Source organism: Salvelinus namaycush, chromosome 1, assembly GCF_016432855.1.
Source record: "Salvelinus namaycush isolate Seneca chromosome 1, SaNama_1.0, whole genome shotgun sequence".
NCBI lineage: Eukaryota > Metazoa > Chordata > Actinopteri > Salmoniformes > Salmonidae > Salvelinus > Salvelinus namaycush.
In genome coordinates, this window is record NC_052307.1 from 11,664,707 (window position 1) to 11,808,885 (window position 144,179).

General features: G+C 42.4%; 1 protein-coding gene across 1 annotated transcript; it reads right to left on the reverse strand.

Annotated features, from left to right (window-relative positions):
* Positions 1 to 2,863: 2,863 nt before the first annotated feature.
* Positions 2,864 to 113,425, reverse strand: LOC120053796 (EGF-like repeat and discoidin I-like domain-containing protein 3). The gene is made up of 7 exons (XM_039001053.1): positions 113,318 to 113,425; positions 90,951 to 91,132; positions 71,587 to 71,742; positions 66,950 to 67,094; positions 66,546 to 66,730; positions 22,248 to 22,403; positions 2,864 to 3,288 (listed from the first exon to the last, which is right to left on the reverse strand). Exons 1-7 carry the CDS (start codon positions 113,337 to 113,339, stop codon positions 3,139 to 3,141), a joined length of 996 nt encoding a protein of 331 aa, XP_038856981.1. The 5' UTR covers positions 113,340 to 113,425; the 3' UTR covers positions 2,864 to 3,138.
* Between the last annotated feature and the right edge of the window lie 30,754 nt (positions 113,426 to 144,179).

Genomic DNA, 144,179 nt, shown 5'->3' on the forward strand with positions numbered 1-144,179 from the left:
TATTATTTATTACAATATGCATTTACCTCAAATAAAATAAAGCCTCTTATAAAAACTGTTTATGCTCAACCTCAATGTTATTATTCAAGTTACAGCCTTGTTAGCAGCTTTAGATTCTTATTGTATACATACTTTGCAATATAACTACACACAAGGCAAGTTGGAGGCATGGCTTTGTCTATGCTAGGAATGCAAAAAAGGCTGTGTTTGCAGTCATTCACCCAAATTCTTCCATCGATTTGTTTCTAGTCTACATACCCCCAGGAAGCATTCATCCAGAGCCTGTTTACCAGGCTGCAGTTGTAAATCAGGCTGGGGCTCTGCTAAGACACACTCCTCATTCCACCGGCATCTCCTCTTTTCCGGATCATGCTCTAACGCAGGGTTTCCCCAAACTGGGTCCTGCCCCCGCCCCGTCACCTGGTTGTCTAGGTCTTAATTGAAAGGAAAAACCAAAAATCAGCAGACACTCGGCCTCCATGGAATGAGTTTGACACCCCTGATATAACGGATGGGGCAGGCAGACTAAACAGATTGTTTTCTAATCAGCTTTTAATTGGTGCGCAACTTCACTCACCTGAGTTACGAGGCAATTATCTCCCCATACGGGATCTCACGTAATTGATTCATTAATAGACAGTGCAGTTTCACGTTTGGCCTTCGACTCACATCTTGATCCCCTGCCACAGCAAAGAGAATGAAGTTGAAAGTGCAATGAAGGAACTAAGCATGGCAGCGGTACGGTAAATCAATGAAGGCGACACGCTACAGCACAGCCACGTGTAATCAGACGCTGGGAGAAAGCAGAGCAGAGAACGAGAAAAGACTCTCCTATTAAAGACGGTAACGTGACACCTTTGCGAGCAAAAAAAGGCAAGCCATTCGATTCACAGACATATTTTTATTGGTCAAACTGAAAGAGCTCATGTTTGAAGCCACATATTTTTTCAGCTGTACACAGTATTAGTTTCTGACTCTCCTTCGCAAGCTTGGACTAATCAGCATATAATTGGTACACTTTGCTAGATAGCGCTTGATACTCAGACTGAGTAGACACAGAAACACAATATGGACGTCCTGGTTCCCCTTCACCAGTTAGCCAAGGTTTTACAATGCAGCAATGGTGAGTGCAAATTAAAGGACCTGTAACATAATGTTATAACAAAATGTGCCTGTGGACATGGACATATTTGATACTGTATCCCTCCTAATACGTCATGCTGCCATATCCATTGGTCAGTAAAAATCCTGTTGTGAAAAGTGCACACAGGCAGCCATCTAGAATGATCAATCAAGCAGACAACCTTATGGAGACAGGAACAGCTGGACAAGAAATACTAGTAAATAGCTCAATCAAAAGCCAAGATATCAAAAAATTAAATAAAAAACATTATGCCTAGCCAAATACATCCATTATAAAAAGTGAGTTAGTTGCATGGCATGACGCTTATGCTGTGTCCATGGATCTAACAAATGTTACACTGTTTTACAGCAATAGCAACTTCACATCCAATGTTGTTCAAACAACATCGCTCTATCAGCGTATATGGGATTCAGAATTATGAACGAAATACATCGGGCAACTTTATTTTTGGGACGTAATGTCCCAATATCATAAAGGTCACTCCAGGGACATTCCGATTGGAAATTGCACAAACTAGGCTAAAAGTCAAGTGGCTTTTTCCCCCAATCATATTGCAAAAAATGGGCATAAGTCCTTGACTATTCTGGTATTTCTGGTGTCATTCAAATATTTTTTTTTATGATGCACGTAATGATACTTTAAAATGCAACACTGAAATACAGTGACATACTGAAACAACAATTGATAATGTTCATTGTACATATCAAACAAAGACAGATATATATATTCAAAGTTCTTACTGTGTTTTTTTTGTTTTTGTTGTTGAAAATGCATGAATAGAAAGCTGTTTGTTATGCTGTCACTATGTATTTTGATATAAAAAAGAAAATATAATAAATAAATAAAATATTTCTGTGAAGTAAGTTTGTAATTTTACTAATTTAATTGCCATGGTAATGTCTGTAAATGTAAACATTTTTAAAAATATTATTTTAAAAGGAGGGCTTACTCTTAGAAATGATAAAATTGTGGGTATGGATGGATGACTTCTATCCTGAGCTTTTCAAATTGATTCAAAAGTATATTGTAAAGGCAGAATTGGGCAGGATACAAAAGCAGACAAAAACAAAAGTAAACAAAGTATACAATTCTACAAATGTGACGTAATTCCAGGTAAATATCTTGAAATGCAAATTACATTGAAATAAATTAAAGAAGCAATAAAAAGCTGAGAGAATTTGGACTCTTCAATCAGCTAGCCCATCAAGCTCAGTGTCTATTCTGCTTGTTATTCGTCGAGCAGATCAGTCACTCTTTAAGCTTTTGCGGTGTGTATCAGAACTATTTAAAATGCACGTAAAAATAGATCCCTAAAACAAAGCGATTGCTCTTAGGGAAGGAGTTATAAATGATTTGTCATAATATACATTTAATATAATAATTTATGCACCATGCAATTATTAAGTGTTTTACATAAAATACAATGGCATTGTTGTTGTTTTTGACTTGCGTTACAATGTCAGTGTCAGCAATGGTAAAAGCCTGGCTTGAAGAGGTGTAAAATATATCTGTCACTGTAGTATTTTAGTTGTCATCGTTGAAGGATTTCTTGGATAGTTCCGCTATGAGTTGAAGTGGGGTTAATAATGTCCAATGAAGCATGGTAGATAGGTTTCATGTCGTCTTTGTTAAAAAGTGACACTGTACAGTAGCTTCCATGGCAATACGTTTAAATCAGAGTGTGATTCCCCTCCCCACTCCCCCACCCCTGCCAGTCAAATATGTTACACAAGTTCATTCGAAACACGATGGAAATCTGGAGAAAAAGAAAAAGAAAAAAGACATTAACCACAAAAATAATTTTTTGGGGACAAGGACAAGTTTAAATCATTGTACAAAAAACAAACAGCAACCCAACACAACCAAACACGTATTCTTGAAAAATCCATTTGAAATTGATTTCTTTTTACAGGTTGCACAGTTTATATTGAAACACTGGATCTGGGCTAGATGATCCATTATTAAAGGGGGGAGGGAGGAGGGGGAGGGGTTGGTCACTCTTCCTCTGTGCATCCCAGTAACTCTGCACGCAAAGTGATCCTGCTGTACCACGACCATGGAAGGATCCGGACAAATCGGGCGTAGATGGGCGGAGCAATCACGTTCTTTCTGTGCGTGTCATTGTCAAAGTTTCCTTGGAACACCTGCGAAAGGAAGGACAGTGGGAATGACATTAAATGAATTGTGATCTTGAACACCCACACAGACCTCAGAAAGCTTATTAGCATTTGTGCACCTCATCACGCAAACAAAGGGAAATAAGAAAGGATAGCAAGAGCAAAGGTTAGAAGAAGATAAAGAGAGATGGACATGCTGTGTAGGCTACATAATTCTGATGGCTACATTTCCATAACGTCAATGCCCAGAAAGATGGTCAAGACCTGTGCTTTGTGGCCATAGAAAACACATGGCAGTGATGTTACTGTAGCAACCTATTGTCATTTCCCTCACAGCAGACCATTCTTGGTGCAGTAGCATCCATCAAAACCCAATAGACAGGCAGTTTGCTAAACAACAGCCCAGAAGCAAATTATCAATCTCTCTGCTGATATGTAGTTAAGCGAGCGAGAATAAAATATTCAAATATAAACAAGCATAACAAATGTATTGGGATGCACACTGTGTTGTTGATAAATACAAGCCTTGTGTCTAAGTGTGGTTAATCGACAGTAGAATTAAATGGAATATGGGTGATAGGTACCTACTGGGACCGCTTCATTGAAGGCCATGCTCATTTCAATTAAACAAGCGTGATTATGACTATTTAATTGGGATGTAATGGGACTCGCCATTATGTGAAATGGAAAACCAGTGGGACGGACCCCTGCAGGTGCTGAAGACATTCTTAGTGGTTGACTTGACATTAGCCAACTATGACCCCTAGAAAGCATTCTTTCAGACACCTTTCTATGGTTTTCTCAGGCTTTCTCAGTTCTGTTCCTGGGGCCCCATGGGGGCCAAACCTTTTCTTGCCCAGCACCAGCACATCTGATTCATTCAACTAATCAAGGGCTTGACGATTAGGTGTTGATGATCAAATACAAAGTTAATTCCTGTCGGTCCTTCCAGGACCAGGGATATTCAGTCGTGATGTAAGGGAACTCTAGCTGGTATGTACGGTAGGAAGGTCTCAAAAGCTAAACACATTCCGTTTCTGATCTACTTTGACGTGTTCTGCTGCATCGTGCACAGGATTCGCGTGAAATAATGACACTTGAGCAAGCCACACCGCATTTCCACTCTAAGAATCCTGCTCCTTACTGAAGAGAGCAGTGAGAAGGCCTGCATTATCCTCCTACTGCAAGACACTTCATAGTCACTTCAGGCTGCTCAATTCCTAAAATATTCCACAGATCGCTAACACGCACTAAGGTAATTCCCCCACTAGGGAGGATGTCTTCTCAATGGCTTTTCTGGGGCCTTGGGTATGATCAGCGATAGCACTCATACCAAGTCCTTATCATCAGCCCTACACAAGCCCTGGGAGAGTATGCTGCTGAAAGCTCTAGAATTACTGCAGTTCTGACTGGGCACAGTGAGTAGGGCACATAAAGTCTGACTGGGCACAGTGAGTAGGGCACATAAAGTCTCCGCCCAGTACCCTGCCCTGAACTTCGTCACTTTTACTAGCCAGCTACCACCCACCTGAGAGACTGCCGCCCTATGTACATAGTCATTGAACACTGGTAACTTTAATAATGTGTATATGCTGTTTTACCCACTCCATATATACAGTATATACAGTTTTCTAGTCAAGGCTCATCCTACTGCTGTACACACCTTTATTCATTTACTGTCCATAATGTCTATACATACCATAATATACATACATATTTATATTCAGAATCTGACATGGCTCTTTCTGATATTTCTTAATTCCTTAATTCCTTTCTCATTTCATTTTTGAATTTGTGTGTATTGTTTTGTATTGTTAGGTATTATTGCACTGTTGGAGCTAGAAACACAAGCATTTTGCTGCATCTGCGATACCATCTGCAAGATATATGTATGCAACCAATAAAATCTTATTTCATTAGGGCCAAGCGTTTTTCCCTGTCAGATCACATAGTCAGGAAAAAGTCCTAACTCTGATTTAGTAGTGTAAAAATGGAGAGTTAGAACTGGTTCCGTGCTGTTTTGTATACATCAATATGGGCCTTGATATCTTTCATGTTGCTTTTAAGTGAAAAATAAGTAGACATTATGTAATTCTACACAGGATATGTGGATGTGACCCTTTCGTGCAAATCTCCCAATGACTTCCACGCATGATTTGATTCATGAGTGTTGGCGTGTGCGTCAGATATGATCAACATATCTGACGCACTCACTAGAGTCTGTATTTATGTACAATGAATGATGTTGTCTTTTATTGCAATCTGCAAATACATTCACAAAAGATGCCCACACCTCCCTATTCCACAAACATATCAGGTTTCTCTCCAAAAACTACTCCACACTTACTTAGAGGCGTGAATGCCAAAGGTGTGAATTCTTACAAAATAAGTGTAATCTCCGATACCCCTCACACTCAAGGTGAAGACATTATCCAGCAGACTGGTTTAATGGTCCAGATCAGAGTCCTAAAAACAGATGCAAATAGTGAGCCCAAAATGGATACTGTTGATGTTAACACCAATAAACTGTTTTTGAAGACACTATCTCTTGGAGCTTGAAGATAATACAAATGACAAATTTTTTCATGTTTATTTTATGTGAACTAATTTGCCACACATTTTAGAAACTCTTCGTACACAATCCCCCATCAAATGAATCTTCCCTTGATTCTTCAATTAAATAGGTTTAAATGGAGGATTGGAGGAAATCTTAATTAGCCTTAGTAAAAACCAAAGTATGAAAACAAGTCAATCAAATAGTTATTTATTCTAATCAGTTATGATCTCATGGAAGTGTGGTTCCAAATACATGCAGCTATTCAAACATCAAAGTTCCGGCATCGCCAGCATAGCAAACCCACCACTGCAACCACATTTGTTTTGCTGAAACAGAGGAGGTCTTGGTGGAAGCAACCAACACACATGTTATAGACTCATGACCACACAAGACTCTGACCTGACCCATTAAACCAGTGTGCTGGATGCAGATACAGAGTAGGTCTAAAGTGAACACAATATTCTGATGGAGCTATTTAACCCAAAAAGGGAGGCAACAGATACACAACCACCCCTTGGAATGGGTTTAGATAGAGTGGTTGCAGCTTACTGCAGTTTACCCCCTGGATCTCTGGTGGTAGTGCAACACAGGGGGCCTCAAGGGCCCTTATCTGCATGAAGAGAGGGTGACAGGCAATCCAGCCTCTGATTGATGGGGGAAGCAGTATGTTAGGTTTAAAAAACCTACACACACACACACACACACACACACACACACACACACACACACACACACACACACACACACACACACACACACACACACACACACACACACACACACACACACACACACACACACACACACACAACTAGGCATGCAAAACATGGACATGTAAGGAATTACTTTCTCTCTCCTCATGTCTCTCCTCATCTGTTTCTCTCTCCTCCTCCTGTGTCGTTTGGTCTTTTTCTCTTGATCATGTCTCTCCTACTCTGGATTCGATTAAGAATGTCTTTGGTATTCACACGTCTACTCATACAGCATGCTGTACAGTTAAGGACCAACTCTTCATCCTTCATTCTTTTTCATGGTTTCCCTCCCTACAGTTTCTCGTCCCTAGGTCTTTCCTACCGCTCTTTCTCCCACCTCCATTCCACATGAGGCTGTTGAGGGGAGGAAGGCTCAAAATAATGGTTGGAATAGAGTGAATCAAATCAAATCAAATATATCTGTCACATGCTTCGTAAACAACAGGTGTAGACTAACAGGGAAATGCTTACTTACTCCCCAACAATGCAGAGATAAATAGTGGAAAAATATATATAAAAAAATAAAATAGGAATAAATAGAAAAACAATAACACAAGGAATAAATACACAATGAGTAACGATAACTTGGCTATATACACGGGGTACCAGTTCCGAGTCAATGTGCAGGGGTAAGATGTAATTGAGGTAGATATGTACATATAGGTAGGGATAAAGTGACTAGGCAACGGGATAGATAAAAAACAGTAACAGCAGCGCATGTGTTGAGTCAAAGAGATTAGTGCAGAAAGGGTCAATGCAGATATTCCGGGTACCTATTGGTTAACATTTTAACTAACTATTTAGCAGTTTTATAGCTTGGGGGTAGAAGCTGTTCATGGTCCTGTTGGTTTCAGACTTGGTACATCTGTATTGCTTGCCGTGCAGTAGCAGAGAGAACAGTCTATGACTTGCGTGGCTGGAGTCTTTGGCAATTTTTAGGGTCTTCCTCTGACACCGCCTGGTATAGAGGTCCTGGATGGCAGAGAGCTCGGCCCCAGTGATGTACTGGGGGCATACGCACTACCCTCTGTAGTGCCTTGTGGTCAGATGCCAAGCAGTTGCCTGACACTCTCTCTGACACTCTCCCTGTAGAGCGTCTCATTGTCATCGGTGATCAATCCTACCAACGTTGTGTCATCTGCAAACTTAAATATGGTGCTGGAGTTGTGCGCGGCTATGCAGTCGTGAGTGAACAGGGAGTACAGGAGGGGACTAAGTATGCATCCCTGAGGGGCCCCCGTTTTGAGGGTCAGCATAGCAGATGTGTTGTTGCCAAACCTCACCACCTGGGGGCGGGCCGTCAAGAAGTCCAGGATCCAGTTGCAGAAGGAGGTGTTTAATCCCAGGGTCCTTAGCTTAGTGATGAGCTTGAAGGGAACAATGGTGTTGACCGCTGAGCTGTAGTGAATGAACAGCATTATCACGTGAGTGTTACTTTGTCCAGGTGGGAAACGGCATTCTGGAGTGCAATAGAGATTGCGTAATCTGTGGATCTGTTGGGGCAGTATGCGAATTGGAGTGGGTCCAGGGTGTCTGGGATGATGGTATTCATGTGAGCCATGACTAGCCTTTGAAAGGCTATATTTGTGAGTGCTACGGGGTTGATAGTCACTTAGACAGGTTACCTTGGCGTTCTTGGGAACAAGGACTATGGTTGTCTGCTTGAAACATGTAGGTATTACAGACTGGTTGAGGGGGGGGGGACTGAAAATGTTAGTGAAGACACTGCCAGTTGGTCAGTCCATGCTCTGAGTAAGCGTTCTGGTAACTCGTCTGGCCCTGCTGCCTTGTGAATGTTAAACTGTTTTAACGTCTTACTCACATCACCTATGGAGAGCGTGATCACACATTCGTTTGGAACAGCTGGTGCTCTCATGCATAGATCAGCGTTGCTAGCCTTGAAGCGCACATAGAAGTTATTCAGCTCATCTGGTAGGCTTGCATCACTGGACAGCTAGTGGCTGGGTTTCCATTTGTAATCTGTGATAGTTTGCAAGCCCTGACACATCCGAAGAGTCAGAGCCAGTGTAGTAGGATTCAGTCTTGTTCCTGTATTTAACATTTTGTCTGTTTGATGGTTCATCTGTGATTTCTTATAAGCGTCCGGATTAGTGTCCTGCTCATTGAAAGCGTCAGCTCTAGCCTTTTGCTCAGTGAGGATGTTGCCTAAAACCCATGGCTTCTGGTTTGGATATGTATGTACTGCGGGGACAACGTCGTCAATGCACTTATTAATGAAGCCGGTGACTGATGCAGTAAATTCCTCAATGCCATCAGATGAATCTGGGAACATATTCCAGTCTGTGATAGCAAAAGAGTCCTGTAGCTTAGCGTCACTTGTATTTCCTGTTAAAGTTTTTGCTTGTAAGCAGGAATCAGGAGGACAGAGTTAAGGTCAGATTTGCCAAATGGAGGGCGATTTATCCACTTTCTGACATAGCCTCATCAGGTATCCCGCAGGCTGGCCTTTATAGCGCCGGCTCCTCATACTTCGAGTGTTGGGGATTTGGGTCTTTCGCCTCCGACTCATTGATGTAGAAGTTCTCGTCCAAATCGAGGTGACCTGTTACCTGTTCTGATGCCCAGAAGGTATTTTCGGTCATAGGAAACGATGACGGAAACATTATGTACAAAACAGTTAAGATCAGCGCAGAAAAATACACCAAATAGCTCAATTGGTCAGGAGCCCATAAAAACAGCTGCCATCCCCTCCAGAATGGAATGGTATCAAACACATGGTAACCATCTGTGGGATGTGTTTGATACCATTCCATTCACTCCGTTCCAGCCAATTAAGGTGCCACCAGTCACCTGTACTCCATTATTTCCCCCTATGGATCTCAGGCTTTAGTCATTCCCCACCACAGGTCTGCAGACAAACAACAACACCTTTAGCCCTAGAACCGCTAAAGCAGTAATTGTAACTGCACATGACATTTGAAATATATGTGATTACTCTGCCATTTTTTAAGTCATGCCCTCCTCTGTCCTTGACTTTTCCTAAATAAGTTTATATAATACACTGACATTGTTAGAATCTTAACCTCTATCACAATAAGAATTTGAGTTATAACCAGTTTAATAATGTCCTTTTTTTGAATGGTTTACCCCGTCGCAACTCCTTTTCTCAACAGTATGGCCGGCTTGTCTCCTTCTCCCAACAGTGTGGCCTGCTCCTCTCCTTCTCCCAACAGTGTGGCCTGCCCGTCTCCTTCTCCCAACAGTATGGCCTGCCCGTCTCCTTCTCCCAACAGTATGGCCTGCTCCTCTCCTTCTCTCAACAGTATGGCCTGCCCGTCTCCTTCTCCCAACAGTGTGGCCTGCCCGTCTCCTTCTCCCAACAGTGTGGCCTGCCCGTCTCCTTCTCCCAACAGTGTGGCCTGCCCGTCTCCTTCTCCCAACAGTGTGGACTGCCCGTCTCCTTCTCCCAACAGTGTGGACTGCCCGTCTCCTCCCAACAGTGTGGCCTGCTCCGCTTCTTCTCCCAACAGTATGGCCTGCTCCGCTCCTTCTCCCAACAGTGTGGCCTGCCCGTCTCCTTCTCCCAACAGTATGGCCTGCCCGTCTCCTTCTCCCAACAGTGTGGACTGCCCGTCTCCTCCCAACAGTGTGGCCTGCTCCGCTTCTTCTCCCAACAGTATGGCCTGCCCGTCTCCTTCTCCCAACAGTGTGGACTGCCCGTCTCCTTCTCCCAACAGTGTGGCCTTCCCGTCTCCTTCTCCCAACAGTGTGGCCTGCCCGTCTCCTTCTCCCAACAGTATGGCCTGCCCGTCTCCTTCTCCCAACAGTGTGGACTGCCCGTCTCCTCCCAACAGTGTGGCCTGCTCCGCTTCTTCTCCCAACAGTATGGCCTGCCCGTCTCCTTCTCCCAACAGTGTGGACTGCCCGTCTCCTCCAAACAGTGTGGCCTGCTCCGCTTCTTCTCCCAACAGTATGGCCTGCTCCGCTCCTTCTCCCAACAGTGTGGCCTGCTCCTCTACTTCTACCAACAGTATGGCCTGCTCCGCTCCTTCTCCCAACAATATGGCCTGCCCGTCTCCTTCTCCCAACAGTATGGCCTGCTCCGCTCCTTCTCCCAACAGTGTGGCCTGCTCCTCTACTTCTACCAACAGTATGGCCTGCTCCGCTCCTTCTCCCAACAATATGGCCTGCCCGTCTCCTTCTCCCAACAGTATGGCCTGCTCCGCTCCTTCTCCCAACAGTGTGGCCTGCTCCTCTACTTATACCAACAGTATGGCCTGCTCCGCTCCTTCTCCCAACAGTGTGGCCTGCTCCGCTCCTTCTCCCAACAGTATGGCCTGCCCGTCTCCTTCTCCCAACAGTATGGCCTGCTCCGCTCCTTCTCCCAACAGTGTGGCCTGCTCCTCTACTTCTACCAACAGTGTGGCCTGCTCCGCTCCTTCTCCCAACAATATGGCCTGCCCGTCTCCTTCTCCCAACAGTGTGGCCTGCTCCGCTCCTTCTCCCAACAGTGTGGCCTGCTCCGCTCCTTCTCCCAACAGTATGGCCTGCCCGTCTCCTTCTCCCAACAGTGTGGCCTGCTCCTCTACTTCTACCAACAGTGTGGCCTGCCCCGCTCCTTCTCCCAACAGTATGGCCTGCTCCGCTCCTTCTCCCAACAGTATGGCCTGCCCGTCTCCTTCTCCCAACAGTATGGCCTGCCCGTCTCCTTCTCCCAACAGTATGGCCTGCCCGTCTCCTTCTCCCAAAAGTATGGCCTGCCCGTCTCCTTCTCCCAACAGTATGGCCTGCCTGTCTCCTTCTCCCAACAGTGTGGCCTGCTCCGCTCCTTCTCCCAACAGTATGGCCTGCCCGTCTCCTTCTCCCAACAGTGTGGCCTGCCCCGCTCCTTCTCCCAACAGTATGGCCTGCTCCGCTCCTTCTCCCAACAGTATGGCCTGCTCCGCTCCTTCTCCCAACAGTGTGGCCTGCTCCGCTCCTTCTCCCAACAGTATGGCCTGCTCCGCTCCTTCTCCCAACAGTATGGCCTGCCCGTCTCCTTCTCCCAACAGTATGGCCTGCTCCGCTCCTTCTCCCAACAGTATGGCCTGCCCGTCTCCTTCTCCCAACAGTATGGCCTGCTCCGCTCCTTCTCCCAACAGTATGGCCTGCCCGTCTCCTTCTCCCAACAGTATGGCCTGCTCCGCTCCTTCTCCCAACAGTATGGCCTGCCCGTCTCCTTCTCCCAACAGTATGGCCTGCCCGTCTCCTTCTCCCAACAGTATGGCCTGCCCGTCTCCTTCTCCCAACAGTATGGCCTGCTCCGCTCCTTCTCCCAACAGTATGGCCTGCTCCGCTCCTTCTCCCAACAGTATGGCCTGCCCGTCTCCTTCTCCCAACAGTGTGGCCTGCCCGTCTCCTTCTCCCAACAGTATGGCCTGCCCGTCTCCTTCTCCCAACAGTATGGCCTGTTCCGCTCCTTCTCCCAACAGTATGGCCTGCCCGTCTCCTTCTCCCAACAGTATGGCCTGCTCCGCTCCTTCTCCCAACAGTATGGCCTGCCCGTCTCCTTCTCCCAACAGTATGGCCTGCTCCGCTCCTTCTCCCAACAGTATGGCCTGCCCGTCTCCTTCTCCCAACAGTGTGGCCTGCTCCGCTCCTTCTCCCAACAGTGTGGCCTGCCCGTCTCCTTCTCCCAACAGTGTGGCCTGCCCGTCTCCTTCTCCCAACAGTATGGCCTGCCCGTCTCCTTCTCCCAACAGTATGGCCTGCTCCGCTCCTTCTCCCAACAGTATGGCCTGCCCGTCTCCTTCTCCCAACAGTATGGCCTGCCCGTCTCCTTCTCCCAACAGTATGGCCTGCCCGTCTCCTCCCAACAGTGTGGCCTGCTCCGCTTCTTCTCCCAACAGTATGGCCTGCCCGTCTCCTTCTCCCAACAGTGTGGACTGCCCGTCTCCTCCCAACAGTGTGGCCTGCTCCGCTTCTTCTCCCAACAGTATGGCCTGCTCCGCTCCTTCTCCCAACAGTGTGGCCTGCTCCTCTACTTCTACCAACAGTATGGCCTGCTCCGCTCCTTCTCCCAACAATATGGCCTGCCCGTCTCCTTCTCCCAACAGTATGGCCTGCTCCGCTCCTTCTCCCAACAGTGTGGCCTGCTCCTCTACTTCTACCAACAGTATGGCCTGCTCCGCTCCTTCTCCCAACAATATGGCCTGCCCGTCTCCTTCTCCCAACAGTATGGCCTGCTCCGCTCCTTCTCCCAACAGTGTGGCCTGCTCCTCTACTTATACCAACAGTATGGCCTGCTCCGCTCCTTCTCCCAACAGTGTGGCCTGCTCCGCTCCTTCTCCCAACAGTATGGCCTGCCCGTCTCCTTCTCCCAACAGTATGGCCTGCTCCGCTCCTTCTCCCAACAGTGTGGCCTGCTCCTCTACTTCTACCAACAGTGTGGCCTGCTCCGCTCCTTCTCCCAACAATATGGCCTGCCCGTCTCCTTCTCCCAACAGTGTGGCCTGCTCCGCTCCTTCTCCCAACAGTGTGGCCTGCTCCGCTCCTTCTCCCAACAGTATGGCCTGCCCGTCTCCTTCTCCCAACAGTGTGGCCTGCTCCTCTACTTCTACCAACAGTGTGGCCTGCCCCGCTCCTTCTCCCAACAGTATGGCCTGCTCCGCTCCTTCTCCCAACAGTATGGCCTGCCCGTCTCCTTCTCCCAACAGTATGGCCTGCCCGTCTCCTTCTCCCAACAGTATGGCCTGCCCGTCTCCTTCTCCCAACAGTATGGCCTGCCCGTCTCCTTCTCCCAACAGTATGGCCTGCCTGTCTCCTTCTCCCAACAGTGTGGCCTGCTCCGCTCCTTCTCCCAACAGTATGGCCTGCCCGTCTCCTTCTCCCAACAGTGTGGCCTGCCCCGCTCCTTCTCCCAACAGTATGGCCTGCTCCGCTCCTTCTCCCAACAGTATGGCCTGCTCCGCTCCTTCTCCCAACAGTGTGGCCTGCTCCGCTCCTTCTCCCAACAGTATGGCCTGCTCCGCTCCTTCTCCCAACAGTATGGCCTGCCCGTCTCCTTCTCCCAACAGTATGGCCTGCTCCGCTCCTTCTCCCAACAGTATGGCCTGCCCGTCTCCTTCTCCCAACAGTATGGCCTGCTCCGCTCCTTCTCCCAACAGTATGGCCTGCCCGTCTCCTTCTCCCAACAGTATGGCCTGCTCCGCTCCTTCTCCCAACAGTATGGCCTGCCCGTCTCCTTCTCCCAACAGTATGGCCTGCCCGTCTCCTTCTCCCAACAGTATGGCCTGCCCGTCTCCTTCTCCCAACAGTATGGCCTGCTCCGCTCCTTCTCCCAACAGTATGGCCTGCTCCGCTCCTTCTCCCAACAGTATGGCCTGCCCGTCTCCTTCTCCCAACAGTGTGGCCTGCCCGTCTCCTTCTCCCAACAGTATGGCCTGCCCGTCTCCTTCTCCCAACAGTATGGCCTGTTCCGCTCCTTCTCCCAACAGTATGGCCTGCCCGTCTCCTTCTCCCAACAGTATGGCCTGCTCCGCTCCTTCTCCCAACAGTATGGCCTGCCCGTCTCCTTCTCCCAACAGTATGGCCTGCTCCGCTCCTTCTCCCAACAGTATGGCCTGCCCGTCTCCTTCTCCCAACAGTGTGGCCTGCTCCGCTCCTTCTCCCAACAGTGTGGCCTGCCCGTCTCCTTCTCCCAACAGTGTGGCCTGCCCGTCTCCTTCTCCCAACAGTATGGCCTGCCCGTCTCCTTCTCCCAACAGTATGGCCTGCTCCGCTCCTTCTCCCAACAGTATGGCCTGCCCGTCTCCTTCTCCCAACAGTATGGCCTGCCCGTCTCCTTCTCCCAACAGTATGGCCTGCCCGTCTCCTTCTCCCAACAGTATGGCCTGCCCGTCTCCTTCTCCCAACAGTATGGCCTGCTCTTCTCCTTCTCCCAACAGTATGGCCTGCTCCGCTCCTTCTCCCAACAGTGTGGCCTGCTCCGCTCCTTCTCCCAACAGTATGGCCTGCCCGTCTCCTTCTCCCAACAGTATGGCCTGCCCGTCTCCTTCTCCCAACAGTATGGCCTGCTCCGCTCCTTCTCCCAACAGTGTGGCCTGCTCCGCTCCTTCTCCCAACAGTGTGGCCTGCCCGTCTCCTTCTCCCAACAGTGTGGCCTGCCCGTCTCCTTCTTCCAACAGTGTGGCCTGCTCTGCTCCTTCTCCCAACAGTGTGGCCTGCCCGTCTCCTTCTCCCAACAGTATGGCCTGCCCGTCTCCTTCTCCCAACAGTATGGCCTGCCCGTCTCCTTCTCCCAACAGTATGGCCTGCCCGTCTCCTTCTCCCAACAGTATGGCCTGCTCTTCTCCTTCTCCCAACAGTATGGCCTGCTCCGCTCCTTCTCCCAACAGTGTGGCCTGCTCCACTCCTTCTCCCAACAGTATGGCCTGCCCGTCTCCTTCTCCCAACAGTATGGCCTGCCCGTCTCCTTCTCCCAACAGTATGGCCTGCTCCGCTCCTTCTCCCAACAGTGTGGCCTGCTCCGCTCCTTCTCCCAACAGTGTGGCCTGCCCGTCTCCTTCTCCCAACAGTATGGCCTGCCCGTCTCCTTCTCCCAACAGTGTGGCCTGCTCCGCTCCTTCTCCCAACAGTGTGGCCTGCCCGTCTCCTTCTTCCAACATTTGAAAGTGCCCAGCTGATAATCACCCCGACAATTGCCTCAAAACTGAACCTAAACTATATACCGATACTAATTTCACGCATATAACAACAGATTAAATAAATGAAGTAAAGTATGATGGGGAGAATGGGTGAGTTGATGAGTGAGGGGAAGCGAACGAAGCATAATTATGTAATCACCAATTGTGAATGAAGAACAGGGCGGGCCATTCTATTGTAATTATAGCCCTCATTTTAAAATGGTAAGTACTCTATATCAGTCCACCGAATCAAAGTAGTCTTATCAGTCAACTCTGGCCTACTTACAGTAGCCTACACAGTGAGAGCGTACGTAATTGTACATTCTGAATGGCTTTCAAATTCTGGGATAATTCCACATCGCCTAGCAGGTGAGCGAGTGTCGGAGAATGTGGTGATGAGGCTTGTGGAACTTTATGTAGGCAAGGGGAGAAATGTCACCACGGACAATTTCTTCACTTCATGGTCATTGGCGAACAAGTTGCTTGCAAAGTCTGGCCGGCACCATGAACAAAGTGACACGGGAGCTCTCTCCCTCTGTGCAAAATAAGGCACCTGCACAGCCATTGTACTCCACAATGGTGCACTCCACAAATATGCTGAAGAATGACAAGACACCGTGAACGGGGACACAATAAAGACAAAACCGGATACTATTATGCACTACAACCAAACAAAGGTAAGTCAAAGTGTCAAGCAAGTAAAATTACAAAAATGTTGTCACCTGTTAGGACAAGGGACAACAGCTAAAGTAAATCCAACTGATGCCATTACGTGAAGATGCACACAAGCACAAGTTGATAATAATTGACAATTGTTTACTGCTGTTATATTGACACTTATTGTACATTCATTCTAATATTTTTTTTTCTTTTGTGCCGAGTTTCACTATTTATCAAGGCCACTTGGGGTTTATTTTGATGTTCAGGCTACTGATGTGTTCAGGCTACTGATGTGTTCAGGCTACTGATGTGTTCAGGCTACTGATGTGTTCAGGCTACTGATGTGTTCAGGCTACTGACGTGTTCAGGCTACTGATGTGGCTACTGATGTGTTCAGGCTACTGATGTGTTCAGGCTACTGATGTGTTCAGGCTACTGATGTGTTCAGGCTACTGATGTCTTTTGACCATACGTCTTGGTAGTTGGGGTATTTTATTTATCTATGGTGTTGTTATAAAAATAAGCTGTTACCATGTTCCAAAACACATGCTTTCTGTTTCACCTGAATTTTGGCATAATTGTTTTCTTTTTTCATATAGCCTACAGTAACATAAACTAATGAAAATGCTTTTATTTGAAATAAAATAGGTGAAGTGATGAGCATGCGATTTGAGGTGCAACAGGTACAGATACTCCACTGTGAAATAAAGGCTGAGTAAAAAAAATCCCATTTCTAGACCATGAATACAGCAATAAGAGTGCAATAGATTGCACTGTTACTTCTGCTATGGATATATCTAGAAATCCATTATTGGGGACTTTCTTAACCGTTTTCTGCTCACTATTGACGGCAATAAGAGTGCAATAGATTGCAATGTTGCTTCTGCTATGGATATATCTAGAAATCCATTATTGGGGACTTTCTTAACCTTTTTCTGCTCACTATTAACATTTCTATGACTCCATTTTCTTCTTCTCTCCACAGCAGTGCAATTTGTGACATGTTCCACCTCCTAAAAACAAAGAAGAGTGGTCATATTCCATCAAGTTTCGGTGCAGGGAGGCAATTTACAGTAGATTTAATAGAGCAATACACCAAATATTGAAGCTCATTCTATCATGGAGGAATGTTGAAGTAAAAAACATTTTGGAGAAGGGCCTGTATCAAATCTTACGTTGTTAAACCGTTCTGTATGGACCTACAATCTTTACCCTTGCTATATATTGTACAGTTTAATCGAAGTCTATTGGGCTCAGGAGAAGAGAACCGGTGGTATCAATTGCAGGAGTGCTGCCACAACTGTAATATAGCAGACACAAGATACAGTTGAGCTATTACAACAGGGAGGCCAGGAAGAATAGAAAAACAGCAGTTGATTGAAATATGACAAGGATCTCTCTGGAGCCGTCCAGAGACGTCCACACTGTCAGGCTGTCTCTATGAAACAAACAGGGTGAAACAAGAGATGTGCAGGACCACTAAAAAAGAACAAACAGTAACAAACAGTGAGAAAGAGGAGAAGAGAAAGCGAAAAAGAGGATGCAACTGACTTGCCCTTGTGGTTTTACTTGGAAAATAGTAGACTTGGGTTCAAATACATGAGTATTTGGTTATTTGTAATTGAGATACTTATGTACAGTGTATTTTCATACTTTCTAATAATATGACCCGAATCAACTACTTCTATTGTAAGTATTTGAAAGTATTTCCTAATAATTTCCTATAAATAGCCTACTATTTAAAATGTGTTTTTCATATATATTTTTTCAAAATTAATTATTTCAAATACCAAACAGACCTTTGTTGAAATGCATGGGAATATTTAAATATTTAATTTAAAGATATACTTGAGTATTTTCAAATACACGCCAACACTTTCCAGGTGTATTTCCAAAAACATTCCAATATTCAACAACTTGTATTTTAAAATAATAAAATATCCAAATACTAGACAAATAAAATACATTTGGAAGTAATTGAAATACAGTAAATAGAATTTGAACCCAGGTCTGGAAAATATAGAAGTTCACTGACTGGGTCCAATTGTAACGCCTGTCGTCGGAAGGAGTGGACCAAAGCGCAGCGTGGAAAGTGTTCATGATTTTATTTATCAAAGAAACACTTGAACAAAGTAACAAAACGAAAGCGAACAGTTCTGTCAGGTAACAGAGACTAAACAGAGAATAACTACCCACAAAACACAGGTGGGAAAAAGGCTACCTAGGTATGATTCCCAACCAGAGACAACGATAGACAGCTGCCTCTGATTGGGAACCACACTCGGCCAAAAACAAAGAAATAGGAAACATAGAATGCCCACCCTGACCTAACCAAATCGAGAAATAAAACGGCTCTTTAAGGTCAGGGCGTGACAGCACCCCCCCCCAAAGGTGCGGACTCCCGGCTGCAAACCTGAACCTATAGGGGAGGGTCCGGGTGGGCATCTACCCTCGGTGGCGGCTCCGGTTCGGGACGTAGCCCCCGCTCCCTGCGCTGATCCCTCGGCTTCTGTGAAACCAAACTCCGAGCCGTGAATCATCGCCGGAGGAACCGGAGCGTGCCTCTGATTGGGAACCACACTCGGCCAAAAACAAAGAAATAGGAAACATAGAATGCCCACCCTAATCACACCCTGACCTAACCAAATAGAGAAATAAAACGGCTCTCTAAGGTCAGGGCGTGACACCAATCTTTATAACGCACAAGTCTCTTGGTATAATACAATAAACAAAGTCAATTATTTGTATCCTTTTTCAAAAACATCTCTTTAAAAAGGCAAAAATTGAAAGTAAAGCTATGCATCTCCCTGCCAAGATGAGGGGAGTTGGAAGAAAAGGCCTGATGTTTGGGTCTAGTTATTTGACTTGGTTCATACTGAGCACGTCCTGAATCTCTAGACTTCTGCAGCCTCTCGGAGAAGACACACCATGTTCCAAACCTCCTCGAACAAAGACATCCATTCATGTGTCCTCACATGCCCTAACTGACAGTCTATGGTGGAATTCTATGCTACAGAGTGGGATTTTTTTTTTCTCCCTCTACAATGACTGCAAACTGCTTTCGCTCTAATCTAATGGCCAATGGTTGTGTACCGAATAGTCCATCTCCTTCCGTTCTGCGGCACACCTTTAGTTTGACCCAGGAGCCGGCCTTTCCCCCAGCATTGATTTTACTGCCTGAGCCAGTCAAGGGCGTACATTACTGGACGAGCCTGGGGGGACTCAGGGGGTTGACCACTGACCATACTTCATTATTCAAAACTGCTGCAGAGGCGAAGAGTGCAGGTCTCCTAGGCCTAGCAAACTCCAGCTCTTATGTAGCTTGTGGCTAGCAAGGGTGACGCTAGGCAATCTCAGCTCAGCCTTGCCTTCATTGGTTCCGCTCAATCAAATTCACATCCGCAAGCCAACCACTTCTTCAAGCGGTGAGGCAATATAGACCGAATCACAGCTAATCTTGACCCTTCACCGCATGTTTCAGATGTGGTGGTGTACAGAGCACTGCCAAAGGGGGAGGAAACGAGAGCTATTAGTGGTTAATCTTAAACTATGATTGTATTTACGCCATCTAACATGCTGTTACCCTCTGACCTGAGGGGAATTGGCAGGTCCACTGGCTAATTAACCCTTTGGCACCTAAGTGGAACACCATTACACATGAATCAATTACTTCTGTGCTTGATTTCCCCCATCAACGTACTCTGCAAATATTGGCAAATAGGAATCTGCAGTGAGATCAGTGGGCTGCTGCGAATATGGTGCTATCACTGAATGTGTACATTTTTTTGAGTGCAAGTGTGAGGATTTGCATGTTGACAAGTCTGCTTGTGTTAAATCAATGTGTGAGTGTGTCAGTGTTTCCATGTGTCAGTGTATAAATGGAGGTGTGTGTTCCTGTGTGAATTTGCATTTGTTTGATAGATAGACAGATAGATAGCGACGGAATGTATGGTGTATAAATACATGCAACATCTAAGTGAGTGACAGCCAGTATTGTCTGTTGCCATGTCCCTGGCAGTGTCGGTGGCCATGTCCCTGGTAGTGTCTGTGGCCATGTCCATGGTAGTGTCTGTGTCCATGTCCCTGGTAGTGTCTGTGGCCATGTCCCTGGTAGTGTCTGTGTCCATGTCCCTGGTAGTGTCTGTGTCCATGTCCCTGGTAGTGTCTGTGTCCATGTCCCTGGTAGTGTCGGTGGCCATGTCCCTGGTAGTGTCTGTGGCCATGTCCCTGGTAGTGTCTGTGTCCATGTCCCTGGTAGTGTCTGTGGCCATGTCCCTGGTAGTGTCTGTGGCCATGTCCCTGGTAGTGTCTGTGGCCATGTCCATGGTAGTGTCTGTGTCCATGTCCCTGGTAGTGTCTGTGGCCATGTCCCTGGTAGTGTCTGTGGCCATGTCCCTGGTAGTGTCTGTGTCCATGTCCCTGGTAGTGTCTGTGTCCAAGGGTATCTGTATGCTGACCGAGGCCTCTCCTCTCGGTCTCTGCCACACTGAGGCTCAGGAGGGGAGAGACTTGAAGAGAATATTTACAAGGCTCAGCCACTGTGCCCAACCAGACCCCCACCCAGACAGAGACACACACACACACACAAACGTTCACACACTCTCCGTATTGCACGCACACATGCATGAACGTGCACATACAAACACACACTCAGATTCTCTCTCAAACAGTCATGCATGAATCCACAGACACACACGCAGGGCTCTTAGCCCGACCAACCTCTCCAAGCCTGTGGCGTAACAGGAAACGCCTCTGGAGTCCGGCAGCCTAATGCGTCCTCTAGCATTAAATGCCTGAGAGGCGGAAACACCTTGAAAAGTAATATATCTGGAAAGCTCATCACAGCTCTGTCCTGGGACACACTGATTAACAGCCCTCCAGGCCTTGCTCTCAAATATGCTCCAAAACACGTGTCACTCATTCCACGGAGCGCTGAGGGTCTGCGGGTTTTAGAATTAAGGTCACTAATTAGGATGTTTTGATAGGATGTTTTGATAGGATGTTTTGATAGGATGTTTTGATAGGATGTTTTGTTGTGGATTGCATAGTTTATTAACACTTATTTCATATGTTGCATATGAATGTGCCATTACATAGTGTCGCTGTATTCTTAGTCTACGCTTATGGTTACAAATGAGGAACTATAGATAAAAAAAAAAAAAAGTTGCTAGGATCCTGCCATTGTCTCCTTTACCTCTTCTCTCTCGGTCCTGCCAGGTTTGACAACTGTTTGAAAGTCTTCCAGTGCTCAAATTTGAGATTTGTTGAAAACGCGATGGCCTGCATCCAAAGATCATCCCGGGCGTTGAAATTATAAACTCCTCAAGCGAGGCATTCAATCAGGGGATGGAGAAGTGTTTTCAGGCATGGGCCGCTAAACTGACCATTTATTGGCACATGAGGGCATACAGTAAATTGATGTGTGCCCATTGGAGGGTGATATGTGTCATAATAACAAGTTACCATTATATATCTGTTTTAGAACCCTTATCTTCGCCATGCTCCCGTTATGAAAGCCTGCTTCAGGAAACAACATTTGACTGTATAAAACAGCTAATTTGATCACTTGTCATTATGCTCATTTGGTGAATGTATGCTTCTGGGAAAATGTAGTTCACATGATATTAAACAAAGACTGGAAGCTGCCAGTGTGTTTTACAGGATTTAATAAATCAAGAGATCTCTGTGTGTGTGTTTAGGTGTGTTTCCTCCCAGGTTAGCCCTACTCTGACCATCGCAAGTCTGTAAGCAACAGCACCATGAAGTCCTTATCTTTAAACAACACAGCGAGAGTAGCAAAGTAAACAGGCCTCCTCTAAAACAACAGCCCGAGTAATGTTGCTGCTCTCCTGATAGCAGGGAGACTGCCACAACCTCCTTCCCTTCCGCTGGCTGGCGTGGGCAATTGGAACGAACACGTGTACTCTATTGAAGGACTGCAAACACATTTTCGGGCAGTGTACCAACCAGGACTGCTAGACAACATGCCCTTATCTGATCCAGGAGACGAGACGACGGCAGAGAGGCCCCAGCAAGCTGTGCTGGAGCCCGCGATAAGAAGATGCAATGCTAACAGAGAGATGAGACTGGGACGGATCTGGACAACTACAGGCTGCACAACACATTTCTCCATTCATTCTGCTTCTCCCATTAATTTACTATTTTATTCAATGGGGTGCTATTCTTGTTTTCATAATGGACATTTTTATTTGGATGCATTTGGGATATTACTGCTGAATGTTGAAATATTGTTTGGCTTTTATAACTACTAATACTTCTGCTTGAGTTCTGCTAGACACTGTCCCTTCCATTACTCAGGGAATGCAGTGTTTGTGTTCCATGTATTTTTTAATGGAGCAGTTTGGTTATCTTCATGGAGTGTGGATGGCTCACCTTGTCCTTCTTCTGTTTTTCATCTTGATATAGGAGCCACCTCTCTCCATCGTTGCTGTAGGCCACCTTGTAGGAGCCCACGAACTGGACATGGCCAAAGTCCTTGGCCCCCTGGGTGATGATGCCGGTGATTTTAGTAGGCAGGAGCATGTCAACCTGAGAGAGACAGAGAGTGAGATAAAGAATGGGGTGGGTGGGGTGGGGGGGAGAGATAAATAAACGTTACTTAGTCACCTCTCTGACTCAGCTAAACGAAAGTGTCAGTGATGCTCAATTTTCTCCTTCCAGTCCGTCAGCATCTTTTCTCTTCTTATCTCCAGAGACGATTTATAAAGACATTGTACATTTGGTTGCAAGAAGTAACCTTCAATTATTCACAGCATATTGAACAACAAGGCCTCTCCTCAGCAGAGCAGAAATCGCCGGCCAGAGCAGCTTCAGAGAGCCGGGCAGCATCATATGGGTAAATGTTTTAACACACTCTCATTTGTAGCCTACATCAAAGGGCTTGGTAGTAAACAGTGTAGCTGTTACATCATTTACTTTTAAGGTTCAATTATTCCTCATTATTTACAGCTAACACAACAGTCCATGTTTCTGGCTGTTGTGTTAAGCCTGGACTTTAACACGCAATAACAACAATGTACAGAATGTACCATAACTATCTGTTTTACTATTACCAAGCCCATGCAGGATTTCATGCAATTACCACCAATTAAGTCAATGGTTTGTCTGGGTTAGCATCTCTATATTTATTATGCGTTGATTATGCTCAATGACTAATGTATGCGAATTCACAATGCCAAAAACAATACATTGTTTGAATCTAAAGTGGAAGAACCTGAGAGCAAGGCACACTGAATGTAAGATGGGTATCCCTGGAGTATAGAACTGTGCATTGAGGGAAAAGTTATCTATAGTATCTGAGGAGAATTATGGACTTATAGGTGTTTTCGCTTTATCTTTCATAATTTAGCCTCAATCAGCATAGCCTTGCATCTGAGGAAATAAACAAACAAATGTGTGCATGTTGAGTCCCTAATCATACCAGGTTGCATCCCACAGAGGAACCAGGGAGAAAAACAGGTAATGTTCGGGTCATACATTTTGCATTCTGTCAACGATAAGATCCTTTAAATCTCTTTCACATGACAATAAAAATACCACCTTAATGCGTGGCTTAAGGATCAAATAAATTGCTTGACATTGCACTCTCAGGTAATGTCTTAGAGCTCAACATAGTAACCATGGATGATAGTTTAAAAGAGGAACCATAACCATAAATACTTTTAGACCACAAATGATCGAGAAGTCCAGGGCGGCAGAAAGTCTAGCGGTTAAAAGCGTTGGGCCAGTAACTGAAAGTTTGATGGTTCGATTCCCAAGTTGACAAGGTGAAAAATCTGTTGATATGCACTTTAGCAAGGCACTTAACCCTAGTTGCGCTGGATAAGAGGGTTTTAGGCTGGGTGTCTGTACAGCACTTTGAGATATCAGCTGATGTAAGAAGGGCTATATAAATACATTTGTTTTGATTTGATTTGCTAAATTACTCAAATGTAAATGTCTGGATTTGAAAAATGAAAAACATTTGCTGACCACTATCATCAAACTCTCTGCAGTTGCATGACCAAACTGTGGTGGCAAAGTATCAAGACCTAATGTCTATAACATCATGACCATAACTGGCTTATCAGATCCATGGACAACAACAGTCCCCTGCACGTGCTGGAGAGAGGACAGACTGAGTTTTGCCATTGCATGGAAACTAATAAAACATATTGGCAGAGAGAGAATGGCGGTCAAAAAGTAGAGAGGGGAAGTACGATTCAGAGAGCTGGATTTCCTAAACTGAATTTCCAACACGCAGCAGGAGCCCATATATTATCCTGATTAGTCTGGTCAGACTGAGTATGTGATAGTGTGGCTTCTCTCTCATGTTTTCAAGACCATGGCATGACTTTACGTTACTGTACATCATTCCAGACATTATATTATTATGTATTGCAACACAATTTTACATGAACCTTTTAGTCATTTAGCAGACGTTTTCATCCAGAGTGACTTAGAGCATTTAGGCTGTAGATTCTTCACCTAGTCGACTCCGGGATTCAAATCAATACCATTTTGGTTACTGGACCAACTCTCTCTTAACTGCTAGGCTACCTGCCGCCCAATACAACATATCACAATACAAACATGCCTCACTATGGCGCGTGTTGCACATGAGCTCACATCTCCACAACACCTGTCATGAAGCCCAGATATTGCTTCAGAGCATGCCTTCAGTCCTGTTCAACCCTCCCAGCTCCTGACAGACTTCGGGGTGATTCCCCAGGGAGTCATAGAAGTTTTCACTACAGACACCCTGTTGGAGGAGCAGGGAGGCAGGCTCAGGCCTGCTCCCTGACTTTTAAGGAGGAAAAGCCATGGCTTGCTGTCAATCTTTCTGTGCTCTTATAAAACAGAGTTACGTGATATGGAGTAAGCAGCCAGCTTTTGGGGTTCTGAAAACAACATAAAATGGGTTCGCTCTCTGAGTTTGTACGTCAGTTGCACAGTTATGGTCCTAATTTAAGTCTTGGTACAAGGGCACTTTACCTTGATATCATGTAGGAAATTATACACATGGGCTTAAATCGTTTGCTATGAATACACTATTCATGAGATACCTCCTTCAAAAAATAATTGAAAGACCCTTCGCCTCTTTGTTTAACGAAGTGTTCATGTCTGTTTCTCGGGGGGGGGGGGGGGGGTACAGTATGTTCCTATGGTGCATATAAATACGTTTATGGTAACCTCTCTTTTATAATTACAATAATCGCAAAAAGCTTCAGAGAGAAGCTGCTCATTGAGAAAAGGAGTGACACGTTACATTGTAATGCTTGATTACCCTCCAAGCAGAGCACAGCGCAGAGGTAATCTCATTCTGGCCAACCAGTCGAGTCTGCCACCAAAACAAAGGCACGCTTGAAGGGGAACCTGTAATTGCTGTCACAGGTAGCGGTCAAAAAATACAACTGCCCCTGGCGCAGCCAGCTCCCAACACTTTGATGGCCCAAACCGAATTAAAGGGTGAGATAAGCTTGTTAGAGCCAGGCAACCCCCCAACCTTCCCCCAACACACTTAACCCTGGCACACCGGAGGCTTTTGAAGTCTTTGCAGCAACCTCTGCATGGCTGTGGTGGAGAAAGACACACAAAAAACAATACCAGCATTCCTTTCTTTCTCTGTATCCTTCTCCTCGGGGGAGTAGAAGACGACACAAGAGTCCCACCCCCCCAACCCCTGTTCTCCATTTCCACCCGTTTCCCCCAACTGCGGAAAACATTTGCGTATTCACAAAATGTATTTTGGAGAATTAATTAGCACTGCCCCTGCAACACCTGGGGGTGCTAGAATTCGTGTCATGGCGCTCACAGAGAGAGACAGAGAGAGAGAGAGAGAGAGAGAGAGAGAGAGAGAGAGAGAGAGAGAGAGAGAGAGAGAGAGAGAGAGAGAGAGAGAGAGAGAGAACGGGAAGAGAGAGAAACTCCTTCGTCTGCTCATTAAGTTGAAAGTCGACGTGTAATCCCCATGTCCATATTTGAAGTGGTGCTGTTGTCTGAGGGCTGACTGCTGTAGAGGAACACAGTTATCCCCTCTGCTGCTCCATACCATACATCTATAGCAGCAGACAGCAGCTAGCTCCCCCTGAAGCTGTGCTCATTTAATTGTGTGTGTTGAAGACTCATTTAATCTACACTGCTCATATAACCTGACCCAATTTCTAGCCTGTGGGGAAGTGTGCATGTGCTTGTGTGTGTGCCTGGGTTTGTGAGTGTGTGTGGAGTGTACACAGTGCACAGAGCAGGAGCCAGGTTAGTATACTGTAAGTACAGTTCGTGCAGGGATGTGGACTGGACAGGATGATATCATGGCCCATCAACCCCAAACTGGGGCCGCCATCGTTAAAGCTTAAAGCAGAGGTGTGAGAGGAATAGGCCAATTCCCATGGTTTTCCCTAGCGTGACATCTATGCTCAGAAAACTAGATAGGAGTGTCTCTTCCTGTATATTAGCAAGGGGCCCTGTATTTGAATAAAACATCATAGTATCGAGACATGCAAGCATAATGCTGTTGAGTTTCTTTTTATGAAGGGATAAATGTGTGTGAGTTTCTATATGTCAACTGTTTGAGTCAACACAGATCCCGACCTGTGAATCCCCTAGCAACACACAGAACAGGCTCCAAGCATGTTCTAGAACACCACCTCAACGGATTTAACAGGCCAAACGCCTCTGGGAAAGCCTGTTGAAGAGGTGGTCGTGTCGAGGCTTAAGCCTGATGACCTGATAATCACAGTCTTGGCTCCAACTCCAGGCAACACTCAGGCCAGCCCAACTGGGAGACACCACATGGGAATATTAGACTGAAACACCTAACACACACACACACACACACACACACACACACACACACACACACACACACACACACACACACACACACACACACACACACACACACACACACACACACACACACACACACACACACACACACACACACACACACACACACAATCCCAACTCCCAACCCCTTCCATGACTACCGTTTCCACTTGAGGCAGCGGGATGTCAAATCACATAAGGCCTCCGCTGAGCACTGACATGGCAAAAGGCGGGTTCTGTCAAGTAAGAGGTGCGTACACCTCTGTTGCCTCGGGGCCTAACTCACAGTGGAGATACTAAAGGCTCAGTACTGGCTGTATTGGCGTGAGACCAGCCCCTGCTGGGATGAGCTAAGTGCAAGACAAGCAAAGTTCAACACAGAACTTCCTGCTCGCTCTGACAAATCGACTGCTTTTAACAGTGCCGCATGTCGCCTCACCCTCCTAGAGCAAAGGTTCAATGACAGTTGTGGCGCATACCGAATCCACTTTAGGAAAAAAGTGTCAAGTGTTGAGTGGAAATACTAGGCTATGTTGAGAAAATTGTGGAGAAATATTGGTGACAGCTTCCCAATATTGGTCAAAAATGAGCTAATAAAAGTGTGCATCTTCAAGCCAGAGTGGAAGTTTTAAGCCTTCCAGTAAACAGTAAATCGAAGGACACTACAAAGCAGTCTGAATGTTCGAGCCACTGCACGGCAAGCGGTAACAGTGCACCATGTCTGGAACCAACAGGACCCTGAACAGCTTCTACCCCCAAGCCATAAGACTGCTACACAAGACTGCTAAATATCAAATGGCAACCCGGACTACCTGCATTGACCCTTTTTTGCACTAATTCTCTTGTACTGACTCTATGCACACACACTGGAATCTACCCACACATGCTTACACTGACACACCAAAACAACATATACAAAACATGCACACACATGTGTACTGACACCACATACACACAATCTCACACACACATACACTTTCACACTCACCACATATGCTGCTACTGTCTAGTTTTTATCCTGTTGCCTAGTCACTTTACCCCTACCTATATGTTCTTAGCTACCTCAATTACCTCGTACCACTGCACCTCGACTCCCTACTGGTACTCCCTTTATATAGCCATGTTATTTTTACTCTGTATTGTTATTCATTATTCACTGTGTATTTATTCCTTGTCACTCTTTCTATTTCTCTATTCGTATCTTTATCTTTACCTCTGCATTGTTGGAAAATGACTCGTAAGTAAGCGTTTCACTGTTAAATAAAATTAGATTTTTTCTGATGTGAAAAAACGTTATGCTAAAACATGCAGGTGTAAAACTGTTGAGTGCCTTTGAGGAGAGACTACCGTGATCACAGTGAATTTGACACAGCACACACAGTTGAAAAGACTTGACAGCTTTTCATTTAGTGGGAGCCTTTTTTCCCCATACATCATTTAAACCAGCGGGCCAAAGCTAAGTTCTTGAGAAGAAGATTTAAGCATAAATTCACCTGGGTGCCAAAAAGACAAAGACAGAATGGATTATAAAAACACAATTAAGGCGGGTGATCAATTTCCCAAAGAAACGTTGGATCAAATCCAGTTATTAAAAGGTAAACATTCTACATCCTTCTGGAAAATAAATTCCATGTTTCTAGGGATGGGCTAGAGATAGACTCTGCTTGTCTCATTAACTCAAATCAAATGGGGGGAAGAAAACGGCCATGGAATCAACCATGCTGACAGATCATTTAAAGCCCCCATGCAGCCTTTGTAATTGTATTTTTAAATCATCACTGTATGTCTAATAAATCACTGTGTGTGTCTATTTAATGAAAATAACTCAATGCACTGCCCCTTTAAAGCTTTGACAGTGTGGAGGGACTCCATTGGTTTAGTGTGTCGTGTCCTATATCTGTTGGAGAGTAGAGAGGGACACAAATCCACGGGGCGTATCCAAATAATACCTGCTTTCTCCTGAAGTGTGCACCCGTTCACTAATCCCCACACATTTAACCTTTTGTCAATATGGGGGCGCTGTTTTCACTTTGTAAAAAATCGTTCCCAAATTAAACTGCCTCGTACTCAATTCTTGCTCGAACAATATGCATATTATTATTACTATTGGATAGAAAACACTCTCTAGTTTCTAAAACCGTTTGAATTATATCTGTGAGTAAAACAGAACTCATTTTGCAGCAAACTTCCTGCCAGGAAGTGAAAAATCTGAAATCGAGGCTCTGTTCCAGGGCCATCCTATTAATTTGCCTGAAATCTATGGATCTACATGCACTGCATACGCCTTCCACTAGATGTCAATAGGCAGTGAGAGGTGGAATGGGGTGTATAGCTTGATCTGAGGTCAAATGAGAGCTCTTGGAATGACATGACCCCAAGTTTCCTTTGTTCAGCAAGGCGCGGGAAGGACCCCTGGATTGCGTTCTGAAAAGCTTTCGTTATAGACGTTAGATATCTCCGGCTCTGATTTTATTTGATATATGTGTTAACATCATAAAGTAGTTATTTTAAACCGAGTTATATCAGTTTATATCAGTTTATTGCAATTTTCGGCATTTTCTTTGTTTTGCGTTTGGAGTTTGGACACTCCTGCGCCACATGGCTAGCTTTGGTTGCTAATTCGACAGATGAAGAGGACATTCTACAACCGAACAACGATTATTCTGGACAAAGGACACCTTGTACAAGATTCTGATGGAAGCTCATCAAATAGTAGGAACCATTTATGATGTTATTTCGTATTTCTGTCAAATGTGTAGTCGTATTTTTCGCCCTGATTTTGGGCGCTGTCTCGCTATAACATAAGCTGTATGTCGTACTAAAGTTATTTTTAAAAATCTAGCACAGCGGTTGCATTAAGAACTAGTGTATCTTTCATTTGCTGTCCAACATGTATTTTTTAGTAAAGTTTATGATTAGTTATTTGATTAGATTAGGTGCCTCTCCAAGATTTCTCCGGACAATATTTTTGCATTTTGACTACGTATTCACATTGTAAAACCACGATTTGTGCCGCTAAATATGCACATTTTCGATCAAACCCTACATGTATTGTGTAATATGATGTTATAGGACTGTCATCTGATGAAGATTGTGAAGGTTAGTGAAGAAATGTATATCTTTTGCTGTTTTTTTCGCTATCGCTACCGTTGCGTTGAATTAATGCTGTTGTGTGGTTGGCTATTGTAGTAAGCTAATATAATGCTATATCTTCTTGAGCCTAGGGGGGCGCCATTTCGACTTTGTAATAATTAGTTCCCAAATTAAACTGCCTCGTACTCAATTCTTGCTCGTACAATATGCATATTATTATTACTATTGGATAGAAAACACTCTCTATTTTCTAAAACCGTTTGAATTATTTCTCTGAGTGAAACAGAACTCATTCTGCAGCACATTTCCTGTCAGGGAGTGAGATTTCAGAAATCGAGGTCCCTGTTCTGAGGCCAGTTTATAAGTCCCCATGTAAGCCATCGGGCTACATGCACTGCATACGTCTTCCTCTAGATGTCAGTAAGCAGGGAGAATTTGAATGGAGTGGATTGCGCAATCTGGGGCCCTTTATAAGACCGTGGAACGGAAGTACCGTCCTTTTCAACGGTGCGCCTGACGCAAGAAGACATCACAATGGCGTCCTGCAAACGCTTTCGTTTTAGTAGTTCTATATCTCCGGTCATGTTTTTATTCGTTATAGGTGTTAAAGACATCATAAGGTAGTTAATTTAAACCGACTTATAGCAGTTTATAGCAGTTTATTGCGATTTTCTGGGATTTCTTTGTCATGCGCTTTCACGAGTTGGACACCTCTCCAGTTGGTGGCTAACATTAGCGGCTATTTCGACCGGACAAGAGGACATCTTTCAACCCAAAGACGATTGTTCTGGAGAAAGGACACCTTGCCCAAGATTCTGATGGAAGCTCAGCTAATAGTAAGCAGTCTTTATGCTGTTAATTCGTACTTATGTTGACAAATGTCTAATAATAATTCCGCCATGAATTTCGGTGCGTCTCGCTTTAGCGCACGCTGTATGCTTGAAGTAACGTTAATTTTAAAAATGTAATCCAGCGATTGCATTAAGAACTAATTTGTCTTTCAATTGCTGTCCAACCTGTATTTTTTAGTCAAGTTTTGGAATAGTTACTGATTAGAATAGGTGCCTCTTCAAAGATTTCTCCTGACATTTTCTGGGCAGCTTTGCTACTTTTCTCATTGTATAACCACGATTTGTGCCGCTAAATATGCACATTTTCGAACAAACTCTATATGCATTGTGTAATATGATGTTATAGGACTGTCATCTGAAGAATTCTGAGAAGGTTAGTGAAAAAATTAATATATTTTGGTGGTTTATACGTTCAAGCTATTTTTGCCTTGAATCAATGCTGTTGTGATGTTTGCTATTGTGGTATGCTAATATAACGCTATATTGTGTTTTCGCTGTAAAACACTTAGAAAATCTGAAATATTGTCTGGATTCACAAGATCTGTGTCTTTCATTTGCTGTACGCTGTGTATTTTTAAGAAATGTTTTATGATGAGTAATTAGGTAATACACGTTGCTCTCTGTAGTTATTTTAGTCGCTTTGGTGAGAGTTGTGATGGTGGCTGCAATGGTAAACTATGATTTATACCTGAAATATGCACATTTTTCTAACAAAACATATGCTATACAATAAATATGTTATCAGACTGTCATCTGATGAAGTTGTTTCTTGGTTAGTGGCTATTTATATCTTTATTTGGTCGAATTTGTGATAGCTACTGATGGAGTAAAAATATGGTGGAGTAAAAAAGTGGTGTCTTTTGCTAACGTGGTTAGCTAATAGATTTACATATTGTGTCTTCCCTGTAAAACATTTTAAAAATCAGAAATGATGGCTGGATTCACAAGATGTGTATATTTCATCTGGTGTCTTGGACTTGTGATTTTATGATATTTAGATGCTAGTATTTACTTGTGACGCTATGCTAGGCTATGCTAGTAGCTTTTCTACTGATGGGGGTGCTCCCGGATCCGGGTTTGGGGGGTGTTAGAGGTTAATGTGTTTTCGCTGTAAAACACTTAAAAAATCTGAAATATTGGCTGGATTCACAAGATGTTTGTCTTTCATTTGCTGTACACCATGTATTTTTCATAAATGTTTTATGATGAGTATTTAGGTATTTCACGTTGGTCTCTGTAGTTATTCTAGCTGCTTTGGTGAGATTTGTGATGGTGGCTGCAATGTAAAACTATGATTTATACCTGAAATATGCACATTTTTCGAACAAAACATATGCTATACAATAAATCTGTTATAAGACTGTCATCTGATGAAGTTGTTTCTTGGTTAGTGACTATCTTTATTTGGTCGAATTTGTGATAGCTACCTATGCGGTAAAAAAATTGTGAAAATATGCGGTTGAGTCTTTTGCTATCGTGGTTAGCTAATAGAAATACATATTGTGTTTTCGCTGTAAAACATTTTAAAAATCGGAAATGATGGCTGGATTCACAAGATGTTTATCTTTCATTTGGTGTCTTGGACTTGTGATTTCATGAAAATTATATTATATGATATCCCTGTCGCGTTAGGCTAGGCTATGCTAGTGAGCTTTTTTGATGGGGGGATCCCGGATCCGGGTTTGTGACTCGTGAGAAGTTTAAAAGCATTGGATTGGTGTAGGCATGGGCTATAGTACCCATTATTTCCTTTTAAATCCATGAAGGGAAGTAAACAAGTGCACTCTTTGGGAGAAAAGAGAGATTATTGGGATGCAGTCAGAAATTACCTCGACTAACCTGTACCCCCACACATTGACTCGGTACCGGTACCCCCTGTATAAAGTATTGTTATTGTTATGCAAATGTAATGTGTTAGTTTTTGAAATATAATTTTTTTAAACTTTAGTTTACTTAGTAAATATTTTATTAACTCTTGAACTGCATCGTTGGTTAAGGGCTTGTAAGTAAGCATTTCACGGTAAGGTCTACCTACACCTGTTGTATTCGGCGCATGTGACAAATACACTTTGATTTGGTGTTACAATAGCAGAGAGGACGCTGGAAATTACACCCACTGTGATTCTCATAAACAGCATTTACGTTGGATTTGGCAGGTGGCAGGGTTAACACAGGGTTAAGACTTACAGATCAGGCGCAGAGTAGTATCTCTGTACTCTCTTTTCATCTACTATACTAGGATAAAGGGCAGCCATTAATTTTGTTCAAAAATCGATTACAAGTTTATTATACGTTTCTCTTTCCTTAGTGGTCTTTGTGAGTGCTAAAAGTGGCAAGTGTGAAGCATGCACGCACACACACACACACACACACACACACACACACACACACACACACACACACACACACACACACACACACACACACACAGTTTGTGTTGACAGACACAAACTGTGAATGCCAAGCAAGGCCTCTAATATGATCTATACCTAGTTTCCTCTAGTGTTGCACCCTTTCTTAAAATGGACAGCTCCAGATCAATCATATTATCATCGTGTGTGACTGACAAGATGCTACATCTACAAGGTGCTCCATCTACTTGTGAATATTCAATAAGAATCTCTGATAGAAAAGCACTGAGATAAGCACATGGATACAAGTCTGGTCTTGGAGTGGGAGATTGGCTTTGATATATGTTGAAACAGCCAGATACACATGTAGAATGCATAGGAGGCAATCTGGGCAGCACTGATTTGAGTCGAGGCGCCTTCAATCCTTACATTCCTACAGATCCCTGAGATTAAGGCTCTCTCTCTCTGCTGGAAACTCATGAATCAATCATTCAAAGATAAAATAAATAAATAAATAAATAAACATCCAGCATCAGTTGAGCGAGAAAAGAGACAGGGGGATGAGGCCGACGTGTGCTAGAAGATAAGAAGAGAGAAGATAATGGAAGGTGAGGTGTAGCATTATCCAGGCTCAAAGGAGGGCTGTTCGTTTAAAGATGTGATGGCCGGGGGACACTAAAAAGCACCCAACTGAATCCGGGAAGCAGATGGATCTAGCGTCCCCACAGTAACTTAATTTGGAGGCTAATTGAATAAGCGCGCTAGCTGCGTGGAAATTGAATAAAATAGAGCTAAGTAAGGGCCATATTGGACTGGATTGAAATTAGGCTCCGCCAATAATGCTTTAATTAAATTAGTATCAGATGTGTTTTTCAAATTAGTTTAAGTTACGTCTAAGATATTCCTGGAATCATGAATTCACATCTGATGTTCTAATGATTACAAGAGACAATGACGTTTGGCGTTACCAAAGATTCCTGAGCAACAGCTCTTAAATGTTTTTCTCTATTTTTCTCTACAGGCCCCCTGGAGATGAGTATGATGAGTGTACACGAGTCTCATTGTTAGTCTCATTCCGTACTCTGCCCTGGTGGACCAGTCCACACACCTGCCCTGGTGGACCAGTCCACACACCTGCCCTAGAGGACCAGTCCACACACCTGCCCTAGAGGACCAGTCCACACACCTGCCCTGGTGGACCAGTCCACACACCTGCCCTAGAGGACCAGTCCACACACCTGCCCTAGAGGACCAGTCCACACACCTGCCCTAGAGGACCAGTCCACACACTTGCCCTAGAGGACCAGTCCACACACCTGCCCTAGAGGACCAGTCCACACACCTGCCCTAGAGGACCAGTCCACACACCTGCCCTGGTGGACCAGTCCACACACCTGCCCTAGAGGACCAGTCCACACACCTGCCCTAGAGGACCAGTCCACACACCTGCCCTGGTGGACCCGTCCACACACCTGCCCAAGAGGACCAGTCCACACACCTGCCCTGGTGGACCAGTCCACACACCTGCCCTAGAGGACCAGTCCACACACCTGCCCTAGAGGACCAGTCCACACACCTGCCCTAGAGGACCAGTCCACACACCTGCCCTGGTGGACCAGTCCACACACCTGCCCAAGAGGACCAGTCCACACACCTGCCCTAGAGGACCAGTCCACACACCTGCCCTAGAGGACCAGTCCACACACTTGCCCTAGAGGACCAGTCCACACACCTGCCCTAGAGGACCAGTCCACACACCTGCCCTAGAGGACCAGTCCACACACCTGCCCTGGTGGACCAGTCCACACACCTGCCCTAGAGGACCAGTCCACACACCTGCCCTAGAGGACAAGTCCACACACCTGCCCTGGTGGACCCGTCCACACACCTGCCCAAGAGGACCAGTCCACACACCTGCCCTAGAGGACCAGTCCACACACCTGCCCTAGAGGACCAGTCCACACACCTGCCCTAGAGGACCAGTCCACACACCTGCCCTGGTGGACCAGTCCACACACCTGCCCAAGAGGACCAGTCCACACACCTGCCCTAGAGGACCAGTCCACACACCTGCAGCTAGAAACAAATGCAAGCGCACGCACACACATATACACACACACATGATGCAGGCTCCATATTTCATATTTGCCACCTTCATCGAATATCACAGCTGTGGCTAAATGGTTGTGTGCTTCTCTCTGATTGCATTGGGAACCACCTGGAGATTTTGTATCTGTAACACTCTTTCTTCAATTAGTTCAGCAAGGCAACTTGGCCGCAGGTGCTGTTCCTATTGATTCCCTTATGCGTGTGGAGTAATAGGACACATAATGATAAAATGCCAGGTAGCACCGAGAATAAAGAATGCATTTAAACTGATTAGAATTTTGAACGCTCATGGATCCTCAGTCTGCGTGGACAAAATGCCATCATGAATACTTTGGACTAGATCAATATTGAAGGCTGGCAATAGCAATAGTTAGGCTGCAGGGGACTCTGCTGACTGCCTGAGAATACATGACCAGATGCCTCCAGTGGTCCCACAGGGGGCCTATCCTGAAGGACACTGAGGACAGATCACCCTTCAACATTCCCAATTACTTGTTGCATTCCACTTTTTCACCATGCATGTCATTTAATCAAAACACCAGTGTCTTCTTTCTCCCAGACAATCAAAATCCCTCTATCACACAGCTTTTGACTGCTTTGGAGAGAGACATGCTTCAACTCTGAGCTGTGTTCTGCATAAACACTCAAGACAAGATGTGAGTTTCAACCGGGAGGCATTAGAACAGTTCTCCAGTGTAGATGGAAATAAACATCCAGCTAATTTTATTGATTAAAGAGATTGAGTTTGTGGTCGGAGCAGTATTGCACCAATTTCATTAGGGAAGCAGTGCCTTTCAGAAGCCTAGTAATCATAATACCATAATAATACTTTCATTGCCGCAAATACATGTGAAGAGGAACAGAGCAGGTATCTATCAAGTAATACTTCTAATTAACATCCCTGTTTTCTTATACCTAGGGGTTTGTCAGTGTCCCTGACGTGTTAGTGAGCGTTGTAGCTTGCTTCATTCGCACGTTTCCTGTGACACTTGGAAGTTGTCATAATGATTCATTCTCAGGTTCATGAATTTAAAAAGAGTAAGCCTACTGTAAATACTATCTGCAAAAGGTTAAGGGTCAATTCAGAATGATAAAGAGGAAGCAGAAAAACAGGAAGTAGACTTCAATTGTATGAAATTCCATAATTATAAAGGATATGAGAGCTTACTAATTTTGGCTAGTGTTCCTTCCTTTACTTTCATGTTTGAAATACATGCCAGGCCACTTTAGCTCATTCAGTTCACTTGGAAAGCATTCAGACCCTTCCCTTTTCCCACATTTTGTTACGTTACAGCCTAATTCGAAAATTGATAAAGTCGTTTTTTGCCCTATTCAATCTACACACAACACCCCATAATGACAAAGCAAAAAACAGGATTGAGTCGGGGCACAGATCTGGGGAAGGGTACCTAAACATGTCTGCAGCATTGAAGGTCCCTAACAACACAGTAGTTTCCATCTTTCTTAAATAGAATAAGTTTGGAACCACCAAGACTTTTCTTAGAGCTGGCCGCCCGGCCAAACAGCAATCGGGGGAGAAGGGCCTTGGTCAGGGAGGTTACCAAGAACCCGATGGTCATTCTGACCGAGCTCCAAGGTTCCTCTCCGGAGATGGGAGAATCTTCCAGAAGGACAACCATCTCTGCAGCACTCCACCAAAAAGGGCTTTATTGCAGAGTGGCCAGACGGAAGCCACTCCTCAGTAAAAGGCACATGACAGCCCGCTTAGAGTTTGCCAAAAGGCACCTACAGACTCTCAGACCATGAGAAACAAGATTCTCTGGTCTGATGAAACCAAGATTGAATTCTTTGAACTGAATGCCAAGCGACACGTCTGGAGGAAACCTGGCACCATCCCTATGTTGAAGCATGGTGGTGGCAACATCATTCTGTGGGGATGTTTTTCAGTGGCAGGGACTGGGAGACTAATCAGGATTGAGGGGAAGGTGTACAGAGTACAAATCCTGATCCTGATGAAAACCTGCTCCAGAGCACTCAGGACCTCCGACTGGGGCGAAGGTTCACCTTTCAACAGGACAACGACCCAAAGCACACAGCCAAGACAACACAAGAGTGGCTTTGGGACAAGTCTCTGAATGTCCTTGACTGGCCCAGCCAGAGCCCGGACATGATCCCGATCCAACATCTCTGGAGAGACCTGAAAATAGCTATGCAGCGACGCTTTCCATCCAACCTGACATAGATTGAGAGGATCTGCAGAGAAGAATGGGAGAAACTCCCCAAATACAGTTGTGCCAAGCTTGTAGCGTCACACCCAAGAAGAATCTAGGCTGTAATCGCTGCCAAAGGTGCTCCAACAAAGTACTGAGTAAAGGGTCTGAATACTTATGTATACGTTATATTAAAAACACATTTTCTTCGTCATTATGGGGTATTGTGTGTAGATTGTTAAGGATTTTATTTTTTTAATCCATTTTAGAATAAGGCTGTAATGTAACAAAATGTGGAAAAAGACAAGTGGTCTGAATACTTTCCGAACGCACTGTATTTGCTGCCCAAAAAAATGCAGTCATATTATAAATAGCCTGCAGCTTCCAAACTCAATTCCTCTTCCTAAACTAATCCAATTCAATTTACATCACCTGCAATACATATTATGAGCAGAGCAATAATGAAGATTACAGCACTGTTTTCATTGCAACATGACTTAGTCATTATAACCCCGCAATTAACTCTGCTGTTCTCTTTCTTCAGTCTGTTTAAAGTTGGAGTCCGTAGCGGTGAACCAGACAAATCCGTTTGCCATATTACAACAACAAAGACGTTACTTCAAACAAGGAGCACTGTTTTATTTCCCTCTGACATCACTGCACATCATTATACGCATGATAGAACAGGAAAGTATTTGCAACATTTGTTTTACCACAACACTGGAGCTCCTCTTCTCTGTGTAGCCCTTCGCTGCAGTCAAATGGTCTCATGGCCTATAATGTTGTATGGCTATAATGTATAATATATATTAACAAAAAAATATATGGGGGATTGGAAATGATGCGGACTACTACATTGATGTACCCTAATCTATATGCTTTATTAAAGCTGATGTACCCTCTATTTATTATTTTAAAAACCTGCCGAAAAATCTGCTGTTTCTATGTCATATGGTTTTGTTATATTTCAGTATTCTGTGATGTACATTATATAAAGTGTAATGGGATGAACGCTTAACTTTTTAAGCCCATAACCATGTGTGTGAGGTGTATACTTTTGTTTCAAAGTAGATTTGTTTAAGAATACCTAGAAAGACTATGTGACCCTGATTTAGCCCACTGCAGAAAAAGGTTAATAAACAAAACGAAAACAGTAATGATGAACGCCAACAGATACAATAGGGTTTCTCCAGCTACGCTGCTGAACCCCTAAATACGCCTGGGGCGACCAGCGGCGCTGTTTCCCTTTATGCGGATCTCAGCTTTAAGAGATTTACTGCAAATGATAGGCATTTAGAGACATGCCTACTGTATGCTTTCACTCACATTACGTTTTAAAAGCAGAGCAATCAGAAACACTCCTCTCAATGCATCATTCTGAGCAGTAATGGAGAATCCATCCATCATCCAATCATTGCCTTGTTTTGAAGCTGTTTAATATCCATTTCTGCTCCAATTTCTTACTGAATCGGATCCCATTGGACTCTGACAATTACGACAGGGTGGCTGGCCTTTGGTCCCTAACCCCATTATGACACACATTACTACTAGATGAGCAAGTAACCAGCAGGGTAATAACCAGCAGGGCAGTAACCGGTAGGGCAGTAACCAGTAGGGTAATAACCAGTAGGGCAGTAACCAGCAGGGCAGTAACCGGTAGGGCAGTAACCAGCAGGGCAGTAACCGGTAGGGCAGTAACCAGTAGGGCAGTAACCAGCAGGGCAGTAACCAGCAGGGCAGTAACCAGCAGGGTAATAACCAGTAGGGCAGTAACCAGCAGGGCAGTAACCAGCAGGGCAGTAACCAGCAGGGTAATAACCAGTAGGGCAGTAACCAGCAGGGCAGTAACCGGTAGGGCAGTAACCAGCAGGGCAGTAACCGGTAGGGCAGTAACCAGTAGGGCAGTAACCAGCAGGGCAGTAACCAGCAGGGCAGTAACCAGTAGGGCAGTAACCAGCAGGGTAATAACCAGTAGGGCAGTAACCAGCAGGGCAGTAACCAGCAGGGCAGTAACCGGTAGGGCAGTAACCAGCAGGGCAGTAACCGGTAGGGCAGTAACCAGTAGGGCAGTAACCGGTAGGGCAGTAACCAGTAGGGCAGTAACCAGTAGGGCAGTAACCAGCAGGCCAGTAACCAGCAGGGCAGTAACCGGTAGGGCAGTAACCAGTAGGGCAGTAACCAGCAGGCCAGTAACCAGTAGGGCAGTAACCAGCAGGGTAATAACCAGCAGGGTAATAACCAGCAGGGTAGTAACCAGCAGGGTAGTAACCAGCAGGGTAATAACCAGCAGGGTAATAACCAGCAGGGTAGTAACCAGCAGGGTAATAACCAGCAGGGTAATAAACAGCAGGGTAGTAACCAGTAGGGTAATAACCAGCAGGGTAATAACCAGCAGGGCAGTAACCAGCAGGGTAATAACCAGCAGGGCAGTAACCAGTAGGGTAGTAACCAGCAGGGTAATAACCAGCAGGGTAATAACTAGCAGGGCAGTAACCAGCAGGGCAGTAACCAGCAGGGTAATAACTAGCAGGGCAGTAACCAGCAGGGCAGTAACCAGCAGGGTAATAACCAGCAGGGCAGTAACCAGTAGGCCAGTAACCAGCAGGGTAGTAACCGGTAGGGCAGTAACCAGCAGGGCAGTAACCAGCAGGGTAATAACCAGCAGGGCAGTAACCAGTAGGCCAGTAACCAGCAGGGTAGTAACCGGTAGGGCAGTAACCAGCAGGGTAATAACCAGTAGGGCAGTAACCAGCAGGGTAATAACCAGCAGGGCAGTAACCGGTAGGGCAGTAACCAGTAGGGTAATAACCAGCAGGGCAGTAACCGGTAGGGCAGTAACCGGTAGGCCAGTAACCGGTAGGGCAGTAACCGGTAGGCCAGTAACCAGCAGGGCAGTAACCAGCAGGGCAGTAACCAGCAGGGTAATAACCAGCAGGGCAGTAACCGGTAGGGCAGTAACCAGCAGGGTAATAACCGGCAGGGCAGTAACCGGTAGGGCAGTAACCAGCAGGGTAATAACCAGCAGGGCAGTAACCGGTAGGGCAGTAACCAGCAGGGTAATAACCAGCAGGGTAATAACCAGCAGGGTAATAACCAGCAGGGCAGTAACCGGTAGGGCAGTAACCAGCAGGGTAATAACCAGCAGGGTAATAACCAGCAGGGTAATAACCAGCAGGGCAGTAACCGGTAGGGCAGTAACCAGCAGGCCAGTAACCATTGTGGTGGCTTATTTCTGCTTTACCAAATGAGAGTTAAAAACTTCACACACCAGTCAGAGTTATACTTAAACTACATTTTTAATAATAATAAGAGCTTTGCAATAGCATCTGACTTTCAATGATGCGCCATCTCTAATGAACCATTGAAAAGTGATAACAGAAAAGTACCAAGATCTTTTATAGCCAAGATACACCCCTCTCAACTTACATGACGAACCACAGATCTTAGGAACAGTTCACAAAGGGACTATATAATTGAGAAAGGAGTATCCCATAGCTAGATAACATTCGCTATAAATTATCGTTCAGTGTGGTCCCTAAGACGAGGTTCTAATCTCGTTCCTGGTACTTCATAGCACAGAACCATTACCTCATCCAATGGCAGAACAAATGTTAACTCTAGATACTCCCATCTCAAGAGACCCCCTCTTGACCCCACTCCTGGACAAGCTCACTGAGGGGAGTGAGCCTCTAGGTCATACACTATCCCAGGATAAGTGCAACCTCATAGAGGACATACAATGGTTCCAGACAATGCCAAAGGAGGGAGTGACTTGCGCACAGACATTGTGGAGACAAGTAATTGGTTCCCCCTTAATCACGCCATCCCTTCACATGGTTTAACAGATACATTCACATATGAAGACAATGTTCCATCCTGTCCTCTTCCCTTTCTGATATTCTGCATAGCACCAGGGATATGTGAAAGACAAGCCTGACCTCTCCCCTCTCTGGGCCCCAAGTGACTGAGCCCCAGCGGAGGGAAAAAAATACAACTGCCAACACTAGAGTCTATTAGAAATACATTCTAATAAAAAGTATATCACATAAGAATATTATGCAGATATGACATCTTAATTACTTATGTTACCCAACTAATTCTGATTCATCCACCACACCATCAGGACAGTAACCAGCAGGGCAGTAACCAGCAGGGCAGTTGTACAGCTATGGCTGTAGTTACTGCATTACACTCTTAGAAAAAAGGGTTCCAAAAGGGTTCTCTGGCTGTCCCCATAGGAAAACCCTTTTGGGTTCCATGTAGAACCCTATATGGAAAGGGTTCTACATGGAACTTAAAAGGGTTCTACCTGCAACCAAAAAGGGTTATTCAAAGGGTTCTCCTATGAGGACAGTTGAAAAACCCTTTTAGGTTGTAGTGTAGTGTAGCAACTCACTGATAATTGACTAAGGCAGTGCGCTGCATTTAATATTATCAGAGACCAGTTACACACATGCCCAACTGGTTCTCTCTCAATGTTTCCATGCAGATGTCCCCCCACCCCCCTCCTCTCCCCACTCCCCATCATCAGAGCTGGGTATAATTATCAGGGTGCCACAGACAATTACCACACATATTTATCACTGTACTGGAGATAATTAGCTGTGAAAATGAAGTGGCCAAGGGATGACAAACGAGCAGGCGAAATGGGACTTATTTTATAGCTTGTTCATAACCTTTGCAGGTTATTGAGACCAGAATAAATGGATACATCCCAACTGAAGAAGCATGACGACTCAGACATTGTGCAGGTGGTTCTGCCCGATTACTGGATGACAAATGTCCTTGTAGCAGTCTGGTAAAGTGTTTTGTATTGCCAGTTGATTAACTCATAAACAACTCAAAGCACTACAGCAATGTTACAAGAGAGGCCGTGTTTTGTTCTTAAATATTGTAAAGTAACAACACCTTTAAACTCCAACAAATGTAAGAGAAATTATTGTCTGTATGAAGCGAGCTCCACAGAAGAAAGATAGGGGATTGAGCACTAGCATCAATCAGTCCTGCCTTATAGCAGAGTGGCTTGGCAGTACCACCCTCTTTATAAATGAATGATATGTACCCATTGATTCTTGAAGAATATAACTTATAAATGCCTCATGAGCTTAGTTCAGCTGTCACATCCCATCAGAACCCAAACTATAAGCTTTGTTTTACTCCAATGTTTGTAAACAAAGTAAATGTAATACTGCACAGCCTAAAAACATGGTTAAAATTAGAATTTTGATGTCATGGATGGTCAGTCCTTGCATTCATAGAATACCTCAGCTTTTTACTGAAACAAGGGTGGGGAGGATGCTTTTTTATTGTTTCTACTGCTGATTGCTGGTTTAACATGCTAGCCCAGTTCCTACATTCACCCCAGTTTCCAATAAATACATTTCTACATATAGTATTTCAGGCTGCCAGTGCACAGCAGTAATGCCACATGGAAGTATGGCTGAGAAGTTAACATCATATCTCCACAACATGAACCAAGGCGGTAACTCCCTCTCACAGGGCTCTCTGGGACATCCAAAGGGGGCTTGTATTGCATTTAATCCTCCTTGCAGAGCAAAAAGACGACACTGAACCACCAGAGCAGCGCTCACAGGCCATATTTCATCTCTCTGCCTGTGCCACAGGGACATGTAAGCTTATAAGAAAGGCTGGGTAGAGGGACTTAAACCTGGTCTACTGAGGTGAAAGCAATTTGTTTACAGTCCTTTGGCTCCTCACTTACAGTGGTGAGGTGCTGCTTCCTATTAGAAGTACTATTATACACAGGGAAACAATAATGTTGGAAAGGGTGAGCTTATTTTGAAATGAATAAACAGTCTGTTATGAGGTCCCAACAACTACTGGAATACCACATTTGAATTCCAGTTTGTCTTCATAGGGGAATACGCAAGACATTGACAATACAGTAGATGCAGTGACATCAGAAGAGTATTCACACCCCTTGACTTTTTCCACATTTTGTAGTGTTAGAGACTGAATTTAAAATGGTTTACATTTATATTGTGTCACTGGCCTAAACATAATACCCCATAATGTCAACGTGGAATTATGTTTTTAGAAATGTTTACTAATTAATGAAAAATCAATAATAGTGCTTAACATAATTTTTTTTATGACTACCTCATCTCTGTACCCAACACATACAGTTATCTGTAAGGTCCCTCAGTCAAGCAGTGATTTCAAAAACAGATTCAACCACAAAGTTTTCCAATGCCTCACAAAGAAGGGCACCTATTGGTAGATGGGTAAAAAAAAATGTGAGCAGACATTGAATATCCCTTTGAGCATGGTGAATTTATTAATTACACTTTGAATGGTGTATCAATACACCCAGTCACTACAAAGATACAGAAGTCCTTCCTAACTCAGTTGCCGGAGAGGAAAGAAACCGCTCAGGGATTTCACCAATGGTGACTTTAAAACAATTACAGAGTTCAATGGCTGTGATAAGAGACAGTTGAGGATGGATCAACAACATTGTAGTTACTCCACAATACTGACCTAAATTACAGAGTGAAAAGAAGGAAGCCTGTACAGAATATAAACATTCCAAAACATGTAACCTGTTTGCAATAAGGCACTACAGTAAAACTGCAAAAAAATGTGGCAAAGAAATTAACTTTATGTCCTGAACACGAAGCGTTATGAATATGAACCATCATGTTATGAGTGTGCTTGTCATCGGCAAGGACTAGGGAGTTTTTGAGGATAAAAATAAACAGAATAAAGCTAAGCACAGGCAAAATCCTAGAGGAAAACCGGGTTCAGTCTGCTTTCCAACATACACTGGGAAACAAATGTACCTTTCAGCAGGACAATAACCTTAAACACGAGGACAAATATACACTGGAGTTGCTTACCAAGACGTCATTGAATGTTCCACAGTGGCCTAGTTACAGTTTTGACTTAAATTGGCTTGAATATCTATGGCAACAACTAACTTGACAGAGCTTGAACAATTTTAATAACGTGCAAATATTGTACAATCCATGTCTGCAAAGCTCTTAGACACTTATCCAGAAAGACTCACAGCTGTAATCGCTGCCAAAGTAGATTCTAACATGTATTGCCACAGGGGTGGGAATACCTATGTAAATTAGACATTTTTGTATTTATTTTTCAATCAATTTGGAAACATTTAAAAAATATGTTTTCACTTTGTCATTATGGAGTATTGTGTGAATGGGTGAGAAAAAACATATATTTAATATTTTTTTTATTCATGTTGTAACAACAAAATGTGGAATAAGTCAAGGGGCATGAATACTTTCTGAAGGCACTGTATAAATGTGTGTGTGTTTGTGCAGGCGTGCGTGTTTGCATGCGTACATGCGTGTGTTCCTCTCTAGGTTTCTTCCTAGGTTTTGGCCTTTCTAGGGAGTTTTTCCTAGCCACCGTGCTTCTACACCTGCATTGCTTGCTGTTTGGGGTTTTAGGCTGGGTTTCTGTACAGCACTTCGAGATATTAGCTGATGTACGAAGGGCTATATAAAATAAACTTGATTGATTGATTGATTGAGTGTGTGTTAGTGTTGCACGGTACACCGAAACTTCACTTCACTTCGTCTCCCCTGCCTCACGTCTCTCCCAGTCAAGATCATCTTTGCTCGAGCCTCGAACTGACTTTGCGTGTGAATGACATCATGGGTCTTAAAGAGACAATGCACAGTTTTATAAAATAAGTGATTGCTTATTCTATGCATGATCAGTACCATAATATAAGACCCAAATGCAAGGTAAACAGATTGTTTTTCATCTGTACCCTCATGAAAACAAGCTCAATAGCTCAATTCACGTATACACTCCTAACGAATGTGCTTTCACCTGTATTGTGAATAGGTCTAGGCTACTGTACATCTTGATTTACCCAGTTTACCAATAGAGATAAATTATTACAATTGTAGTGTTATGTAGTTAGACTGGTAAAAACCAAAGTGAAATTGATTGTATTTTTATATAATTGATTAATTAATGCAGACATTCAAATACCGAAATGTTCAAATGCAATGGTATTGAACTAGAAAGATCTGTCTGGATCAAATGCCATTCTGTGACTTTGGCTAATACGCCTTGTTTCTTTGCCATGGTATGGTTTGGTATTGCTTTGGTATAAGTATTGTGATGGTATCGAGTATCGTGATACTAAACTTGAAGTCAAAATTCTGGTATCGTGACAAAACTAGTCTGTGTGTGCACGCTTGCTAAAGGGTATTTAAAAAGAGAGGGGGGTGGGGGGTCTGACTGAGAAATAATGCATAACAGGTCCATCTGCACTGGACACCTGACAGTGAGAAAGAACAAAAGGGGAAACTCCAGGAAAGTATCACACAGTGTTGAGTCATAGTTAAAAACACACACCCTCTATTATGGAACCGGCAGGGGAGGAATGCCTGTAGAATGCATGTCTTTATGAAGTGCTCTGGACCTACAACATTAGGTTTTAGAACAAACATCAGAACTATGACACCACCGCATGATCTGCGTTTGATAATCTCACAATGCAGTGGTGGCTTGTCAATGCAAAACACGATTAACTAGGGCCTGGCTTGTTTATCATAGTCTGCACAGACATCTGTTAGTCTTACACTGATGTCGCTTAGGTCAAGAGCTTAAACCTGTTATGGCTGCAAGGGAAAGTATTGAGTAGCCAGATAAAAGATGCCCATTTCAAACGGCCTCGTACTCAATTCTTGCTCGTACAATATGCATATTATTATTACTATTGGATAGAAAACACTCTCTAGTTTCTAAAACCGTTTGAATTATTTCTCTGAGTGAAACAGAACTCATTTGGCAGCACTTTCCCTGACCAGGAAGTGGATTGTCAGAAATATATGCTCTGTTCAACTTCCTGCCTATACATGGTCATGACACGTAGGAGTCTACGTACACTTCATACGCCTTCCTCTGGGTGTCAAGAGGATGTGAGAGAAGAAATTTTGTGTTTATCTTGGTCTGAGGTGGAATAAAAGCTATTTCTTTGACGTGACCGTCCACTTCCGGTACTCTGAAGCGCGCGACTTGGACATGGATATGCGTTCTGTTTTGCTCCCGTTATGGACGACTAACATCTCCGTCTTAGATTTTATTTGATACATGTCACCATATCATCGTAACGTATGTTTTTTCAATATAGTTTAATCAGATTATTGAAATTTTTTCGGGAGTTTTGCCGTGTTCCGTTCTCTTCTGTTTGTTTACATGGAGAGATCCGTGCAACCCGGCTAGCACGCTTGCTAAATGGAGAGAGAAAGTTGCCATTCTGAATCCAAACAACGACTCATCTGGACAAAGGACACCTTGTTCAACATTCTGATGAAAGATCAGCAAAAGTAAGACCCAATTTATGATGTTATTTCATATATCTGTCGTGCATGTGAACTGGTCGTGGGCGCCCAAGTGTTTCTGGCTATTGTGGCTACGCTAATATAGCGCTACATTTTGTTTTCGCTGTAAAACACTTAATAAATCGGAAATATTGTCTGGCATCACAAGATGCCTGTCTTTCATTTACTGTACACTATGTATTTTTCAGAAATGTTTTATGATGAGTAATTAGGTATTTGACGTTGGTGTCTGTAAATATTATGGCTGCTTTCGGTGCAATTTCTGATTGTAGCTGCAATGTAAACTATGATTTATACCTGAAATATGCACATTTTTCGAAAAAAACATATGCTATACAATAAATATGTTATCAGACTGTCATCTGATGAGGTTGTTTCTTGGTTAGTGGCTATTTATTTCTTTATTTGGCCGAATTTGTGATAGCTAGTGATGGAGTAAGAAACTGATGGAGTAAGAATAGTGGTGTCTTTTGCTAACGTGGTTAGCTAATAGATTTACATATTGTGTCTTCCCTGTAAAACATTTTAAAAATCGGACATGTTGGCTTGATTCACAAGATGTGCACCTTTCATCTGGTGTCTTGGACTTGTTAATGTGTGAAAGTTAAATATTTAAAAAAAATATCTTTTGAATTTCGCGCCCTGCACTTTGAGCTGGCTGTTGTCATAAGTGTACCGACGTCGGGCTTGCAGCCCAAACAGGTAAACATAACGGTGTTATAATATTTTCTGTGTTTGTGTTGCCATAGCAGAATCTCCCTGTGTCTTATGGATTTGAGTGATGGCAATGTTTAACTTCCTGTGGATATGAGAGTAGTGCATTCCCACAGTTTCAAGCATTCTGCTCAGTCACTTCATAACAATAATGATTACAACACTTTTCTCACCACTGGGCTCCTTAGTACGCTGCATGACCAGTTAAAGTATGGAGAGAAGCAGTGGAAAGCAGTGCTGGGGTACGGAGAGGAGGGAGTTTTGTTAGACAAACGGGATGATATTATGTTATGGGATGCTGTTCTTGGGTTGCTACAGTACACTACTACAGTCTCTCTGCTCACCAAACTATCTGTATGGGTGACTCTAGGAAAAGGATGCTTTTATAACCTTTCACTATTCCCAAGCAATTTGAGTCAAGACCTGAAGAGATTTCAGTGTTTTTTTTTCAGGACACTCAGCACATCAAGTTTACACTTTAATGTAGGGCAGTTAAACAAACTGGTAACTAGAAAGTAATTCTGTCGCCTGTCTAATATACTGTAAGATAGGCACAATGAGAGAAGGACAAAGAAGGCCAAACTCAAATGTGCATTCTTAATAATGACACTAGTCCAGCATAAAGCCTAGTTAACTTTCAGACAACCAATGGACTATCAGAAGCTAAGAGCAGATTAAGCACTCCATTCCTCCTTTAGTCATCTTTTTTCTGAGGACTGTTTAGCATAACCAGCCAAAGTCTTACTACTGCTCAAACAATACATGCCAGAAGTTCCATATGTATTCTATGCTGTAGCAGGGATATTGTGAAACTTGAAAAGCACAGTGTCTGGAATGTTCCCTTTGCTATATGGACATGTTAATGTGCATAATTAACTAATCAGCTTATGCCAGCTGGAACGCTTGGCAGCTCGCTTCGATGGCTTCCAGCTTCCGTCCTGGCAACATCTTGACAGATTATAGTTCAGGCTCCTCATGTGTAATTGCATCTCCCACAAGGCGTGAATAGATTAAGCAGATATATACAGAAGATGTAGTTTCATATGATATTTTATGTTGTCTTGAAAAACACATTACAAAAACAGGAACTTGGAAATTATTGATATAATCTAATAAAATTGCACTCAAACACTCAGGTAAGGAAAAACGTAGTATAGACTGTCCCCAATGTAATATATACAGTGCATTCGGAAAGTATTCAGACCCCTTCCCTTTTTCCACATTTAGTTACGTTTCAGCCGTATTCTAAAATTGATTAAATTATTATTTTTCCTTATCAATCTACACAAAATACCCCATAATGAAAAGTGAAAACAGGTTTTTAAAAATGTTCGCAAAAAACCCCCAACAGAAATACCTTATTTACATAATTATTCAGACCCTTTGCTATGTGACTCGAAATTGAGCTCAGGTCCATCCTGTTTCCATTGATCATCCTTGATGATTCTAAAACTTGATTGGAGTTCACCTGTGGTAAATTCAATTGATTGGACATGATTTGGAAAGGTACTCACCTGTCTATATAACATCCCACAGTTGACAGTGCATGTCAGACAAAAACCAAGCCATGAGGTCGAAGGAATTGTCCGTAGAGCTCCTAGACAGGATTGTGTCGAGGCACAGATCTGTGGAAGGGTACCAAAACCTTTCTGCAGCATTGAAGGTCACCAAGAACACAGTGGCCTCCATCATTCCTAAATGGAAGACGTTTGGAACCACTAAGACTCTTCCTAGAGCTGGCCGCCCGGCCAAACTGAGCAATCGGGGGAGAAGAGCCTTGCTCAGGGAGGTGACCAAGAATTCCGATGGTCACTCTGACAGAGCTCCCGAGTTCTTCTGTGGAGATGGGAGAACCTTCCAGAAGGACAACCATCTCTGCAGCACTCCATCAATCAGGCCTTCATGGTAGAGTGGCCAGACCGAAGCCACTCCTCAGTAAAAGGCACATGATGGCCCGCTTGGAGTTTGCCAAAAGGCATCTATAGGTCTCTCAGACCATGAGAAACAAGATTCTCTTTGGCCTGAATGCCAAGTGTCACGTCTGGAGGAAACCTGGCCCCATGCCTACGATGAAGCATGATGGTGGCAGCATCATGCTGTGGGGATGTTTTCAGCAGCAGGGACCTGGAGACTAGTCAGGATAGAGTGAAAGATGAACGGAGCAAAGTACAGAGAGATCCTTGGTGAAAACCTGCTCCAGAGTGTTTAGGACCTCAGACTGGGGCGAAGGTTCACCTTCCAACAGGACAACGACCCTAAGCACACAGCCAAGACAACGCAGGAGTGGCTTCGGGAATAGTCTCTGAATGTCCTTGAGTGGCCCAGCCAGAGCCCGGACTTGAACCCGATCTAACATCTCTGGAGAGACCTGAAAATAGCTGTGCAGCAACGCTCCCCATCCAACCTGACAGAGCTTGAGAGGATCTGCAGAGAACAATGGGAGAAACTCCCCAAATTCAGATGTGCCAAGCTTGTAGCGTCATACCCAAGAAGACTTGAGGCTGTAATCACTGCCAAAGGTGCTTCAACAAGGTACTGAGTAAAGGGTCTGAATACTTATGTAAATGTGTGTTTTTTCATTTGCAAAAATTTATAAAAACCTGTTTTTGCTTGGTCATTATGGGGTATTGCATATATAATCCATTTTAGAATAAGGCTGTAACGTAACAAAATGTGGAAGAAGTTAAGGGGTCTGAATACTTTCCAAATGCACTGTACATATTTCTTTGTTATTTTTTGACAGCCTTTCTAGTTACAATGTTATTGTTCACAAAACATGTTAATACAATCTACTTAAAAACCTGAGGAAAAAAGAAGCTTAATTAACAACTTGGGCAATTGTACAGGAGAGGAGTTCTCCATCTCAGGTAATCTCAAAAGATGCTGGTTACAACGTTGATCGTGATAGCACATCAAGTTCATCTGTTAATATTCCCCTCGTCAATTGAGAACATGTGGCACACAACGGAAAACGTGTGGTCATTTACAGCAACTGCCAGACCAGGCGGCATTAAAACACAGCACTGCAGTTAAAACTATTTTGTGGAAAACAGTATCTTCTCTGTTGTTATATATGGCAGTAAACATTTGGTTTTATGTGTTATCCAAATGTGTGGGTGAGCGAATAGGATGAGATCAATGGAAAATTCATTACAATTCAATCCAACCCCCTCTGTCCTTTCTCACAATGGTTCTAGATAAACTTTTTCTCCATCTGTTATCAAGTATAATACCCTTGTGGATAATAATACTCTTGTGGATAATAATACTCTTGTGGATAATAATACCCTTGTGGATAATAATACTCTTGTGGATAATAATACCCTTGTGGATAATAATACCCTTGTGGATAATAATACTCTTGTGGATAATAATACTCTTGTGGATAATAATACTCTTGTGGATAATAATACCCTTGTGGATAATAATACCCTTGTGGATAATAATACCCTTGTGGATAATAATACCCTTGTGGATAATAATACCCTTGTGGATAATAATACTCTTGTGGATAATAATACTCTTGTGGATAATAATACCCTTGTGGATAATAATACCCTTGTGGATAATAATACCCTTGTGGATAATAATACTCTTGTGGATAATAATACTCTTGTGGATAATAATACCCTTGTGGATAATAATACCCTTGTGGATAATAATACCCTTGTGGATAATAATACTCTTGTGGATAATAATACCCTTGTGGATAATAATACCCTTGTGGATAATAATACTCTTGTGGATAATAATACTCTTGTGGATAATAATACCCTTGTGGATAATAATACCCTTGTGGATAATAATACTCTTGTGGATAATAATACTCTTGTGGATAATAATACTCTTGTGGATAATAATACTCTTGTGGATAATAATACTCTTGTGGATAATAATACTCTTGTGGATAATAATACTCTTGTGGATAATAATACCCTTGTGGATAATAATACTCTTGTGGATAATAATACCCTTGTGGATAATAATACCCTTGTGGATAATAATACTCTTGTGGATAATAATACTCTTGTGGATAATAATACTCTTGTGGATAATAATACCCTTGTGGATAATAATACCCTTGTGGATAATAATACTCTTGTGGATAATAATACTCTTGTGGATAATAATACTCTTGTGGATAATAATACTCTTGTGGATAATAATACTCTTGTGGATAATAATACTCTTGTGGATAATAATACTCTTGTGGATAATAATACTCTTGTGGATAATAATACTCTTGTGGATAATAATACCCTTGTGGATAATAATACCCTTGTGGATAATAATACCCTTGTGGATAATAATACCCTTGTGGATAATAATACTCTTGTGGATAATAATACTCTTGTGGATAATAATACCCTTGTGGATAATAATACCCTTGTGGATAATAATACCCTTGTGGATAATAATACCCTTGTGGATAATAATACTCTTGTGGATAATAATACCCTTGTGGATAATAATACTCTTGTGGATAATAATACTCTTGTGGATAATAATACTCTTGTGTTGTCAGTAAAAATGCTACAGTACTTGACACACATTAACCTATAACCAGGGGCGCAACATTGGTTTTAGAAGTGGGTGGGACATATAATTATTTTTTTATCCAGTCGGATAAACACTCCAAACATCCTACCCGACCGCTCGGAGGCATCCGCATGGTCCTAAAGTACACCGTTGCCTCGTTTTGTATCACATTCCAATTATATAACTGGGGGGGACAAAAATGCAATTTCAGAATGTGGGGGGGACATGTCCCCAATGAAAGTTGCGCCCCTGCCCATAACTGCCCATCAAAAACTGCCTGCTGTTCTTACCTCATCACTGTAAATGGTGCAGGATTAGGGGGTGGAGGATAACGTTGAGGGGTGAGGTGCAGGTGATGGCCAGCTGGCCAGATGAATGGTGCTTGTGCACAGATGATCATACATTTTATCTATAGGGGTGAATGGCAGGTGGTGGTTCAACTAGGCAGGATACAGCCAGGGTGAAAACAGGTTTATGTTGCTCTCTCGTGTTGCTTTGAGACACTTGGAGGCAGGAAAAATCATTGCCAGCGAAGACAATGCTTAGAGAATGTATTTTTCAGGCAGTCTATAAAGGCAATAATTGGATTAAAAGCTCTAGTGATAAAATCGAACTTGGTTTGTGAAAAATCTAGACAACATTTATTTTTCAAACAACCTATCGAATAAAAGTCTCTATTGACAATATCTCACTTTCTTTGTGAAAAGACGGTCAAAAAAACATGATTTGAAGCCAAAGGCCCTCTCTCTTATTTGAGCACAATATTTCAAAATACATTTTGGTGGACATCATTCAATTCTCTCTTTGTTTGTTTCAGTTATACAACAGAATTGAGAAGAAGCCTGTCACACTAGTCTTAGGGAGATGTGCTTGACAACTTAACACTTTTAATTCAGTACCAGACTTTTATGGAACATATATTCTGTATCTGATAAACATAGGGTGACAAATAAAATAAAATGCTTTTGAGCTGATTGATTATACCATACAACATTGAGCTGGAATAAAAAAATTAAGTTTAGGACTTTAAACAGAACAGAAAAGACAAAAAAACATGTATATCTTATTGTTAGTTTATCTTCTACAGGCCAACATCCCGTCTAATGCCACTCCATACCCCCCTATGAGATATGGACAGAAAAGAGCTGTAGCTCTGTACTCTCTGTAAAAGCACAACCGACAGATCCAACTAGAATACTGAAGGTCTTCTACAGGAAAACCAATATGGTAGGCAAGGCAGGCAAGAAAGGAAAAGGGAAAACATGGAGAAGCAATTTAAAGCCATAATTAGGATAACAACTGGGATGGTCAGTCTGAAAGAAACTAAGTCAGACCGGCGAGATACTCTCACAGGGAGAAGAGACCCATGATTCTCATCGTCAGGGGCCTGCCTGTCAGACTTTCACCTGGCTCAGTAATTTTTAGTGTAGTTAGTGGTGGATGTGCAGAATTATACAACGGTGGGTCTAATCCTGAAAACTGATTGGTTAATAGCGCATTCCAGAAGGTGTCTATTCCACAAGTTACCCCCGGCTAAATCTATGACATTAAAATGCCTATTTACTCGGTTCCATCTGACTGCGCAATCCACTGTCGCATCAGCCCAGGCAGGGAAGTTATAAACTTCATCTCCGCAATCAAAAGCATCTAGACTTTATCACACATTTCTTTCAGACTAACTAACATTTAGTTTTCAACAGCAGAGATTTGTATAAACCTTACTCTCTGTGCCTTCGACATTAGCAACATTGCTTCAATATTAAAATTCGATCTCCAACTGTCCCATAGTAATGAACGTGTAGGGGTCGGGAGTCGTGACGAGAGAAAGACAGGCAGACAGCGTTTCTCAGCCAGTCGAAATCATGAATCAGCTGGCATCATTTTTATGGATATATAGAAAGAAATATCAATTGAAAAAAGGTCAAACGTAATGAAGTGCAGCTATTTTGCTGTCTTTCCAGCTTCAGTTTGAAGTTATTGTGTTAGCTGTGTTGTTGGCTAGATCCTCTGAACAACAGTGTCCTAATGAGGGAGCACATTTTTTACGCCAGGCGAAATTGTGCCTCATTAGCTCGTTGTTATGGATGTATCCAAATAAATGTCACTAGAAAACAGCTTAAACAAATGCAGCTACTGTTGTTATTCTGTCAGCACTGTTTGACGTGACTGTAAGTAAGCCGTAGTTGGGTAGCTAGCAAGCAAGGGATAAGAATGTTGCCAGCCAGTAAGGCAATGGAACATTTAGAACGAACGACTGGGTCACGTCCATAGATACAGAACAAAAAGACTGAACGACTGTCTCTGGCAACTGAACCAATAGAACGAACGACCAGCCGGCTTGGGTAGCAACCCTAGATTTGTTTCGGACTATATCTTGTGGAAGGATGTAATAGTGTGAATATATTCATCAAAATAACGTTTTTAATGAAAATATGTCTATCATCATTTGAATATGTTGGTAACCCATTGTATAAAAGTGATAATGCCCTTGAAGCCGGTGTTTAATGCCCTCGAAGCCGTCTCGGGCCTAACAAACTCCCATGCCAATATCCTCCAAACACCTGCTTCGAAGGCATTATCACTTAAACAAACTTGGAGGCAAACGTAAGAGGAAAGCTCGGCATCTCTGTATTGAAGACATCCAAGACGAGAGCAAGGAAGCCATGGGGTTTGAACAAAGAGAAATTTGTCTGCATTAGTTTATGGGAGCTTAGATAACCCAAAGCGTCCAGCCTTGACACTAAGATTGATTGTTCACAGGCCGTATTGATCTTTCAACCATGTGAACGAAATACATCAATACGAGGCTCATCACTATCTCAGTTAAACTCTCCATGCCGTAACAACCATACTGTTATTCTGTTCATGTTCATAGCTCTAGGAACCCTAATGTCAACAGCCCTAATGTCTGTCTCTGGGACTACATCCTTTTGTTGTCATGTTTAAGGTTTGTTGTAATGTTTAATGTCAAGGCCATGGCTTTCTTTGGGGAAATAAATCAAGACAGCTGACCATATTTTACTCTCCCCAAAGTGTTGTGTGCTACCAATGTACTGTCTCAAAGTGTATGACACACTCCATAACTTCTAATATAATATGTTCGGTCTCTCACTACAGCCACAGCAGTAGGGTTAATGGGACATTAATACTCATCCTAGGCATGGGCAGTGATGGCTACCCGCTGGGTAGAAACGTCAATGTCTAGTTTTGAGTTGTCAAACTAATGTGAATTCAATGTGAAATCAACAACAAAAATTACTTTTTGTAAATCCAATCCGTTTCCCATGTTGATTCAATGTCATCACATTGATGTTTTGGGTTGAAAACAAGGTGGAAACAAAGTTTATTCAACCAGTACAGTGGCTAATGAGCTCATTAGTGCGTCATTCTTCAGGTTAATCTGTTCATATGCAAACCAGGGGTCACTTGCAGCCACATCCCTAACACCCTTTAGGGGCAAGGCAGGAACTTAACCCATAAAACAGCACAGCTCAGGATCATTTCATTACAAGACCCTGACACTACCAGAGCTACTGCTACTGTCTTTGTCCACTGCCTGAGGTGGACTTCACTACTCTCTGGTCCACCCTTTTGACTGCACTACGAAACAGAGATCTGTTAGCAGACCTGCCACACAACATAATCAGATGGTGTGCTTTCGTCTAATACATTAGAAATATTTATTTACTTAGATTTTTCCAGCTGTCTTTCAGAGGGCAAGAGGAATGGTATGCAGAATACTCACACCACATAGCGCAACAGATCAAAATGTTAAGACTTATTATTTACAATGTTGATTGTTTCTGTTTTGTTTTTTAAAGCTGCTATTCTTTTTCTAATCATGGAAGTACTTGTATATTTTCCAAACGAACTTCAAAAGATTCAAATGCTTGTATGCTAAATTAGTTTGATCTCTATGCTTCACAGGATTCTATCGTCCTCTCTCACCATTATCATGTCCCATCTACATTGGAAGGGGTGGAACAACAATTTCAGCAGTATCTGTCTGTGAAACAGGAGGAGTGTGACCTGGAAGAGGTTGAGTTCAAACAACAGAGAGGAGAGCAGAAGAGGTCATTGGTAGGCTGAACCCAACCCTCCACAGCAGCCCCAAAGCCACATCCATCTGCCATACAGAGTCCTGTCCCTCTGGTTCTAAGGAGAAGCCAGCACCATAACCCATCTCTGAGACCCCTTCGAGGGAATACCACACTGGACCATCACGGCAAACGTCAGCTCACTTCTCCCCAGCATTCCTCAAGTCCCTTTCAGAATAGTAACTGCTCCAGATGAGGAACTAGACATTGACGTCTATGAGTCAGGGGAAGTTTATTCGCAAGAAAGCTTGTTTAAAATGATGTAGAAGCAAGCTGCCAGTATACTTGAGTTGGCACACTTGCTAAAAGAAAGCAGAGCCACCACCTCTATGGCTTTGCCAGAGAACACCTCTAGCACTCTGGGCTTCTATGGCTGTGCCTCCATCTCCAGTACAGAGCGCACCTCTAGTACCCTGGGCCCCTATGGATGTGCCTCGTCCAGCACCTCTAGTACACTGGGCCTCTATGGCTGTGCCTCTTCCAGCACCTCTAGTACCCTGGGCCTCTATGGCTGTGCCTCTTCCAGCACCTCTAGTACCCTAGGCTTCTATGGCTGTGCCTCTTCCAGCACCTCTAGTACCCTGGGCCTCTATGGCTGTGCCTCTTCCAGCACCTCTAGTACCGTGGGCCTCTATGGCTGTGCCTCTTCCAGCACCTCTAGTACCATGGGCCCCTATGGCTGTGCCTCCATCTCCAGTAGAGAGAGCACCTCTAGTACCCTGGGCCTCTATGGCTGTGCCTCTTCCATTACCTCGAGTACCATGGGCCCCTATGGCTGTAATCCATCTCCAGTACAGAGAGCACCTCTAGTACCCTGGGCCTCTATGGCTGTGCCTCTTCCATTACCTCGAGTACCCTGGGCTCCTATGGCTGTGCCTCTTCCAGCACCTCTAGTACCCTGGGCCTCTATGGCTGTGCCTCTTCCAGCACCTCTAGTACCCTGGGCCTCTATGGCTGTGCCTCTTCCAGCACCTCTAGTACCCTGGGCCCCTATGGCTGTGCCTCGTCCAGCACCTCTAGTACCCTGGGCCCCTATGGATGTGCCTCTTCCAGCACCTCTAGTACCCTGGGCCCCTATGGCTCAGTACATTCAGCACATTCAGGTCTTTGGTTTGAGAATCAGCTGTGGAGCTACTACCAGCAAGACCTAAAGGCCATTACACCATTCTACAACAAGTCAACTACCAGGCTGTACATCTCATTTGGTCAGAAGAGTCATTCCTGTGCTGAGGCACAGAACTTGTCAGGTGTGGTAGAAGGCAAGATGGCTTGGCCCAACAAGTTGAAGCAATACATTGTGCAGAGTGTGCAGTTCTTACTTCCTTCTGCTACACTCGGCGACTTCAAATTTGTCAGGGATTAAGTGAACAAACTCTTCAGAAACCAACGGCAACATTAATAGTATGGTATACCATTGAAGTCAAATACATGACATGAAAATGAAAATGAAGATACCAAACAAATAAATTGTGTCAGTGTTTTTTCTTCTTCAGTAGATTTGAGTCCTACTTAAGTGTAATGTCCAGTCGGGCATGCTAATGGGCCATTAGCCTATCCTAATAAGTGCACCTCTTACGTGTTAGGCTGTCGAAAGGCAAAAATTGTGTTTGTGTCGTTTCATCTCGCGGTGCACCCCTGGCCATTATGAAAGTACATGATATGGGCCCACACTAATATTAAACATGAATCATATGAATGGAACCGGCGATGGCGTCAACACAGTAATCCAATAGAGGTGCGCCAAGACAGAAATGGACACATGGAGCTCCAACACAACGCAGGAGATATGAACAAAGGAAAACATTTACTGAATGCAATAAGAAGAGCATTTATCTTGTCAATCAATGGTAACTGACCGTACTTAAGTGCCCATTACTCCACGTGCTTGACATCAGTCACTTCGCCGTCGGCCTCAATCGGGGCACCCGGCTCACCCAGTTCCAAAACGAAGGCCCGGAGCATAAATCGAATCCCCTCATCTCTGTACACCTTCTCAACTAAGACCTGCCTCCATGCTCACAAGGTGTATGGATTCAGGCCACTGCCCATCTTTGAGATCCCCCTACAGCAGATACAAGACCCATGGACACCAACAAAACATCCAGACACTCCACCCCCCTGGTCACAAGGAAGAGGCAGCACCACAGCCTATAGCCCTTCGCTGCCACAGACACATCCCTCTGCTATCCTATTGTACTGCTCTCACCACACTGAGATATTATACATCCTGATGAGTTAACGCCAGCGGAGCACAACTTCCTGTGCCACCTGAGTAAGGGAGAGATCCATAGGTATGCTGTTCTGTTGTTCCATGGACGGGTATCTCATAAGACATATCCGAGTTGGTGCCAGACCACGCACTGGGATGGCGGCGGGGGCAAGTGAGCACTGCCAAACAAAGAACTTCATTCTGTACGTGTGCCCAAAGGTTCCCTGAGATGCTGGACGGCAACGTAGTAGGTAACTACACACTCATTAAGAGGAAAATGAATGACGTTGAGGTATCAAATGACATACTTGTAGTGACGGGGCTTTCTTGAAGAAACTAATGGTGACCAGGAAAAATAACAACGTAGGAAAGAAAGTATGAAAAAACATTCAGTATCTGTGCTAATTCAGTTTCTGTATTGTTTGGCAGGCTACTGAAAAACAAAATGGTTGCCTGAATGAAAACATCAATCTGAGCTTTTGTGTCAATTATTTGTATAAGCATGCATTTCCTATTTCAACTACTATCAATTTAGAAAATACAACAAGGGATCAAGAGTCACAGAAGGCTCAACAAGCCTGCTCTTTGCATTGTCTTTGTAGAGTAGACATTTCACGTGGTATAGCGATGGTACTGGGCCAGGGGGATTCAACCAGGGGTACTGCAGGGGTCGGCGAAAAAAATAAGTAGCTCAATGTTTTTATGAACATCGTTAGAAACAACAGACTGAACACATTTTGAATTACATAACTAAAGTAGAACATAGGAAAATATCTTATTTCTAATGATGTCAACTTTATTTATGAAGTCCCAATATTCAGCATATTACACTCATTGAAGCTAATTACACTCACTGGTGTACAGTATCTGACAGTCTTTGAAAAAGCACCCAACAAAAAGGCTACCAGCGCGGAAAGTTCTGTTTAACCAGCTAAACGGCTGCTCTTAGCCAAAATGTGTTTGCCGTTACCTTTCTAGTTTATAGGCTGCAAGAGTTACACTTCCTCGTCCAATTATAGTGTTGGGAGGTCAAAATAATGAAAAACGATTTACCAAATCTATTCGTTTTGAAATGTTGATCACTTATCCTTGCCATTATCATTCACCTGATGACAAGACAAAAAATTGAATCTTTGTTAACGTATGATGGGGTCCCTGGGTCGCCGGTTTGCCTGGGAGGGGTCCCTGGGATGTACCAGGCTACAGCTAACTCAGCTACTTGAAGCGCTACTGAAAGTCAAAGAATCCTTTTACATGTCTATTTTCAGAGGATGAATCTTTTTACGTGTCTATTTCCCAAGGATGAAGCTAAGAACATTAACAACTTCAAAGTTAAGAACGCTATAACAATATGGAAGAAACCGTAAGATTCTGCAATAACCAATATCACTCCCCAAAAACACAACCCGATGGCATAATCCTTGGATAGCTTTTCAGAATGGACTGATAAATTGGTCCACATGGAAAACTAAGGCCATAGAAACCTTACATTTATTTCCTATTATCAAGTAATTTATTTCCATGAGAGAATTAAAAAGCAGTTTTGGGCTGACCAAAGTAGATATTTTCAAATACAAACAATTTAAAAGTTTCATATCACAATTATTTTATTTGAAATATTTTGGACATCAGAAAAATCTTGAGGGAATCCTATTTGATTCAGAAAAGGATATTCATATGATAGGTAAGATATACAAAACCTTGCAGAGAGCCTATCCAACTGACTATCTCTTACTATTGGAAGAAAGACTTACAAATAACTGATGTTGGTACAAGATGGATGTTGGAACATACAGTACCAGTCAAAAGTTTGGACACACCTACTCATTCCAGGGTTTTTCTTTATTTTGACTATTTTCTACAATGTAGAATAATAGTGAAGACATCAAAAATATGAAATAACACATTTGGGATCATGTAGAAACCAAAAAAGTGTTCAACAAATCAAAAAAATGCCAAGAGTGTGCAAAGCTGTCATCAAGGCAAAGGGTTGCTACTTTGAAGAATATCAAATATCAAATATATTTTGTTTAACACTTTTTTGGTTACTACATGAGTCCATGTGTGTTATTTCATAGTTTTGATGTCTTCACTATTTTTCTACAATGTAGAAAATAGTCAAATAAAAGAGAAACCCTGGGATGAGTAGGTGTGTCCAAACTTTTGACTGGTACTGTATGTTCCAACATCCATCTTGTACCAACATCAGTTATTTGTAAGTCTTTCTTCCAATAGTAAGAGATAGTCAGTTGGATAGGCTCTCTGCAAGGTTTTGTATATCTTACCTATCATATGAATATCCTTTTCATAGCCTGTTGATCGGCTATGAAAAGCCAACTGACATTTATTCCTGATTATTATTTGACCATGCTTGTCAGTTATGAACATTTTGAACATCTTGGCCATGTTCTGTTATAATCTCCACCCGGCACAGCCAGAAGAGGACTGGCCACCCCTCATAGCCTGGTTCCTCTCTAGGTTTCTTCCTAGGTTTTGGCCTTTCTAGGGAGTTTTTCCTAGCCACCGTGCTTCTACACCTGCATTGCTTGCTGTTTGGGGTTTTAGGCTGGGTTTCTGTACAGCACTTCTAGATATTAGCTGATGTACGAAGGGCTATATAAAATAAACTTGATTTGATTTGATTTGTGTCCAAAATGTTGACTGGTACTGCAACTAACAAAATTACAGTTAACGAAAATGTACACTTAATCCAGTACAAACTAATGTATAGAATTTATTATACAAGATACAAAATTCACATTCTACAGCACAACACAGTCATATCTTAAGTGTAAAACTTACAATGACTCAATAATCCACGTCTTCTGGGAATGCTATAAATACCAAAAGTTATGGGTGGAGTTAGACCAGTGGGGTCCCGATTTAAATGACATGCAGCTTATAAAGGATTCATAAAGCCTTCATAAAGACTTCATAAACACTACATAAATGTGTTACAAATCTTCTATAACCATTTGTCATGCTTGATAAAGGGTTCATAAATGTGGCATAAACACCAATGTCAAATGTGACATAACCCACTATGTAAAAAAATGTATTCATTATTTTACCTTTATTTTACCAGGTAAGTTGACTGAGAACACATTCAAATTTACAGCAATGACCTGGGGAATAGTTACAGGGGAGAGGAATGAGCCAATTGTTAACTGGGGATGATTAGGTTACCATTATGGTATGAGGGCCAGTTTGGGAAATAAGCCAGGACACTGCAGTTAACACCCCTACTCATACAATAAGTGCCATGGGATCTTTAGTAACCACAGAGAGTCAGGACACCCGTTTAACGTCCCATCCAAAAGACGGCACCCTACACAGGGCAATGTCCCCAATCACTGTGCTGGGGCAGTGGGATATTTTTTTAGACCAGAGATAAGGGTGCCTCCTTTTGGCCCTCCAACACCACTTCCAGCAACATCTGGTCTCCCATCCAGGACCAACCCTGCTTAGCTTCAGAAGCAAGTCAGCAGTGGGATCCAGGGTGGTATGCTGCTGGAATTCTGCTGACATAAACCTGTGCTTTATAAAGGGTGGCATAAGCACTGCTTAATAAAGGCCTTTATAAATAATATTAAATTGAGGCTTCACAAAGAGCATTGCAAAGCCAGGAATTTGGATTCGATTCCCAGAACCACCCATACGTAAACATTTATTTACACTTGACTGTTATTCGCTTTGGATAAAAGCGTCTGCTGAATTTGATATATTATATTTCACTACAACATTTCTAGGATGGCCAAACCACTTTAACTCTTGGCTGCATAGTCAGTGTTGGACCTGACCTTCCCCCAAAATGCTGTGCTGCAGGATTACACACACTCTAAAGTGGAGTCATTCATGGAAAAAAATGTTGGTAGGGCCTTTTAAAAGCAGGTGCGGTAGATGTTTAAACCACATCAGGGGATGACTTTTGAGGTCTTGTAAAAATCTAAGAAATGTGTATTTTTGAGGGTAGTTGCCCTTTAATTCAGTGAGCATGCCCTGCACTGTTGTTTGGTTAGCGGGTTTTCTGTAGTGCAGTAAGCGCACATAAGATGTGAATCGGTCCCCAATAGAATGGGTGGAGTAAAGTAAAATGCCCATTTGTGCTGCCACTGGACAATGAAAAACAAGTTAACCTTTATTTCTTGTAAATTAAATTAGGTTGTAGTAGTTAAGTGTTGACTTAGATTACTGTAGCTACCTCAATCATTTAAAAAAAATAAGTTCAGTGACTTCACAACAATTGCTAGCTATCCGAAATTTAGCTAGCTTGCAGGCTCAGCTAAATACAAACCCCCTAGATACCGCAGCGTCCCGTCGTCATGTTATGAGATTTGTAACTGTAAGAGGAATATAATATGATTTGAATGGAGTTTCCCATCTTCCCATTTTGAGTTTCTAGTGAAGCACAGGAATTCCCTTTCCTGATGGTGTGACAAAGGCATTCCCTAACAGACCTGCTAACTTTCTTTGTTGTTACTTTTAAGGTTGGAACCAACATGCAGTAACTGTAGCAGGAAGAAAGGCAATTACCATACGTCCGCCAGCTTAGGGACAAGCTAAACTATTCACAGCCCTGTGTAATGTTCAATGTATTTGCATTGCTGAACTTTTAGAAATGTAATGTATTTGTATTGCTTAAAACATTTACAAATAAAAGGAAATGTATGGTTTGAACATGTTTTTAATGTTTATTTGTTTTAGCTGTTAGTGATAATTCTCTAAGTGTTAATACATTTGTGTTGAAATCAATAAGCCTTTATATATGAGTTATGAATGACCAAAGGTGTCTGACCTTATAGTAAGTACAGAGTCATATGGTACAAGGCATTTATGTATGTGTTATAAATGACCAAAAGTGTTTGAATTTAAATTAAGTACAGCATCATGCGATATAGTCTTTACGGATGTGTTATGAATGACCGAAGGTGTCTCTCTTCAATCTAAGTATTACAGGACACTACATAACGTGTAAATAGATAGGTTATTAACATTCTGTTGATTTAAGAAGGTTGTCTCATGATCTACAGGTTACTGTAGGGTGTGAGAGGTATTTAAATGATTTGATGGACCTGCAAAGCTTGCGTTTGTGTGCGTGTGTCAGAACCAAGATGATTTGGAGTAGTCCAACCTGAGACTACCGCACCAGGTATTCCTCTTCTGTTCCCATGTCGGAGACCAGGGCTTGATTACAACCTGTTACAATGGTGATAACATTTTGTGGCTGCTATGTCATCGGGGGAGTGGGTGAATGTGTCTAAGACCTGACTGGGCCCAGCACCGCGCAGTATGGCTAATTGTTGTTCTGTGCATGTTTGTGTACTGAGGAACATGTAACTTGGTTCCAGAAGAAAGACACTTTCAATTTCTTTAGGTTGGGGGCTTTCATCAAGGTAAGTGTTTCTTCGAGTAACGTCGTCCCTCGGCTATTGCGCACACAGCACATATAGTATACTCCTGGGATAACCATTAAAAGTTGGCCTTAGTGGGAGTGACCATAGAATTCTATAGGAGTGACCTTACTGAGTAAATTATTTATCATCGTCACTACTTAACACAGTCAAAAAGTCATAATTATAGCTAAACCATGCCCATTTCCACAATTGATCTTCTAAAAATTAACTGATGGCCAAGTTTGATGCTTTGGTCCACTAGACCTTCCACACATTTTGGCAGAAGTGTCTGGGAAAGAGATTAGGTGTAATGTGACTAACATGACATCACTTTAGAGCTTATCAGCACATGTTGTCACCCTTTATAAAGCACATGTTTATATCATATTCAATCTAGTGGGTTATGTCACATTTGACATAGGTGATTATGTCACACAGTTATGCCACATTTATGAACCCTGTATAAAGCATGAAATATGGTTATAGCTGCTTTGTAACACATTTTGTAGTGCTTATGAAGGCATTATGAAGGCTTTATGAAGCATTTATAAGCTGAACGTAATTTAAAGTGGGAATTATTACAGTGTAAATGTACTTTTAATCCATCTATCTGCATATTTCAAGACACGGCATATGAGGGTGCAGTGAGATACCCGATGGGTTGGACAATACTTTTCTCATCAATCATCTTTAAAAAATTTATACTTAAACACTGGAGATGGGGGTGTGAGCAGGTGGGTCTTACAAAAAAATCATGAAAGTCATATCGAAAGTCTGTCTCACCCTTATCATGCACAACGTTTGTTTGGTCTCCTCAAGATAAAGATACATATGTGACAATATCAACATTTCATTACAGTGACTGGTTCGTTAGTCAGATGAGAGCGGGCTCAGTCTCTTCCATGGCCAGATCTAGTCTGGCGTGTTTGCACTCTGTAAAGGATTTTCTTCCTGCTGCTCTACTGCAGTTGTCTTGATTAATTAAAATACTTAATTTGTCACTAAGTGTGATTAATTCCATTAATCTATCAAGTGTAAAGTCATCCAGTAATGTCACTGGTAATCAATTATTCACCATGGCAACTGGTGCAGAGAAGATATTGAACTGTGAGTAGAGTCACCAACATTCATATGTAGAGTGTATCCATTCATACACATCCCACATACACATAAACAAACACATCCGCACATTACCATATGAACATCAATACTTCCTGTGACAAACACACTAATGTGAGGTGAAAACATCAATGCTTCTATTTATTTTTCCTTGCCATAGGTCTAGAAGGTGTGGGGAGAAGTGGGCATCGCCATGTATCCTTGTCGTTGGAGGAAGCCATTGATTTAACAGCTGGCTTCATAGCCTCTCCCTCCTCCTGTAGGCACAGCATGTAATATCAAACCACGAGTTTCCCTCTATCCACAGCAATCAATTCAACTGAGCTTCATGGCCTGTCTGGAGCTAGTCTAACCGCAGAGCCTGGCCTCTTCCTTCTTAGAAGGCCTTTGCTGTGATAAAAACATATCTCACGCCAGGTTCAGCCAATGTAATTATGGCTAGACAAGGGGGCACTACTGTGGGGCACTGTTTATGTCACCGCTAGGCTCTAACGGACTATCAGAGAGGTAGGAGACGACAGAAAGGCCAGGGAACAACCGATCCCAGAGATCACCATCAGACACAAATGCTATGCCCTTTATTTTACTGTTCTAGAAAACAAAATATTCCTGTATTTTTACTGCAGTATGTCTAGGGCCAGGAGTTTTCTTGACCATGTCACCTAACCAGCTAGAAAACTCCAGGCCCTAGTCTGGACATGTTACATAGGCTACTGGAATCCAGAGTTTTGTCCTTGTCAGGTCAGGTGACAGTGTCATAACGAGCAACGTTTCATAACAGAGCTTTTGTAATGCCAGGATAGCTTAATTCATGTTGGAACCAGTGCAGCCTGTAGGGAGAAGCTTTTATCTCCTTCCCTGGAACTTCTCAGCATCTTAAGTCAACTGCGGACACTGCAATAAACAATAAGGACATACAGATGTAGAATCTTAATTTGAGTCAGTTTGTTACAGCATGAAAATAATCCTGCAGCAACAGGACATTTGAATTATTATGATGATCATAATTCATGGACATTTTTGTAGGGATTGATACATTTTTCGTAAGGGAACATCAAGTCTGAAATCGCAAAGTGGAAATTGAAAACTTCAGAAGCCTTTTTTTACCTCAAGTACACTACAAGTTACACATTTCCTGCATTGCACTAAAGTTCTCCTGCAACAGGGTGATCAAATTAAGATCCTGCATCTGGACTATATCTACGATTGTTTTGAAACACTGATGCACATTCACATCTGGCTAAGTCCCGATGATTCCAAACAGCTGTGACCTGCTCTGTTCCCAACTGTTATTCTAGACAAAATCTTCTCATATACTCTCTAAGTCACTCTCTCACGCTTTTTGGTAACGAGATACTTCTCAAGTTCCTGGGAGGACAAACTATAAGTGTCTGTTGATGGATGCGTCTTTGCTTAAGGCCCCGGCTGGGTCGTCTGAGACAATCAGTTACCTTAATGAGCACAAATAGGATAACTGTAGTGTGACAGCACGTACTGGGCTGCAGCTAAAGGTAAGAGGACAAGAGGGCAGATTCACAAGCACAGTGCAGGCGTGGCCGGAGTTGCATTCAGGAGTAGTTATAGAAAAGGTGGTTGAATTAGGACTAGTTGGAGTTATGAGGTTCTGGTGGTTAAGTTAGTAGATGTATGATGCTTACAAAATAAAGTTGAAGTATGTTTCCCCATAAGCCACAAGTTCTGAATGCATATAGTATAAGTTCCTTTATGCAAGTTTCTGCTGAAAAATAACAAATTAATTTATCCTGACTAGGCTATTCCTACGATCCTCTGTTTTTCCTGGTCAGATTATGTGGCCAGGAGAAACTCCAGTTCCTATGTTTTCTTAGATGGGAAGCAGGGTAGCCTCCTACCTGAAGCCACTGGGACTGGTCACTGCGTCCAGAAGTCCAGGCATTGACCTTTCCCTGTTTGTCCAGACGGGCCTTGCTGGGTTCCCAGGTGAACATGTCCATGTTGAGTGTTCTGAAGAGGCTGGACGCTGTGATCTGGTAGTCCTGGATGTGGCCTGACTTCATCCCCATGGGCTCAGAGCAGCCTGGAGAAACAAACTAGTTAGTGGAAACAGTCCTTTCTAGAACTGCAAATTACCTCCAAAACAATACTTCCAAAGAAATATGATTTGACAATACTCAATGGCGCCCCCTATTGTACTTCTTGAGAAATGCAGAACTGTTCTGTTCTTCCAAGAAGGGGAACTTCTACCCGCACCTAGGTGGCGCGACACCTGTGCGAACCTCTAGTCATGAATTATTACCTGTGAGCTCACAGCCAAGCAGCTCCATGCGCAGGGTGCAGTGTCTCCTACAGACCTGGGGGTAGATGCGCACGTACTGCGCCTCAATGGGAGGGGTGAAGGAGTTGGCAGAAGGAGCGTTGTTTTCCACATTTCCACGGAATATCTGAGGAGGGAAATTATACGACAGAAGAGGGGTTAAAAGGGATAGGAAGGGGGAAGCAAATTGTCTCTGTGAACAGTCTCTCACACGGTCTCTAGTGTCTACTCGAAACTCAACAAATTGCTGCCATTCAATGAGCTCGAATTACTGGAAAAATATATGTTTTAAATTGCACGATTTAAGCTGGTAATTTGTAAGCACACGATGTGTTTTGAATTAGTGGACCAATTACCTTGCCATACCATATAGACCGTTTTACAGTGCTATCCCCAAATGAACTAACATAGTGTTTCACAGGGCCCTCTCAGGTGGTATGCATGTTTGTTTGTGTGTGTGTGTTCGTGTGTGTGTTAAGGAATGCAGCTCTCTCTGGATGAATTCAGGTCAGCATTGCACAGAGGTGTACTCAAAAGGGGGGTCCCTCTAGGTCAGAACATCAGAGTCTACTCTCTGGCTAGCACACTCAGTCAGACTCAAAGATCTCAGGCAAGAAAATTGGGTTTTGAGTTTAGCCTCTCACCCCGGTGTTCCGCATGCCTCATTAATCTTACAGTTGTTAGAGTAACAACTATATACTGTATATATAACAAAAATATAAACGCAACATGTAAAGTGTTGGTCCCATATTTCATGAGCTGAAATAAAATATCCGAGAAATTCTCCATATGCACAAAAGCTTATTTCTCTCAGATGTTGTGCACACATCTGTTTACTTCCTGTTAGTGAGTGTTTATCCTTTGCCAAGATAATCCTCCCTCTGACAGCTGTGGCATATCAAGAAGCTGATTAAACAGCATTATCATGATACAGGTGAACCTTGTTCTGGGGACATTAAAATGGCCACTAGAAAATGTGCAGTTTTGTCATAGAACACAATGCCACAGATGTCTCAAGTTTTGAGGGAGCGTGCAATTGGCATGCTGATTGCAGGAATGTACGTCCAACCGGTACGTCCAACCAGCCTTACAACCGCAGAACAAGTTTATGACGTCGTTTGGGCAAGCAGTTTGCTGATGTCAACGTTGTGAACAGAGTGCCCCATGGTGGCAGTGGGGTTATGGTATAGGCAGTTATAAGTTACAGACAATGAAAACAATTGCATTTTATCGATGCCAATTTTAAATGCAAAGAAATACTTTGACGAGATCCTGAGCCCTGTTGTGAAGCTAATTTTTGAAAGATATCTGTGACCATTTCAATTAACTGATCTCCTTATATGAACTGTAATTCAGTAAAATCTTAGAAATGGATGCATGTTGCGTTTATATTTTTGTCAGAATATACAGTTGAAGTCGGTACTTTACATACACTTAGGTTGGAGTCATTAAAACTTGATTTTCAACATCTCCACTAATTTCTTGTTAACAAACTATTGTATTGGCAAGTCGGTTAGGACATCTACTTTGTGCATGACACAAGTAATTATTCCAACAATTGTTTACAGACAGATTATTTCACTTATAATTCACTTATTCACAATTCCAGTGGGTCAGAAGTTTACATACACTAAGTTGACAGTGCCTTTAAACAGCTTGGAAAATTCCAGAAAATAATGTCATGCTTTAGAAGCTTCTGATAGGCTAATTGACACATTTTGAGTCAATTGGAGGTGTACCTGTGGATGTACTCAGAACCTCTTTGTATTGGAGAAATGTCCTCTGGTCTGATGAAACAAAAATAGAACTGTTTGGTAATAATGACCATCATTATGTTTGGAGGAAAAAGCGGGAGGCTTGCAAGCCGAAGAACACCATCCCAACCGTGAAGCACGGGGGTGGCAGCATCATGTTGTGGGGGTGCTTTGCTGCAGGAGGGACTGGTGCACTTCACAAAATAGATGGCATCACGAGGAAAGAAAATTGTGTGGATATATTGAAGCAACATCAGTCAGGAAGTTAAAGCTTGGTCACAAATGGGTCTTCCAAATGGACAATGACCCCAAGCATAATTCCAAAGTTGTGGCAAAATGGCAACAACAAAGTCAAGGTATTGGAGTGGCCATCACAAAGCCCTGACCTCAATCCTATAGACATTTTGTGGGCAGAACTGAAAAAGCGTGTGCGAGCAAGGAGGCCTACAAACCTGACTTAGTTACACCAGCACTGTCAGGAGGAATGGGACAAAATTCACCCAACTATTTGTGGGAAGCTTGTGGAAGGCTACCCGAAACGTTTGACCCAAGTTAAACAATTTAAAGCCAATGTTACCCAAATACTAATTGAGTGTATGTAAACTTCTGACCCACTGAGAATGTGATGAAAGAAATAAAAGCTGAAATAAATCATTCTCTCTACAATTATTTTGACATTTCACATTCTTAAAATAAAGTGGTGATCCTAACTGACCTAAAACAGGGAGTTTTTACTAGGATTAAATGTCAGGGATTGTGAAAAACTGAATTTAAATGTATTTGGCTAAGGTGTATGTAAACTTCCGACTTCAACTGTATACAGTACCTGTCAAAAGTTGGTACACAACTACTCATTCCAGGGTTTTTCTTTATTTTTGCTATTTTCAACATGGTGGAATAATAGCGAAGACATTAAAACTATGAAATAACACATATGGAATCTTGTAGTAACCAAAAAGTGTTAAACAAATAAAAATATACAGTATTTTATATTTGAGATTTGAGAAAGTAGCCACACGATGCCTTGATGACAACTTTGCACACTCTTGGCCTTTTCTCAACCAGCTTCATGAGGTAGTCACCTGGAATGCATTTCAATTAACAGGTGAGCCTTGTTAAAACTTAATTTATGGAATTTCTGTCCTTCTTAAAGCATTTGAGCCAATCAGTTGTGTTGTGACAAGGTAGAGGTGGTAACAAGTCCATATTATGTCAAGAACAGCTCAAATAAGCAAAGAGAAACGTTAGTCCATCATTTCGTTATTAAGACATGAAGGTCTGTCTGTCAATCTGGAAAATTTCAAGAACTTTGAAAGTTTCTTCAAGTACAGTCGCAAAAACCATCAAGCGCTATGATGAAACTGGCTCTCATGAGGACCGCCACAGGAAAGGAATACCCAGAGTTACCTCTGCTGCAGATAATAAGTTCATTAGAGTTAACTGCACCTCAGATTGTAGCCAAAATAAATGCTTCACAGAGTAACAGACACATCTCAACATCAAAATATAGACACGCAAAGGAAAATTTGAGATTTTTGGTTCCAACCGCTGTGTCTTTATGAGACGCAGAGTAGGTGAACAGATGATCTCCGCATGTGTGGTTCCACCGTGAAGCATGGAGGAGGTGTGATGGTGTGGGGATGTTATTCTGGTGACACTGTTGGTGATTTATTTAGAATTCAAAGCACACTAAACCTGCATGGCTACCACAGCATTCTGCAGCGATATGAAATCCCATCTGGTTTGCGCTTAGTGGGACAATCAATTGTTTTTCAACAGGACAATGAACCCCAAAACACCTCCAGGCTGTGTAAGGGCTATTTGACCAAGGAGAGTGATAGAGTGCTGCATCAGATGATCTGGCCTCCACAATCACACGACCTCAACCCAATTGAGATGGTTTGGGATGAGTTGGACAGCAGAGTGATGGAAAAGCAGCCAACAAGTACTCAGCATATGTGGGAACTCCTTCAAGACTGTTGGAAAAGCATTCCTCATGAAGCTGGTTGAGAGAATACCAAGATTGTGCAAAGCTGTCATCAAGGCAAATAGTGGCTACTTTGAAGAATCTAAAATATATTTGGATTTGTTTAACAATTTCTTGGTTATTACATGATTCGATATGTGTTATTTCATAGTTTTGATGTCTTCTCTATTATTCTACAATGTAGAAAATAGTAAAAATAAAGAAAAACCCTTGATGAGTAGGTGTGTCCAAACTTTTGACTGGTACTGTAGATATATACACTGAGTATACCAAACATTAGGAACACCTTCCTAATATTGAGTTGCACCCCCCATTTACCCTCAGAATAGCCTCATATCGTTGGGGCATGGACTCTACAAGCTGTCAAAGGCGTTCCACAGGGATGCTGGCCCATGTTGACTCCAATGCTTCCACAGTAGTGTCAAGTTGGCTGCATGTTCTTGGGTGGTGGACAATTCTTGATACACACAAGAAACCGTTCAGCATGAACAACTGGTGCGCCTGGCACCTACTTTCATACCCTGTTCCCTGTTCAAAGGCACTTAAAACTTTTGTCTTGCCCATTCACCCTCTGAATGGCACACATACACAATCCATTGGTGGCAGGGGTCAAAATGGGGATGGCTGGTTGGAGGACAGGACAGGGGACATGGTGCGCTGTCAAAAATGACAGAGTGTCGGGGAGTCTATTTGGTGGCCGTTTATCCCCAAATAGTATAAAATGCAATCTAAAAGTCATAAAAAGTGGAGGGGGGTAAGTGCTAGGAAGAGGAACCCGGAGTGAGCTGGCTAATTAAAAAGTCATCTCATCATGTCCTCCACTCTGCCCTTGACTTGGTGTGTGGTCTCCAGTTGCTGTGAGTGTGTGTGTGTCTCACCATGTCCTCGTCTGTGCCCTTGACTTTGTTTGTCCTCCAAGTCTTGCCATCATCACTAGAGGCCACTTTGTAAGACTTGACGTACTCTGGGCTGCCGATGCGCTTTGCACCCTGGGTAATTAGGCCCGTGACCCGCATCCTCCTCTGTAGGTTTATCTGTGGAGAAATAAGGGATAAAACAGCAATCAAGACCCTTGTGTGTGAGTTTGTGTGTCTGTGTGTGAGTGTACATATTCATACATGTATGTATTGTGTGTGTGAGCGTGTGTATTTGTATTTATTATTGATCCCCATTAGCTGCTAAATTTGAAAAACATAACAATGCATTCACAGATTTCACAAGACACTGTGTGCCCTCAGGACCCTACCGCTACCACATATCTACAGTACAAAATCCATGTGTACGTATGTGTATAGTGCGTATGTTATCGTGTGTGCATGCATGTGTCTGTGCCTATGTTTGTGTTGCTTCACAGTCCCTGCTGTTCCACAAGGTGTATTTTTATCTGTTTTTTTAAATCAAATTTTACTGCTTGCATCAATTACTTGATGTGGAATAGAGTTCCATGTAGTCATGGTTTTATGTAGTACTGTGCGCTACCCATAGTCTGTTCTGGACTTGGGGACTGTGAAGAGACCTCTTGTGGCATGTTTTTGCGGTATGCATGGATGTCCGAGCTGTGTGCCAGTAGTTTAGACAGACAGCTCGGTGCATTCAACATGTCAATACCTCTCATAAATACAAGTAGTGATGACGTCAATCTCTCCTCCACTTTCCACCAGGAGAGATTGACATGTATTTTATTAATATCAGCTCTCCGTGCACATCCAAGGGCCAGTCGTGCTGCCCTGTACTGAGCCAATTAAAAATTCCCTATGTCCATTTTTGTGGCACATGACCACACAAATGAACAGTAGTCCAGGTACGACAAAACTAGGGCCTGTAGGACCTGTCTTGTTGATAGTGCTGTTAAGATTAAGAAGGTAGAGCAGCGCTTTATTATGGACAGCTTAGCTCTCCCCAGCTTAGCTACTGTTGTATCAATATTTTTTGACCATGACAGTTTACAATCCAGGGTTACTCCAAAAAATTTGTCACCTCAATTTCCACATTATTTGTTACGAGATTTAGTTGAGGTTTAGGGTTTTGTGAATGATTTGTCCCAAATACAAATGCTTTTAGTTTTAGAAATATTTAGGACTAACTTATTCCTTTCCACCCACTCTGAAACTAACTGCAACTCTTTGTTAAGTGTTGCAGTCATTTCAGTCACTGTAGTAGCTGACATGAATAGTGTTGAGTCATCCACATACATAGACACACTGGCTTTACTCAAAGCCAATGGCATGTCATTAGTAAATATTGAAAAAATAAATGGGCCTAGACAGCTGCCCCGGGGAATTCCTGATTCTACGTGGATTTTGTTGGAGAGGCTTCCATTAAAGAAAACCCTCTGTGTTCTGTTAGACAGGTAACTCTTTATCCACAATATAGCAGGGGGTGTAAAGCCGTACACATACGTTTTTCCAGCAGGAGACTATGATCGATAATGTCAAAAGCCGCACCGAATTCTAACAAAACAATCTTTTTATCATAATATTCTTTCAGCCAATCATCAGTAATTTGTGTAAGTGCTGTGCTTGTTGAATGTCCTTCCCTATAAGCATGTTGAAAGTTTGTTGTCAATTTGTTTACTGTAAAATAGCATTGTATCTTGTCAAACACAATTTTTCCCCAAAAATGTACTAAGGATTTGTAACAGGCTGATTGGTAGGCTTTTGAGCCAGTAAAGAGGGCTTTACTATTCTTAGGTATCGGAATGGTGTTTGCTTCCCTCCAAGCCTGGGGGCACACACTTTCTAGTAAGCTTAAATTGAAAATATGGCAAGTAGAAGTGGCAATATCGTCCGCTATTATCCTCAGTAATTGTCCATCCAAGTTGTCAGACCCCGGTGGCTTGTCATTGTTGATAGACAACAATACTTTGCTCACCTCTTCCACACTCACTTTACAGAATTCAAAATGACAATGCTCGTCTTTCAAAATTTGGTCAGATATACTTGGATGTGTAGTGTCAGTGTTAGTTGCTTGCATGTCATACGTAAATTTGCTAATCTTGCCAATGAAAAAATCATTAAAGTAGTTGGCAATATCAGTTGGTTTTGTTGTGAATGAGTCATCTGATTCAATGAATGATGGAGCTGAGTTAGCTTTTTTCCCAAAAATGTAATTTAAGTTGCTCCAAAGCTTTTTACTATCATTCTTTATGTCATGTATCTTTATTTCATAGTGTAGTTTCTTCTTCTTTGTATTCAGTTTAGTCACAGCATTTCTCAATTTGCAATAAGTTTGCCAATCAGTTGTGCAGCCAGACTTATTTTCCATTCCTTTTGCCTCATCCCTCTCAACCATGCAAGTTTTCAATTCCCCATCAATCCACAGGGATTTAAACATTTTTTACAGTACTTTTCTTAATAGGTGGATGCTTATTAGTAACTGGAATAAGCAATTTCATAAATGTGTCAAGTGCAGTGTCTGTTTGCGCCTCATTACACACCACTGACCAACAAATATTATTTACATCAACAACATAGGAATCCCTACAAAACTTATTGTATGACCTCTTATACACTATATTAGGCTCAGCCTTTGGAACTTTGGTTTTCCTAGATATGTCTACTATATTGTGATCACTACATCCGATGGATCTGGATAATATTTTCAAGCTACTTTCTGCAGCATTAGTAAAGATGTGATCAATACATGTTGATGATTTAATTCCTGTGCTGTTTGTAACTAACTTGGTAGGTTGACTGATAAGGCACTGGTTACAGTTTGAAGCTTTTTCTTGAGTGGGCAGCTTGATGAAAGCCAGTCAATATTTAAAATCACCCAGAAAATATACCTCTGATGATATCACATACATTATCAAGCATTCCACAGATGTTATCCAGATACTGACTGTTAGCACTTGGTGGTCTATAGCAGCTTCCCACCAGAATGGGCTTTAGGTGAGGCAGATGAACCTGCAGCCATATTACTTCAACAGTATCATGTTATTTATGTTAGTGCAGGGTGAGCTGCACACAGTGGACTTCCTCCTAGGGCACATCGGTGTGTGTCAGACATCCTCTGGCCATTACACTCAGATCTTTTATCTGTTCCTGTCAAGGTCATCTATCTTCCTCAGGACTGTGTGTGAATGCAACTTTAGTCTATCCTCTCACACCATATTCAGCCAGCCAGCCAGTCAATCCAATCAAGCCTGTCAATATACTGCCAAACTAAAGCACTTCTGACAGAGACGGGTTGGGGCTTCAGTTAGAATCCTTAAGTTAAACGCACAGCAGTATGATCATTATCAGAGAGAAGGAGAGATAGAGAGAGAGAGTCTTTTCTTCAGTCAGAAGTTATTTTATTATTAATTTTAATAGCTCCATATGTTGACAGAACTGTAATAGAATACAGCCTATGATGGTAACTAAGGACTGCTGCTGTAATAGAGGACAGACTATGGTGGTAACTAAGGACTGCTGCTGTGCTGAATGAACACATATGGAAAGAAACAAAGACAGGGGCACACACACACACCCACACCCACACACACACACACACACACACACACACACACACACACACACACACACACACAGCCTCAGATTAATCTGAATCTGATTCATTTTCACAACAGTCATAACTGGGTCAAAATAATATTAGAACAGTGTTGAGGTGCATTCGGTAAGTATTCAGACCCCTTCCCTTTTTCCACATTTTGTTACGTTACAGCCTTATTCTAAAGTGGAATAAATAACACATTTTCCTCATCAATCTACAACATAATACCCCATAAACACAAAGTGAAAACAGGTTTTTAGAATTTTTTGCACATTTTTTAACATAAAAAACAGAAATACCTTATTTAAGTATTCAGACCGTTTGCTATGAGACTCGAAATTGAGCTCAGGTGCATCCTGTTTCCATTGATCATGTTTGAGACGTTTCTACAACTTGATTAGAGTTGATTCAATTGATTGGACAGGATTTGGAATGGCACAAACCTGTCGACATAAGGTCCCACAGTTTGACAGTGCATGTCAAAGCAAAAACCAAGCCATGAGGTCGAAGGAATTGCCCGTAGAGCACCGAGACAGGATTATGTCGAGGCACAGATCTGGGAAAGGGTACCAAAACATTTCTGCAGCATTGAAGGTCCCCAAGAACACAGTGTTCTTCATCATTCTTAAATGGAAGAAGTTTGGAACCACCAAGACTTTTCTTAGAGCTGGCTGCCCAGCCAAACTGAGCAATTGGGGGAAAAGGGCCTTGGTCAGGGAGGTGACAAAGAACCTGATGGTCATACTGACAGAGCTCCAGAGTTCCTCTGTGGAGATGGGATAACCTTCCAGAAGGACAAACATATCTCCAGCACTCTACCAATCACACTTTTTTGGTAGAATTGCCAGACAAACGACACTCTGTAAAAGGCACATGACAGTACGCTTGAAGTTTGTCAAAAGTCACAAGATTCTCTGGTCTGATGAAACCAAAATTGAACTCTTTGGCCTGAATGCCAAGCGTCACATCTGGATGAAACCTGGGACCAGCCCTATGGTGAAGCATGGTGGTGGCAGCATCATGCTGTGGGGATGTTTTTCAGCAGCAGGGACCGGGAGACTAGTCAGGATCGAGGGAAAGATGAACGGAGTAATGTACAGAAAGATCCTTGATGAAAACCTGCTACAGAGCGCTCAGGACCTCAGACTGGGGCGAAGGTTCACCTTCCATCAGGACAACAACCCTAAGCACACAGCCATGACAATGCAGGCGTGGCTTCGGGACAAGTCTCTGAATGTCCTTGAGTGGCCCAGCCAGAGCCCGGACTTGAAACCGATCGAACATCTCTGGAGAGATCAGAAAATAGCTGTGCAGCGACGGTTTCCATCCAACCTGACAGAGCTTGAGAGGATCTGCAGAGAAGAATGGGAGAAACTTCCCAAATACAGATGTACCAAGCTTGTTGCATCATACCCAAGAAGACTCTAAGCTGTAATCGCTGCCAAAGGTCCTTCTACAAAGTCTGAATACTTAAGTAAATGTGATATCAGTTTTTTAATTGTAATACATTTGCAATAATTTCTAAAAAACAGTTTTTGCTTTGTAATTATGGGGTATTGTATGTAGATTGATGAGTGAAAAAAAAATATTTCATCCATTTTAGAATAAGACTGTAAACATAACAAAATGTGGACAGAGTCCAGGGGTCTGAATACTTTCTGAATGCACCGTACATTTGGCAACTGCTACTTCCTCACAACGGCTGCTACCACACGTAACATCCTGGGGTGAGATCAGGGGAAACTCAAATGAACTGTGTCCCACAAGAATGAGAGACATCATACTGTGAAAACCAAAAAGGCCCCTCTTCATGATAATGATGGATAGACAATATTTTCTTGGAACACCACCACAAGGGCCAAACTTAGCCTCTGAAATGAAGTACGACTATGCACTCTGAGCATGTACTTCTTCACTTGCTGACTACAGTAACTCAAGTCTTCTTGACAAAGTCTTACACAGCATCCTCAATGCAATCAAAGCCACAATGAACACCCACTTATCTCTTGTTTTTTTTCATATTCTGGAGAACAACATGAACATCTTCTCTCTCTCTCATTAGTCTACTGTGACTAAAAGGCCTAGTGCTCAGGTAATTGGTGTGATTCTTTGCACGGATAATGACCACTTACAAACACACTTCAGTCACTCCACATAATACTGGTGGTGTCTTAGTTCACGCTGAGTGAGGCTCTGTTGAGAACATCTGCCTGGATACTGCTCAGCGGTGATTGTCAGTTTGAGAAAATTGATTCAGTATGAGCGGACTGACATAAAAGGCCCATAATTCCCCCGGCCATATATCAAAATGACACTGCATTACATGAGGATAATTTCCCCCATCATGATCTCAATTCGGCAGTGACAGGGATACGAGAAGTGCTCAGTGTGAATTCCATGGAGGGGGAGGTCTGGAAGAGATGGCCCAGTCGAGAGTCTCTGAGACGGGAAAGGGTTTGAGGTCAGATGGCCCCTCATCTGCCGCCATCATGGCTGCTCTTCAAAGTTTTGTAATTTGCTGGTGCTTATTGGGACAATAGAACCTCACTTATCTGTACATTACTACACAGTTTCCCCACTAACAGTGTAGTGTAAGTATGTACTCAAAACAAACCGTCCACCCTTCATAAAATACAACCATTAAACCCATCTGCAATCAATATATATTTTTAGCAAATCTGTTAGAGCCAGTAGAGTCGGATCACATCTTGCCTCTTGAGTACGATGTCTTCTGCGTCTTGAGAAAGATGCCTCCTGCTTCTTCTTCTTGAGAAAGATGCCTCCTGCTTCTTCTTCTTGAGAAAGATGCCTCCTGCTTCTTCTTCTTGAGAAAGATGCCTCCTGCTTCTTGAGTAAGATGCCTCCTGGTTCTTCTTCTTGAGTAAGATGCCTCCTGCTTCTTCTTCTTGAGTAAGATGCCTACTGCTTCTTCTTCTTGAGTAAGATGCCTCCTGCTTCTTCTTCTTGAGTAAGATGCCTCCTGCTTCTTCTTCTTGAGTAAGATGCCTCCTGCTTCTTCTTCTTGAGTAAGATGCCTCCTGCTTCTTGAGTAAGATGCCTCCTGCTTCTTGAGAAAGATGCCTCCTGCTTCTTGAGAAAGATGCCTCCTGCTTCTTGAGAAAGATGCCTCCTGCTTCTTGAGAAAGATGCCTCCTGCTTCTTGAGAAAGATGCCTCCTGCTTCTTGAGAAAGATGCCTCCTGCTTCTTGAGAAAGATGCCTCCCGCTTCTTGAGAAAGATGCCTCCCGCTTTTTGAGAAAGATGCCTCCCGCTTCTTGAGAAAGATGCCTCCCGCTTCTTGAGTAAGATGCCTCCCGCTTCTTGAGTAAGATGCCTCCCGCTTCTTGAGTAAGATGCCTCCCGCTTCTTGAGTAAGATGCCTCCCGCTTCTTGAGTAAGATGTCTCCCGCTTCTTGAGGTAAGACAGAAGTGAGACCGGGTGTTATCAGAAACTCAGTCCTTCCAGCTCACTGCTGTAGTTCACATCATCCCACTCTTAAACTGCAATTTCAAGATATTCTGTCGTCCTTAAAATCCTCCACTCTTTTATACAGTAATTGTTTGAAAATGGTCAATTAGTTTTGGCAATGGTCTCCTCGACAAGCATTTATTTTTATTTCCCTGTGGTTTTTTGAAGTGGCAGAGGACCTGCCAAAGTATTCAAGACCTAAATGGAGGAAGGATTGCGTTTTAAGCCCCTAATGTGGCACATCGGTTGAGTCACGTAGATCCATCCCCCTCAGCGCTGACACTGTGTCATTCACACAGGCTGTAATAATGCCCCTACACATTCTTTAGAGTCAGAATGGACCAGTCACATACTGTGTTCTTGTCAGAATTAAGAATATGTTTTCATGCCAGGCCGATTAGTTCCACTGACTTAGTAGATGCCTAAAGTCGTGAATGTCGTTTCTCTGCAGTGGTTTGAACTTTATAGCTTACTGTGTGGAGGAAGTCAGCACTGACCAGTAGAAATGACTGATCATGATTATTACTTCATTTAATTCATGTTGTTCACATATGTTCACATGTACTGTGATCTGATAAACCCTGTGAGGTGTTCCGCAGTGCAGTGCCTACAGATGTAGGATCTTAATCTGATCCCTCTTTTGTTGCTGATGATTTTTTGGCACTGCATGAAAGGCAGATGAGCTTCGTGATTTACATAACTTCATTGAAAATACACACTAACACATTATTAATAGTATTGCACTTTTCATGTAACCTACTTCTGGTCAGCTAACAGCCTAACCACCGATAAAAGCAACATAATGGACTAAACTTTAAAATCCTGTTGCTGCAGAATTATTTTGCTGTGACAATATAGCTCAAATAAGGTCCTACAGCTGTACATTAAATAATGTATTTCAACATGTGTGAACTGCTAAGAAAAACAACCTTTAGAGGTTAAAAATAGAAAATATCTTGCTACCACAGAAAGGAACATACCTGTATATTTGTGGAAATATCACCCTGATGAACTATATCCCAGTTTACCTATTTGCTTAAGGTCTTGCCTACACCTAGCAACCTACTTTTTTTTTTTTAATTATATGAGCAAAAAATATGATTAATATAAAAAATATTCAAGCCAGATAAAATTAGACGGGCCTATTTATATAATGAATAGGAATTTGGAGGGCAGAAATGATTAAATATTAAAGCATTAGACCTCTCACTAAAGGCATCAGTCATACAAAAGTTATACTTAAATCTGAACTGGTTCTCTAGCAGATTAGTAAGAATGTCTCACCCTTTTCAAGAATGGGCTTTTGTTTCTTTATTCAGATTACAACCTTTCCCTTTTGGTTATTTGAAAAATAAATAATCTCCAAAATATTGCTATTTTTAAAACAAGCCATAGAAAGTTGGTTGCAAGTTAAAAAATTATTGCAACCAAAATAATGTTATATATATGGAGGATACAACCATCCCAGCTCTGCAGATTTTGCTGTGAAGAGACAGAATCATTAGATCATTTGTTTTGGTACTGTCCATATGAAGCTTGTTTTTCGTTGCAGGTCTAGGAATGCCTGAACAATTGCAACATTTACCTGGAGCTAACTCTACAGATAGTACTGCTGGGTGATTTGAAAGAGTTTCATTTAAGGACCAAATATTGACAGCCGTGCCATAGAGATCTCAAAATAGTTGAGAAGAGATTTACAATGTGCAGATTCCAAGGCACATGGTTTATGAACTGATACGCAAAACGACGCCGGAATAAAAACTTTGAATTTTAAATTAATATTATTATACAACTATCTTGGAACCAATAGAATGTTATATATATGGAGGATACAACCACTCCAGCTCTGCAGATTTTGCTACAAAGAGACAGAATCATTAGATATTTTGTTTTAGTACTGTCCACATGTAGCTTGTTTTTGGTCGCAGGTCCAGGAATGGATGAAGAATTGCAACATTAACTTGGCGCTTACTCTGCAGATAGCACTACTGGGTGATTTGAAAAGTCATAGTCAATCGAACAATAGTATAATAATACTTTTAGCAAAAAATGTGATCTTTAATTTACAATCTGAAGAAACTATGAGAATAGAAAAGTGCAAATCAATCCCAGAACAACAGCAAAGGACCTTGTGAAGATGCTGGAGGAAACAGGTACAAAAAATGTCTATATCCACAGCAAAACGAGTCCAATATCGACATATCCTGAAAGGCCGCTCAGCAAGGAAGAAGCCACTGCTCCAAAACTGCCATAAAAAAGCCAGACTACGGTTTGCAACTGCACATGGGGACAAAGATCCTACTTTTTGGAGAAATGTCCTCTGGTGTGATGAGACAAAAATAGAACTGTTTGGCCATAATGACCATCATTATGTTTGGAGGAAAAAGGGGGAGGCTTGCAAGCCGAAGAACACCATCCCAACTGTGAAGAACGGGGGTTACAGCATCATGTTGTGGGGGTGCTTTGCTGCAGGAGGGACTGGTGCACTTCACAAAATAGAAGGCATCATGAGGAAGGACAATTATGTGGATTTATTGAAGCAGCATCTCAAGACATCAGTCAGGAAGTTAAAGCTTGGTCACAAATGGGTCTTCTAAGTGGACAATGACCCCAAGCATACTTCCAAAGCTGTGGCAAAATGGCTTAAGGACAACAAAGGCAAGGTATTGGAGTGGCCATCACAAAGCCCTGACCTCAATCCTATAGAACATTTGTGGGCTGAACTGAAAAAGTGTGTGCGAGCAAGGAGGCCTACAAACCTGACTCAGTTACAAAAGCTCTGCCAGGAGGAATGGGCCAAAACTCACCCAACTTATTGTGGGAAGCTTGTGGAAGGCTACCCGAAACGTTTGACTCAAGTTAAACAATTTAAAGGCAATGCTACCAAATACTAATTGAGTGTATGTAAACTTCTGACCCACTGGGAATGTGATGAAAGAAATAAAAGCTTAAATAAATCATTCTGTACAATTATTCTGCCATTTCACATTCTTAAAATAAAAATGGTGATCCTAACTGACCTAAGACAGGGAATTTTTACTAGGATTAAATGTCAGGAATTGTGAAAAATTGAGTTTAAATGTATTTGGCTAAGGTGTATGTAAACTTCCGACTTCAAATGAAGATGGGAGGGGTTGAGGATAGCGGAAGGATAGAGGTAAAAACAAACAAAAGATAACTATTGTAAAATAGATTATATCTGTAAAATGTATATAGTATGTATAACCTGGAAGTAGAAGCCTAAGTATTGTTGTTCATTAGTTTGTTCATTAGTTCATTAGTGTTGTTGTTCATTAGTTTTCATTAGGGGAGGGGTGGAAGGGTTAGTGGAAAATAATTAACAAAAACATATTTAAAAAATATGTGTATACATATGCAGTACCTGTCAAAAGTTTGGACACACCTACTCCGAGTTTTTCTATATATTTTACTGTTTTCTACATTTTAGAACGATAGCAAAGACATCAAAAGATAGCTCTATTTGGTAAAAGACCAAGTCCATATTAAAGGCAAGAACGGCTTAGATAGGCAAAGATAAACGACAGTCCATCATTATTTTAAGACATGAAGGTCAGTCAATATCTGGAAAATTTCAGTGCAGTCACAAAAACCATCAAGCGCTATGATGAAACTGGCTCTCATGAGGAACGCCACAGGAAAGGAAGACCCAGAGTTACCTCTGCTGCAGTGGATTAAATTCATTAGAGTTTCCTGCCTCAGAAATTATCATGTTGTGCTGCTACCATGCTGTGTCGTCATGTGTTGCTGCCTTGCTATGTTGTTGTCTTAGGTCACTCTTTATGTTGTGTTGTCTCTCTTGTCGTGATATGAATTTTGTACTATATATATATATATATATATATATATATATATATATATACACTTTTTTTTTAATCCCAGCCCTTGTCCCCGCAGGAGGCCTTTTGCCTTTTAGTATGCCGTCATTGTAAATAAGAATTTGTTCTTAACTGACTTGCCTAGCTAAATAAAGGTTAAATAAAATGAAAAAATAAATAATTGCAGCCCAAATAAATGCTTCACAGAATTCAAGTAACAGACACATCTCAACATCAACTTTTTAGAGGAGACTGTGTGAATCAGGCCTTCATGATCGAATTGCTGCTAAGAAACCACTACTAAAGGACACGAATCTGATTAGTCTAAATTTGAGATTTTTGGATCCAACCACCGTGTCTTTGTGAGATGCAGAATAAGTGAACGGATGATCTCCGCATGTGTGGTTCCCACCGTGAAGCATGGAGGATGTGTTGTGATGTTGTGGGGGTGCTTTGCTGTTGACACTGTCTGATTTGTTTAGAATTCAAGGCACACTTAATCAGCATGGCTACCACAGCATTCTGCAGCGATACTCCATCCCATCTGGTTTGAGCTTAATGGAACTATAATTAGTTTTCAACAGGACAATGACCCAAAACACACCTCTAGGCTGTGTAAGGGCTATTTGACCAAGAAGGAGAGTGATGGAGTGCTGCATCAGATGACCTGGCCTCCACAATCTCCACAACCCAATTGAGATGGTTTGGGATGAGTTGGACCACAGAGTGAAGGAAAAGCAGTCAACAAGTGCTCAGCATATGTGGGAACTCCTTCAAGACTGTTGGAAAAGGATTCCTCATGAAGCTGGTTGAGAGAATGCCAAGAGTGTGCAAAGCTGTCATCAAGGCAAGGCTACTTTGAAGAATCTCAAATATATTTTGATTTGTTTAACACTTTTTTGGTTACTACATGATTCCATGTGTGCTATTTTATTGTTGTGATGTCTTCACTATTATTCTACAATGTAGAAAATAGTAAAAAAAAAAAAAAATGGAATGTGTAGATGTGTTCAAACTTACGACTGGTACTGTATTATTTACAAACAAATATTTGGGTGATTGGAATTGATACAGACAATTAAATTGATGGAAGCTACAATCGATCTGCAGCATAAAAAAATGAAAAACACAACGGGCCCAGAACACATCAGCTGGATAGATATTCAGAGTTGATTATGCTCTCAAATCAAGATTGGGGCTTGTAATTGTTGAGAGAATTGCCAGCATTGTGGCCATCAGATTGGCCTGTGTCCTTGACACAACCAAAGAACCCTGTGTGATGAAAAACAGATCTTCATCTTGCATGCTTTATTCCCCTTCTCCTGCGCCTATATGTGACTCTTTTCAGGAAACTAGGCGTATGTCGCGGGTCAATACTTCACAGGAGAGCCATTTGAACGTGAACTTAGAAATGCCTTCTGGAACATGTGAACTTACCTGTGCCTTAATAACAAACTTGTATGCCATCTGTAAATATGAATAAAAATTTTAAATTATGAGCCTAGTTGGTTTAACACACAAAAAGACAGCAACCTTCCTGCTAGCGATGATTGGCTGAGATAATGAGTGGGCTGGACATGTGTAACAGTATAACTTTAAACCGTCCCCTCGCCCCGACACGGGCGCGAACCAGGGACCCTCTGCACACATCAACAACAGTCACCCACGAAGCGTCGTTACCCATCGCTCCACAAAAGCCACGGCCCTTGCAGAGCAAGGTGCAACACTACTTCTAGGTTTCAGAGCAAGTGACGTAACTGATTGAAACGCTAGTAGCGCGTACCCGCTAACTAGCTAGCCATTTCACATCCGTTACACTCACCACCCTTTCAACCTCCTCCTTTTCCGCAGCAACCAGTGATCCGGGTCAACAGCATCAATGTAACAGTATAACTTTACGGCGTCCCCTCGCCCCGACACGGGCGCGAACCAGGGACCCTCTGCACACATCAACAACAGTCACCCACGAAGCGTCATTACCCATCGCTCCACAAAAGCCACGGCTCTTGCAGAGCAAGGTGCAACACTACTTCTAGGTTTCAGAGCAAGTGACGTAACTGATTGAAACGCTAGTAGCGCGTACCCGCTAACTAGCTAGCCATTTCACATCCGTTACACATGGCGAGAGATGAGTTCGGATTGGTCTGCCATATAGCACGTTTCTGTCTATTTGAGTTGGTTAGTATGGGTAGGTAATCCTGTCTAACGCGGCTTTAAAAAATATATATTGCGTAGTAGAACTGCATAAGTGTTGCTCTGGAAGACCGAATTTTGAAATAAGTGGAATTAGATTATGATAGCTAAGGAGATGGAGAAAACACCTGTCTCCGGATTACATCTTCAAAATAAGGGCAACCATGGCTTCCGTGACCGGGAGAAGCATCCATCCATGATGTATACGGGTAAGATAGCCTAGCTATCTACATTTTCGGATATTACACGTTTCTAATTTTGACAGAAAGTCATTTTCATTCCAAGTTAATGTGTACTGTTATCTATCTAGCTAACATTAGCTGGCTGGCTCACTAGCTAATGTTACGTGTATGATCTTATTATTATGACTTATTATTTACTCAAAGCCATTTGCTTTGCTAGTTATAGCCTAATGTTAGCTAGCTAAAATTGAACCTGGCTGGTTAGCTACCTGTAGATTCATGCAGGTTAGTAACGTCATGAGTTGGGAGTATGGTTCATTGTTTAGCTAGCTCACAACATCTCTTAACAAAAGACTCCACTATGCAAGTATGCATTTCAATAGAATGTCACTGCGACAACTGTTGATAGATGTAGCTGGTAAATTCACTCTGGCTATCTACTCCGATTTCAAGCACTCTCGTCTGAGTGTGCCAGAGTGCAGAATAACTGACAAATTTACGAATGCTCAACACCCATTGAATATGGCTGGTGTCAGTAAACATTGGCAAAAAAGTGTAAATTGTTGCCAGCAGCACAGTTGCAGTCACCAACGCTCTGGATAGAATAGAAACAGCCTAACCAGCTCTGCTAGGGCGAGTAAAATGGTCAGTGAGGTGTTCTCTCATTTGTGTCTGGAAGTAGCTAGCAAGCTAGCCAATGTTTGGCAGTTAGCTTGGGTGCTTGACTGCTGTTGTTAGGACAGAACGCTCAGATCAACCCTTAAAGAGATGGGTGGGGCTAAAGGTTTAAGAGAGTGTGAACGATGGTGAATGGGTGAATGTTCTTAAGTGCATTGTTGAGGCATCTATTGATTTTGATAGGATCGAAAGAAAGGAAGCACTGCTCTTGGATCAGCTTTCTCCCTTTCCAATCTCAATTAATATGAACTTGATTTCAATATCATTGAAATGTATAGATCTATGCAGCCTATACTGTATGTACCTTTTTATACAGTCATCTCGGATTTCATTTGAAACATTTATCACAGGAGGCTGGTGGCACCTTAATTGGGGAGGACGGGATCGTGGTAATAGCTGGGGCGGAATAGGTGGAATGGTATCAAACACATGTTTTCAATTTGTTTGATGCCATTACATTTGCACCGTTCCAGACATTATTATGAGCCGTCCTCCCCTAAGCAGCCTCCACTGATCTTTATATCCTTTGGTTGTTATGCAAAGAAATGGGCAACTTTGTATTTGTAGTCACTTGTAACATTAGTTCTAAAGATATCGGCGGTCACAGAAAGACAGATAAACATCTTGATTTTGTGCTTAGCGAAGATCTGTGTATAAAGTGACACGGAAGGGCAAAAAAACATCTAACAATGTACTTAGCTGTTCTACGAGTGGTCTGCAGCAGCCGTTAAATAACAAGTGTTTTCAAAAGCAACTGATGGTTGGGAAACAGAGATTTAATAATGCTCCTCCAAAGGTTCTAACGATGAACGTAGCCTTAAAATGCTTTTGGGCAACCGAGTACAGGACTTTTGCAGCTCAGATATTAGGACGAGAACCACCAGAGAGGGACATTTCCTAGCTCCCACAATATACGGCACGTGTAAAAGCATAATACAACTCCTGTCCAAAAATGCCCATAATGCAACGTGAATAATGCTTTAATGCTTTAATGTTTCTACAAAACTTTGACTCTTACTAAGGGCGTCCGTAAACCGTGACATATCAGTAAATGTCTATAAATGCCAAACCATGACACAAATACCAAGCCATGGCTGTTCTAAAGTACTAAAGCAAGTGGTGGTGATTAGCTTTTTCCCTTTTAATTAACTCTTCAATGACTGTATGCAGAGCTTTGCATTTCCAAAACATTGGAGTTAAGGGTGGAGTGGAGTAGAGCAGTAGAAGCTGCATCCGCTCAATGAAAAGTAACACTTTCTCTTCTCATCTATAGCCTAACCCTGTTAGCATTCACAAGTGATTTTATTTGTTTTAGACATTCATATCACATCGTCGCATCTAAATTCATCCAAGAACCACCAGAGAGGTATGTCGTCAACGTCACGCCAACACCAGATTTCCCTGGAGTGTCGCGAAGCAATGTCATGTGTGTGTGAGCCCTAATGAGGACAATCCAGGCTCCCTTACAAAGAGAGATGCGTGAAGAAACACAGACAGGCTCACAAACACAGGCACACAGTTATAAAAGGTTATATATACAGTTATATATACAATATATTTGGAAATACAACCACAAAGTGTGTAAATACACAATGTCAGTATTATTAAAAGTATGACACTGTCTGTTTGATTTATTTGCTATTCAATAATACAGAGCAGAGAGGAAGAGGTGAAGGGAGAGGTTTTACTCTGCCCAAAATCTGTCCGGGTGACATAAGCCCTTTTTTGTATGGATGTCTATGAGAGTGTCAAATTAAGTAAGGCTCATTTGATCAAATAGAAGTTTCATAATGTTTAAGCTGTTACAAATGTACTGATATAAGTGGATACATGGAATACGTGGAATTCTGGCAACTTTGACAAAAACGACTTATGTGTGTGAACAACATGCACAACAACTATCTGCCTTCTCATTTGCTAGAATGGTCCCACCTGATCTCGTCTGCCTTCAATCATTGAGGACATATATTTCCATTGTTAGCGCGGTCACTTGGCTATCTTGTCAATACAATAAATCATCAGACAAACACACAGAACTGGAGTGTTAAACCTGACACCATGACAGGGCTGGCCCTGACACTAGGAAAACACAAAACACCCACACACACACACACACACACAAACTTTCAGAACATACCGCCTAAAACCACATAGTGCTGAGAGAAGTCTACACGACTCTACTCATGTCCCAATTACCCAGAGCCCCTCTCCTGAAGCCAGAGCTCCACAGAATCCCCAACATTATCCCACGTGGCATCATTAAAGCCAAACAAACCACCTCAGTGGCCACGTCATCTCAGATTTGTCTTATATGCTCCATGCGCTTGGCTGCTTTTCTCTCGCTCCCTCTGTTTCTCTGTCTGTCTCGCTCACCTTTCCCTTCCACCCATGTGTCTCTCTGTCTTCTTTCGCACTGTCTTGCTCACCTTTCCCTTCCACTCTGTCTTCAAATCAAATTGTATTAGTCACATGCGCGGAATACAACCTTGCAGTGAAATGCTTACTTACGAGCCCCTAACCAACAATGCAGTTTAAAACAAATACAGATAAGAGTGAGAAATAAAAGAAACCAGTAATTAAAGAGCAGCAGTAAAATAACAATAGCGAGACCATATACAGGGGGGTACAGGTACAGAGTCAATGTGCGGGGGCACCGGTTAGTTCAGGTAATATATACATTTAGGTAGAGTTATTCAAGTAGAGTAGCAACAGAGAGTAGCAGCAGTGTAAAAAGAGGGGGAGGGGCAATGCAAATAGTCTGGGTAGCAATTTGATTAGATGTTCAGGAGTCTTATGGCTTGGGGGTAGAAGCTGTTTAGAAGCCTCTTGGACCTAGACTTGGTGCTCCGGTGCCGCTTGCCGTGTGGTAGCAGAGAGAACAGGAGAGAACAGTCTATAACTAGGGTGGCTGGAGTCTTTGACAATTTTTTGGGCCTTCCTCTGACACCGCCTGGTATAGAGGTCCTAGATGGCAGGAAGCTTGGCCCCAGTGATGTACTGGGCCGTTCGCACTACCCTCTGTAGTGTCTTGCGGTCGGAGGCCGAGGAGTTGGCATACCAGGCAGTGATGCAACCAATCAGGATGCTCTCGATGGTGCAGTTGTAGAAACGTTTGAGGATCTGAGGACCCATGCAAAATATTTTCAGTCTCCTGAGGGGGAATAGGTTTTGTCGTTCCCTCTTCATGACTGTCTTGGTGTGCTTGGACCATCTTAGTTTGTTGGTGATGTGGACACCAAGGAACTCTCAACCTACTCCCCTGCAGCCCCATCGATGAGAATGTGGGCGTGCTCGGTTCTCTTTTCCTGTAGTCCACAATCATCTCTTTTGTCTTGATCACGTTGAGGGAGAGGTTGTTCTACTGGCACCACGCGTCCAGGTCTCTGACCTCCTCCCTATAGGCTGTCTCGTTGTGTCATCGTCAAACTTAATGATGGTGTTGGAGTTGTGCTTGGCCGTGCAGTCATGAGTGAACAGGGAGTACAGGAGGGGACTGAGCACGCACCCCTGAGGGGCCCTTGTGTTGAGGATCAGCGTAACGGATGTGTTGTTACCTACCCTTACCACCTGGGGGCGGCCATCAGGAAGTCCAGGATCCAGTTGCAGAGGGAGGTGTTTAGTCCCAGGGTCCTTAGCTTATCGACAAGCTTTGAGGGCAATATGGTGTTGAACGCTGAGCTGTAGTCAATGAATAGCATTCTCACATAGGTGTTCCTCTTGTCCCGGTGGGAAAGACAGTATGGAGTGCAATAGAGATTGCATCATCTATGGATCTGTTTGGGCGGTACGCAAATTGGAGTGGGTCTAGGGTTTCTGCGATAATGGCTACAGAAGTGAGTGCTAAGGGTCTGTAGTCATTCAGGCAGGTTACCTTAGTGTTCTTGGGCACAGGCACTATGGTGGTCTGCTTAAAACATGTTGGTATTACAGACTCGGACAGGGAGAGGATGAAAATGTCAGTGAAGACACTTGCCAGTTGGTCAGCGCATGCTCGCAGCACACGTCCTGGTAATCCGTCTGGCCTTTCGGTCTTGTGAATGTTGAACTGTTTAAACCAGCCAGCTGTATGTTGATAGTGTCGTCGTTCAGCCACGACTCCGTGAAGCATAAGATATTACAGTTTTGAATGTCCCGTTGGTAGTTTAATCTTCCGCGTATGTCATCGATTTTATTCTCCAAAGATTGCACGTTTGCTAGCAGAATGGAAGGAAGTGGGGGTTTATTCGATAGCCAAAGAATTCTCAGAAGAAGCCCGCCCTCTGGCCACTTGCAAATCACGGGGATCTGGGCCTGTTCCCGAGAAAGTAGTACTTCATTCGCGTTGGGCTCGTCAGATTTGTTAAAGGGAAAAAAGGATTCTGCCATTCCGTGGTGAGTAATCGCAGTCCTGATGTCCAGAGGTTATTTTCGGTCAAAAGAGATGGTAGTGGCAACATTGTACAAAATAAGTAAAAAATACGTTACAAACAACGCAAATAAACTTCTTCTCGCACTCTGTTTTTCTCTCAGTCTCGCTCACCTTTCCCTTTCATGCAGGTGTCTGTCTTTTCTCGCTCTGCATTTCTCCTCAGATAATCTCTGTGGATCATTCTTTCTATATACCATCTCCTCCTATCTCTCTTTTACTCATTCTCTCGTCCCCCCTTTCTGTTTATCGCTCTCTTCAATTTCTGTGATCTATAACACAGATTTGGGACACACTTAGAAATGACAGCTAAAAAATAAATAAATCCATAATCCATGTCTATTGTTAGAGACACAATGGGATAGTTATTATATCATTTCCTTTCACTAACTGCTTTCAATATCCACACAGTGAAATTTACTTAGTGTTGCTATTACGAATCCAACCAAACAGACACTATGAGGCCTGAACTGGCACCTCTGAGACAAATCTCGGAGTACACAACTGTGTAGGTCTGAGTGAAGGATATGCATTTGCATATCTGAACGAAAGAACGCCGGAGGTTTAGCACATACATGCTGTGATTCGCTCCAGCAACCCCACTGGTAATACACACAGGAGTGGAACCAACAGCTGTTCTGTCCAGCTCTCACTGTTTAATCTGCCACTAAACCCAATCAGCACTGTGGCACTAGTCAACTGACACACTAATTAACTGTAAAGTCACACTACAAGCAAAAATAGGAACTGAAATAGGACCCAAGCATAATATAAGTACTGTAACTTCAACTCTAAAAACAAATACAGTACGTCACAAATCCTGACTTCCTAAACTCCAGTTAATACTGCATTAACGGCAACATTCAGATGTACACACACACACGTCTCAGATTCGCTCTGGTGTGTGAGGAGTTTTAGTGGGCACATCTGTCTCTGTCTAGTAACCTGAGTGACTCGTTTCTCCCAGCTGGTATCTGAGTCTTACCTGGATCCAGGGCCATCTGTCGTTCTCGGCAGCCGTCCATGCGTTGACCAGGCCCTTCTTGTTGAGCCGGGCAAAGTAGGGGTACCACTTCTGCAGGCCGAACAGAGCACGATGTGTGGATGAGGCTGTTATCTGCTGGTTGGAGATGATGCCCCCCTCCATGCCAAGTGGTCCAGAGCATTCTGAGAATACAGAACAAAAACAGACATGTATAGGGTTAGATAAAGGATGAAATACGTTTGCAATCATACGTTTCACAGGTATCTGGCTAGTGAGTTTAAGATAGAGGTTGTTCAAAACATGAATATTTTAATAAGGCATATGTATAGGTGTGCACCAGAGGAGCAGCATACTTTCTTCATAGGAATAATCTGATGGTCCACCGTCCCATTCTCTACAGCACTGCTGCTTTTCAATGTTCCTTCCTCAGTCCATGATTTTCTGTCCATGTCCATCTGTCTCAGAACAAGATGTACTCCATGGTTGGGCTCCCCTCCGTTACATCAGGCAGAGTCTTGGTCCTAAACACTGAGTTTTTGCCTTCGCTAACCGAAATCGTATCTTTGTTGGTGCTCTCTCCCATGGAAATCCTGTCCTTGATGTCGAAAAGAGTCAGGTCACCTTGACACGTGTTCAAACTAATGTCATTGATCTGGTTCATCTCCTAAATGTTTCCCTCAGTTAGAGGGCCCTTCTGGTCATCCTGCAACCCATCCACTTCCACAGGAGCCATGGGTCTCTTCTCTAAGTCCTCCACCAAAAAGAGAGCCCTCAGACTGGCTCCAAAGGAACTCTAACTATTCTGCCTGGACAACATCATCACCACAGTCAACAGACCCAAGCAGGGTTTATATACCATCAATGCTCCAGAGCTAAAGTGGAGAGGCATGACACCAATATGGCTCAAATGAAATCACCCAAAGTGTAAGAATCCTTTTTACTGAGGATCTGCTAAGCAGCATGTCCAGGTACTTTAGCAGCATTTTAACAGCCGCATCTGTGGATTGTATACCCTGCCAACGCTTTTCAAAGACAAAATGCTTCTTGTGCTGAACTTGGGAGTGCTTCTTTTTATTGTGTTCACTATAATGCACACCGTGTCAAAGATGTAATTTCTTAAGCAAAATCAAACAATTGGGCCTTATCCCAGAAATTCTTAAAAATATTAATTAAAAACATGGGAGAGTTGAAAACAAATTGAAAACGAGCTACATACTGTAGATTCCTCACATGCCCATCGTAGTGAGTGAATGTGAACCAAGGAATGGCACATTTTGGCTACTCTTACATCAGTACTTGGAAGCATAAACAGCATTGTTTCGATTTGAACAAGAACACACAACAGCCCTCGACTGTCAGGTGTTTAGCACCTTCCCTCCTTTTAATAATTGCTAGTCTGTGTGCAAAAACATCTGTTTTGCTCTCAAAGAACACAACAGTTTGTAAGTTTCCACCTACCTCACGCTGTAGTCAATTAGAGTGACATGATGCATGGGAATGGAACGATTTGACCATGTAGCAATAATAACTGTACGTTTTGGGATTGATTTATCGTCCGGAGAAATGCAGTTATGCTACGTAAATTAGTCTTCTTCAAATGCAACTCCAAAACAAATAATGGGCGCTTTGTATATGTAATGCAACTAGAACATTTCAGATTGTCTGACTAATCATATCAAACTAAAACAAAATGTCATTCTCTTTTCAAAATAGACCAACTCAATGTGCTACATCTCAACCATCCACCCCTGTGTTTCAGGTGAAGGGGAACCCTGCGGGGGACTGGAAGGGTTAAAAGGGGGAACAGCCCAGCTTCGTCTGTACCCCTGGTTTTAGTGCTTCTCTAACTACTTTGGGCTTAATGCTATTTTTAGTGTTTTGCTCAGGCGTGCATTAACAGGCTGCTATGACACTGCTTTGCAAAGCATCTTTAAGGCCTTTGCCCACAGCGTTCTCGAGCGTCCCCAACTCACAGCTATGCATGACTGCTAAATATTAGGCGAGAGCTTCCACGCTGTGCAAAAACACTGCTGAGTAGAGGCACTCTTCTTAGGCGAATAAACCAGCATGTCATCGAGCTAGGCTTAAGCATGAAGGTGTCATGTGTTTTCAGACCTGCTGCGTACGCTTAGTCTGTGATGAGTGATTTTCTTCAGCCACCAACTTCACATAATTGCACATAATTACAGATATGTATTTTTCTAACTGAGGATGAATTTTAAGACCTGGGTAGGTAAAAAGCTTCTTACGACTGCTCACCCTTAGGATGTTTCCACACTTGTTCCCTTTCAGCCAATTTTTGTGAACTCAGTGCTGTCCAAAGTAACTTAGACCCCTCAAAAGATCTGGAGAGATGGTCTGAGTTCTGTTCGCGTGAAGTCTCAAATCAAAATCAAATCAATCAAAATGTATATGTCACGCTTCGTGAACAACAGGTGTAGACTAACAGTGAAATGTTTAATTAGAGATCCTTTTCCAACAATGCAGAGTTAAGATGAAGATACATTTTCTAAAATAAAAATAGTGACAAAAGGAAAAAATACACAGTGAATAACAAAAACAAGTATTGTTATTGTAACAGGGACTACTGAACCAGTACCGAGTCGATGTGCAGGGGTACGAGGTAATTGAGGTAGCTACATACATAGTAGGGGTAAGGTGACGAGGCAACAGGATAGATAATAGACTGAGCTGTAGCAGCAGCGTATGTGGAGTAGTAGCAGCAGCGTATGTGGAGTAGTAGCAGCAGCGTATGTGGAGTAGTAGCAGCAGCGTATGTGGAGTAGTAACAGCAGCGTATGTGGAGTAGTAACAGCAGCGTATGTGGTGAGTGTGAAAGTGTGGGTGTGTGTGGGGGTGGTCAGTATGCATGTGAGCGCATTTTATACTGTATGTGTGTGGGTATATGTAGTGTGTGTGTTTGTGTGTGCGTATGTGTGTGTTGGGGTGTCAGTGTAAGTATGTGTGAGTGTTTGGGTAGAGTCCAGTGCGTGTGCTTAGAGTCAGTGCATGAGAGTTAGTTCAAATAAGGGTCAATGCAGGTAGTCCGGGCAGCCATTAAATTAGCTATATAGAAGACTTGTTTAGCAGTCTTACATGCTGACCAGACCAGACACATCACGTTCGTGAGAGTTGCAAAATAAATGTACACATACATATTATTCAATCATTGCACCCACACTGCTTGCGAGCGTCTGCATGGCCAGGCGTTAAAATAGAACATCATTCTATTTGTGACGCTCAACGCACTGCAAGTCCTGCCTCTCAAATCTCCTCATTGGTTTTTAGGAGCATATACCCATCTGGATGATTGAAAGATGAGCGTAAAGTTGGTTGCCAACCGCCATATAAAGTCCAAAGAAGAAAAATAAGCCTGAAGGAAGGAGGAAAGATGATGAGAAACTAATTCGGTTTACTGTTTTATCTGTGGATTAATTGTCGGAGTAGAGGACCTTGTGCATTTCAGGAAAAATAAGCAACCCAATTTATATCCCAGGATAAATTAGCTCACAACAGCAAGCTAGTTAGATACATTTCCATAAATGTTTCATGTTTATTCGACCTGTCCCTGTGCAGTATTAGAGAGAACAGTCTATGGCTTGGGTAGCTGGAGCCTGACAATTTTTTGGGCCTTCCTCTGACACCGCCTGGCATAGAGGTCCTGGATGGCAGGGAAATCGGCTCCAGTGATGTACTGGGCTGGGCTGGGCTGTACTGGGATGTACTCACCACCCTTTGTAGCGCCTAGCGTGCCTTGCTGTTGCCGTACCAAGCGGTGATGCAGCCATTCAAGATGCTCTCAATCGTGCAGCTGTATAACTTTTACAGCTTGGAGTGCAATAGAGATTGCATCATCTCTGGATCTGTTGGGTGGTATATAAATTGGAGTGGGTCCAGGGTGTCTGGGATGATGGTGTTGATGTGAGCCAAGACCAGCCTTCAAAACATGTCATGGCTATAAATGAGTGCTCCGGGGAGATAGTCAATTAGGCAGGTTACCTTGGCGTTATGAGCATTGGGACTACGGTGGTCCACTTGAAACAAGTTGGTGTTACAGACAGGGTCAGGGATAGGTTGAACATGTCAAGGATGTCAGATGGTGCTCTTATGCATGGAAGCGAGCATAGAAGGCATTTCACTCTAATGTTAAGCTCACGCCACTCGACAGCTGGTGGCTGAGTTTCCCTTTTTCAAATCGGTGATAGTTTGCAAGCCCTGCCAGATCCGTCGTGTGTCAGCCAGCGTAGTGGGATTTGATCTTACTCATATATTGACACTTTGCCAGTTTGATGGCTCTTTGGAGGTTGTAGTCGGATTTCTTATAAGTGTCCGGATTAGTGTCCCGCTCCTTGCCTGTAATCCATGGCTTCTGGTTGGGGTATGTACGTACCATCACTGTGGGGACGGCGTTGTCGATACACTTATTAACGAAGCCGGTGACTGATGTGGTATACTCCTCAATGTTATAGGATGAATCCCTGAACATATTCCAATCTGTGCTAGCAAAACAGTCCTGTAGCTTAGAATCCGCATCATCGGACCACTTCCGTATTGAGCGCATCACTGGCATTTCCTGTTTGAGTTTTTGCTTGTAAGTAGGAGGAAAGAGTTAATATCTGATTTTCCCAAGGAAGAGTAAGGGAGGGCCTTGTGTGTGTTTCTGTGTGTGGAATAAAGGTAATCTAGAGTGTTGTCACCTCTAGTTGAACAGGTGACATTCTGGTAAAATTTAGGTAAAACTGATTTCAGTTCCCTTGCATTAAAATCACTGGTCACGAAAAACACTGCCTCTGAATGTGCATTTTCTTGTTTGCTTATGACCCCATACAGCTCGTTGAGTGTGATCTTAGTGCCAGCATTAGTTTGTGGTTGTAATATAGATTCAAACTCTCTTGGTAAATAGTATGGTATGCCTCTTATCATGAGGTATTCGAATGCTGTTGTTATACACACATACAGCTGTTGTTAACAAAGCGACACACCGCTCCTCCCTTAGTTTTACCAGAGTCTGCCGTCAGATCTTGATGCGTAGAAAAACCAGCAAGATGTATATCCATGTACTCGTTCAGCCACGACTCTGAGAAACATAGAATATTGCAGTTTTTCAGGTCATGTTGATAGGATAGTCTCAAACAGAGCTCATCCAGTTTGTTCTCCAGTGATTGCTAGTTCACCAATAAACAGGTGGTCATTGGAGGTGTATTTGCTCTCTGACGTAGTCTCAAAAGGATGCCGCCTCGCCTGCCTCCCGCTGCTTCCTCTTTCAAGTACAGGGGATTAGGGTCTGGACTGGGATAAGGAGAAAGTCCAGAGCTGCCAACTCGTTGAAGTAGAAATTTTGTCCAAATCGAGGTTAGTGATCGCTGTTCTGTCCATAGGAAATGATGGTGGAGACATTACAGTGCAGTACCTCATAATGAAAAAGAGTAAAACAGGTTTAGAAATTTTTGCAAATGTATTAAAAGTAAAAACAGAAATACCTTATTTACATAAGTATTCAGACACTTTGCCATGAGACTCGAAATTGAGCTCAGGTACATCCTGTTTCTTTTGAACATCCTTGAGATGTTTCTACAACTCGATTGGAGTCCAGCTGTGGTAAATTCAATTGATGAAACATGATTTGGAAAAGCACACATCTGTCTCTTTAAGGTCCCACAGTTGACAGTGCATGTCAGAGCAAAAACCAAGCCATGAGGTCGAAGGAATTGTCCGTAGAGCTCAGAGACAGGATTATGTCGAGGCACAGATCTGGGAAAGGGTACACTAACATTTCTGCAGCATTGAAGGTCCCCAAGAACACAGTGGCCTCCATCATTCTTAAATGGAAGAAGTTTATGCCACCAAGACTTCCTAGAGCTGGCTGCACTGCCAAACTGAGCAATTGGGGGAGAAGGGCCTTGGTCAGGGAGGTGACCAAGAACCCAATGGTCACTCTGGCAGAGCTCCAGAGTTTCTCTGTGGAGATGGGAGAACCTTCCAGAAGGACAAACACTCCACCAATTAGGCCTTTATGGTAGAGTGCCAGACGGAAGACACTCCTTAGTAAAAGCCACATGACAGCCACCTTGAAGTTTGCCAAGAGTAATCCAAAGCACTCTCAGACTATGAGAAACAAGAATATCTGGTCTGATGAAACCAAGATGGAACTCTTTGGCCTGAATGCCAAGCGTCACATCTGGAGGAAACCTGGCACCATCCCTATGGTGAAGCATGGTGGTGGCAGTGTTAATTGTACTATACTGATTCTGTTTTACAAGTTTTTCATTGAGAGTACATTAACTTTTTGTGTTTTTTGTTGGTTTGGCAATTCCACTGTCAGCCAGAGAAATATGCTGAGAAGGATTATCACCACAGCAATGAAGGTACTTGAAGTCAAACAGAAAGGCCTGGATGAGATCTTTAAGGTCAGGGCCCTCCACAAAGCTCACAAAATAATTTTAGACTCAAGCCACCTCCTGTACCTGGACTTTGAACTACTCCCCTCTGGGCGCAGGTATAGGGCACCCCTCAGCAGGAAAAACAGAACTAGACAATAATTTGTGCCAGGTGTGATATCCCTCCTAAATAGCTTGGGCTAATGTTCCTATCGACCCAGTAAGGCCAGCAGGCTAGTCTCTTTTTATTGGTATGTAACTGTTATGAAAGTCGTAATGTCAATTTGTTTTGTTATTTAAACACCACTTTAAACGTGTACATGACACTGCACCAACATTTCCCCATGGTGACAATAAAGTCAGTAAAGTAAAGTAAGCATCATGCTGTGGGGATGTTTTCAGTGGCAGGGACCAGGAGACTAATCAGGATCGAGGGAACGATGAACGGAGCAAAGCACAGAGAGATCCTTGATGATAACCTTCTCAAGAGTGCACAGGACCTCACACTGGGGTGAAGGTTCACCTTCCAACAGGTCAATGACCCTAAGCACACAGCCAAGACAACGCAGGAGTGGCTTCTGGACAAGTCTCTGAATGTCCTTGAGTGGCCCAGCCAGTGCCCTGACTTGAACCTGATTGAACATCTCTGGAGAGACCTGAAAATAGCTGTGCAGCAACGCTCCCCATCCAACCAGACAGCGCTTGAGAGGATCTGCAGAGAAGAATGGGAGAAACTCCCCAAATACAGGTGTACCAAGCTTGTAGCATCATACCCAAGAAGACTCAAGGCTGTAATCACTGCCAAAAGGTGCTTCAACAAAGTGCTGACTGAAGCGTCTGAATACTTCAGTAAATAATATATTTCTGTTATTTATTTTAATACATTTGCAAAAATTTCTTAACCAGTTTTTGCTTTGTCATTATGGGTTATTGTGTGAAGATTGATACATTTTAAAATAAGGCTGTATTGTAACAAAATGTGGAAAAAGTCAAGGGGTCTGAATACTTAATGCACTGTATGCACAAAAAAGTTAAGATCAACATAAAAAAAAATAAAAAAAACATAGCAGAATTGCTATCCACTGCAACGCCATCTTCACATGTTGAAACGTGGTCCGGTTCCCTTTTTTAGTGCAATGTGATCACAAAGATCTCCAGGTTCGGTTGTCATTATTTCAGCAGCACACACTAGGATACCTCAACACTGTTTCCTGTCATAACCCCTCACATTGGTATAACAAAATAGAGATGATGTGCAGGTTGGCAGACAAAATGATTTTTAGATAACTTGTTTGCAACGTGATCTATAGCAGGTTGGGATTTTCTGTCATGAACTTGTTCTGGATGCAGCACTGCAGAGTGAGTAGTCACTAGTTGGCAAAGCCACAAAGTCCTTAAAGATTTTTGTTTTCAGGAATTTTTATAATATAGTCAATTTTGTCTTTGCAGCTGGCCCAATAAATATCATCATACTGATTTGTAGGGCAACAAAAGCACTTCATAGTAATTCAGTTATTCATCTGCTATTTATCCTGTTACCAAACCTACCCCTCAATGGCTAACACAGATGCATACATGAACATATACGTCACCTAGCTCTTATTAGAAACCTCACTTAAACATTTGCATTTTTAAAAGGAAGTCACAGTAGAAGCCAGGGTTAAACTTCTTGTTGTCTGTGTGGGTCTTTGGAGGGTAACAACAAAGAGAATAATGAAACATTGTGGAGTGGTTAAGTTTACAGTCTATTGTTTTAATACATCATTTGTTTTAATTAGAATGTCTTCCAGCTTTTGCCAGACAACAGATAAGTAACAGATGACGATTAGGTAACCCTCTTTCTTATATGTATTTTTGGCTATGCCAGACACGGTCAATTATTATTCATGGCTATAACAATGATGTTGACTGATTTAGTTTTTCCCCTTCATCGTAGAATAAGTTGCTACAATTATTATTCCAAAGCTATCTTATTTCTTCAGATTTTCCACAGTAGCTAACATTCTCAGAAAGTCATTCTCAGTTAGGAGATATTTTAAGACTAAGCTTATATCAGTGCAATGTGTGCAGGTCAACAGCAAATACTGCACAACTTAGTCACTAACTTGTCTTGGTGACTAATGTATAAGAAATGCTAACATCCAATGCCGGGATTTGCCAAAGGTGGTATAACTAGAAATGTAACTGAACATACAGGACATGGGTATATTTAAACATATAGGCTCAAAATTTAAGTGAGTGTTGATATACCTGCATTCAAAGCATGCTGACAGCATATGACACAACTATATTCCTTTGTTTAACTAGGTAACCGGTATGTGAGATGAACTGGGTGTCAACTGAATGTGTCACAGTGAGTACAGTATGCTTAACTGATGTCTACTCACTTTGGTCAGCATGTTGACAAAACTGTCCACTTTTTAGAAGACTCCTCAAACAGGGAGCACAATGAATCTACATGTTTTAGCCTTGGGCACTGACCAATAGGATGTGTCACGAAACACTATCCTGCAGGGTTAGCCTGCAGCACTAGTCATCAAAGTCTGTGATATGATGTTTTGGCCGAAAGGTGAAAGTCACAAGATGAAAAACACAAATACAAACCCTGTGTAGCCTGGAGCGTAAAGAGACCCTTCTTATCAAGTAATAAATACTGTTGTGGGAGACGCAATGGCAATTTTGAAAACAACACCAACAGCAGATCCAGTTGCTGTAACAACGTAGCTAGGGAAGCAGGGAGCCGGTGATGTCTGAGGATTGTCCTCAGAAAGAGTCTATCTCTCTGTGTGTGTGTGTGTGTGTGTGTGTGTGTGTGTGTGTGTGTGTGTGTGTGTGTGTGTGTGTGTGTGTGTGTGTGTGTGTGTGTGTGTGTGTGTAATGAGTGGTGGACAGCCTTGGGGACACCATCCCTGTCTGTATTCCAGTCTGATAACTCACTCCATTCTCTTTCTCTGGTTGATTCATCATCAAACAGTTCACAGACTGTATGTTCTGGGTGTTTCTCAATATGCATACTACCATGCTCCACACTTTCATGCTCCAAGTGCATTCTCTTGAGTACGTTCTTGTGAGGACGAGAGTGTGGAGAACGCATAAAACATTTCATTTGATGGCCTCCCGAGTGGCGCAGCGGTCTAAGGCACTGTATCGCAGTGCTTGAGGCGTCACTACAGACCCGGATTTGATAGCAGGCTATGTCACAGCCAGCCGTGACCAGGAGACCAATGAGGCAGCGCACAATTGTCCCAGCGCCGCCTGGGTTAGGGGAGGGTTTGGCCGGACGCGCTCTAGTGACTCCTTGTGACTCCTTGTGCATGATTCAAAATATGTATAAACAGAGTACGCATTTGAGAAGTGCCCTCCCTGCTCCGTTTTGCATACATTGATTTGAATTCATACTCCGACCCTCCGTGCTCCAATTTGCGTGCTCGGAGCACGGTAGTATGCATTTTGAGAAACACCCTATGTGTCATATGGTCATAAGTCCACCTGCTGTATATTAGGGGTAGTATGGTAAGAACTTATCCTGGCATACCAGAAGGTCAATCCATTGAAAGAGCAAATGAGTACATTGGCAAGTGAGAGATGTCAGTGTCTCCAAAAGGCTTTTGTGTTTGCTCAAATCTGGTATCTCTACTCCATCTGTGCTCTTGTCAGCTTTGCCTGGTCGTCTGCCTCTACAAACAGAAAACTATTGATGGAAAAAGGTTATTTTCTAAATAACCTATCTTTTTGGGGAGAGAAGAAATAGCTTCTTAGCTCAAATTTTAACTAAAAGAATGAAATGGTTTGAGGGGACCGGTGAGGTAACCTGTCTTATCAAATATTAGGATTAAAGTGATTGCTAAGCATTGCTAATGCTCCATTGTGTTGACATACAATCCCAATTTCATTTGCAGGTTGGCAATCTCTGGCCAATCCCCTGGATTCAAAGCCATGAATACTAATGTTTACCAAAGGCTGCCTTTCTGTGGTACACCGCAGAAACCCTCTCAATCTTGTTATGCCAGAGCAGGGAATCTGTTTTTTCTTCATCCTTTCATCCCTCAATCAAAAGACGGTTTGGGTGGAATAAAAAAAAAGCACATCACAGGATAAACTTATGACACCTATATTCATGACAAGTTTTAACAAGGATTCTTTTTCTGAGCGGCGTCCGTAACTCAGAGTTCAATAATGTCGAAACAATATGCCTTGTTTTTTTCTCTTTTCCTGTCGCTCTCTATATTCTGTTATTTAATCTTCACTACAAAGAACTTGACTTCTAAGGCTTATTTATTTTAGCATGTTTTTTCCCCCTTGACATTACCTACCCTTTATGTTATGACTCGATTTGGCACCTGGATTTGTATAATAGTCCTAATGTATAGCTGATATGATTAACCACAATTTTTTGTAATTATAATGCCATTTTAATGCCAGATATCCGAGTTAGTGTTGTGAACACAGATCCTACAGTTGAGCATATATTAAAATATAAAGGCGCTATTCCAGTTCCCCCCCCAACTGTACTGCCAGGGAAGCCATTCTATAACACCGAAGAAACACTGTAGCAACTAAGCCTTACCCAATGCTCCAACACTTTATCAATACTGTTCCATTAGACAATCTGTAACAACTCTGTGTAGAAACACTGTAACAATGTTGTAGCAATTCTCTACCAAACCTAGCAGCAGCACTAGCAGCAACGCCATAACACCGCTACGGCAACTCTGTGGCAACGTTCACCTTGTGGAGATAACAGGGCTCCTTTAATGATCTGTCTGCCAGCCGTGCGTCCGTCAGAGCAGAGCAGCTGTGGCTGGAGGCCCTAGGCCTCAGCTTGCTGCTCCCTGTGCATACTTCAGCCCTTCCGACAGCACAGACATCACTAACGCCACCATCGCTACCATGTGACAGCTGAATAAATCTCCCACAAGGCTTACATACAGCCCCAACAAATTAGAGCCACACTGAAATTAAGGCCACCGCAGCAATACTAATGAGAAGGAAGACTGGAGGACTGGGGAGAGAATGAAAACACATTCTGAGGTGTGAATATGCGTGCACTAACATTCAAAAAGTTAAGTTTGACAAAATTTCCTGTGAATGCCCACCGGCTTGATGCAGGCTCTCACACACACAAACAAACACCTGTGCATGTACAGACACTTTGCCAGTGGGCATTCACCAGCGTGCGTCCCAACTGAACTCCTAGAAATTCACAGAAATGGCTTAATGAATGAACAAGGTCTTTTTGAGCCAACAGGCTCCAGCGTTTGGAAAAACAAGCCACTTCTGAAGATGATGAGAGAGACAGTGAGCAGTCCTCTCACTCTGTGCAGCAATGGAAATAAGAAAATAAACATCTCTGGTACTCCCTCTCTCTCCCTACTGCTCTCAGAATAGCTCAGCGTTTAATAGGTATTTCTCTACCTCTGATCTCCACCTCTGGGTTTGCACTTGGTCTGGTTGGAGGTAGAAACGTTATATTTGTAAATTTTTTGGTTCAAGGCATTCAATTGGTTGACACTCTAGTTGCCCTATGTCATTGCCATGAGTGAATGTGTGGTGTCAAATCTCAGACAATTATAGTTGTTAATTTCCAATAATTGCTTTTCAACTGATGAAAATTTCCTGATTGATTTACAATGACAAGCCCTTGAGTTTTGCCCCTTGGGCAACTCGTTTATTGGTTGGTTTATTCACATGGATGATATGTATTTCAAAGACTTTATTATGGATTTCCTTTCCACATGCTTCACAGAGCAGGTTGACGTTTATTGGGATGAGTTTTGTCCTGGAGGCAGAACTGAGCGATTTCCGCTAGATGGGCCAGCTGCAAAGTCAAAATTGGCTATATTGTAAAGACTCATGAAAACAAAATTTCACTTAGGGCCCCCAAAAGGCAAGGGCCAGCTCTGATGGCATGTGGATGTGGGTGTGCAGATCTGTGGACCACTGCGGACCACTCATGATGAGTTCAGATTTGTGGCCCCCACCCCCATTAAAGTTGCCCATCTCTGCTCTACAATACGTGTTGTTATTGCTCCAGTAGAAATTGTTCAGACAGCGACTATTTCATGATGATTACGAAAAAAAATTAACTTTCACACTTGGGGCCTTCACAAAATACAAACATAAAGATGTTGATTTCTGGTGCATATCTAGATTAAGTTGTTTACAGACTGTAAATGCTGAGGCACTTTGTAGTGACATTTCCCTCTGTTGGAAAAGGACTCTGCTATCTGGCGAGTGCAGACTTGAACTAATCCATCAAACAGCTTTCTTCTAAGTAGTGGCTGTGGCCGAAACACAGAAGCCAGGTTAGAAAATAGTTCAAGGCTCCCAATCCTCGCCTGATTCAAAAAGTCAATTTTTTTCTGCTCTTGAATCAGTTCAAATTCTTTCAAAACCAAAGGTATGAGGGGAAATCAGAACTCTAGCTCTGAGTGCGTCAAAGAGACCAAAAAATGCTGGTGGAAATGGTATCCAGTGTGTTGCTGTAATTTACATATAGATGCTTATAAAATAATATTTAAAAAAGGGTAATTGTGCGTGGTCTTATTTTTTTCAACGATAACTTTAGTACTAAATGACAGAAGCTGTACATGACTGCACATATATTGTCTTTGTCTGAAATCTGGCTTGCCTACTATTACCTAAACTGCATATTGTGTACAAATCATAATACATACTATTTAGAACATTCTGTTTAGTAAAAACAATTGCATTAATCAACAAATATCAGCATACTAGGCTCATCCTACTGAGAATACATAATCCAATGCGCAATTACTTTGATTCCCGCCATTTGTTCATTTTGGTACAGCGCGTCCCCTTGTCAAACACACGTCTGTCTCAAAAGACAATCCTCTTCCTTAAAAAAGTGCGCAGCGAATTATACTAGATGAAAAGCCAAAAGGAATATGACATCCTGGTATTTAAAGCATACACATTTTGCGCAATTCAACATACTATAAATATTTTTTTAAATTGCATACCCAAAATGCCTAGAATTGTATTGTTTATTTGTATTTATTTATTTGACCTTTATTTTGACAGTGAAGTCATACTGACACTAGGGTCTGTTTTACAGATGAGCCCTGCATAAATACATCAAACACATACAATATACAAAACATATTAAGAAAAACAAACACATTTATGAACATAGAGATCTCTGATCATCACTCTGAACTGACCAAGGGGGAACAGAACATCTTATTTCAGAGAGCTCTGGAAGTTGTTCCACATAAAGGGAGCAAAAAAAAAAAAAATCTGCTTTTCCCAAATCTATGGAGACCGAAGGGGCCTCCAGTGTTGTCCAACCCTGAGACCCTGTTTGGTAATTTATACGTCTAAATTGAATTAATGATGATAGATACATAGGAAGATTCTGCATTAGTGCTTTGTAGATAAACACAAGATAAAGCTGCTCTCTCTTTAAATACAAAGAGGCCCAACACACTTCTATAACCATCACCAGTAATACACCTAAGGGCACAATTGAAAACAGCATCTAGTGGTTTAAGTGTAGATGCTGCTGCATGCATATAGATAATATCCCCAGGGCCTGGACAATTTCCTTCCTATTAACAAAAGTCACATGCTTTGTTTCTGTAAAAGAAACCAACCTTGAACTTCAACTTCTTTACCAGCACAGTGACATGTTCTTTAAATGACAGTTTGTCATCAAGCCATACACCCATATATTTGTAGGAAGGAACTTGATCAATTTGTGTACCGTTCAAACTAGTCATTACAAATTCATTTAAATCTGGGTTATGGGACCTAATAAAAGCATTGTTTTGTTTGCATTTAGCACTAACTTTGAATCTAATAAGGACCACTGCAGTGCTTGGAAATTAGACTTCAAATGTGAAAAGGCTTGGCCAACCGATGTGGCAATGGAATACAACACAGTATCATCTGCATACAAATTAATTAATATTTTTTACAGCATGTATATAGATTGAAAACAGTAGTGGGCCGAGTAATGAACCTTGGGCCACTCCTTTATGTAACTCAAGGAATTCAGATTTGACCCTTTCTACCTTGATGGCCTGAGTTCTGTCATTCAGATAATTATGAAACCATCGGCAAGCATCAGTACCCAACTCTATCAAGGACAGTCTACAGCAGGCCTGGGCAATTATTTTCCATGGAGGGCCATATTAGAACATATTTTTGCCATCGCGGGCCAGATTCATATTACAGGATTATACATCATGTGTATGACTGCGTTGACAGATATCTACTGTAAAATCACATCCAGATATGTTACTTATTTTACTGTTTTAACATGCACAGAAATAAACCACATCCATGTTCTTCTTTTGGTAGGTATTTTCATTATTAAACATGCAATGAACTACACAGAGAGAAAAGTACACTGTGCATTCAGCACCACGGACAGAACTCTTGTTAACGGGTATGCACAAAAACAAAAGGAAGAGAAAGAGCTCAACATTACATTTAAACTACTCAATCAGTGTGAGGAGTGAAGTCTGATGGACATTGACTAGAGCAGTGAAGTCTCTGATGGGTATTGACTAGAGCAGTGAAGTCTCTGATGGACATTGACTAGAGCAGTGAAGTCTCTGATGGACATTGACTAGAGTAGTGAAGTCTCTGATGGACATTGACTAGAGCAGTGAAGTCTCTGATGGACATTGACTAGAGCAGTGAAGTCTCTGATGGGCATTGACTATAGCAGTGAAGTCTCTGATGGGCATTGACTAGAGCAGTGAAGTCTCTGATGGGCATTGACTAGAGCAGTGAAGTCTCTGATGGACATTGACTAGAGTAGTGAAGTCTCTGATGGACATTGACTAGAGCAGTGAAGTCTCTGATGGACATTGACTAGAGCAGTGAAGTCTCTGATGGGCATTGACTAGAGCAGTGAAGTCTCTGATGGGCATTGACTAGAGCAGTGAAGTCTCTGATGGGCATTGACTAGAGCAGTGAAGTCTCTGATGGGCATTGACTAGAGCAGTGAAGTCTCTGATGGGCATTGACTAGAGCAGTGAAGTCTCTGATGGGCATTGACTAGAGCAGTGAAGTCTCTGATGGGCATTGACTAGAGCAGTGAAGTCTCTGATGGGCGTTGACTAGAGCAGTGAAGTCTCTGATGGGCATTGACTAGAGCAGTGAAGTCTCTGATGGGCATTGACTAGAGCAGTGAAGTCTCTGATGGGCATTGACTAGAGCAGTGAAGTCTCTGATGGGCGTTGACTAGAGCAGTGAAGTCTCTGATGGGCATTGACTAGAGCAGTGAAGTCTCTGATGGGCATTGACTAGAGCAGTGAAGTCTCTGATGGGCATTGACTAGAGCAGTGAAGTCTCTGATGGGCATTGACTAGAGTAGTGAAGTCTCTGATGGACATTGACTAGAGCAGTGAAGTCTCTGATGGACATTGACTAGAGCAGTGAAGTCTCTGATGGACATTGACTAGAGCAGTGAAGTCAGGTATAGTTTCTGACGTCGCTATGGGCAGGATTGCTGAGAGGTGAGAGTCAGTAAGAGATGATCTGTGCCTTGACTTGTTATATTTCATCAATAAAAATGTCTATTCACATACATAGGTTGACCCACACAGTACAAACACCTTCTGAGCATGGCTCCTTATCTTTGGAAAGTTTTGTTCATCGAGAGATGCATTGAACCTTGTCAGTGACATTGTTTTGAATAGTTCTCCAATCACTGCATCAGACTGAAGATCAATAAGCTCAAGTTGCAGGTCAGTGGGAGCGTTATCCACATTGAAGGTGAAAGGAGAGGAAACCAACAGCATGTCATTTTCCAGCATTATGAAATCATCAAAACAACGAGAAAACTCACCGTTCAAAGCACGCAGCAGCAATGTATACTTCTCCCGCTGGTCATCTGATAGAAAACAGACTAGTAGTGTGGGAAGGTGGGTGAGATTGTTGGCTTCTACTTGGCGGGTCAGGAGGAGTAATTTTCCCTTAAAGGCTTTGACAAGGCTGTACATCTGATGTACAAAAAGGCCCTTCCCTTGTAGTTTGGAATTCCGTTCATTCACAAGGGCCATGATGTCCATGGTGAAGGCAAAATCAGCAAACCATTATTTATCTTGCAGTTGAGGGAAATCCACGTATTTCCCTTTCATTTGCAAAAACTCAGCAATCTCCGACTTCAGGTCCCACACCCTTTTAAGTACCTTCCTCAAACTCAGCCATCTCACGTTTGTGTAGTAGGGGAGATCTGCATGACCGGTCTCTTCCAACAGTGAGATATATATATATATTTTTTTATTGTTTTACCTTTATTTAACAAGGAAAGTCAGTTCAGAACAAATTCTTATTTACAATGACAGCCTATGAACAGTGTGTTAACTCCCTTGTTCAGGGGCAGAACGACAGATTTTTACCTTTTTACCAGATTTTTACATACTGCCTACGGTTTAAAGATTTTGCTCTTATGAAGTTTACCACTTCAGTGACTATCTACGACATGGCTCATTTTCAGAACACATTTACAGAGCACCTCCTGATGAATAATGCAATGCAGGAAAATAATTTCCCGATCTGGGTTCAGCTCAGCTACGTGATCTTGTATCCTTTTCAAAAGGCCAACATTTTTTCATGTCAAGTTTAGGCACCCATCAGTGGTCACACTGGATAACTTTTCAAAACTCAGTCCCAGCTGTGCCACACACTTATTAAAACTTCTTGACGCACGGATCCCTTTAGCGGGATCATTTTCGTAAACAACTGCTGAATTGTAGAGTGCCAAATTCCCCCAAAATTGCTAAAAATATTTATATTCATGAAATCACAAGTGCAATATAGCAAAACACAGCTTAGCTTGTTGTTAATCCACCTGTTGTGTCAGATTTTGAAAATATGCTTTACAGCGAAAGCAATCCAAGCGTTTGTGTGAGTTTATCGATCACTAGACAAAACATTAAGAACACCTAGCAGCAATGTATATTGGTCACGAAAGCCAGAAAAGCAATACAATTAATCGCTTAACTTTGATGATCTTCGGATGTTTGCACTCACGAGACTCCCAGTTACACAATAAATGTTCCTTTTGTTCGATAAAGATTATTTTTATGACAAAAAACCTCCATTTGTTTGGCACGTTATGTTCAGTATTCCACAGCCTTAGGTAGGTCATCAAGGCTTGACGAATTCCAAAAAGTATCCGTAAAGTTCGTAGAAACATGTCAAACGTTTTTAATAATCAATCCTCAGGTTGTTTTTAACATCAATAATCGATAATATTTCAACCGGACTGTAAACCATTCAATACTGGAGAGAAAGAAAATGTCAAGCAACCAGTGTTGAGCGCATGAACTAATGTAAGGACCTCCGTCTATCCACTGACATGTTTTGATAAATCTCACAAATTTTTCAGAATAAAAGCTTGAAACTATGTCTAAAGACTGTTCACACCCTGAGGAAGCCAAAAAGGAATCTGGTTGATATCCCTTTAAATGGACGAAAGGCAGGCAATGGAACAGAGATTTTTCTAAATAAGAGTCACTTCCGGGTTGGATTTCCTCAGGTTTTCGCCTGCAAAATCAGTTCTGTTATACTCACAGACAATATTTTGACAGTTTTAGAAACTTTAGAGTGTTTTCTATCCTACTCTGTCAATTATATGCATATTCTAGTACCTGGACCTGAGAAATAGGCAGCTTACATTGGGAACATTATTTTTCCAAACATATTCCAAAAAAATTCTGCCCCCTAGCTTCAAGAGGTTATTAACCTCCTCCATTACATTTTCCCCTGTGGTTGTGCATTTCATTGACTGCACTGAAGCAAGCTCCTCTGTAATTTCAAAGTCTGGGGTTATGCCTCGTAAGAATATCGACAACTGCGCCATGTCATGTCACTGCTCTCATCCAGGGCCAAGGAGAAATAGGTCAAATCCTTTACCTTGTCTTTCAACTGTTGTTCCATATTCTCTGCGATGTCCTCAATACGCCGTGTCAATTAGTCTTGACAGGGAAACATTTAATAAAACAGCTCTTTCTTGTCGGGGCAAATTATTGCTGCAGAGTCAATTAAACATTCTTTAATGAATTCACCCTCAGCGAATGGCTTGCTATGTTTAGCAATTTTGTTTGACTGTACATAGCTAGCTCTCGCAATTCCGTTGTTTGCTGAATGCAGTTGTGAAAAGTCCTTGCTGCTTTTGCAACTGAGAAAGCAACTCTTTCGATGCACTTGCCCTCTGCTCAGAAGACATATTCCTGTATTTCTCTGCATGCTTCGCCTGGAAGTGTTGGGACAAGTTGTAGTCTTTCAAGACAGCGATGGTCTCTTTGCACACAGCTTTCCCTGATACCTCAATAAAGATATATTTCGATGACCACTGTTGCTCGAACACCCTACATTCAGTCTACTTTTCTTTTCTTTGAAAAATGCATTTTTGCGCAATTTCTAGCTAGCTACTATTTGTAACTCTGACATGTGTGTCAGCTGGTCAGTCACTGTCTGTCCTCGTACAGTTGTTATTTATACTTACCTTCAAAATAAATGTCCCACAAGCGGTGGGAGTTAAAACCTTACACAAAGGTGAGTTTTCAGTTGGCTTTTTATTTGAATAACAAATGTTTTTCAAAACTTAACTATCGCAAATTCTATATGTGATCTGAGCATGATTCCGCGGGCCGTATCGAATCAGGTCGCGGGCCACATACGGCCCCCGGGCCGGCCTTTGCTCTGGTCTACAATATCAAAAGCTTTTGACAAGTCAACATATATGGCAGCACAATTCTTTCTATAATCTAAGGCATTTGCAATATCATTTCAGTGGTGTAATAATGTTATATGATGTACTGTTTTATCTTTTGTTAATATGTAATGTAAGTGCTTTAATATGTTTGGACCCTAGGAAGAGTTAATGGGGTTCCCTAATAATGTAATAAATACATAAACAACTATGGTAGCCGTACTGATGCTATATTTAGTTCTGAATCCGGATTGATTAACATTAAGAATACCACTTGCAGATAGAAAATAACGTAGCTGTTTGTTGACCAATGATTCTACTATTTTTCGCAAGAAAAGGAAATCTGGAAATGGGTAGATAATGATTAAGATCACTACTATCCCTGCCCTTATGGAGTGATAGCACAAAAGCTGATTTCCACACTTTTGAAATATTTCCTAATACTAAAGTAAAAACAATGTGTGTTACTGAACCAGCAATGTTGGGTGCTGCATTTAAGCAAAGACGGACCTAAATTGTCAGCCCCTAATAAGTTATTGGTGTCAATAGCTAATAAGGCAGCAATAACTTCTGTTTCTGTCAGTTGGCAAAAAGAAAACCCCTGACTACTATTCCCCAAATCACATGCGGTTGACTGATCATCCATCGAGGCAACTGCAGGCTGTATGTGTGAAGAACAGTCAACTGACTGGCCAAGACCAGTATGACCACCATTTCATTCAAATAGGAAACCAGCTGAGATAAATGCTGATTTAAAAACATCACAAATCGTAACTTTTCAGTAATGATGCAGGAGTCTAAAACGACTTGCTTAGGCAGGGAAGTACAGGTACCCCACTTCAGTAAATTAATAACAGTTTTCCAGAATTTATAGGGATCACTAACAGAGTCTGTCATAGAGCTACAGAAGTAGTTTGATTTGGCCTGTTTAACCGAGGCAGTTCACCTTTTTCAACAATTGCCTAAATTGCTTCCAATCAGCTAACGAGCCAGTTTGTCTAGCCTTGGCCCAGGCTTGATTTCTTATGAAGAGGAGGTCTGAGAGTACAGGAGAGCACCATGGAATAGATCCGTTTTTGACTGAGTCGCTTGAAAGGGGCATGTTTATCAGCCATATGGACTACAACAGCATCAATCCATGTGTGCTGACAGAACGGTAGGGAGAAGCTTAGTAATATCCTGTACTCGAGCCCTGGGTTAGCACACCCTGGGTTAGCACAGGGTTTTTGCTCGAGGACCACCATAGAGCTGCCTAAAACTACAGCCGGCGAGATAGAAGAGGACATCTGCCTATTCCTACACCTTACATGATTCGGGAGACCCGTCGAGGACTTGCGAGAGGCAGAATCTCAAAAGGTCCTCAACTCTTGGACACGGTTCGAGCCTCCTATAACCAACAAAGTCTCATTCACCGTAAAAGCCAATGAAGAGGGAGTCAGAACAGGGGACGAAGGTGCAGGTACCTCCGGATCCGATCTCGAAGCAGAAGCCCCCAGGGATGAAGGCTCTGGAACCTCTGGATCAAGGGTGATGAAGCTGTTTGAAGTCTGTATCTAGTCCGGGTTTCCCACCGCCAAAGAGGCCCCAATTGCCAAAGTCTGCTGCTTTCGTGCCTCTCTGGCTGGTGGCAGGGTAAATAATAGGATCATTTACTAAGTCATCCAGAAGCATTCTACTAACTCCATTTTCCAGGGAAGGGGGAAACTCCTTTGGGGAGGGATCACTTCAGAGCTCCAACCAGTCGGTTATGGAGAGACGACATGGGGGCGACACGCCCATCAGGTCAGAGCGGCGTCCAGCTACTGGAGTAGAAGAGAAAGAGAAAGTATTCGGAAGTGGCTTCCCCAGTAGCTTCCCCAGTAGCTTGTGTAAGTTTGCTACTTGTTTGCTCTTCGCCTTTGTAGTCCTCTGCGAGCAAACAGTTGCTACATTGAAAGTCTGGACGGTCCACATTGTCCCGGAATAGAGCAAAATAAACCTAGCTAATTATAATTTTTTAACCTTTATTTAACTAGGCAAGTCAGTTAATAAGAACAAATTCTTATTTACAATGACGGCCTATACCGTCCAAACTCAGATGACGCTGGGCCAATTGTGCGCCGCCCTATGGGACTCCCAATCACAGCCGGTTGTGATACAGCTGGATTTGAACCAGGGTGTCTGTAGTGACGCATCTAGCACTGAGATGCAGTGCCTTAGACCGCTACGCCACTCAGGAGCCCATAATGCAGCGTTGAAACCATTCATTAGCAACCACCATTTGAAACTACAGGCTAGCTAGGCTAGCTAGGCTAACTGTGCTTCTGTGTCTCTCTTCTTGACAATAATTTACAAAAAAATTGCTATAAACTACAGTGGGTTCACAAATACAGCCTCACCCTGCCTCCCGAAACAAGCATAGCCCGTGAAATGGCAAAAGCACAAGCAACACACACCTGAGTCACACACCAGTATGGCAAACAGAGAGAAAGTAGAGGACTTGCTCATTGTATGGTTCCTGGTTGCACATACACTATACGAGCGGGAGAAGACCAACTCGCAAGTTGGTGATGTAGAAGCAAGCAGTAAATTGCAGGGCAGTAAGCCAAAACACCGTTCAACAAGTTAAGGAGAGACAGGTAGCAGGAGCACTAGCTTAACAACGAGCAGCAGGGCGTACACTCTTACAGCCTAGAACGCAAGTACGGGTATTCGGACATGGCCAGTCTCTAGCAACATATTTAGGCTTCTTTTTTGACAAAATCTCTACTAGACGGCGCCAAAAGTTTGTCCAATGACATGACTGTATTACAAAAAATTCAGTTCAGCTCCCACTGGACTACTCAAAACTAGCACATTGTTGTAACTTTAAGAGAAAGTGTAAGTATTGTTAATGTCCCAAAAGAGGGAATATGTCTGGTGAAAGCAGAGTACGTGGGTAAATTTAAGAATCTGTGTGTGTGTGTGGTTGCGTGCATGCGTATGTGTGTTCATGTGTGTTGTGCAAGGTCTGCCCCATTGATTGTCTGCAGTCATGGATGGCTTTTTCCAAGTCAGATTCTCATCTTGAACAACCCTGAATCCTCACAACAATTTTCACAACACACAGATACAGACCCTTGTGGATTTAGATACAGAAAGATGGTTAGAGTAAGAAACAAAGAAACAAAATGAAATAATGTTTTTGCCCTGTTTGCCAGGACTAGCTACCAACTGTTCTGTACACCAGGCAAGGCTGATCATAAAAGAGAAGAGCCAGGCAAGGCTGATCATAAAAGAGAAGAGAAGAGAAAATAAGAGAAAAATACAGCACTTACTGTATTGGCAGTTCCTTCCCATGTACTCCCCAGGGCATTCACAAGAGTAGTTGGCAACCAGATCTGTGCAGATGCCCCCATTTTTACACGGGTCTCTCTCGCATTCGTTAACATCTGCAAGAGCCAAGAAAACAGAAAAAAGGCACATTAATTTCTTTGAAGCAGAAATGTTTGCAATTAGCAGGACATGGTTCTAATTAACATGCATTCGTGGGGAATATTTATTGAAGACGGAGCGGAGACGGAGCGGCAGGCTTCCTGAAGCTAATAAATCAAATGGTTTCCTGGGATCGACCGTTAATGCTACCCACCAATTTAGGTTTGGGACTTTCCACAAACATATATACAGTGGCTTGCGAAAGTATTCACCCCCCGTGGCATTTTTCCTATTTTGTTGCCTTACAACCTGGAATTAAAATTGTTCTTGGGGGAGGTTGTATCATTTGATTTACACAACATTCCTACCACTTTGAAGATGCAAAATATTTTATATTGTGAAGCAAACAAGAAAAAACACAACCCCCAAAAAACTTGAGCGTGCATAACTATTCACCCCCCAAAGTCAAATCTTTGTAGAGCCACCTTTTGCAGCAATTACAGCTGCAAGTCTCTTGGGGTATGTCTCTATAAGCTTGGCACATCTAGCCACTTGGATTTTTGTCTATTCTTCAAGGCAAAACTGCTCCAGCTCCTTCAAGTTGGATGGGTTCCACTGGTGTACAGCAATATTTAAGTCATACCACAGATTCTCAATTGGATTGAGGTCTGGGCTTTGACTAGGCCATTCCAAGACATTTAAATGTTTCCCCTTAAACCAGTTGACTGTTGCTTTAGCAGTATGCTTAGGGTCGTTGTCCTGCTGGAAGGTGAACCTCTGTCCCAGTCTCAAATCTCTAGAAGACTGAAACAGGTTTCCCTCAAGTATTTCCCTGTATTTAGCGCCATCCATCATTCCTTCAATTCTGACCAGTTTCCCAGTCTCTGCTGATGAAAAAATTGGTGTGGGATGGTGTTCTCAGGGTGATGGGAGGTGTTCGGTTTGCGCTAGACATAGCGTTTTCCTTGAGCGCCAAAAAGCTAAATTTTTGTCTCATCTGACCAGAGTACCTTCTTCCATATGTTTGGGGAGTCTCCCACATGCCTTTTGGCGAACACCAAACATATTTTCTTGTTTTTTACTTTAAGCAATGGCTTTTTTCTGGCTACTCTTCTGTAAAGCCCAGCTCTGTGGAGTGTACAGTTTAAAGTGGTCCTATATACAGATACTCCAATCTCCGCTGTGGACCTTTGCAGCTCCTTCAGGGTTATCTTTGGTCTCTTTGTTGCCTCTCTGATTAATGCCCTCCTTGCCCGGTCGGTGAGTTTTGGTGGGCGGCCCTCTCTTGGCAGGTTTGTTGTGGTACCACATTCTTTCCATGTTTTTATAATGGATTTAATGGTGCTCCGTGGGATGTTTTTTTTATAACCCAACCCTGATCTGTACTTCTCCACAACTTTGTCCCTGACCTGTTTGGAGAGCTCCTTGGTCTTCATGGTGCCGCTTGCTTGGTGGTGTCCCTTGCTTAGGGGTGTTGCAGACTCTGGGGCCTTTCAGAACAGGTGTATATATACTGAGACCATGTGACACATCATGTGACACTTAGATTGCACACAGGTGGACTTTATTTAACTAATTAAGTGACTTCTGAAGGTAATTGGTAATACCAGATCTTATGTAGGGTCTTCATAGCAAAGGGGGTGAATACATATGCACGCACCACTTTTCAGTTTTATTTTTGTTTCAAGTAATTTTTGAAACAAGTAATTTTGAAACAAGTAATTGTTTTCATTTTACTTCACCAATTTGGACTATGTTGTGTATGTCCATTACATGAAATCCAAATAAAAATCCATTTAAATTACAGGTTGTAATGCAACAATATAGGAAAAATGCCAAGGGGGATAAATACATTTGCAAGGCACTGTAGCAGGCTACTGCAACACTACTGTGTAGACTTGAGCTATGCAATGTAAAGAATGTATATTAGGTTAAGCTTAGTAAGGAATGTACACATCTTCAATCTAGCTGGAACTAGCTGGTCTCATGCCATTTCATCTACAGATCACAGAACAGTGACGCATGTCAGCCATCATGTTCTTTTGAGGCAGATCGAAATCAGTGCTCTACTGTTTTCTTTCCAAAAAAATCCCCATTGGTCCACAGTCTGTTTGCTATGTCTGTGATCAGTTACTGACGTCAGTTAGTGTTTGGGGCAAAGTCCTGCTGAGAATAACCTACTGTGAATCGGATGTGTTTCATGATAGGAGATCTCATAAAGGAATCCACTTTATGGCATCCTGCCAGTCTCATGCACACAAGAAAAAGGTTGGAATAGATGTTGAGAAGAATCCATAACTTGGCATTTGGAAACATACACATAAGCAAAGGTCTCATTTCCGCCTCTAGTAAAGTGAGTACTAAGACACTTAATCCCACTCTAAAGCATGCCCTACTCTTCAGTGACTAATAAACACTGATTTCATGATTATGGAACAAACTCTGCAAGCTTAAGAACTCAAATATGAATAAATTATAAGCCTGTTAGGATGTTTTTCTGATGATTTTCTGAGATGTTATCTTCCACATCTAAGTGCAGAATCCAAGCGAATACATCCATAATAGTACAAATGCCCTCGGATCAGCTGATGGCATTTGGCCAAGCCCACAGCATACAATCAAAACTCCAAATTAAGCTTAGTCAATTTAGCAACGTGACAAGACAGTTGAAAGACAAATTCGATACTGTGTTCTAAAAGTTGCGGAACGTCACATTCACAAAGGTATGCCTATGTCTATAGTGGCATGTGCCGTTTGCATGTGCTACCATGTTCCAGGTGTGTCCCAGACAATGTTCCAGACATCATTCTGGGAACATGTGTGGCCCTCATATAGGCACACATTACACTGTGATATTCAAAGAGCACATATACCTATGGAGCATCAGTCACAGTAGCCCCCCACTCATATGATGCATGTGATGATGAGAGAATACCCCTGCTGAGATGAACCTTCTCAACCTGACAGTGATGAGAATTCAAGCACTGAAACGAATAAAGATAAGTCCTCCATAACTGAGCAGAATCAGCTGGAACATGCACACCACAGGGGAACAAAGAGAATAACATTATGTTTTGAAAAGCATATCATCTGGACCATATGTCTAAAGTGAGAAAGACAAGGGCTTTCACTGTTGCCACTACAGACATAGACATTGGTGGGTCATTCCACGAAAAGAGTACCTTTGACATTTTAAGTAGAAATTGTGCATCAACATTGACTTTAATTTTTTACAATTTTATATCAGACATTTTTTTATATACAGTTGAAGTCGGAAGTTTACATACACTTAGGTTGGAGTCATTAATTCGTTTTTCAACCACTCCACAAATGTCTTGTTAACAAACTGTAGTTTTGGCAAGTCGGTTAGGACATATACTTTGTGCATGACACAAGTAATTTTTCCAACAATTGTTTAAAGGCAGATTATTTCACTTATAATTCAATGTATCACAATTCCAGAAGTTTACATACACTAAGTTGACTGTGCCTTTAAACAGCTTGGAAAATTCCAGAAAATTATGTCATGGCTTTAGAAGCTTCTGATTCTTAATTTACATAATTTAAGTCAATTGGAGGTGTACCTGTGGATGTATTTCAAGGCCTACCATCAAACTCAGTGCCTCTTTGCTTGATCTCATGGGAAAATCAAAAGAAAATCAGGCAAGGCCTCAGAAAAACAATTGTAGACCTCCACAAGTCTGGTTCATCCTTGGGAGCAATTTCCAAACACCCGAAGGTACCACGTTCATCTGTACAAACAATAGTACGCAAGTATAAACATCATGGGACCACGCAGCCGTCATACCGCTCAGGAAGGAGACGCGTTCTGTCTCCTAAAGATTAATGTACTTTAGTGCAAAAAGTGCAAATCAAACCCAGGAAAATAGCAAAGGTCCTTGTGAAGATGCTGGAGGAAACAGGTACCAAAGTATCTATAACCACAGTAAAACGAGTCCTATATCGACATAACCTGAAAGGCCGCTCAGCAAGGAAGAAGCCACTGCTTCCGCCATAAAAAAGCCAGACTGTTGTTTGCAACTGCACATGGGGACAAAGATTGTACTTTTTGGAGAAATGTCCTCTGGTCTGATGAAACAAAAATAGAACTGTTTGGCCATAATGACCATCGTTATGTTTGGAGGAAAAAGGGGGAGGCTTGCAAGTCGAAGAACACCATCCCAACCGTGAAGCACGGGGGTGGCAGCATCATGTTGTGGGGGTGCTTTGCTGCAGGTGGTGCACTTCACAAAATACATGGAAAATTATGTGGATATATTGAAGCAACATCTCAAGACATCAGTCAGGAAGTTAAAGCTCGGTCGCAAATGGGTCTTCCAAAATGGACAATGACCCCAAGCATACTTACAAAGTTATGGCAAAATGGCTTAAGGACAACAAAGTCAAGGTATTGGAGTGGCCATCACAAAGCCCTGACCTCATTCCTATAGAACATTTGTGGGCAGAACTGAAAAAGCGTGTGCGAGCAAGGACGCCTACAAACCTGACTCAGTTACACCAGCTCTGTCAGGAGGAATGGGACAAAATTCACCCAACTTATTGTGGGAAGCTTATGGAAGGCTACCCGAAACGTTTGACCCAAGTTAAACAATTTAAAGGCAATGCTACCAAATACTAATCGAGTGTATGTAAACTTCTGACCCACTGGGAATGTGATGAAAGAAATAAAAACTGAAATAAATCATTCTCTCTACTATTATTCTGACATTTCACATTCTTAAAATAAAGTGGTGATCCTAACTGACCTAAGGCAGGGAATTTTTACTAGGATTAAATGTCAGGAATTGTGAAAAACTGAGATTAAATGTATTTGGCTAAGGTGTATGTAAACTTCTGACTTCAACTGAAAATAAAATCTTGCTAAAGTGCCAAAATTCTGTATTTTGACATGCCCCTCCGTCAAACCTGTGTCACTTCTAGGAATATTTTAACCCATTTAATCGTTTCACCATCATTGTAAATCCATAGTTTTTTGTGTTGCTTTGACAAAGTAAATTCTGAAGATTAGTGATTAATTTACGTATTTCCCTCATTTTAAGGTCAAACCTGTTACGTGAACTGAACTCTCATTTTAATGTGTTGAAACTATTCAATTGGAAAACAAAAAATCCTAAAGAAACATTGAACATATAATAGTCAAATCATAGACTAAAATTGGGTGAGCTGATTCTACTCTTTTAGGCAATTTTGTCATCTAAGTGCAGTATCCAAGCTAACACATCCATAACACACATTATCTCACATCAGCTGAAGGCATTTGGCCAAGCCCACCGTATACAATCAAAACTCCAAATGAGGGTTTTCTGTCTATATCTGAATTGAATTCTGATAGAGTTAGCAGTGTGATGAGACTGTTGCAATACGCATGCAATACTGCATTCTGAAAGTTGAGGAAGATCACATCCACATTGGTATGCCTGTCGATTGTGGCATGTGAAGCTTACATGTGCTACCGTGACAATGTTTCAGACATCGTTATGGGAACACATTAGCACTCATTATAGGCTAACATTCCATTTATTCACTATTATATTCAAAGAGCACATAGACCTATGGAGCACCAGTCACAGTAGCCAACCCTCATATGATGCGTGTGATGGAGAGAATACCTCTGCGGAGATGAACCTTCTCAACCTGACGATGAAAGCACTGAAAGCACTGAAACAAATAAAGACAAGTCCTCCATAACTGAGTAGAATCAGATAGAACATGCACCCCGCCGGGAAACAAAGAGAACGTTATATTTTGAAAAGCATTTCATCTGGACCATATGTCCAAATTGAGAAAGACAAGGGCTTTCAATGTTGCCACTATAGACATAGACATTGATATTGGCCTCGCGTGGTTGGTTGGTAGGTAGGTAGGTAGGTAGGTAGGGGGCTGTGGAGTTCTGCTAAACTGCAGAATACATTTATCAAAAGCACACCTCAGGGTTCAGTCCTGTTCGATTATGCTTAAGAGGTGACACAATTCCTCTTTGAACTTTGGGAGTGGGGAAACATTGTAGTCATTTAGCCGACACTCTTAACCAGGAGCAATTAGAGTAAAGCATCTTGCTCAAGGGCACATCAGCAGATTATTCACCTAGTCTGCTCAGGGATTCAAACCAGCAACCTTTCAGTGACTGGCCCAACGCTCTTAACCACTAGACTACCTGCCACCCTGAAACAGACCAGACCAACTGCTCAGTTTGCAAAGACAAAGTAAAGGAGTATTAGGACGTGCTCTATTCAACTAGGCTGTGTCCCACCGTCTTCAACGGATTCCATTCATGATGACTAGGATTAAATCATGCATGAAACACTTTTCTGATATGTCCAAGTGATATTTTGGCATGATGACATACTATTACCAACACATGTTGCTGATCATTGTTGTCAATAGGAGACACCCGCAAAGTGACTCTAATAGTGTGATAATATTTATTTGAAAGGAATCCAGTGACACCTTGTAACTCTGCCGAGGTGAGTAGAGCACATTTCCTTTTGGAGACATTGGCTATAACTGCTCTGTGATGGCACCAAAGGACAATTACAGGTAATTATCCATCCATGCAAAGGGCAGCGTGATTGAAATGAGAGCACCCAGTTAGACACCCTGTCCCCCACTGACTAACATATTATTAGCTGTGAAATGAACAAACAAGCACTTGTCGGAGGGATTCCATCTTGATAGCAGGAGGCTGTCGCAATCAAGGAGGATTATGTTTTAATTAATTCAACCTAGAGGGGCCTAACAATCTCGTTAAGAATATTAACCTGACAAACACTGACTAGTATCTGCATTATACATGACAACAAGGGCCAATCATCATTAAAGCTGAGATTTTCAAAACAGCTTTTCAAACTCATTATCCTGCATTATTTCATAGAATTGCATGAAGAAGAAAAAAAACCCACTATGAATTATCAAAGAGGGGTCTAAAAAAAGAAAACATAAATCAGTCATGCCATTCAGAGCTGAACATACAGCAGAGTATCGAATTGGCTGATTGGGACACTCAGATGGGTATTTAATAGGGTTCCCACCTGCCTGTGTCCAGATGTCGGATCTCACGGACAGAAATGGTTGCATTTGTCGCCAACTCAATCTCTCTTTTTGAGGTCATTCAGGCATCTTAAATATATTGCACTTACAATGCAGCCATATGGCTAAATGTAACTGATATTTATCCAATAAATGAACATTATTAGTAGTACAGCACGTGCCTTTTATACATCACTGGAATCTATAGAACCTTAGCAGGCAGAATACACATGTATGATACAACAGGTACCATAAGGTAGCTATAACAAGGTATAAGTATAGGTATAACAACATTAAGGCAGTTTTATACAGTTTAAAATATTACATGACATTATATTTTATAGCAAATAACCCAATGCATTTATTGTATTCCCTCAGGCCACTACTCCACTATCACATATTTACAATACAACATCCATGTGTACGTGTGTGTAGAGTGCGTGTCTTATCATTTTTGTCTGTGTCTGTGCCTGTACGTGTGTGTCTCGTCACAGTCCCCGCTGTTCCATAAGGTGTATTTGTATCTGTTTTTTAAATCTAATTTTACTTGCATCAGTTACATGATGTGGAATTGAGTTCCATGTAGCCATGGCTCTATGTAGTACTGTGTGCCTCCCATAGTCTGTTCTTGACTTCGGGATTGTGAAGAGACCTTTGGAGGCATATCTTGTGGGGTATGTATGGGTGTCCGAGTGTGCTATACTGTGTGCTAGTAGTTTAAACAGACAGCTCGGTGCATTCAGCTTGTCAACACCTCTTACATAAACAAGTAGTTATGAAGTCAATCTCTCCTCCACTTTCGGCCATGAGAGATTTACATGCATATTATTAATGTTATCTCTCCATGTCAATCAATCAATCAAATGTATTTATAAAGCCCTTCTTACATCAACTGATGTCACAAAGTGCTGTACAGAAACCCAACCTAAAACCCCAAACAGCAAGCAATGCAGGTGTAGAAGCACAGTGGCTAGGAAAAACTCCCTATAAAGGCCAGAACCTAGGAAGAAACCCAGAGAGGAACCAGGCTATGAGGGGTGGCCAGTCCTCTTCTGGCTGTGCCGGGTGGAGATTATAACAGAACATGGCCAAGATGTTCAAATGTTCATAGATAATAATAATCAATTTGAGAATAATGAATTTAAGAGCCAGCCATGCTGCCCTGTTCTGAGCCAATTGTAATTGCCCTCTTTGTGGCACCTGACCACATGACTAAACAGTAGTCCAGATGCGACAAAACTAGAGCCCGTAGGACCTGCCTTGTTGATAGTGTGGTTAAAAAGACAATAATAAAAAAAAAGGCAGAGCAGCGCTTTATCATGGACAGACTTCCCCCCCCATCTTAGCTACTGTTGTATCAACATGTTTTGACCATGACAGTTTACAATCCAGGGTTACTCCAAGCAGTATAGTCTCCTCATCCTGCTCAATTTCCACATTATTTATTACACGATTTAGTTGACGTTTAGGGTTTAGTGAATGATTTGTCCCAAATATAATGCTTTAAGTTTTTGAAATATTTATACCTCTCTGTTGATATCACATAGAGAGACGGGGATGTACATTATCAAGCATTTCACACGTTATCCATATACTGACTGTTAGCACTTGGTGGTCTATAGCAGCTTCTCACCAGAATGAGCTTTAGGTGAGGCAGATGAACCTGTAGCCATATTACTTCAACAGTATTTAACATGAGATCCTCTCTAATCTTTACAGGAATGTGGTTCTGAATATAAACAGTAACACCTCCACCTTTGGCATTTCTGTCTTTTCTGTATATGTTATAACCATGTATTGCTACCACTGTATCATCAAAGGTGTTATCTAAGTGAGTTTCAGAGATTGTCAGAATATGAAGGTAATCTGTTACTAGCAAATGATTAACTTCATGAACCTTGTTTCTTAAGCTACATATGTTAATGTGGGCTATTTTTAGCACTTTTCTGGGATGCTTGACTGTTTTCATTGCTTTACTGGGAAGCTTAGCAGAAGTAGACATGCTCATGTTATTTATGTTAGTGCAGGGTGAGCTGAACACAGTGGACTTCCTACTAGGGCACACCGCCTCAGTGCTAACAATATAACTCTAGTTCATGGTACATTATTACTGCATACAATAGCTGTGGGATCAGCAGAGGCATTCCGGGCAGTTAGAGAGACATACATTAGGTTTCTTACATTGGGTCTTCTAACACCCCTGGGATATTATACATTTTCTGAAACATGACAACTCAGCGACACAATGGTAGAGATTAACTGAGTTGGGCTTGGATCATTAATAAGTCATTGTCTCAACGCAGCCTTATAATGCCGTGAAAGGATCCAGGAACACAAATGATTTGGGTGGAACCCATCCTCCTTATAAAACATGCTTTGTTTCCAGAAGGTATCAAAACTGTCAATAAATGTTACACCAACAGAGCTGCAATTGTCTCGTAGCCAGTTATGGAGGACTAAAAGTCTGCTGAAATGTTCAATGCCACAATTTTGGGAGGGCACTGGGCCAGATATTATGGGGCGTTTGTTGGTGTCAAGCAGAGACCCAGTCAGTTCTTTAAAATCCATCTTCAGCTGTTCTGAGCTGTCCTTCATAATGTAATTGAATCCCACACGAACTATGATAGACTCAACTTCCTAATGCGGGTTTAAAACGTTTGGGAGCAGCTTATTGATGGCTGAGCCATTCAGATTACTTTTTAGTCATTTAGCAGACACTCTTAAGTAGAGCAACTTATAGTAGTGAGTGCATAGATTTTCGTACAGGTCCCCCCGTGGGAATCAAACCCACAATCCTTGCATTGCAAGCACTCTGCTCTACCAGCTGAGTTACACAGGACCAGATTGCCTGCAGCAGGCCGTAACACAGAGAGACAAACACAGCCAGGGCAATGATTTGCTCCTTTTTGAGAGGTCAGCCACCCCTAGAAACTCAGCGGTAGAAAAGTGACACTTTAAGGTGCTGTGTTGCCGGTAAATCAGGTGAGAGAGAGCGGATTACTAGAGGGAATGCAGTTAATCCGTCCAGTGAGAGCCGGAGAGAGACGGGGATGTGCTAGTCCATGGGGTCAGGTAAACAAACACCCCCCCGGTTCCATCTCACTACAACACAGGCACATCCACAGGCACAGGGCCAAAGACTTAGGAACTGAGAGGAGGCCAAGGCAGCCTCTTTGCATTCGATTCAGTAATTAACATATAATAAGCATGTAACACACCACACATTGCCAAATGGTTCAGTTTGCTAAGCTCATTTGATGAGCATGATTATGTGCAATCACCATTAAGCAAGGTAGGATGATGTGTTTCAAACGTGGTTTCATCTACTGTATTTAGGGCTGTTGCGATGACCATATTACCGCCACTCTGTCAGTCATAACTGCAGTAAAATTCTGTGACTGTTGAGTCACAGTAATCTCCTTTTATGCACTCTGGGCATGCTTTGGTAGTACCCAACTTGCTAATGACCACCAGGTCCTAATGGCCTGGTACTCAGGGCTGTATTGTCCCTCTAACCACTGATTCTGACATCAAATGCAAATGCAATCAAAAATGACATCAAACACTTATCATATTCTAAACAGTATCTGCTTTTAAAACTCACCTCACTGTGATAACCAATTTGAAGAAAGAGGTTCAATAGCAGGTTGAAACTGAGTGTAAATCATGGTCATTGTGGATGTCGTTTCAAGGCCTAACACAATGAAATGGACAGAGCTTTCTAAGGTGATGATTCATTCAAAACACCCATACGCATATTACAGATTATGCATATGCATAGGCTTATGTGACATTATACAATACATACTGTACATAGCCTACCAACAATTAGGCATTGCACATCTGATTTAATATGTATTTGGAACGTAATTGGTCTAGCCTATACTCCAAAAATATTTTTTTGAGTAATCACCTTTGAGTGTGGACAGTATTATTATGCATACTGGATGCACTGGTTACCTTATGCTATGCTCCAAAATGTATATCTATAAACCTGGGAGGTAACGTTTAGCCCTAGGAGATGCTGTAGGTTCATTGATTGTGCAGGGTGATTTTAAATAGCCTAGTAATAGGGATTTTTAATTTATTTTCATAATTAATTACCTTAGCTATACAGGATCTCACCACCATGCGTTTCCCTCTCCTCTCTCTCCTTTAGTACTTTCTCCAGCGGCCAGAGAGGCTGTCAACAGTTTAGTGAAATATGTTTTGTTGCAAAAACATCAATGTTTCCAAACAGATTTCACTTGGTTTCCCAAATTAAGCACTGGTTAGCTCCAGGAACGAGGTTGGAGAGCCCATGGCACACAGAGTTTGGGCGGAATATCACCTGTCACCGAGCGAGAGCATGCACCTCAAACAGGAATATCACCTGTCACCGAGCGAGAGCATGCTCCTCAAACAGGAATATCACCTGTCACCGAGCGAGAGCATGCACCTCAAACAGGAATATCACCTGTCACCGAGCGAGAGCATGCTCCTCAAACAGGAATATCACCTGTCACCGAGCGAGAGCATGCACCTCAAACAGGAATATCACCTGTCACCGAGCGAGAGCATGCTCCTCAAACAGGAATATCACCTGTCACCGAGCGAGAGCATGCTCCTCAAACAGGAATATCACCTGCCACCGAGCGAGAGCATGCACCTCAAACAGGAATATCACCTGTCACCGAGCGAGAGCATGCACCTCAAACAGGAATATCACCTGTCACCGAGCGAGAGCATGCACCTCAAACAGGAATATCACCTGTCACCGAGCGAGAGCATGCACCTCAAACAGGAATATCACCTGTCACCGAGCGAGAGCATGCTCCTCAAACAGGAATATCACCTGTCACCGAGCGAGAGCATGCACCTCAAACAGGAATATCACCTGTCACCGAGCGAGAGCATGCTCCTCAAACAGGAATATCACCTGTCACCGAGCGAGAGCATGCTCCTCAAACAGGAATATCACCTGTCACCGAGCGAGAGCATGCTCCTCAAACAGGAATATCACCTGTCACCGAGCGAGAGCATGCACCCCAAACAGGAATATCACCTGTCACCGAGCGAGAGCATGCACCTCAAACAGGAATATCACCTGTCACCGAGCGAGAGCATGCTCCTCAAACAGGAATATCACCTGTCACCGAGCGAGAGCATGCACCCCAAACAGGAATATCACCTGTCACCGAGCGAGAGTATGCTCCTCAAACAGGAATATCACCTGTCACCGAGCGAGAGCATGCACCTCAAACAGGAATATCACCTGTCACCGAGCGAGAGCATGCACCCCAAACAGGAATATCACCTGTCACCGAGCGAGAGCATGCTCCTCAAACAGGAATATCACCTGTCACCGAGCGAGAGCATGCTCCTCAAACAGTGGTTGATGTGTGGAGTGAAATATTTGTTGTTATATGTATTTCTCAGCTGCTCATATTAAGCAGCTCCACTATAAAACCATAGTAGCCTACCCGGCATCATTGAAAAATAGGACGGCCTCCATTCGCTATTCGAATGCGTACAGATGACTTATTTTTTCCCTTGCCCCTGTTCCTGCCCATTTGACAATTGGCCATTCTAAATCTAAACAAACTTTACATATTAGTAAAGACAATATTAAATTGACAATAGTATGATGGGCGGAAATATGAACGCTGGATGAGAGAAGAGCTGAGCAGCCTGAGGCAAGTAAAAGAGCACAAGCTTTTTTTGCGACTTTCACAAATCATCAATAGCCTATAGTTGCAACATGCAGCCCATATCTGTTTTGATTTCTAAGACATTCTAAGGTTTTCTAAGGACACAACTAAAATGGCCAAACAACTCTAAATCTAGCATATAGGTCCTGTTTCAAATGATCACTTTTAGCCATATAACATACAGTAGGCCAACTCATCTTCTATTCTTCTGAAATACATTTTCCTGGTATCATAATGTTTCTTTAGACCTAAATAAAATAAATAATGGATTTATTGTGGTGTATATTAAAATTATTTATTACACTTTTTTCAAATGTAGATGTTCAGGGGCGTTTATGCAGCTTTTGTGCGTGGAGATGCTAAACAAACAAATGTGCACATTATTGTAGCTGAGAACCAACCTGTTTCTAGTCGTTACACCACATCATATAAATGTGCAAAGAGAAAGAGAGAACAACACAAAACAAAATTGTAGATCCAAAGCGATGAGTGATTTCATCATCTTCATCATATAATGTACCATTATCAGAATGTTACTGAGCTGATCCTGAAGCGTTCATCTATCTCACCCAGACAAGCGCCTCGGAGCTTCACTTTCTCCCTGACTCAGCTCAGTAAAATTATACACAGAGGAGACGGCAGAGCAGAGGCTTAAACTGATTTGCTGTTCAGAGCACATCAGGCGTTTTTTTACACCGTCGACATCAGGCTAGGAAGGGTAAGGAGGGTTGGAGAGGGAGTCTTTCTCTGTGTGTGTGTGTGTGTGTGTGTGTGTGTGTGTGTGTGTGTGTGTGTGTGTGTGTGTGTGTGTGTGTGTGTGTGTGTGTGTGTGTGTGTGTGTGTGTGTGTGTGTGTGTGTGTGTGTGTGTGTGTGTGTGTGTGTGTGTGTGTGCGCGCGCGTACATGTTAATATTAAGGTTCTATATTTTCTCTATTAACTTGGCCTTCTCCCTCAGAACCTGTCCAGACTGCCCTCTGCATTCCCTGGCATTTTCATGACTACATTAGATTCTCTACTTTCTAAGAGATGCTACTACTACAGATGTAGAACCTTAATTTGAGCCAGTTTGCTACAGCAGTAAAAGAATCACGTAGCAACGGGAAATGTGAATTATTATGTAGATTATAATTAATGGTCATTTTAGTAAGGGTTGTTACATTTTTCGTTAGCGCAAATCAAGCCTGAAATTTCAAAGTCGAAATTACAAAGCCTTTTTAGAACTCAAATACACTTGCATGAAAAGTCTCAGCAACAAAATAGTGATCAAATTTGATCCTAGATCCTAGAATCTGTATAGCTAGAGTATAAAGGATATATTTTATGGTAATACACATGTTGTATTGTGTAATATTTCAAGTAATGTACAAATGTTTCATACCATTTCACAGAAATATGCATTTACTCACTGTTGAACTACTCTCATTTTCAGTATGGGCACCTGTCCATTCTAAATCATAGAGCTAGGTTGATATAAAAGCACTAGAAAAAACTAAATCAAATAATTTGCAGCAGGCTTTGGGTGGACCAGGGATAATGCATGCCAGATAGCCCCTGCCACTAAGCCCTATCTCGCCCCCCCCTTCCATCCGGACTCCGACAACACCTTATTCTATAGTTAGACCTGGGGCCTGTTCTGATTGGACCAGCGTAAGGACTCACTCCCTGCCCCTCCCCCCTCTTGTTCTTTACTAAGCGTGTCTCAGTTGGACGATAATGAGAGTGATGAATAGCACTCTGTGGCAGAAAGGGATACTTGCGGAGAGTGCTAAATTGGCTGCAACATGTCCAGGGACCAGGAACAGGCCTGGGGGTGTGGAGGGAAGGGGACAAGAACCCTCTCCACTGGGCTACACTGACTCTTGCTGTACTACAGCCATGCTGCTCTACAGCCCTGCTACACTACAGTCCTGCCTGCTACACTACCGCCTTGCTACACTACAGCCCTGCTGCACTACAGCCCTGCTGCACTACAGAAATGCTGCACTACAGCCCTGCTGCACTACAGCCCTGCTGTACTACAGCCCTGCTGCACTACAGCAATGCTGCACTACAGACCTGCGGCACTACAGCCCTGCTACACTACAGCCATGCTACACTACAGTCCTGCCTGCTACACTACCGCCTTGCTACACTACAGCCCTGCTGCACTACAGCCCTGCTGCACTACAGAAATGCTGCACTACAGCCCTGCTGCACTACAGCCCTGCTGTACTACAGCCCTGCTGCACTACAGCAATGCTGCACTACAGACCTGCGGCACTACAGCCCTGCTACACTACAGCCATGCTACACTACAGTCCTGCCTGCTACACTACCGCCTTGCTACACTACAGCCCTGCTGCACTACAGCCCTGCTGCACTACAGAAATGCTGCACTACAGCCCTGCTGCACTACAGCCCTGCTGTACTACAGCCCTGCTACACTACAGCAATGCTGCACTACAGACCTGCGGCACTACAGACCTGCGGCACTACAGCCCTGCTACACTACAGCCCTGCTACACTACAGCCCTGCTACACTACAACCATGCTACGGTACAGCCAGTCCGCTCCATCTCATAGGCTCATACGTCAGAGGGACTATATAAAATCCCAGAAAAATGGTCATTAGTTTTACAATTGACTGAGTCACAACAACTCCAAACAGAAACCTATGAAGAGATCCCTCCCAGACAGGTAATCAAATCCACTGCGCTGCCCAGGTACACTTGACTGTGTGACTTAATCGTAATTGCTATATTATTTACGTTTCCCATCTAAAGGGTTTTTGGAAGTGACATGCGGCTTATACATATTCAACAGACTGTCAGTAAGCCTGATAAAGAGCACAGCTGAGTGACCCTCATTAAAATGAATGGGCACTAATAGCTTGTAGTCCTGTCACATTTGTAAATGGCCCAAACTTAATTAGCAGAATGAAAGGTAATCTCCTCACAGGCGTTGCCCCCGCATCACAACTACCACCTACTCTAAATTATGAAGCCATTTTAATGTGGCTGAAAATCCACGTCTCTGTTTTTAGTACAGTATCCTTCTTCCTGGACAGGGCTATATGGAGAACTTGACCCTGACCTCTTAGTTTTGTTAAATTGGTGACGTTGAGTCACTGGTTGGATAATTACAGCTATCAGGGGTGTATTCAGAAGGGTGAAACATTCAAATAGCAGCCGATAGAAATGTAACTCATAAAGCAGACTTTTTTATTGCACATTGATAGACTAAAGTTGTCTATTCAGCAGAATACATTTCTGAAAAAAGCTCCAGTTGTTTAATTCTGCTATTGAAGTGAATAACCTTGTCCTCTCTTACCCCACTTCCTATAGTCTAAATGGAATCCTTGGGACGTCCCAACTCTGACGTCACCACATTGAAGTTTAAATTTAAAACGGTTAGGTAAGGGTTATGGTTAAGGTTAGGTTTAGGTTTATGATAGGGGTTAAGGCCTCCCGAGTGGCGCAGCGGTCTAAGGCACTGCATCGCAGTGTTGTGTCATAACCAGTTTTGACCGGGAGTCCCATAGGGCGGAGCACAATAGGGCCAGCATCGTCCGGGCTAGGGGAGGGTTTGGCCGGTGGGGCTTTACTTGGCTCATCGCGCTCTAGCGTCTCCTTGTGGCGGGTCGGGCGCCTGCAGGCTGACCTGGGTAATCAGTTGAACTGTGTTTCCTCCGACACATTGGTTCAGCTGGCTTCCGGGTTAAGCGAGTGGGTGTTAAGAAGTGCGGCTTGGCGGATCATGTTTCGGAGGACGCATGACTCGACCTTTGCCTCTCCCAAGCCCGTTGGGGAGTTGCAGCGATGAGACAAGATCGTAATCACGAAACTGGGAAGAAAAGGGGGGGGGGGGGAGTAGGGTTTAGGGTAGGGACGTGCGAAGGATTACGGATAGCACTAACCCTTCCTATATAGCAGTAATCATCCTACTTGAGATGGGTCAGGGTGTTCTCAAGGACAGGGTCAAAGCCTGATGATTCATAGTAAGCCTTCAAGGCTGATGTTCAATTTGATGTTGAAATATATTGCAAACCACATCTCTTCCCTGATGACTGAAATAAATCCATGTGGGAAATGAAAAACAGATCTCCAGGTTGAGCTGTCATAGCTACCCTCGTGTTGGGCACAGACAGACAAACACGCATCTCAATCTGTTTAGCAGAGGAACATATATCATTAACTTATCAGCCATTCTACAGCACACTGAGGTAAAGATGGCAGCCATTGATTATAGGTATTCCTTTTTTTTTTTTTTTTTTTTTTTTTTTTTTTTTTTTTTTTTGGGGTGGATCAGCTTAATATTGCGGAAAGAATGTTGCTTCCAATGTAATTGTCTGCATCATTTCCAATCCCCCATATTTTTTTGGGTAAATATATATATCCATACACGCATGCATACATATATACATATATACATACACATACCTATATAGACATACATACTTTTTTAAAGAATATACCTTTATTATTATTCCCCGCAACCCTACCACCGCTCCCCCAATTGGAGTAAACTAATAAACACTTCTGCTTTTACCTTCAATTTATACATCTTATACCTATTTTACAGACACAGACTACTTTATAATAGTTCTCTCTTGTTTGTTCTTAGTCCTTCCTCTATTTCTGTTGTCCATCCAATTTTATTTCCACTTGTAACTGTGCTATTTCACAAAAGCTCCGCACCTATACACATTTCACAGATCCCGTATGCCCTACATTGTTTATCTTGTTATTAGTCCCACCCTTCAGTTCTACTCAACCCTTCCCATCTATCTTCCAACATCATCCATTTCGGATTTTTATTTGCCATATATTTTTCAACTGTGCTGTGATGCTTCACAAAAGATTTGAACCTTCCTATTCTCATAGCTTCTACAGATTGTAAATTAAAAATAAACATTTTTGCTAAAATAATTATTATATTATTGATTGATTGACTATGGCTTTTCAAATCCCCCAGTATTGCTATCTGTAGCGTTAGTTCTAGGCAAATGTTGCAATTCTTCAGCCATTCCTGGACCTGTGACCAAAAACGAGCTACATATGGACAATACCAAAATAAATGGTCTAATGACTCTGCCTCCTCACAGCAGAATCTACAGAGCTGGGAAGATTGTATACCCCATATATATAACATTCTATTAGTTGCAAGAATTTTGTACAATAATTTAAATTGAAAAATTCGAAGTTTTGAATCCGGCGTTGTTTTGCGTATCAATTCATAAACCATGTGCCATGGAATGGGTACATCGAACATCTCTTCCCAACTATTTTGCAATTTATATGGCACAGCTGTCAGTTTTTTGGTCCTTAAATGAAATTGGTATATGTTTTTATTTATCACACTTTTCTTTAACCATTTATGTTCTTTAATACAGGGCCGACATACAAGTTCCTTACTTTTTTCCCCTTCTACTTGCCTCTTCCATTTTTGTGGTAATGCTGCAATTAATTGGTTGTAATTTTGGGTAGAGCAGACATTTCCATATGTCTGTGTGAGCTGCATGTGTGACATAACTCCACCAGTCCTATTTATGATATCATTCACAAAAATTATACCTTTTTTAAACATTTCTTCGATAAATACAGTTTTTTTATCAATTACTATATTTGAATTTAACCACAATATTTGTTGTACTATTTGTTCCGTCCTTTCAGGTGGATTAAACTGAAATTGCAACCAACTTTCTAAGGCTTGTTTAAAAAATAAGGATATTTTGGAGATTATTTCCTTTTCAAACAACCGAAAGTGAGCAGGTGTAATCTGAATAAAGGGAAAAAGGCCCTTCTTGAACATAGGATGAGACATTCGTACCAATTTACTAGAGAACCAGTTTGGATTTAAGTATAACTTTTGTATGACTGATGCCTTTAGTGAGAGGTCTAATGCTTTAATATTTAATAATTTCTGCCCTCCGAATTCATATTCGTTATATAAATAGGCCCTTTTAATTTTATCTGGCTTGCCGTTCCAAATAAAATGGAATATTTTTTGTTCATATAATTTAAAAAGCAGGTCACTAGGTGTAGGCAAAACCATAAGCAAATAGGTAAACTGTGATATGACTAAAGAGTTAATCAGGGTGATTTTTCCACAAATAGACAAGTATTTTCCTTTCCATGGTAGCAAGATCTTATCTATTTTTGCTAACTTTCTATAAAAATTTATTGGAGTGAGATCATTTCTTTCTTTTGGGATTTTTATACCGAGTATATCCACATCTCCGTCAGACCATTTAATTGGTAAACTACATGGCAATATAAAATGTGTATTTTTTAGTGATCCAATACGTAATATGGTACATTTATCATAATTTGGTTTTAATCCAGAGAGGATAGCAAAGGTATCTAGATCCTCTATGAGGCCGTGGAGAGACTCTAGTTGTGGTTTTAAAAGAAAACATGAATCATCAGCGTACAATGACACCTTAGTTTTTAAGCCACGGATTTCTAATCCATTAATATTAATGTTTGATCTAATTTTAACAGCTAACATTTCGATGGCAATAATAAATAGATATGCCGATAGTGGACAACCTTGTTTTACTCCTCTAGATAGTTTAAAACTTTCTGAGATGTAGCCATTATTTACTATTTTACACCTAGGGTTACTATACATAATTTTAACCCATTTTATAAGAGATTCCCCAAAATTGAAATATTCTAGGCATTTATATATAAACTCCAGTCGTACTTTATCAAAAGCCTTTTCAAAATCAGCTATGAAAACCAGACCTGGTGTCCCCGATATTTCATAGTGTTCTATTGTTTCCAGTACTTGCCTTATATTATCTCCAATGTATCGTCCATGTAAAAAACCTGTCTGATTAGGATGAATAATATCTGACAAAACTTTTTTTATTCTATGCGCCAAGCATTTTGCTAGGATTTTTGCATCACAACACTGAAGTGTAAGAGGTCTCCAATTTTTTAATTGGACTGGATCTTTATATATACCACTTGGGTCCTGTTTCAGTAATAACGATATCAGACCTTCTTGTTGCGTGTCTGATAATCTACCATTTATATAGGAGTGGTTAAAACAAGCTAATAATGGTCCTTTGAGTATATCAAAAAAAGTTTTGTATACTTCCACTGGTATGCCATCCAGCCCTGGAGTTTTCCCATCCTTAAAGGCCCCAATTGCATCAAGCAGTTCCTCCTCTGTAATTTGGCCTTCACATGAGTCTTTCTGTACAGATGTTAATTTTACATTATTAATAGGAAAAAAATCCATACAATTAGTTTCAGTTAGTGGAGATGGAGGAGCCTGAAACGAAAACATATTCTTAAAGTACTTTACTTCCTCTTTCAAAATATCATTTGGTGAATCATGCGTGACTCCATCATTTGTAACAAGTTTTAATACATTTTTTTGGTAGCATTTCTATATTGAAGATTGAAAAAGAATTTGGTGCATTTTTCCCCATATTCCATCCAGTTCGCTTTATTTTTATAATGTATTACACTGGATCTTTCTTGAATAAGTTCCTCCATTTCTTTTTGTTTTTCCTCTAACTTATTCTGTGCCTCTATGGTACTGTTTTTATTGCTATCTAACTGTACTGTTAGTCCTTCAATTTCCTTTGTTAATATGGACTCTTTTGATCTAAATTGCTTTTGTTTTATAGATGAGTACTGAATTGCATGGCCTCTAAAGGCACACTTAAAAGTGTCCCATACAATAAGGGGATCTGCTGTACCTATGTTATGTCTGAAAAAGTCAGTTATAAAATCTTCTGTCCTAGTTCTAAACAATTTATCATCTAGTAGACTTTGATTAAATTTCCAATATCCTCGCCCACGTGGAAATTCTGTAAGAGAAATATATATGCCAATTATGTGATGATCCGACCGCATTCTGTCCCCTATCAACACTTTTTTAACTTTTGGTGCCAGAGAGAATGGTATAAGAAAGTAGTCAAGACGACTAGCTTGATTCAGCCTCCGCCATGTATATCTCACTAAATCAGGGTATTTAAGTCTCCATATATCCACTAATTCCAATATATCCATGACATTCATGATTTCCTTAAGTGCCTGAGGGTGATAGTTTGTAGTGTGATTTCCTTTCCGGTCTATAGAGGTATTTAAGACCGTATTAAAATCTCCCACTATAATAATAGAGTCTAGTGTTGCTTGTAGAGTTGATAAATTCTTATATATATTTTCAAAGAAGCTTGGATCATCATTATTCGGACCGTATAGGTTAACAAGCCATATTTGTTTATTGTCCAATAACATATTTAAAATAATCCATCTACCTTGAGGATCTGTTTGGACAATTTGCACATTTGGATCAAAATTATTGTTAATTAAAACCATCACCCCTTTTGAATTTCTTTGCCCATGGGAGAAATATATTTTGCCCCCCCAGTTCTTTTTCCACAAAACTTCATCTAAAACTGTTGAATGGGTTTCCTGTAAACAATAGATATTATAATCCTTCTCTTTTAGCCAGGTAAATACTGATCGTCTTTTCTTATTATCTGCTAAGCCATTACAATTGTAACTGGCTATACTTATTTCACCACTTACCATAATGAGACACACCTTTCATTCTTTTAATCAGAATATATTTTTGTAAACGTACTATTAAAAAGTAACATAATGATTGAGTGTCTATATAGTTGTACCATGATATTTGCATTTCTACTAAGTAAACCTCCAATTGGTCCCTACTATTCCACCCGCTAAAAGGCCTCATCTCGAGATGGCTTGTCATCCCAATGCCCGGTAGACCACCCTCGACCCCCTGTATCCCATAGCCCTGAACCGACTGGGATCCATTCTTTGAAAAGAGCATACAGTGCCATTTACCGAATTGAAGAAGATCAATTACCATATGCATTTCCATTGCCCTCACCTCGATTTGTATTATATATATCTGTGGATCATCCTCTATTGTCCCTAACATCTTTTACTTCTTCCTTCGCAACAGTTGTGGGATACACACATACACCCACACACACTCAGCCCTTACCCCCACACAACCATAAGCTCACTTTCTCAACAATTGCACCATCCCAGAGCCCAACTCAAGATGGGTCATGATTTACAAATGCACTTGCAGTTGCAGCTGCATGAGAAGGCCTGCAAGACCGCACAAAAAATTAGCAAAAATTGAGAGATTTATTTACCATTGTCATATCCTAGATAATGGAGGTCAAATGTACACCTTATTCCTGAAACACCCACAATACGGCCACCCGTCATGACCATGTCCCCACGCATCTCCATGCAGTCCGACTTTGATTTTGTGCCGCCAGGGCCACAATAATATACCCCCTCTCTGAATGTCCGAGTGTGACCCCCTCCCCATGGGTTACTGCAGCTAGTGTTGCCAGCACTGCCACTGCCTGGGTGGGGGCACCCCACCGGAATCCCCACCGGCTAGGTACAAGGTCGTCAAGGTTCTCATTAGCAGCTTTGAGAATTTCCTTGTATATTATGCTCTCCCTTATTGGGGCTTTGGCTTTGCAGGACCAACCCTGCCAAGCAGGCTCAGAATCTTGAGGGGGCAGTGCTGCTCTTGGTCTCTGACCTCATTTTAGCTGCATACAGACCGCTTACAGCGGGCACATAAAACAGTTAGGGACTTCTCCTTAGTATCTGGGTCATTCAGGTGGGTGTCTAGGGTATAGTGCCATGGACCGTACCATTAAAATAGGATAATAAATAATTAGATATAATTTATAAAAAAATAAATAAAAAATGTAGTTCTCCATGATAGGACAATAAATAAATAAGACGTATAATTCATTATAAAAGTATATCCATCATCTGAACAACATTGAAAGCCCTCTCATACCCGGCTCACAGCAATACATTGGCTCTGGGATATGCAACCATTTCATTACTCACTCACTCAACTTTCCAAACATAACAAATAAAATAAAAAATAAACACAAACCATACCATCCACACATACTGTGCCTTCTGTTTACTTAGTTTTTATCTTCACTATGTTGAATTAGTGCTTGTGTGTTCAATTAGTTATATGTGAAGATTTATAGAAAAGCTATATTTTTTATTGTATTGTTACAATCAGTAACCGGGCTTGAATTGTGTTTATTTCCCTCGTCTATGAGAACTTTGTAATTTTTAAAATAACCATGGAGTAGTCTTTGTGTCTCTGAACAACTGGTTATCAATATATAGTTTATCAACGACGAGAGCTACTCGTTTCGCTTTTAATCTATTTTCTTTGAAAATTGGATACAGAACTTTGCGCCGTTCTGCAATTTCCTTCGGAAACTGATCATTCATGCCAATTTTGGTCCCAGCAAGTCTTTTACCCAGGCTTTTAACCATTATTTTATCTTTAAATGAAGCAAATTTGGCAACGATTGGGCGTTCGTACCTCTGCCCTCTCTGTCCGAAGCGGTGAACGCGTTCAAGTTGGATTTTGTCGATAACTTCGCGTGGAATCTGAAGCGCTGTAAGGAGGAACTCTCTAACTATAGATTCAGGAACTTCTCCTTCTTTTTCTTGGATACCTGTAAGTACCAAATTCTCTCTCATGGATCTAGTTTGTATGTCTAGTAAGGTTTCCTTCAGAACGGTGTTCTCCTTTTTAATTCCATTCATTTCGGTTTCAATCTTATTGACTGTCCCTTTTAGCGCGTGTGTTTGCTTCTCCAATGTCGCAGCTTTTTCATCACTCATCTCTAGGCTTGCCTTCAACTCTTTTATATCCTTACTAACTAATTCAAGTATACCCAGTTTGTCATTTATTGATTTTAACAGATCGGTTTCGACCTTTACCATTCCGGGTGGTGAGAATATTAAATCATCAGTGTCTGTAGAAGAGTCACATTTTCGTTTTGTAATCGGTTCCCCTGTCTTACTCTCCGTCATGTTTGGTTGTTGCCTGTTTTCGTAATATTTGTCGATAAATGTCTCTAGTTTTAGGATTTGTTTTGTGTTATTGTCCAGATTGAAGGTTATCACTCACCAGATTAAGTAGTGCTAATATTTTAGTCTAATTTAGCAGATATTTCGAATATTATGTTTTATCTTGAGGTGCTCTACATAAATCCCTTCAGTCCGCCATTACCCTTACGTTACCTTTACGTCATACGTCACTCTCTCTCGTCCTCTTATAGGTATTCCTTATACCGGGATAGAAATGACATGGTATTTTCCGTTAGGTGGTTCCTCATGGTGGAGAGAAGTTCAGAATGCAAATTTAGAATGATTCTTCCCTATAGGCTGATTTCTGTGTTCTGCTGACTCTAGTGCTTGTCTTCTCACCACTTCAGTGGTTCAACACTCATCTTGTTTTTGTTTATTTGTGAATATCTTCACTCACAAAGCAGAAGATGGATAAAAGAACCATCATCTCACATCATCTCTCAGGGAAAGACAGGCTTGACACCTCAGTGGGTTGAAAGTTGAGAGTGAGGTCTTCATTAACAGTAGCTGAAATAACCTGAAATGAATACAATGAGCTACTTCAAACTCTAGAAGTATCTCTCACACACACACACACACACACACACACACACACACACACACACACACACACACACACACACACACACACACACACACACACACACACACACACACACACACACACACACACACACACAAGGCTCAGTGTGAAGTACCAGTGCTCTTCTTGGTCTGTTGATATCTTAATTTGAGGGGATTTTGATAGTTGAAAATATTTGACTAGTGTAATTGAAGTCAGACCTCGGGGGTGAAATCCTATTAGCTATGTAAATTGCATGGAAAGGAAACAGTCAGCGTTATTTCACCAGTTTTGCCACTTATTAAATCTGGATGTATACTACAGCCTTCAGTGTTGTTCATGTGATGGGACTGGGTGCCTGTGAGGTGAATTGTGTCCTGTTCATCTCTGTTGACAGATAAGGCCGCGGCATGGCCCGTCTCTCACACTCACATCACAGAGCTGTCTAAATTTGTCAGTCAGTTACAATTACATACAGATATCACAGCTCAGCAAAGTGAGTGTTTCCCCCATAAAGGGATGTCTTAAACTCCATCCCAGTACACAGCTTACTCAGCTTCCCTTTTCCTGTATTGTTGCATGTCATGTATGAGATCCCCACTGAGGGACATGATGATACATTTAGTGGTGAATGAGGGATTAAGAGCAGTGTATTGAAAGGACACACGTATTCAAGTGGGATTTGGCTAGCGAGGAGCTACTCAGAAACACACTGTGAATGGTGATGGTTGAAAAGACATCTAGAATGCCGGTGAGAATCATGTAAAGCCATGTTTACATTGGCACTTTGAAGTCAATCCAGGTTGGGCTGGCCTTGGTGGGCTAGCTCAAATTGCATTTCCACTGCCTCCAGAATTGAGAAATTATGTCATGTTGTTAGGTAGCCAATATGTGACATCAGCTGGCTTCGCTAATGTTGTTAGCTAGCAAGATGTTTAAGAATTGAATTCACCCTCACCATGCTGAAACTAACGTTACCCCATACTCATGCCAGTGCCAGCCAGACTCAGAGCCATGTATTTAGTTTGCTGATGTTAGCTAGCTAGCTAAACAGTTAGTGTCGTCGCTAGCACAACAGGCTAGGTAGCTAGCTTAATTCCGACCTTGCTTGCCATGGCATTGGCTATTAGCTAGCTAGCTAACCAAGCAAATCAAATGCCAGGTTTGTTATGATGTATCTAATGTAGCTAGCTTTCAATATGAACTGGCCAGCTAAAATTCCTGCAAGCTCACGTTAGCTAGCTAGCTTGTTTCAACTCTGATTTGCTAGCTAGGTACCCATTGGAGGGCTGAATGTTCTCATAAAAGTTTATTGTGTAGTGCAAAAATGAATAAAGGATCCAGCTATAGTGGTAATTTGTGTCATGTCTGACTATTGTAGTACTGCTTGCCCAAATGTGCTAGTTAACAGCAACAAGCTCTGACGAGCTAGCTAACATTGTGTCAGCATCCAGCAGTGATCAGCTTGGTGGTTACATAGTAATGGCGTCACCAGCCCAAATTCAAATTGAGCTGTTACCAGTTGTGAAACTGGCCCGGGTTTCCCTCGACTCAGCTCAAATTTGAAAATTCCATTCGAGCCAGCTCAAATTTGGCCCCAATTTGGTCCTAATTTTAAGTGCCAGTGGAAACGGGGCATAACAGACAAAGCATCCAGGAGAGAGACGGAGTCACCAGAGGGCTGTATGCCTGGGATTCAGGGGAGATGTGAAGAGCCCTCGACACCCCGCCCGAATGGCACTCTGTTGAGAGCTGTGAGTCATCTTAATAAGCTCAGAGTGAGCATCTACGAGACATATGAAAGGAATACTAATCAGTCAGAACAAGAGGGTCTGATCCACCATGGGCACACTTCACATCATGGAGATGTTCTAACAAGGACCTTTATAGACTAAGCCCATCAGTTGAGAGATATGAGGAGGATATAAGGTAAGGGGAGGAGAGTGTAGAAGGGGGCTTTAGGGAGAAAGAGGTGACACTGTTGGAAAGTTCATTATTCCCTGTTAATAAAATAGACAATTCAGTATTTGCAACCCTTATTGGAATTGAACCAACTATGTTAGTGCTACCATCATCAAAACCTTGTCAGCGTGGACCTCTAATGCTTCCAGATAGAATTTAGGAAGTGCAGCTCAGTAAGAAATATGAGTGTCTTCAAGACAGCCCACCGATCCGTGGGTTTAGTTCAAAAGCTGGCAAGCAGTCATCTCATGCCAAGCTCAATCTTTGTGGTCATTTGCCTTTATGCTGTCAAATTATGTCCAATAAGTAACGCTGATACATTATTTCCATTTCTAGCAGACTATCAGAAAACAATGAATGCCTTGCCACTAAAGCGCTGACATTTAAAACAATTGAATAAGACCTGCTTCAGAGTATTTGTAGCTTTATAAGGCAGTGCAATTTACATCCATCTACATGACTCTAACAGCTAAGGCAACAAAGTACCAGTGTAAAAGCCTCACACCATGTGTTTAAACCAGGAGGATATCCAGCAAGCATTTTACAAATAATCAAATTTGTCAAATAGAAAAAATAGTCATTGTACACTTGATCCTGCTGGTTTTCACAATGAACTGAAAATATATGGTTTATGCAGACTCAATGTTGATGTTGTCGCAACAAATTAGAATGCTGCAGTGGTAGCTCTGGGGAATCAATTCAGAGCCAATTCAATTAGTCTACTCCTTCCTAACCCTTTATCTCTGTGCTGTTTATTTAAAAGGTCCAATGCAGACGTTTTTATATCATTTTCATTTATATCATTTTTTCAAATTGTTCCAACAACATAGTGTGAAAATATATTTAAAACACAGGATAATCATATGTTTGATTGCACTGAGCCTTTTTTATTTTTTATTTAACTAGGCAAGTCAGTTAAGAACAAATTCTTCTTTACAATGACGGCCTACCAGGGAACAGTGGGTTAACTGCCTTGTTAACCTGCCGCCCCAATGAACCCTGATGTTTCTCTATGTAGATGCATATTCAACAGGCAAAACTGACCTGCGAACGTGAAATGTTCTACTCTGGTCGAGGTACATCCATTTGGTTTGCAGTCAAATTATTCCCAGCACTTTTCGATAGTCAGAGTTTTCTCTCTTCTCTTCCTTGTTCTAGCTCTTGACATGTTTTGTTTCACCCTAAATACATGTTGATGAAGTACACTCTTCTGACCATACAGAATTAATAGGGCTATGGCTGTTCGTCCCGAACATTTACTTGTAGTGTTTAGGCTGTTGCATCCAGCTGAACACCCAAGGGTTGGTCCTGTTGTAAGTGCTACTGCCACCTGGGATTTGGGAATGCGTCTCTATTTATGCTGCTTGGCGGTGTGCCAGTGGGCCACCCCTGGCTGCCTGCTGCAGTGGCCGGGGTGACAGCACAGCCCAAGTGACAGAGGGTGTGTCCGCACAATTAACCTCAATAACCACTCGATCCCGGCGACTCCTCCACAGGAAAGATAAACCAGGTGAATAAGTGCACAGAGACAGAGAGGGAAGCAGAGGAGACAAATATAAAACACCTCAACTGGAACTAATGGGTTCAGGATCAGTTTTGGGCCGATTCTCTCATCTGTTTTTTGTTTTGTTTTGTTGCAGGCATCTAGTTATATCACCAGCTACTATCTTTCTTAACCAAAACATATATCTGTGCATCTCTGTTGTTTCTCTTCTCCCCTTCGGTTGGCTTCCTTCACTACCAGCTGTCTCTACTGTGCTCTCTCTGCCTCTACTCTTAACTCTCTCTCTCTCTGCCTCTACTATTCACTCTCTCTCTCTCTCCTTCTCCCTACCTCAGTTCCCCCTCTTTATCTCTATTTTTCTCCCTCTCCCTCAGCTCAGACAGGCAATAATTTGACAGACAGCTAAGCTTAGTCTCTCTTGAGTGCTGCATGCGGAGGCAGATTGTGTCGCTCAGTCAACAGCCTTACCCAGAGATGGAATGGCCAGTCCTGATCTGTGGGGCTAAGGGTGTAGAGAGAGACTGAAAAATATTTCAGGGTCTGAGGCAGGCCTCGCAGACCTCCCTAAGCACCTTGATTCCAGCTTGTTTCCCCAGCTTGCTATCCCAGATACCTAAGATAAGGCCAACTCCTCTTGGGCCTGAGAAATGGCTAGTGGGATTTACATTTACATTTGATGCACAACACTGATCTGTGTGGACCTTTTCAACCCATTTCAATCACACACAGACGCTTTCCACTGGGCACAGACATCAGTTCAACATCTAGTTAGGGATTCAGCAGCGTAGCTGGTGAAACCATATTGTATTTGTTGGCGTTCATTATTATTATTATACCGGGTTTTTCCCCCAAGTAAAATAACATTCACATTCCCGTGAGATGGTAAGGCCAAGGATGGTGTAACTTGGCATGATGGTAAAGGTCCAAAGGCCATAACCCTCCCATGCGATGCAATGCCAATTGGCCACATGGTGGAGGTATAACAAGCGATTGAATATGCACACTTTTAAAGGTCACAACCTTCACTCCATGTGACCTAGAGTCATGAAATTTGGTACATAGGTCCCTTTCCTCACATGGAACAAATATGCCTGAAGAATACATAAAATCCGCTATGATGGATTTTACACCATTTAGAATTTTGTGAAAAACACTTAAAACGCTACCTCTGGCAGCGAATGACCAACCTTCATGAAACTTAATAAATGGCATCTATGGACCAATGTCTGTAAACACACTATAATCCAGGCTAGTATGTCAAACAACATGGCTGCAACTGACCAATAAACATGCACATAGGCGTGGTCTGTCACAAATGCATATAAATCAGTCACAGATATTTGTTTTGTAACAAAACTTGGTTCACATGTTCCGACCACTGTAAAGACTCAACATTTGCAAGCACATTCATATTGACTACACAGTGATGCTATAATGAGTTTAGCTAACCTGTAAAGTATGATTGAGTTTGGCCACATTGTGGAGCTGTTGGATAGGAAAAAACATTAATGCAAGCTCACTGGCTCCTAGCGGCCATATTTTTTTTGCTAGATTCTTGAAAGATGTGCATTCATAGATGATATATACCAAATTTGGTTCCGATAGGTCCAGCAGGTTCTGTAGAAGAAGATGTTTAAAGTAATCAACATCATTGAAAATGGTCTAAAATATGGTACATCAAAAGCATATTTTTTGCATGATCAGTTTGATTTTGATTTCATTTATTTGGTAAGCGTGCTAAATAGTACAGACGTAACTCATCCTAGGGCAATGTGTCACGCACCAGAGGTGCCCCCCCGTACTGTCACGCCCTGACTTTAGAGAGCCTTTTTATGTCTCTATTTGGTTTGGTCAGGGTGTGATTTGGGGTGGGCATTCTATGTTTTTTTTCTCCTATGATTTTGTATTTCTATGTTTTGGCCGGGTATGGCTCTCAATCAGGGACAGCTGTCTATCGTTGTCTCTGATTGGGAACCATACTTAGGTATCCCTTTTCCCTCCTTTCAGTGTGGGAAGTTGTCTTTGTTTGTGGCACTATAGCCTTAAGCTTCATGGTCGTTTTTTGTATTGTTTATTGTTTATGTCGGCGTCATCCTAATAAAAAGGAATATGTACGCTCACCACGCTGCGCTTCAGTCCTCTTCATTCTACGGCCGTGACAGAACTTCCCACCACCAAAGGACCAAGCAGCGTGGTAAGGGGGAGCAGCGTTTTCAGGAGGACTGGACATGGGAGGACATCCTGGACGGCAAGGGAGTAAATGGGCACAGCGTTACGAGGGAACACGGCTAGCAAGGAAGCCCGAGAGGCAGCCCCCAAAATGTTTTGGGGGGGGCACACGAGGAGATTGGCTGAGTCAAATTGGAGACCTGAGCCAACTCCTCGTGCTTACCGTGGCGAGCGTCGTACTGGTCAGGCACCGTGTTATGCGGTGGAGCGCACGGTGTCTCCAGTGCGCGTTCACAGCCCGGTGCGCTACATCCCAGCTTTCCCACATCTGCCGGGCTAGGGTGAGCATCCAGCCAGGACTGATTGTGCCAGCCCTGCTCTCCAGACCTCCAGTGCGCCTCCTCGGCCCAGTATATCCTGCGTCGGCTCTACGCACAGTGTCTCCGGTGCGTCTGCACAGCCCAGTGCTTCCTGTGCCAGCGCCCCGCATGTGCAGGGCGAAGATAACCATCCAGCCAGGACGGGTTGTGCCAGCTCTAAGCTCGAGACCTCCAGTGCGCCTACACGGCCCAGTGTATCCGGTGTCTCTGCCACGGACAAAACCTCCTGTATGTCTCCCCAGCCTGGTGAGCCCTGTGGCAGCTCCACGTACCAGACTGCCCATACGTCTCCTCACTGCAGTGATGATCCATGGCAAGAAGCCTCCAGTGATGATCCATGGTACGACGCCTCCAGTGATGATCCATGGCACGAAGCCTCCAGTGATGACCCATGGCACGAAGCCTCCAGTGATGATCCATGGCAAGAAGCCTCCAGTGATGATCCATGGCAAGAAGCCTCCAGTGATGATCCATGGCAAGAAGCCTCCAGTGATGATCCATGGCACAAAGCCTCCAGTGATGATCCATGGCAAGAAGCCT

Excerpts from the sequence above, each read along its gene's own strand:
- LOC120053796 (XM_039001053.1), bottom strand. The coding sequence starts at position 113,339 with ATGGGAAGGAACTGCCAATACA. Across the intron at positions 22,404-66,545 it reads ACCAGTCCCAGTGGCTTCAG|GTTGACATGCTCCTGCCTAC; the intron begins GTAGGAGGCTAC and ends TGTCTCTCTCAG. Across the intron at positions 3,289-22,247 it reads AAAAACAGAAGAAGGACAAG|GTGTTCCAAGGAAACTTTGA; the intron begins GTGAGCCATCCA and ends TTCCTTTCGCAG.